We start from the raw sequence: 144,179 nt of genomic DNA, 5'->3' as shown, positions 1-144,179 counted from the left end.
ATACATGCGATACAATAATATAAATATATACATATAAAGATTTTAAAATTTATTACTATATACTTCCACATAGTACTTTTAAAATACATATATATTTTGTGTATATTTCTATAATACATATATTTAATATTGAGAAATAATTTCTGAAAATTCTAGATCTAAAGAAAAGTTGAACCTAGATAGATAAACGAACATTATGAGCCATGCTTTTCCTAAATGTATTTGCCATCTGGACTAAATTCTGTGAAACCGAGCTGGTAGTCTGTGTCTTTCAGCGAATTGGTTCATTTCATCTAAGTTGTTGAATTAATGTGTGCAGAGTTGTTCATTGTACTCCCTGATTATTCTTCTAATATCTGTGGGGTCTATAATGACACCTCCTCTTTCATTCCTGATATTGATGATTTGTATCTGGTCTCATTTTTTTTTTGTCAGTCACTCTACAAATTTATTATTTCAGTGATTTTTTTTTCAGTGATCTTTTTTAAAAACCAAGTGGTTTCATTGATTTTTCTGCTTCCAATTTCAATGATTTCTGATCTTATTTTAATGTTGTCCTTCTGCTTGCTTTAGGTTTATTTTGTTTATTGAGGAGGAAGCTTAGATGATTGATTTAAAGCTTTCTTCTTTAATATAAACACTTAATACAATAAATTTCCTTCTAAGCACTGCTTTAACTACCTCTCACACATTTTTATATGTCATGTTTTCATTTTCCTTTGCTTTAACCCTTTTGGACTTTTTTTTTTTTTTAAATGACATGTTCCCATCATGATGATGTCATTCAGAATAGTTTACTGCCCTAAAAATCCTCTGTGCTCTACCTACTTATTGTTCCTGTCCTTTATATTTAAAAAAAAAATCAGTGGTTGCTAAAAGTTAATTTTCTCTTTTTATTCAGGTTTTATCAAGTATTTGGTAGTTTCATAAAATGAAATTAGGAGCTTTCATTCTTTTTTGCAGGTTTTTGGATAGTATTATAATTCTTTAATCCTTTTTTTTAAGGACTTTATTTGAGAGAGAAAGAGAGGGCATGAGCAGGGGCAGGAGTTGAGCAAGAGGGAGAAGAAGACTCCCTGCTGAGCAGGGAATCCAGTGTGAGCTGATCCCAGGACCCTGGAGTCATGACCTGAGCTGAGGGCAGACACTTAACCAACTGAGCCACCCAGATATCCTAGAATTCTTTATTCTTTAAAGGTGATGTAGAATTTGGCTGTGAACCTATGGGATCCTACTATCTTATATAATGACTATCAATTACCTTTCCAATCTCTTCAATAGTAAATAATTGATTCAGATTTTTAAAAATATTTTCCTTTGTTAAATTTTAATAATTTACATTTTACTAAGGGATCATCTATTTCATCTAGATTTTTGAATTTATTGCTATAAAGGCATATAGGACTTTTTGTAGTTCTTCTACTTCTTGTAATTTGTGATTACATTTCTTCTCCCCTTCCTGATTGTGCATATTTTTCACTTTTCAAAAAATCAAATGCCTAAGGAATTTACTTAAATGTTTTTTAATTAAAGTATAATTGACATACAATATTATATTTGTTTCAGGTGTACAACAAAATTATTTTATATCTGCATATATTGCAAGATGATCACAAAATGAGTTAACATCCACCTTCCATAGTAACAGGATTTTTTTCTTTTGATGAGAACTTTTAAGATCCATTCTCTTAGCAACTTTCAAATATACAATACAGTATTATCATCCATAGTCACCATGCTGTACATTATATCTTCATGACTTACTTTATAACTAAAATTTTGTGCCTTTTTTCCTTCACCTATTTTTCCCATCCCCCCATCCCCAACTCTGACAACCACCAACCTGTTCTATCTATGAACTTGGTGTTTTATTTTTGTTTGCTGTTTTATTTTGTTTTGTTTTGTTTTTTTAGATTCCACATATAAGGGAAATTATATGGTATTTGTCTTTCTCTGTCTGACATATTTCACTTAGCATAATGCCCTAAAGATCCATCCATTTTGTTACAAATGGCAAGATGTCAGTCTTTTTAATTGGTAAATAATACTCCTCTGGGGATCCCTGGGTGGCGCAGTGGTTTGGCGCCTGCCTTTGGCCCAGGGCGCGATCCTGGAGACCCAGGATAGAGTCCCACGACGGGCTCCTGGTGCATGGAGCCTGCTTCTCCCTCTGCCTGTGTCTCTGCCTCTCTCTCTCACTGTGTGCCTATCATAAATAAATAAAATAAAATAAATTTAAAAAAATACTCCTCTGTATTGGTGTGTGTGTGTGTGTGTGTGTGCATGCAGGACACATTTTCTTTATCTATTTATGCATTGGTGGACGTTTAGATTATTTCCATGTCTTGGCTATTGTAAATAATGCTGCAGTGAACATGGAGGTGCATTTATCTTTTCAAGATAAGTGTTTTTGTTTTCTGATAAATATCCAGAAGTAAAACTGCTGGATTATATTATAGTTCTATTTTTAATTATTTGAGAAAACTTCAGTTAAAATCTTATTGCTATTTTTAGGGGACTGGTTAGAGGATTTATTTATTCTTTCTGATTTTTTTCTTTTAGTAATTTCAGCCTTTATTTTTATTACTTGTATGTTCCACCTTTGGATTGATTCTTTTTTTAATTTTTTTTTTACAGAGAGAAGTGGGGGGAGGGGCAAAGGGAGAGGGTGAGAGAATAGGCATGGGCAGGTTCATGCCCAGCGCAAAGCCCAACGCAGGGCTCCATCTCAGCCCTCAAGATCACGACCTGAGTGGAAATCAAGCCACTGACATTAGCTGACTGAGCCACCCAGGCACCCCTGATTCTTTTTCAAGTTTCTTAGGAAATTACCTTTATATACCAAGTTATTTTCTTTATTTATTTAAAATATATTTTTTAGAGTAGTTTTAAGTTCACAGCAAAATTGAACAGAAGTACAGAGATTTTGTCTATGGTCATAGAACCCTGAGCACACCTGATCTCGTCTGATCTCAGAAGCTAAGCAGGGTCGGGCCTGGTTAGTACTTGGATGGGAGAAGTAAAGAGATTTCCCATATATCCCCCACATATGCACACTCTCCCCCACTATTAACATTCTGTGCCAGAGTGGTATATTTATTACAATCAATAATCCCATTGATAAATCACTATCTCCTAAAGTCTACAGTTTACATTAGGGTTCATTCTATGGGTTTTGAAAAATGGATAATGATGTATAATCACTGTTAATAGTATCGTACACACAGAGAGGTTTTAGAGATCTCAAAATCCTCTGTGCTCAGCCTATTCATCCTTCCCTCCCTCCACAGTTTATCCACTCACCTGTTGAAGGACATCTTGGTTACTTCCAAGTTTTGGCAATTATGAATAAAACTGCTATAAACACCTGTGTGTAGGTGTAGACATAAGTTTTCAATTCCTCTGGGTAAATATTAAGAAGTGTGATTGCTGGATTGTATGGTAGGAATATGTTTATTTTTTTAAGAAACTGCCAAACTTACCTTCAAAGTGGAAATTATTTGTATTCATTTGTATTCCCACAAACAATGAATTAATGTTCCCTGTTGTCCTACATCCTCACAAGCATTTAGTTTCATGTTTTGGATTTTTGCCATTCCGATAGGTGTGTAGCAGTAGCTCATTATTGTTTTAATTTACAATTCCCTAATGACATATGATGTTGAGCATCTTTTCATATGCTTATTTCAACATATTTTAAAATTTCACTTGAAACTGCCTTTTTGACTCATGGATTATTTTGGAGTGTCTAGTTTCCAAATATAGAGAAACTGCCCTTGTATTTTTGTTTTGTTTTGGGTTTGATACCTACTTCAATTCCACTGTAGTCAGAGATCATATTTTATATGATCTTAATTTTATAAAATTATCATTGATTATACTCTTATACCTTACTCAGATTCTAGTGCTCAATTCCTGAATAAAATTAAGACATGTATTAAATGTCTTATAATAAGAGACTTGACAAAGTGCTCTGTGGTAGAAAAATAAAATGTAACCCCTTTGTTCAAGAAGATGATAATTTAAAAACAAGGAAACAGATATGTAAACAAGAACTATAAACATAGGAGCTTGTAAAGAGTTTGAGGAAACAGCAAAAGACAATCAATTGTACAGGAATTGTAGGGAGCTGAGAATCTGAGAAGATTTTATGGTGGAGAGAATAGGATTGCAGAGTGTTGAGGTAACAGAGGAAGGAAAGGCATGTCACTACTTGACTTAAAACTCTCATTATTTTTTACCTCCTGGAAGTGTTAGGGAGATAGAAAAAAGGGTTTTGGTATGGGATATGTCAAAGATACAAAAGCAATACAAGTTCATATTAATATATGAGCAAGAAAGTATCAAAGAGATTTCTTAGGTATGCATTATCTATCCTTCCCTGATAATACTGTTCCCCAAGATAAACAATTATGTAGGCAAAGCAGGCTGATAAGGAAAGAAGACGGAGTCCATTTCAAATAAGCTGTTCTGAGATGCCCATTGTGTACCCTTGTAGATTTATCCAGTGTCCCTTGTGCATGTATATAAAAAGCTCGAGAGGAGGCAAGTCTTAAGATATAAATTTGGGACTCACTAGGGTGAAATAACCCAGGGGAAGTACATAGAATGAAAAGAGAAAAAGTTAAGGCCATCATCTTGGGAAACCCATGGTTTAGTGGAGATGAGAGTAAAAGGAACAAGAAGGAAACAGAAAAGAGGGATCAAAGAGGTGGAAGGAGAACCATTTATAAGCAGTGTCACTGAAACCAAGGGAGTGAAATGTTAAAGAAAACAAGAACTGTCAGAGGATCAAATACAATAGGTTTAATCAGGTAGGATGAGTATTGCCAAAGTCCACTGGCTTTGTCAACAGACTATGTAAACAAATTCAGATTGGCGCTGCTTGAAGTGTGAAGGGGAGGTGAGAAAGTGGATACTTTTATCAAGAATCTTGAATGGAAAAAAAAAAGAATCTTGAATGGGGTGCCTGGGTGGCTCAGTCAGTTAAGCATCTGCCTTAGGCTCAGGTCATGATCTCAGACAGGTTATGATCCCAGTGTTCTGCAATTGAGCCTCCAATAGAACTGGGTTCTCTGCTTCTCTGCTTCTCCCTCTCCCTCTGCCCCTTGCCTCCACTTGTGTTCTTTTGCTTGCTCACTCTGCTCTTTCTCAAATAAATACTCTTTTTTTTTTTTTTTTTTTTTAAAGAAAAAGGAATCTTGGCTAAGACAAAGAAAAAAAAAAAGAAAAAGAAAGGGAGATAGAGTGAGAGTGAGTCCATGGGTATGCAGCCAGCTAAACGTTCAGGGGAAAGAATTACTGAAGAAGCAAAATCCTAGCAGAGATAAAAACCACATTAGGAATGACCAGCTTTGAAGAGGATCACATGAGCCCTTGAAACCAGAAAAAAGAAAAAAAATCAGAATTTGTAAATAAAATTAAGTATTGTCTTTTTTCAAAAATTTCTCTTCAAATTGTTACAAAATTATTATGATTTTGGCCTTAGGTGCTTAAAATATTTTAGGAATGTCCCTCACTTAAGTTCATCCTCAGAGACAGGTGGATTTTCCACACACACATAAGGTTTCTTGTTTAAATGTAGATATGATGTTTAGAAATTGAGAATAGTTATTTTTAATTGTATGATGAAAAAGGCAAGCTAGTAGATATCCTTTGGCATAAATAATGCTCTCTAGAGTAGATTTATTAACTAGAAGGAAAATAAATTCCAAAAGGGAGTCCCCAAATGTTTGTTGATTAAAAAATATTGGAATAGGTACATGACCTTTATGATTCAGTACTTGTATGTATTCATTTGACAAGAGTGTATAGAAATTCCACTGTATGTAAGGCATTAATCTAGAGAGTATTTTGATGAATAGGACTCAAGTGTACATGTTCTGATAAATTTATAAATAAACTTGTGTTTTATAACAATATACCAACTTGATATGACCACATATACTCTCATTAAAATCTGTTAAAGGGAATATTTAGCTCAAATATTTAATTCTTCCAGCAACTGTATTTATATCAATTCTGAAGCATTTGGGCATGACTCTCACTGACTTAATTTGCAATTATATATACTAACAAAGAGTTTAGTTGAATAGAAGAAGCTCTAAAATCTGATAATGTACTGCTAAAGAAAGAATTCTAGGTTCGCTGAACTCAACACAGCTTGTATATCTCATTAGATGTTTGGAAACATTGACTAGCCACATAGAAAAGGGGCTGCCATTAATATTCACAGCAGACTTTCTCATTACTTCTTTATGTCTATGATGATGCTTCACTCTACTATATCTTCAACTTCTATACTGACTTTTTTTTCCCCAAGTGTGGTCAGGTGATGGAATCTGCATTTTTCATGAATTTCTCAGGTGATAGTTATGCAGCATATAATTTGAGAACCATTGCTATTGTTTGAAATCCCTAAGCAAGTATTGTAAAAGAAAATAAAAATAAAAGTGCAACTATTGTATCCCTCAAAGACCATAGGCTTTGATTTTGATGTGCTATATCCAGGTGGTCAAGTATGAGAGGGAGGCAGGCAGCACAAAGTATTACCAAGAGTATTGATTTTAGATGAAGTAGACTCGTGTTAGACTTCAGTCCACTTCTTTCTAGCCTATGTGCTCATAAACAATTTTATTTCTGATAGATGATAGAGATAGATATATGATAGATAGATGATAGATTTATAAGAGAGAGAGAGACAGCACATGCATATACGTAAGGGGTAGAGGGTGGAGGGGCAGAGAGAGAGAGAGAGAGACAATCTTACCCTGGCTCTGAGTTCAGCATGGAACCTGACTCAGGGCTTGATCTCACAACCCTGAGATCAGGACCTGAGCCAAAATCAAGAGTCTCACATTAACCAACTGAACCACCCAGGCGCCAACCCCTTTTTAAAAATTTTAAAGATTTTGAAATTTATTTTTAAAATCTTTTAACAATTTTATTTCTTTGATCCTCAGTTTTCTTCTATGTAAAATGGTGGTAGTCACATCCTTATAAATTTACTTGAAAGGATTAAATGGGTCTAGAAGAACAAGTGAGCGTCCTTATTCTCTCCATCTCTATTAATCCTATAATCATTTTCCTACTGAGTCTCCATTCCAGAAGTGCAATCTCAAATGCCTTTAAGATCAGGCCCATGGGTAATATAAATGAACTAAGTAGTCAGGGCAAGGCAACAGAAAATTACAGAAATTATGGTGAGTCAGAAAATGTATATCCTATCTAAAGACATTTTAATAAAAAATAAAATAAGTCACCGTGGGCCAAACAAAACCATCTGCTGGTTAAATCAGACAGATGACAATGTGCATCCCTTACCTTAAACTGATATATTCAGATTCTTTTTCATAAACTGATGACTTCGATGGTAATGACTGTTCTCAATCATTTTGACACACACCCTCAACTCCCTAAACTATGTTAACTAAACTTTATTTAACTTAATAACAATAGATTTTATTCCCCTTCTCCTTGTTTCCTCTTTAGGTATACTATAGAATAGGACTCAGTTAGCATGAGAGCACTATTTCCTTTCTATACAGTTTTTCCCACCCAGGCTTTATCAAAATATAATTGACAAAAAAAATGTGTATGTATTTCAGATTTACAATGTAATGACTTATGTATACACTGTTAAGTTATTACCACAATCAAGCTAATTAACACATCCATCATCTTCTATAGTAACCTTTTGTGTGTGTGTTGAGAACACTTAAGATCTATACTCTTAGCCACCTTCTTATTTACAATTATTAAATATAACCACCATGCTGTACATCAGATCTCCAGAACTTAGTCATCTTATAATTGAACCTTTCAACTCTTTGGCTAACATCTCACCATTTCCCCAACACCCCAGTCTCTGGGAATCATAATTCGACTCTCTGCCTCTATAGTTTGACTTTTTAAGATTCCACATGTAAGTAACATTATTTGCTTTCTGTGTCTGGCTTATTTCCTTAGCATAATATCCTCCGGTTTCATATATGTTATTACAAACATGGCTTCTTTTATGGCTGAATACTATTTCATTGTGTTTATGTATATGTGTGTAGATATATATATATATATACATATGTACACACATATAAATGTATATATTTCATATCTTATTTATTCATTCATCCATTGAAGGATACTTAGGTTGCTTCCATGTCTTGGCTATTGTGAGTAATGCTGAAGTGAACATAGTAAGTATAGTTCTTATTTTTCAGATACTGATTTTATTTCCTTTAGATATATATCCAAAATGGGAATGCTGGTTTTAAGACCTCTTAGTTCTTCATTCTGCTTAAACTTTCCACCTGCTTGGAGTCAGAGAATAGAGGAGACATGTTAAAGATTAGAGCATGTCAGATCATCCCTTTGTCCAACTCTAGGCAAATATATGTAATTGTTTACCAGATCCAAAGCAAAGGGTCTAATTGGAGAAAACTCTTCTCTACAGTAAAGTAGAAAGAAACTGATTGTTGATTATATCAAATAACCATGGATTTTATACCCAGCTTCACAATTTACAACCTACATTTAACTACTTACTTATTCTAAGCTTAAATCTTCACACTAGCAAAACAGACACAGTAAGTCCCATGGTATTGTTTAAGGATCAAATTAAATAATGCATATAAAGCTCTTCATACTACAAAAACTTTCATCCTTTCCTTTTGAAGTTTTTCTTGGTATTTAGTTGATGTAATATTTACACTTTCAGTTCAAGCTTAAGTAGGTCAGTTCTAACCAAGTTAGCAAATCCATCAATTTATTTTCTTAAATAAAAATCTAGGCTGATTATTTACAATAGTCAAGATGTGGAAGCCACCTAAATACCTATCGATAGAAGAATGGATAAGGAAGATGTGGTATGTATATGCAATGGAATATGACTCAGCCATAAAAAAGAGTGAGATCTTGCCATTTGTGACAACATGGATAGACCTAGAGGATATTATGCTAAGTGAAATAAGTGAGGCAAGGAAAGACAGACACCATATTATTTTACTTATATGTAGAATCTAAAAAACAAAACAAATAAAAATTTTTTAAAAATCAGAAACAGACTCATAAACACAAAAAAGTAAAATGATGGTTACCAGAGGGAAGGGAAACAAAAGTATAGGCAAAATGGGTGAAAGACACTGGGAGGCACAGGCTTCCAGTTATGGAATGTATAAGTCACAGGGATGAAAGGCACAGCATAGGGAATATAGTCAAAGGTATTATAATAGTGTTGTGTGGTGACAGATGGAAGCTGCACTTGCGGTGAGCACAGCATAACATATAGAGTTGTCAAATCATCATGTTGTACACCTGAAAGTAATATAACATTGTGTTTCAGCTAGACTTCAACAACAACAACAAAAATCCTGCATGGACCGGTGGTAATCAGTGCTAGATCTGAGCGCAGATGTATAATACTTTGGTTGCAGTTTCTTGGCATAGAATTAGGGACAAAAGAAAGCACCCTCTAGGAATTCTGAGTCAGTCATGAAATAGACAGGCTGGAGCTGAGTAACCAAATCTAAATTAAAGCAAAGCAAAGGAGCAAATTCAAAGGACAAAGCCAAGTTCTGTTAGCATAGAGTGGGAGTACAGAAAGTTAAGGCAGAGATAAATGCCAAAGCTAGAGAAATACTCTTGGATAACCAGGAGCAGCTTTTTACAGGAATCTTGAGGTGAAAGCAGGGTTCACACGTTTAGGAAACTAGCCTAGAAGTAGTGTCAAACATAGCTGACTTGTAGCCAGCCTAGTTGGTATAATTTAGGTCCAGTATCTTTTGTGGCTTTATCCTAGAGACTGACCAGCCAGCCTGCATGGCATCCATCTGTTGCCTGCCTCTGGTCCCAGGCTCCACTCATGCAAAGGTAAGTACTGACTGGAATAGCTTAAGCATCCTGACATCCATTGTTTTTTATCTATATTTGCTTCTGTGATGAATTCCTGTTGACAGCTCTGGTGAGTATCTGTCCCCAATGGATCTGTCTTTTAAGAAACTTTGACTTAATTCTCGTTCTTCTAACCACAAGCTATTGTCCCCAGGCCCTTTGCATTGCTTCTAGCCTTATCACTTTCAGTCTATATACACATCTGTTAATTAAGATTCAAGTGTTAATTATTCCTTTTGTAGATTTCTATTTGTCAGTTGGGCGAGCATCTTCAAGTAGACAGACTGATCTGGCCTAAGCCATCTCCAGGATATTTTGATTTCTTAATTGTAATATCTTTCCCATCTCCCCAGCCTGTCCCATAAGTTATCTCCTTCTCCTTTCTCTTGAGTTACTGAGAATATTCCTTTTAACGGGGATTCAGTGAAAATCATAGAGGCCTCCTTTTGCTTCTTATTCCTAATTTTCTAATTCTGGGCTACACTTGGAAGTTGAGGATGCAATCTGACTACAATTTTCAAATTGTATTTCGTATATATTATGAAACATATCAACAAGATTAAGCATGGCTTAAACAGTTACAACTTTCCTCCAAACCTATGCTAATTATACTACTCTGGGCCTTCCTCCCTGAATACAAGAAACAAATCCGACTTTTGAGGAACAGGAAGGAATGTATATAGCAGCTAATGGATATTACTTATTACTAGGGTAACATAGAAGATTACACAGTGTTGTATATGACAATAATACAAATCATAGCTTATTGGGCAGTATGGAGCGGGGAAGATCTAGAGTTATCACTTACTTTATAATTTTGTAAGAACTGGTTTCTAAACTTGATAAATTGGGAAGCAATAATTTGGATTATAAAAGATTGACATGATTTATGATGGAATTCACTATAATTTTTAAAACAGTAAACCATCGGATGAATGTAAAATATGGATTTGATTCCCAAATGTTAATATGTATCTTTTTGAGCAATACAGCTATTGCATGAAGAACACAAGCCACCTAAAGCATTATGTAAACCATGAACAGAACTCCTTGAATATCAGATACACAATGAAAATTCAAACTTATCATTACATTACATCAATTTCTTAGTCATAATGTATTTACTTTCAGAACAGAGACAATTACTTGATTTTTTTTCTCTCCAATTGTCTTTTAGTTCTTTATAATAGATGAACACACACACACACACACACACACAATTTTGTTTTATTTGCAGTTAGACTTATGGTTAAGTTTATGTTACTCTTATGTTAAGTTTTGTTACTCTTAGAGTAGAAAAAAATAAGATCAGAAATATCTAGAGGCATATCTTAAAGGAACAGAACTTTTGATAGGGGTGCTGGGTGGCACAATTGGGTAAGCATCTGACTCGGTTTCAGCTCAGGTCCTGAAATCGAGCCCCATGTAGCCCCCACTTCTTACCCCTCCCACCAATGCTCTCTTTCTAATAAAGAAAGAAATCTTTTTAAAAAAGGAAATAGAAATTATGATAGAGTAATTTTTAACTTTACACACAGATGTGTGCATATTATATAAATTCTAATATATTAAATCACTTTTGCTATGCTCTTTGTTATTTATAGACACAAAAAATCTGAAAAAAAAATTTTAACCTCTCCCACTCACACAAAAGAAATATATAATTCAGAACTGCATCTTAGTGCATTTATTAAAAGAAGAAATCTTCATAATTTATAGATGAAACATTGGTGACAATACCAAAATAATCAAAATGTTAATCAAGATTGTGATTGATATATATCTTGATATATATTTGCCTTCAGTATCATAAGCATTTTGTCTTTTCGTTATTTTATTCTTAGTTTGTCATATAAGTAGAGGAGTAATCTTTAGACAAGAATTATGAAGAAGAGGCTTTAAGATAGATGCTGAAATGTGGATCTATGCTTGGCAACAATATGCTTTGTGGAAATTAATTAGGATTAACATATTTTTCCAACCTGTAATGCAAGTTTGTGTCACTCTCAAAAAAGATTTTTTTTTTGCTTTTAAACGTTGATTTAAGAGGGTGTGGTACTATTCATATAACAACAAGACCTGAATCAGTGATTATAATTACAGTAGGTATATTTTTGTATTATTTATGTTTGAATGGGCTTCATTATATGTGAGGTTTGTGTGCTAACTACTACATATTTTCTATAGGCTTTGTTAGTTTTAGAAATGTTTGCTTTAATTAAATAACCCTGTTTCATTCACCTTGTTCAAAACCCTGTACCTGAAGACCTAATATAATCTTTGGAAGTAAATTGGAAGTAAATAATCTTCACAGTCTGTTTTTAAAAAATATGACATCATTGGAGACACCTTAGGTCATTTTGGAATCCCTCAGTCTTTTAGCTGTCCAGGAACCTGTAGTCAGATGAACAATGACATTTTTTATATACTTTGTGTCTCAGGACAACCTTTCTCCTAAGCAAGCAGAGCTCCTAGCAAATTGCAGAGCTTGGGCTTGGATTTAGATCTTTTCATCATAGTGAAATTCATTCTCTTTCTCTTCTACTCTGGGTTGAATATTCTGCATTGACTCCTCCATTGCCCCACCTCAGGGTTTTACTATGAGTTATAAATATGGATTTCTTTGTGACATAGATTACTTGGACCAATCAAGATACTGAGTAAACCCATTTTGACAGGGCATGAATGGCAGAGAGCATACTTACTGCTAACCTCACTTTTAAATATGTCTCAGTTTATATATTGATAAATATTTAACCAAATAAATTTCAAAATCATTTTGTGTTTTAAAAATACTAGAAGAGTTTTCTATTTAATTCAGTGAACATTTATTGAATGCCTCCTGTGTGCTATCGTTACTACAATGATTTCTTATAGAAGTCTTTTAAAAAATAATTCTACAGTAGAAAGGATATATATGAATGGCCAATAAGCACATAAAAGCATATTCAACATCATTACTTGTCAGAAAAATGTATTTTAAAACCATAATGAGATACACTTCATACTTGCTGGAATTGCTAGAACTGACACTGGAAATATTGGTGAGATTATGGATGAACATGAACTCTGATATATCCAACCACTATGAAAACTATTTGGCAGTTTCTTTGAAAGTTAAACACACAACTACACTCTAAGGCAGAAATTCCATTCTTGGTTTTTATCTGAGAGGAATAAAAACATATGTTCACAAGAAGATTTGTACAAGAATGTTTTAAAAAGTTCTCATTATAACAAAAAAAAAACTGTGTGGTGATGGATGTTAACTAAATTTAGCTGGTGATCATTTCACAATAGAGACAAATATCAAATTATGTTGTACACCTGAAACTAATACAATATTATCTGCCAATTATATCTTAATAAAAATAAATAATGTTTTAACAACTTTATTTATAAGAAACCAAATCAGGGAACAAATCAAGTGTCCATCAATGGAAGCTATATTCATACAGTGGAATTCTATACAACAATAAATTACTGATAAGTCAATGACATAAATGTATCTCACAAAATTGAAGAGCTAAAGAATCTAGATAGGAAAGAGTACATGTCCTATGATTCTAATACATGAAGCTCAGAACAGACAAACCTAATGGGACAGAAAACCAAATGGCAAGTGCCTATGGTAGGAGGGGGTGAAGCGATTGTAAAGGGGCATGAGGAGACTTTCTGGGGTGATGGAATGACTATACAGTAGCCCTAACTCATCCGTGGTTTTGCTTCGTGCAGTTTCAGTTACCTATGACCTGGAAAGAGATGATCCTCCTTCTGATTTATCATCAGAACATCAATAGAAGCCCTAATGCTATATCACAGTGCCCATATCATTCACCTCACTTCCTCTCCTCACTTAGGTATTTTATCATTTCACATCATTACAATAAGGAAAGTACATTAAGATATTTTGAGAAGAGAGGGAGACCACATTCAAGTAACTTTTATTATAGCATATGGTTATAAATGTTCTATTTTATTAAGAGTTAATGTTTGTAATCTCTCACTGTGCCTAATTTATAAATTAAACTTTATTTTAATTTCTACATACTTTATAAGTATGTATGCATAGAAAAGAACAGTATGTATAGGATTTGGCACTATCTGAGGTTTCAGGGCATCCACTTGGGGTCTAGGAACATTTCCCCTAGGGATAAGGGGTAACTACTGTATCTTGATTTGTGCATTGACTGCATACATATATATACACTTGTCAAAACTCATTGAATTGGTCACTTAAGATCTGTATGTTTGCTCTACATAAATTGTCCCTCAAGTTTTATGAAGTAATTCTGTGGTAAATCTTTCATAAAGAAAACAATCTATTTGCAAGCAACTTCCTTTTTCTGGTATGTTCATAATTAATTTTAAAGATTTATTTACTTATTTGAGAGACAGAGAGAGAGCGGGGGAAGGAGCACAGGGAAAGAATCCTCAAACAGACTCTGCTCTGAGCAAGAAGTTCCACATAGGGCTCGGTCCCAAACCCCTGGGATCATGATTTGAGCCAAAATCAAGAGTTGGAACCAACTGAGCCACTCAAGTGCCCCAATAATTAATTTTAAAACTTAATGTTTGCTTAAAGTAAGGAGTACCAACCAGACAAGTCTGGTTGAGCTCTAGTAGACACAGATTTTCAGTCTATCCCTCTTTACTCCAAAGTTCAGGTTCAGAATAGGTTTTAATCATTCATTTACATATGCATTTGGACATTTATTTTGACAAATGAGAAATAACCAGCCTATGAGTACAGACTGCCATTTTCCAGCAAATTGAATATAACATGTGTTAAAGACTAGCATTGGCTATAAGCTATGATTTCTAACCACTACTTCAAGATATGAAATAGGTATTTGCTAGCTCTTTACAGGCGTAAGTATGAAAAGAACCTTAGGCCTTTGTGTTTATGTAAGTGCTGGACTGTGACAAGTATACAGCTCGCAAGCACTACACAACAGATATCTCAATCATCCAGAGGGGCAAAGCAAGCTTCTCTGTGTGGACCCCCAGCATAGCCCGGCAGGTGACTTAAGAAAGCCTCACCCACACAGTTTGTGGACAGCGCTGTGCTAGTTTCCAGGAATATTCAATCTGTGGCCTCTGTGAGGAGCCTGCCAAAAGCACTGCAATTGGTTGTGCCAATTGTGTTGGTGTTTTATGGCTCTGTTCATCTTTAATGATCTGTAGCTTCTCTCACCATGAAAGCTTCTGAATCTTGGCTCCGTCCCAACTGCTCTATTGATCTGAAATTTGGCCAGCAAGCAAAATCTTTTGTTTGTTTTTGGGATTATTTTTATTATCTGGCTCCAGACAGGGAGCACAGAATGGGGTGGAGACTTCACAGAAATGAGGACATCTACTCCTTTGGTAGCGCTCCTGAGGGCCTAAGACCAGTCCTCTGGTGCTATAAAAGAACACTGTTCAAAGCTGTAAAGAGAATTCACATTTGCATTGTACTGATGGCAACAACAGCTTGTTAGGCCCCCATCTGTCAGAGCAGAAGGTATTCTGCAGTTCAGAGAGTCAGGGCTCTGGGGCACTTCTTTCCAGAGTGATCTACTGGAAAACAACAGACACAAGTTTAAGAGAGGACTAGTTTACACATGGGTAGAGAAATAACTCCCTATATGTTATGATTTTAGGGCTGGGAACCAACCCAGATCCTGATTTATTCAAGTTCACCAGAGTTTTAAATTCTGGTAAACCCATGTTTCCGAAACGAGGTGACCCCTAGGTATGCTAGTAACTCTAAATGACGAAGGTAAGTTCAAAAAGTTTCATGGTCAATTATTTTGGGAAAAATCTACATGTGTGTGTGTGTGTGTGTGTGTGTGTATATTCATTTCTTAAAGATCATATAAACTCATATTAACCCATTTAAAAGCTATGAAAAAAATCCCCTGAGGAAAAAAACCCTGTTTTTCTTTCTTTAAACCAGTACTTTCCAAATTTCTTGGCCATTGGGCACCATTTAAAAGAGGTTTTACAAAATAGAACTAAGATGGGAATATAAGAATTTTCCATGGAAAATCTGATGGAAGAAGCATTGAGTGAAATGTTCATTAAGGTATAAATGATTCCTATCAGGCCTTCCCTGGAGGTAGATGTTTAGGGGACAGAATGTATGGGCATATACGTGTGTATATACATGCATGTATTTTTGTGTATGTGTGAGTGTAGAGTTAGCTGTGTAAAAAAATCCATGATCCTCTCCTAGTCTTAGCTGCACAGCTAAAAACTACATTTTCTAGCTTCTCCTACAGCTGGCTATGGCCACATGATTATTATTTGCCAACAAAATATGAGCAGAATTGAGGTATAGAACTCCTGGCTGAGGGTTGTACCACAGAATACAGATGACACCAAGTCCTCCAGGGCCACACGGGACTCCTAAATCAAATCTAGAGGACAGCCATTTTGCTAAACAGGAACAAAGACCTGCACTTTTACGTGAATGAGAAATGAACTATTATATTGAGAAATATTTTAGGATCCATTTGTTACAGTGCTTCATTCTAACCTCATTAATATTATATTGGGAGAGGAGATGGTGAGCAATAACATTTGGGAAGAAATTTGGAAAAGACTAAAGAGAATCACTTAAGAGCATCAAACCCCTGAGGGAGTTAAGCAGTACATATCTCCAGAGAAGAGAGCCAGGGCCTGATGGTCCTACATTTAATTTCACTTTTCTCACTCTATGTAAGTGACTTTGAGCACCTGCACTGGAAACAAACAAAAACTCAATTTCATTATCTGGCTCAGCCACTTACTGGTATGTCTTTCTCCTTGGCCAAGTCTCAGTTTCCACATGGCAAAAAAAGTGGGTAATGATTTTCAACTTATGCAATTATTTTAAGAACTAAACCAGAAGCCATATATATAGTGTTTGGCACACATATATACATGTGTATTTAGAAACATGCATACAAAGTGGTAGTCATTAAGGCTAGTCACCAATATTTTATGTGTCCTCCCTCTGGGTACATATCATGATTTCGTTTCCCTACCTCCTTTGAAAGGCTCTCATGTGGCCTTTTAGGCCAAAGTTTTAAGAGCCAGTACACAATTTTCATGTTCCTCCTTTCCTACCTCAGTAATTAAGAAATGCAGGGATGGACTGATCTCCTTTAGCCTGATACCTGAAAGATGACAGTTGGAGCAGAGTTCCCAACTGACCTGCATGAATATGTAGCATGAGTTAAAAAATAAACCATTGTGGCCTAAGCTGCTGTAACCTCATTTGGCCTTAACAGAATGACTCAGAAATTGGTTACCATTTTTAGAGTTGTGTCATAACGTGAACCTAAACCATATTTAAGTACAAAGCATCTGCTTATTGTTCAGGTGACAGTCAGTAAAGAAACTATTATTGCAGGCTAGAAAGCTGGTGACTATGTTATGAAGTCACAGTTTATTGACCCTGTTGTTGCAATGATTTATAAGGCAAACAAGTACCTAATGAACTTGGGAGTTCTAGAAGAGACTGGAAAACAGAGTGTCAGCGTATAGTTAGAGTTAATCGTGGTTGCATTTGACAAGGCATTACAAAAATGAGATAAGCACAACAAAGCAATGGCTGACTTGCAAGCAGGAACCAAAAGGGTTAGACAGAGAGCCCAGACTTGAGCATTTTTGTAAGGTTAGAAAGATAAGTGCTTCTCAACCCCCATGGTAACAGATAAAACTGAGGGAGCTTTTGGGTAACAAAGGCCTATTAAAATTAAGCCTTGTGAGGAGGATCAAATCAAGGAAAGGATTCTCACACCCATGAATTAAGTTAATCTCAAAGCAAAGACCCAATTACAATACTGGCAACTGGTAAATCCTTTTAATTGGAGGAAAAAAAAACATTGATTAGAGAAAAGAGATTAAAAATCACTATGTATTTAAAGAGAGTGAGACATATGGTGTGGGGACATGGAGAAAGTAAAAAAAAAACAGAAATACTGATAATTATGTTAAAAAACAAAACAATGGACATGATTTGCACATACATCTAGTATAATAAATAAGGTGCAATTTTTTTTTTAAGAATTCATGCTAACAAAAAGATCACATATAATGACCACTGACTTTGCAACCTCCATGCTATTGTCTTCAACACTTATTTCAGAGGTGACCAAGAGGGTTAGCAGAGAAGGCAAAGCATAGAAGGCAGGGTCAGAGGTCACTGAGAATATTGAGCAGCTGGATATCCTGGTCTTTATGCTTGATGTCTTGACTGGATGAAAGAGATATATTGAATTGAGTATCTGTACTCAGTAGTTATCACAAGGATTGCAGTAGTCATTAGTATTCTCCAAGATTATTCTATTTCCCTTCCATTTGGACATACGGTAAGTTAAAATATTTCTGACCTCTTCAATCTAAGTGTGTCCACATGATTTGCTTTGGCAAATAAAATGGGATTAGACACGACTGCAGTGCCAACTCCCAGTGGAAACATAGGGAACTGGCTGATGATTTGACCTATTTCTTTTTCCTACTTGGCAATAGTAGTAACAGAGAGCTGTAAACTCCCCCAGGTTACTTTATGTGAGGATGACTTAGAAGCCTGCCATGCACCTGAAGATTGTTAAATTGTTTGTTCCTGCAGCACAGTATATCCAACTTTGATGGAGAGAAATTGAAGCCAGTTTGGCAGGAAAAGTTAATGTTATATTAGGTCAGAAAAAGATGCAAAAATGATGTTTAGGAGCAGTGTTTATCTAACCATGGATTGTGGCTTGCTTATTAGTGAGCTGTAAAATCAATTTGGTGGGTTTAGGGTATAGCTTTTCATAGAACAGGATAGAAAATATCATATAGTAAGATTTAAGGATGTTCTGTGTGTGCATGTGTACAAAAAAAGAATGAGAGAGCGGTCGATATAAAGTGTATTTCTTAGTGTGACTCACCATCAGAAAGTTTGTCAGTACTGATCTAAAACCTAATTAATTGGAACACTTGAGTGATTGAATTTAGATATGAAAGGCCATCCCCAAAGGGTTTGTGATCTGTTGATGTCAAAGGGCTCTGTTCTCATACTTTACCTGCTCAAATATTTGTTCATAGAATTCAATGAAGAGCTTATCAATTTTTTATCAAGCTCAGATAAAACTGATAAACCAATATTGATGATCTATGAAAAGTTCTATCAAATCACAGTTATAAGGAATAATAAAGATTAGCATATATTATCCTGATTAAAAAGGAGATAAAGTCAGTGATACTTATGAGCCAGTGAGCTTGATATTGTGACAGAGAATATTATAAAATGATAAAAAATGGTATATGTATGAAGATTTAAAGAAGTGACAGCATAAATTTTTTTTATTAAGTTATGCCAGATGAATACATTATTTTTAATAGTATTCTTAGATGTTGGTTCAGAACTATGTTAAAGATTATGTCAGGATTTCAGAAACTCATTTGACAGAATTTCTTATAATATGCTTGAAAAAAAATGAAATTTGGGCTGGGTAATTGTATCATTGGGTAGATTCATCATTTCTATAATGACCATTTACAAAGGATGTTGCTAATATATCCTTTAATCTGGAGGTTGATGCCTAAGGACTTGTTAAAGGCCTCTGTTCTCATCTCTTTCCTACATAAATATATGTTCAATGTCTTCAGTGAAAAGTTTATTTCATTTTGGGGTGACATAAAACTGAGATGGATATTAAATAAGGTAGGTTAGAGGCTCAAAGTTAAGAATGTCCCCAAAAGGGTGGAATTATGAGCCAAATCTAAAAAGTAAAAGTAAAATCTAATAAGGATAATTATAAATTTAAAAATTTAGGACTTAAAGGCACAAACAAACCCAAAATAGACAAAATTATAGATACGAAAGTATGTTTCAAGACAATAGCAAACAGTAAGAGAAAATCCTTATATAGCACTTTGTGAAAATACTTTTTAACTAGTTTACTTATATTTACTCATCAAAGCCATCCTATAATGTGTCATTCTTTTGTTCCCAATTACTGATGGAAAAACTGAAGCATCTAAATTTTTTTTTTGCATCTAAATTTTAAATAACTGTCCAGTGTCATTGAGCTGATAAACCACAGAGCCTGGATAAGGAGATAAGTAGTCTCGTTCCAGAATCTATTCTATCCATCTATTGGATTCAACAGTGTGGTAAAACCTCTTAGACCATTTAATGTGCTTTCGAGTTGAGGCAATAAATGAATGCTACAGATCCAAACCAAGCCAGAGGCTATGCCTTGATTAGTCCTTGTCTGAAATACTGTTCTCAATTCTGGCTCATACTCCTTAAGAGAACAGTGACAAACAAGTATGTTTAGAGGAGGATTGGGATTGGATAGAGCATGTAATCCACAGAAATAATCAGTAGTCAAAAGAACTGCTGATATACCGATGATATTGAATCTGAAAAGGGGAAAACATCGAGACTGAAATAGCTATCTTAAAAGATTGGAATCTATGTCATACAGTAAAAAGATTTGTCTCAGTGTGCATGAATTAAGAGAGCAAAGCCTTGGTAGGTAAATTGTGGTTAAATATAACAATAATTTCCTAATAATTATAGTTATTTATGTAATAACAAATGAAGGGGATCCTGTGTTGGGTAAATATGTTTTTAATAGCAGAGGTGTTTATTAAAGGATACATAATAATATATCAAGGATATTGTAAAATTTTTATACATATAATTGAGTTCAGACTATATGGTCTCAAATATTTATAGGTATAAGTGTCTAAGATTCTATGAATTAAAAAGAAAAAAGAAGCAAAGTGGTGTCATTTCCCTTTAGCCAGTGACCACCAGGAACACAACTTAAACATTTGACCTGATTTGGATTTATTGACTTGTTGCATTACTGACTCAATAAGAAGGTGTTAGAAATTACTTGTTCTAGGATTTGTCTAAAGTTAGGTGATTTGGGGGAGGCTAAGAGGAAGTGGGCCTTTATTCTGCATCAGATGCCAAGAGGAAGCAGAAACAGTTCTATGATTAGGTATCTTAAAACTTCTTATTGAGAAGGTGAGAAGAATGGAGTGAAGCTAAAGTTTTGATTGGTAGTCAAGCTGTAGACACTCATGTTAGCCAAGATAGAAAGATGTTTGGTGTATTTTTGTGGCGGGGATAATATTTTGTTTGTCTGTATATATACAAGATTATGCAGTTGTTCTTGTCTTGATTTATTACAATCACAGAATGGTCTGATTCTGGTAATCTGTAAAATTGTTTATGTCGATCAGATGAACAGAAGCTTAACTGCAAGTACTAGGACATTTCTTCCCCAGCTGCCACACTGCCTGTGGCAACATGTCCTTCAAGACTTCAGCTCCTATGTGACATGCCTGCGTGGGTTCCAACATCCACTGGGTAACTTTTTCTCCAATAACATTCTCAAGAGCAGGGACTATGCCTTATTTACCTGTGTATACCAAGAATAAAGTCTTGTGTCTCAAATAGAGTAGGCACTATTATTATGATAATATTATATAACACATATTATGTAACTCATATCTGTTACATAGAATATATTATATATTACATATTTTATTTTATATATTATTATATTGTTACATTAATATGTGGAAGTAATCTGAAGTCCACCTTTGCCTTTTGTTAGTTTCCTTGACTGAATTAAGTAGACTGCTACTCCATTTAGGTGGAACTAATGCAAACCTGAGAGGGTAAAATAGCTCTTTTTTGGTCAAATGATTTCCTCAAACTGTAGACATTATATGAGCCCGTATGTATATGGTTCTTTTTTTTTTTTAAGATTTTATTTATTTATTCATGAAGGACACACACAGAGAGAGGCAGAGACACAGACAGAGGGAGAAGCAGGCTCCATGCAGGGAGCCCGATGTGGGACTCGATCCCGGGTCTCCAGGATCACGCCCTGGGCCGAAGGCAGGCGCCAAACCGCTGAGCCACCCAGGGATCCCCCCGATTCTTGATGTCAAATTCAGATTACTTTACTAACACATATACAAAACATGAATGGGAAAAACAGAGAAGGTATTGGGCAGTTGAATATGTAAACTGCACAATCAAACTTCTAGCAGCCCTGCAGCCATGTGAAAATCTGACCTATTCACTGTGCCCACTCCCTTTAATGAAAAACCTTTAGGTGGACTTTTCATACTGGTTGATTGCTCTTTCACTTTTTAAATACATTAGTGTCCCCATACAAAGTGAGAGCTTTGACTGAGGTTTCTCTTGCTATGTTCAAAATTTATTACACATGTATGGAAGCCTTTTTATGTTTGTTTGTTTTAATACTGTTCACTTACTCTTTGGCAATCTAGGAAAAAATACATGAAAAGGACAGGAATTTTTAATACTCCTACAGAGGTGAGTAGTTGGAAACATCAAGAATGATATTTGAAAGTCTTCATGGATTGGTTAGGTATTTGTCTGGCTTCCCTACAGTTCGTTAGCTCAGCGGGTTAGTACCCGGTGTTAAGGAGACCAAGTTTGTGCCTTTGATCTATTTTGAACTAGAAAGCTTTTGTGAGATTGTTGAGACTAAAATCTCTCCTATTTCCAAAGGCTACAAAAGGCCAGATTCTAAACATGTGGTAGACACCAGAGTGAGAATGAGAGAGTGGGTTCTCAAGGCAAACCAATCACTACCTCTTTGAATACTGCACTCAGAGGTAGTCTGGTTAAAGGGTATTGGGGGTGTTAATAACCCTTGCTAGAGTAGGTAGGATAATAATAATAATTAATAATAATGATAATAATAATGCGACTACATATTTTCTTACATTACAACCTGGAAGTGTAGAGAAAAAAATGCACCTTTGTTTTATGACTAATTAATGTGAACTTCTTCCTGAGTCCCAACATAGTGGATACTGAAGGAGAAAAAATAACATTTGGTTATATATGTTTTAAAACTTAGTCTGATCTGGTAAATTAAGATGCTCCTTTAGATAATATTCAGTTTAACTTAGAAAAAAAGCCTTTGCTTCTCATGTTTCTATGTCTTTTGCCCTTTCCTAGGTCCTCTTCCAGAAGGCATCAAGGTACCAAGTGGGGAATGTAGAGGCTTAGGCTACATGGGGCAGAGGAAGAGCAAGAGACCTCAAAAGCAGTATCACTGGCTCTTCAGTGATGATGCCTCTGGTCTACCTGATGGCTGGTTATTTTACTGATACTAGTGACAGAAATCTGTCATTTCTGAGGCTCTGGTGCCTCTTATCTCTGTTGGAAGTGCTAACTCAGCTCCTCTGTAGCTCTTGGACCACCTGAAACTTTATGTTTCATCTCCCATTCAGTCCCCTCACCAGGCACAAATATTCTAGCCTCTGCTTCAAGGTCACTTGGCCTCTTCCTATGGTGTGCTCACTGGCCTTCAACTCAGAAGAGGCAATGGCGACCTTCTAAGTCTTATCTATACCACGGAGTCCAAGTCAGCTAAAAAAAGCTGAGCTAGCAGCTCTTCCTCAGGCTAAACACTTTGCACCAGATTTGTTCAGGTGTATCTATATACCTGGCTGGCTGGACCTTCTCAGAGTCCTAACCGGGAGTGAAAGGAAACTACCTTCACCCATAACTCCCACTATTTATTCTTCTCATCATTTTCCAGGTCCCAAATGGGTAGATTATCTCTTTATTGTTTGTTTGTTTGTTTGTTTGTTTGTTTGTTTGTTTGTTTTAATACCTGGACCTCCTTGGGGCACCTGGGTGGCTCAGCGGTTGAGCATCTGCCTTTGGCCCAGGTCACGATCCTGGGGTCCTGAGATCAAGTCCCGCATTGGGCTCCCCACAGGGAGCCTGCTTGTCCTTCTGCTTATGTCTCTACCTCTCTCTCTGTGTCTCTCAAGAATAAATATGTTAAAAAAATACCTGGACCTCCTTTATGTTAAATTCAATAATCTGGACAACCAAGCATGTTATGTTAAATGGGAGTTGAATATTCAGTAAGAAATCACTTCTATATAACTCCTGACGTCCACATCCATTTTTTTCTCTTGAGAAAAATGGATTGATATTAAAGGTGAGTAGTTTAAGGATAACATAGTTTGCAGAGAAATTATAATTAAATTAAAATTTTGTCTAACATCTGCAAAATAACTATGCTGGTTTCCTAACAACACCAATCATTTATTAATCACTTAATGTGTGCTTAGAACTGTCACCTTGACATAATTTTTAGAACAACCTGGAGAGGTATTATTCTTCCTATTTCTCAGATGAGAAAACTGAGGCTCAGGGAAGTTATGTGATTTGCTCAAAGTCACACAACTAATAAGTAGAAATCTAGGACTGTCAGCAGATCTGTCTGACACCTATGCTGAAACTTGTAACCATAAGGATAGGCTGATGAGCATTACACTCTAGTATTACTATATTTTTCAAAGGGCATCATATTATTCAGAATATGTGAGAGTATACTTTTTATTTGAAATAGACACAACATAACATCTTTACAGATGGTGACCTAAAATTTGTAAATATGTTCAGCCATGCTAAAGCAGTAATGAGTGTATGGAGGGAGCCATCAGTCGTGTGGGAACATTTTCAGGACATCTGGGGCCCATCAGCATCAAATCATTTAACAGAGTGCAAACAATTTAACACCAAGAGCCTCTCAATTATCTACTTGCAAATAAATAAATGATAAAGTATAAATCTTTATCCTGTAAGCAAGAGAGTACACTTCTGGGTTGCCTTCTCCAATTTGGCATAATTAGTTGAAGAATGTTCAAAAAATGCACACAAAATTTAACATTTATCTGTACAAAATATAAATGAGATAAATATGCCACAAATATGGATACCCTAAAAACACTGCATTACCAGTCAGGAGAAATGTGTTGTAGATGATCCACCAGATTAGATTACTCATACTATTGCTCTGTGAACACTGACATCATGCATCTGACTCATATCTGGGGCCCTAATACTTTACATTTTTATGGACTTTCTAGTATCATGAAAAGTACTCAGATTTGGAAGCCAGACAGATCTCAATTGGCTCTGCATTTGCTAACTGTGTGACTTTGGTATTTTCTAAACATAAGTTTTCCCATCAAAAAATGGGAGCAGTGATACCTACCATTCTCAAAAGGAAACTTATGAGAATAAAAGGAATACATGTAAAATGCCAGTATTTAACATGTATTTATGTAACAGTCGCTATTCCTGCTAATGGTATAATCTTTACTATTTACTTCAGTGCTTTATTAGAGGTATTTCATCTGCATCACCCATTTGTCCTTTGATATGAAGATTATACTACAAAGAAATCTCCAGTCCATGAAATTACATTTCTTGTACAAAGTCATAGATGTAATCATTGTTACAACCAGATCACAAATTCCAAACTCCAATCAGTAAAGTTTTCACTATACTAATTCTCATTTCTTTTTTTTTTTTTTTAAGATTTTTTGTTGATTTCTTAGAGAGGGAGAGAGAGAGAGAGAGAGAGAGAGAGAGAGCATGCACAAGCAGGCAGAACAGCAGACACAGGGAGAGGGAGAAGCATGCTCCCCACTGAGCAGGGAGCCCAATGCAGGGCTTGATCCCAGGACCCTGGGATCATGACCCAAGCTGCAGGCAGACGCTTAATCGACTAAGCCACCCAGGTGCCCCACTATTTATTAAACTTTATATTGATATTCTCTCACTTACTTTTCCTATGTTTCATCACATCCTGCAGCTACCCTTCTCTCCCTTTGTATACCACACCACAAATACCTAGAAAACCTCAGCAACCTACTATAGACCTTTTATTATATGTAAAACACAGTTTTGAAAAAATTTTCCCTTTAATCTCCTGTAAAAAACCCTAAACTATTAATTTTTCCAGCAGTTTTATCATTCTAGATTCCAAAATAATAAATGATTTAAAAATTCTAGAAATATTGGTTAATTCTTAAATAAAACTTTTTTATTTTAAAATAGTTTCAAGGATCCCTGGGTGGCGCAGCAGTTTGGCGCCTGCCTTTGGCCCAGGGCGCGATCCTGGAGACCCGGGATCGAATCCCATATCGGGCTCCCGGTGCATGGAGCCTGCTTCTCCCTCTGCCTGTGTCTCTGCCTCTCTCTCTCTCTCTGTGTGGCTATTATAAATTAAAAAAAAAAATAGTTTCAGATTTAAAGAATTATGGCAAGTGTACTCTGGAGAGATCCTCTAGACCCCATACTCAGTTTCCTCTATTATTAATTCTTATATTTGTATGGTTTATTTATCACAATTAATGAGCTAATATTGGTAAATTTTCATTAATTAAGGTCAATATTTTATTCAGTTTTCTTGGTTTTTCTCTAAACACTTTTTTCTGTCCCAGAATCCCATCCAGGAAAACACATTACACTCAGTAGTCATGTCTACTTAATATACCTCTTGGTTGTGACAGTTTCTTAAACATTTCTTATTTTTGATGACTCTGACAGTTTTGAGGATTACCTGTTAAGTATTTTGTAGAATGTCCCTCAACTGTGATTTGTCTGATGTTTTTCTCATGATTAGACTGGGTAATGTGTTTTGGGGAAGATCATCACAGAGGTGAGGTCCCAATCTTAACACATCATATCAAGGGTACATACTATCAACTTGACTTATCACTATTGATATTAACCTTGATCACTCAGCTTAAGGTAGTGTTCATCAGATTGCTCTACTGTCAAGTCACTTGTTTATTTTTCTTTTTCCATACTGGCTTTTTGGGAAGCAAGTGAGTATGAAGCACAAACTTAAGGAGTGAGGAGTTATGATCTATTTTCTGTAGGGCAGAGAATCTATATATATGATTTGGGCGATAATATCCCCTGTATGGGAGATTTGTCTGTTTTCCCCTTTTTTATTTATCCAGCTGTTTATTTTCAATGTATGGATTCATACATATTTATTTTATACTTTGGATATAATACAATAGTATTTATTTATTCAATTGCTTATTTTTAGCACATAAACTCATGGGCATTTATTTTATTTTTTGGGATATAATCCAATATATTTATTTATTTACTTAATTAACTTTTCCCTACTTTGGCCATTGAGAATTCTTTCATGGACTCCTTTACCCCTTAGATATACCCTCATTACTGTGGATTTTGTTTGTTCATTTGTTTTCAATACTTTCTGGCACTACCAGATGCATCAGATGGACTTCATATTTCTTACCTTGCCTTAGAATCAACTATTTTTCCAATAATCCCTGATTCCTTTCCTTTGAAATTAGTATTAAAACTAAGAATTGGGCATTAGGTGTTGTTACTGCTACTGGGATGTCATTATTTCTATGTCCTGTCAGCTGAAAAAACAAGGAGATATATTTGTTTTTACATGTGTATTAACCATGTATATGCACATATCTGTAAATAGTTCTATATATAACTATCTGTATCTACAGTAAGCTAAATGTGAATTCACACTAATGTCTACAGTTCTAATCCATAACCAAATGGAATATCCACCTTCAAATAACAATTTCACTTCATGTGTTGTGAAGGTAATTTTTTAAGAGTATTACCCAATCTGTCCTTCCATCTCTTATAACATTGCTGTCATTCATTTAATTTATCCATATTCTATAGTTATCCAGCATGTTGTAAACTGTTATCTTTTAGATCAGTTAAATATAGGAAGAATACTGTGTCCTCCTACTGACTTCTCAAAACCAGCAAGCACACCTGGCCCTGTAGTCCACCACTGTTCTCACTAAGCTGGCAGGGGTACCCTGGTCCTGTATTCTTTCATTCCCCCTCTAAAATTCTCAATGTGCCCTGACCCTGAATCCTTCCTCTCCCTTGCTAACACTGGCTGTCACGTGCAGTCTCTACAAGGAACTCCCCTTGAGTCCTGGTTCTGGTGGCCAGTGGAGTTTGTGTTTCTAAACTAAAACAATCTGAGAGACATTTCTCAGCAGGCCACCACCCCAGAACATGACACAGACAGCAGACTGAAACACGACTCCAGTCTTCCTGTGAATAAGGCCTATTTACTTGTCCTAGAGGTTTAGCCTGATGAATAGGCTTCAAGTCCGCTACTTTATCCAGAAGCTAAGGAGGTACTCTCAGGGAACAGAGGTGGGGGGTGGGGGTGGGGGAGGCAATGACATATTAACCCTTTAATTTGTCTTCACTACAGTTTGATGAAACTTCCCAGAAAGGAACTTAAACAATTGTCTGGAGCCTCAGAAAATTATATTTGCAACTGTCACCAATGGGACATCTCCAGATCACTTGGTCTGAAGCCAGCAGGATTCACAATTGGGATGCCATAGGGCTGTGCAGTTTTATGTATTATTAAAGACTGCTGCCAAGGCTTTCAATCAGCCTGAAACTAGGTGGTGACTGAGATCTCTCCTTTTGGATCATTGACAGGTCTTGGCATACAACAAGTTGGATCTTTAAGAATAAATGAGGCTACTTAAGCAATAACAAAGGTTTGAGGGAAAAGTAAGAGCTAGGGCAAGACTAAGGGTAAATTTCATTTCCTACAAAAGGCCACTCCATCAAGACTGAGAGGTAGCTCTTTCACCTAAAACATGAAAATAAACACCATAAGTTAAGCAAAATGAGGAAACAAAGAAATATGTTCCAAAGGAAAGAACAAGACAAAGCCTCAGAAAAAGACCTTAACAGTATGGAGATAAGTAATCTACCTGACAAAGAGCACAAGGTAATGGTGATAAAGAAGGTCACCAGACTCAGGAGAAGACTGAATGAACTCAATGAGGACTTCAACAAAGAGACAGAAAATATTTTAAAATTTCTAAAGTCACAGAGCTGAAGAATACAACTGAAGTGAAAAATACACTAGAGAGGATTAACAGCAGATTTGATGAAGCAGAAGTGATTCGAAGACAGAGCAGTGGAACTTACCCAAACAGAGTAGCAAAAAGAAAAAAATAATTTTAAAATGAATATAGCTTAAGGGATCTATAAGGTAACATCTAGTAGATTAGCATTTGCATTATAAGGGTCCCAGAAGGAAAAAAAGAGAAAACAGTGCAAAAAATTTACTTGAAAGTATAATGGCTGACAACTTCCCTCACCTGGGGAAGGAAACAAATAGCCAGATCCAGAAAGCTGAGAGAGTTACAAAAAAGATGAACCCAAAGAGAGCTACACTAAACACATTATAGTTAAAATGCCACAAGTTAAAAATAAAGAGAGAATCTTAGAAGCAGCCAGAGATAAGCAAGGGAAACTATAAGCAGATTTCTCAGCAGAAACTTTGCAGGCCAGAAGAAAGTAGCCTGACATTGTCAAAGTGCTGAAAGGAAAAATAAACAAATAAACAAAAACTTCTAACCAAGAATACTCTACCTTGCAAGGTTATCATTCAGAATTGAAGGAGAGATAGAATCTTTCAGAAAAGCATTAGCTCAAATAAATAAATAAATATTAAAACAAAAAAAGACTCATCTGTAAGTTAACTAGAAGAAACCCACTTTAGATGTAAGGATGCACACAGACTATAAGTGAAGGGATGGAGAAAAAAATTCATATAAGTAGAAATAGAGACAAGAAGAAAACTGAAGAAATCACATGTATGTTGAAACAAAGCAACATGCTACAGAAAAACCAATAGGTCATTGAGATATCAAAGAAGAACTCAAAAAAAACACCTTCAAACAAATGAAAATGGAAATACAACATACTAAAATCTATATGTTGGAGTAAAATCTGTTCTAAGGTATAAGTTCATAGAGATACAGAACTGCATTAAGAAATAAAACAAATCTCAAATAAACATTCTAAATTTATACCTAGAGGAACTAGAAAAAGAACAAATGAAGTCCAAAGTTAGTAAAAGGAAGTAAATAATAAAGATAAAATTGGAAATAAATAAAATGAAGACCAAAAAGACAATAGAAAAGATCAATGAAACTAAGCTGTTTCTTTGAAAAGATAAATAAAATTGACAAACCTTTAGTTAGATTCACTAAGAAAAAAAAGAGAAAGAAGGCTCAAATAAAGTCAAAAATGAAAGAGGAGAAGTTACAACTGAAACCATAAAAGTACAAAGGAATATAAGAACTACTATCAACAAATATACACAAATAAATTGGACATTTTACAAGGCTAACTCACTTTACAAGGCCAGCATTATTTTGATACCCAAACCAGACAAGTACACCACAAAAAAAGGAAAATTATGGACCAATATCCTTGAGACACACTGATGCAAAAATCCTCAAAAAAGTAATAGCAAATCAAATTTAACAACACTTTGAAAGGATTATAGATCATATTATGATGTGTGATTTATTCCAGGGATGCAAAGATAATTCAACATATATAAAGCAATCAACATGGTACATCATATTAACAAAATAAAGAATAAAATTGATATAATCATTTCAATAGATGCAGAGAAAGCACTTTATAAAATTTAACATTTTTTTATGATAAAAATTCTCAATTGAGTGGATATAGAAAGAGTTTACCTCAACATAGTAAAGGCTATCTATTACAAGCCCACAGCTAACATCATACTCAATAGCGAAAAGCTGAAAGTCTTTCTTGGAAGATCAGGAATAAGACAAAGATGCCCAATTTCTCCACTTTTATTCAACATAGTAGTGGAAGTCCTAGCCAGAGCAATTAGGGAAGAAAAGGAAATAAAAGGCATATAATTGGAAAGGAAGAAGTAAATAGTCACTATATGTGGATGGCATGAGTTTATATATAGAAAATTCTCAAGACTCCATCAGAAAAACTGTTAAACTAATTAATGAATCAGGGAAATTTCAAGGTACAACATCAAGATGCAAAAAACCTTGTTTTTCTATACCCTAAGGATGAACTCTCAGAAAGAAAACTTAAAAAAAAATCTCATTTACAAGTTCATCAAAAAGAATCAAATGTCTATGAAAAAGTTTAATCAAGGAGGTGAAGGTCCTGTACACTGACAACTATGGATATTAATTTAAAAATTGAAGACCCAAATAAATATAAAGACATTATACATTCTTGGATTTAAAAATTAATACTGTTAAAATGTCCATACTACCTACTGCCATCTCAAGCTTAATAAAATCCTTATCAAAATTCCAATAGAATTTTTCACAATCCTAAAATTTGTATGGAACCACAAAAGCAATCTTGAGAAAGAAAAAAAAAAAAACCTGAAATGCATCATGCTCTCTGATTTCAACCTGTATTAGAGAGCTATAGTATTCAAAACAGTATGGTATTGGCATCATGACAGACGCATAGACCAATGGAACAGAATACAGCCCAGAAATATACTCATGCATATATGATCAATTAATTTATGACAAATGAGGCAGTATATACAATAGTGAAAGAACAGTCTCTTCAAGAAATGGTGTTGGGAAGACTGCACGGCTACATGCAAGAGAATAAAATTAGAATAATACCTTCTACCATACACAAAAATTAACTCCAAACTGATTAAAGATTCAAGGAACTTTAGATTTGAAAACATAAAACCCCTAAAGGAAAACATAGGCAGTAAACCCCTAGACATCACTCTTGCAATGATGTTTTGGATCTGACTCCTAAGGCAAAGCAAGCAAAAACAAAAATAAACAAATGGGACTTCATCAAACTAAAAGCTTTTGCATAGTGAAAGAAAGCATGAACAAAATGAAAAGGTAACCTAGTGAGTGGGAGAAAATATTTATCAATCATATATCTGATAAAGGGTTTTATATCCAAAATATATGAAGAACACACAAAACTCAACAACAACCACCATCACCACTACAAATGGTCCAATTAAAAAATGGGCAGAGAATCTGAATAGACATTTTTCCAAAGAAGATATTCAGATAACCAACAGGCACACAAAAAGATGCTCAACATCACTAATCATCATGGAAACACAAATCAAATATCATAATGACATATCACCTCACACCTGTCAGAAAGGCTATTAGCAAAGAGAGAAGATAACAGATTTTGGTAAGGATGGTGGGAAAAGGAAGCCTCATGTACTGTTGGTAGGAATGTAAATTGGTGCTGCCACTATGCAAAACAGTAGGGAGATTCCTCAAAAAATTAAAAATAGAACCAGCATAGGATTCCATAATTCCACTTCTGGGTATTTATCTAAAGAAAACTAGAGTAGTAATTTGAAAAAATATATGAACCCCTGTTTTAGCTGCAATATTATTTGCAATAGACAATATATGTAAACTATCTAGGTGTCCATAGATGGATAAATGTGGTATATTTACACCATGGAATACTATTCAGTCATAAAAAGACAGAAATCTTGCCCTTTCAACAACGTGGATGAATCTTAATGGTATTACATTAAGTAAAATAAGTCATAGAAAGAAAGATAACTATCCTATTATTTCACTTATATGTGGAATCTAAAAAACAAAACTCATCGATACAGAGAATAGTTTGGTGGTTACCAGAGGGGAGGGGAGTTGCAGGGTGGGTAAGATGGTCAAGGGAGTCAAGAGGTAGAAACTTCCGGATATTAAATAAATAAATCCTGGGATTATAATGTTGAACAAGGTGACAGTAGTAAAATGATTGCATTGCATATTTTCCAGTTGCTAAGAGAGTAAATCTTTAAATTTCTCATCACACACACACAAAATTTGTAACGTTGTACAGAGACAGATGATAAATAGACCTATTGTGGTGATCATTTCACAGTACATTATGTCACACACCTGAAACTAACATAATGTTGTATGTCAATTATACCTCAATAAAAAAATAAAAATAAATAAGTAAAACAACCATCCAATGAAAAATAAGTAACTTCCTAAAAATTAAAAAAAAATCAAAGCGTTTTAGTGAATGAAAATAAACATAACTTTAATTACCCATTATAATTCAAAACGTTGGCTTTTATAATTAAAGTTGATATCAAGAAAATAGGATAAGAAAAATATTGTGGGTGCCTGGCTGGCTCAGTCGGTTAAGTAACCAGCTCTTGGTTTCAGCTCAGGTCATGATCCCAGGGTCCTGGGATCAAGCCCTGTGTCAGGCTCCCCTCTCAGCAGAGTCAGCTTCAGGATTCTCTCTCTGCGCCTCCCCCTGCTCTCTCTCTCTCAAATAAATATATCTTTAAAAAATATATTTATTTACCTTCATTTATTTTGTTCTCTCACACTTTCCCTTTTTTAAAATATAAATCCATGTTTCTGACCTGTATAATTTTCCTTCTACCTAAAGAAAATCTTTTTAAACATTTCTTGTAGAGAAAATCTACTGGCAATGAATTCTCTTAGGTTTTTTGTGTCTGAGAAATTATTTCTATTTCACTTTTGAAGGATAATTTGCTGGATGTTGAATTCTAAGTTGAGTGTTTCTTTCAGTGCTTTAAATGCATTACCCCATTGTCTTCTTTTTTTTTTTTTTTTTTGTGGTTTCCGACAGTAAGTCTTCTGTAATTCTTATCAATGTTCATCTTTTTGTGTTTCTTATTTCTCTATTTTACAAGATATACTCTCTGTCTTTTGTTTTCTGCAGTTTGAATGTGATATGCCTTGAGGAACTTTTTTTCTTTTTGGTATTTTTTTTATGTTTGGTATTCTCTGAGCTTCCTGGATCCTTTTGTTTGGTGTCTGTCCTTAATTTTGAAAACTCTTGATTACATCACATTTTATTTTGCTTTATTTTCTCTTTTTTCTCCTTCTAATATTCCAATTACACATTACACCTTTTGAAATATTCCACAATTTGTGAACATTTTGTTTTGCTTTTCATTCTTTTTTCTACTTTGCATTTCAGTTTGAGAAGTTTCTGTTGACCTATTTTTAAGTTCACTGATTCTTTCCTCAACCACGTTGAGTATACTAATAAGACTATAAAATACTCCCCCCCCCGTTTCTCTTATGGAAATATATTTTTTAAATTTCTAGCATTTGTTTCCTTTTGATTCTTATATTTTCCACTTCTATGCTTACATTACCCATCAATTCTTATATGTTGTCTACTTTTTCCTTTAAAATCTTTATCATATTACTCACAATTATTTAAAATTCCCTGTTTGATAATTCCAAAATCTGTGTCATATGTGAATTTCGTTGTAATACTTAATTGTCACCTCAGTTGTGTTTTTTCTTTCCTTTAGTCATGATTCGTATTTTTTATCATGGTTGTTGCAAGATTCATATGTTGTACTGCATAACAGGAATCGAGGTAAAATTCTTTGTTTTAATTTGCATTCCTCAGATGACTAGTAAGTTCAATCACTTCTTCATATACTTCTATGTCATATAGACTTTCGCTTCTATGTACTGATGCTCATTTTCTATATCCTTTTTCTTTTGTGTTTCCTTTTTATTGGTTAAAAAATACATCCACAAATTATTATATACTCCTCCTCTCAAGAAGTGTTGCTTATTTCTTCTCTTCTTGAGTATGAGCTAGACTTCTAAAGAGTAGAATGTAGCAAAAGTAATGGTGTGTCACTTGATGTGGTCCAGTTGCTACTATCTGTATTGGAATGATTATGTTCATAATAACTTGTCTGTCATGCCTTAATGTTATTAGAAGGAGTTTCCAGACCTCTAAAAGTTAACTGAACAAACTAAACTAACTTTTGAAAGTTAACCTGAGTATTTGTCTTAATCTTCCAAAAATTAGAATGAGTTTGTTGACTCTTCCACTAATACCAGCTTAAGAGGGATTTTCAAAAATGGAAATACTGTCATTCTCTTCTAACAATAAAATAAGAAAACTATGTACAAAGTTCACATTTTTTATTCCCTTATATACACAATATTCAAACATCATTTAGCTATTACTTATAGCACTTTGAGCTCTCTACCCATAGATAGGACCCTTCACTTGCCAAGAGGTTCATAGCCTTTAATTGAATGAGCACAGACATCAAAAAATGGCTGACACCTATAGCTGAGTTTTTCCATAAATGTTCATACAACTGTTTCAGCAAACAAGAAGGAATTTCTGATTTTTTTTCCTACAAACTTTCTTGAAGCAACTGAATGGCAAAATCTATTTACAAATATTCTAAGTCTTAATATCCTTTATTCTATTCTACTGCAATTAAACAATTTTTAAAAGTAGATATTTTAAGTATGAATACTTTTACAACTGGACAGGATTCTGATAAGCACATATTTTTGTTTCGCTTGGGGAACACCTATTAATCTAATACAGGGGAAGGTCCAGTAAAAGACAGTGATTGCGATATTGTAGTAGCTTCTCTTTCAATTAGAAGAGAAAATATTACATAGTAGGATTAGGGAGATTATGGATCCCATTTGGTGATTTTTCTTAGAAATGGTCTATCCAGGTGTTTATTATGGATCATTTGGAGTATTAAGATACATAAAACTTTATCTTTCAGGGTTTTTTTTTCCACACATATATAATAGAACATAGAGTTAAAGTAATTAAGCTACCAGATCAAGCCTCACCCGAAAGGAGTTATTTTGATAATTCCCAGTTATGAGAACTAAAAAATCACCTGTTTTGTTTGAGTCAGTTTAGGATGGATTTTATATCACCTTCAACTTTAAGCTTCTTAATTAATGCATGATACAAAGCTCCAGTTAGACTAAGATTTAAATGGTAGGTCTTCACAAAATTATCTGGATTGTTTGTATGACTAAGAGAAGCTAAATTTCATTTGAAATACTTTGTGCTTCTAAACACATCTCAGGTATCCTAAATAATCTCAAGGAGAAATAAGAAAATGACTCCTAGCCTACGGCTGTCAAATGATAGAATTAACCCAAGGAAAGAGGCTAGCTAATAGATCACTGGAAAATCAGCACACACACAGCTGTATAGGAAAACTTAAGTGAGGAAATTATTTCTCCAGACTTTTCTAAGGTAATGGAGATATTTTGCTCCACTTCATGTAGAAAGGAGTATAGAACACAATAAACATTTTATTGCAATTCTTTTTATGATTATTATTTAAAATGCAGTTCAAGAAATCTTCCAGTAGCTGATAATGGTTTGAGATAAAGTGTTCTTTGTAAAGCAATTTCCATTATTTTCCATCTACACCAATTTAATGTATTCAGTTGTTTAAAACAGCTATTTTTATATTCAGTTAAATGTAATATTACAGTTCATATCATTTTCTTTTCACAGGAAAGTGACTCCATGAATCTAAATCTAAAAATTTAAATCAAGAGAAAACAAATATAGTATTTTTACTTGAAGAAAATGTGGAATAATAAATCAGTTAAATGACTTAACTGGGTCAACTAATTGTTTCTGAAAATCAACCAATGATTTAATTAGATTGGTTGGTTAATTTAGTAAAAATATTAACCCAGTTTGATTTGTAGAAATCTTTCTCTTGCCTGACTTTTACTTACTTAAGACTGAACCAGCTAAAGGTGACATCACTCACGAGGCCATGGACCAATCTTCTTATCATTTTACTGCCAGTTTTCCCAAAGGTTCCAATAGCATCTTGTGTTTATTTCCACTATAGCTCTTATAATAACAAGAGCTAACATTTATTGATTCTTAGCTGTGTGACAGGCACAGCTCTTGATGTACGTTATCTCACTTAAACTTCAAAAAATCTATGAGACAATTTTGTTGGTGGTGGTAGTGTTTGTTTAACAAATGAAGATACTCAGGCTCAGTGAGTTAATTAATTTACCCTCAAAGTTAATTAATAAATAACAAAGAAAGAAGATATGATCAGTGAGACGAGAACTATAAATGGTGTTTGGTCTCAGAAATAAAAAAAAGAATTACAAGAAGGAAAGGAAAGTCAAGAAAATCAAGGCAAGAGAAATGAAAGCTAAGAGCCATAATTATTGTATAGTTTTAGTTTCATGTTGGGGGAAGAATCTAAACTGTATTATAAAAAGGCAGTATATAAAGAAGTAAGGATTGGAAATCTAGATCGAATTGATTTGAAAAGTTCATAGTTTTTTTTTTTTCTCCACACAAGTAGTTCTCAAAAATCAGTAAACATAAGAGGCATCTAAAGAAATTCTTATGAATGCAGGTTCCTGTCCCAAGCAGCAAATCTACGGAGTGAGGTCGTGCATTTTTTTCATTCTTATTATTTTTGAAAATTTAAATTCCAGTATAGTTAATATTCTGAGGCCTTGCATTTTTAAGAAGCACTACCCAGGTGATACTGACAAAGTTGGCAATGGAACACACTTGTAGAAACACGAAGATTCTCATGCCAACTCTAATGGGGAGCTTCTTGAAAGCAAAGACCTCATCAAGTTTCTAGGAGTGAGCATTAACACTTGACTCACAGTGAGATCTAATGTAGCCTTACAGAGCTAAGCTCCACAGTGGTTTGAAAGGGAAAATTGACTATAATTTGAAAATATTCATGTTACATGGACATGACCATAATTTCTATAAACTCAACTACTCTGTTGTTTGTGTTTGGAATTTGCATACTGATTCTAAACAGTGTCACTTTTCGTTTCCCAATAAAATCCTGAAAAGAGATGCAGTGGTTTGGATCTTTGCCCTATGAATGGTCTCCTTACCTATTTCAACCTATAACAATTTTCATTGTCTGTTATAACAATTCATCTGATAGGGCTTTAATCTTCTGTAAAACAAACTGGCTTATCTTTTTTTTTAACTCTTATGATTTTTTCCTTATTCCAAAAATCATATATGCTTATTATTGAAAATGTCAAAATTTTAAATAAGCAACAAATTTCTCCCACTATTCCATAATAGGTGATATATTCATAAGCCTCCTTTCAGTCTTTTTTTTAAATGATTTTTTAAAATTTTTATTTATTTATGATAGTCACACAGAGAGAGAGAGAGAGAGAGGCAGAGACATAGGCAGAGGGAGAAGCAGGCTCCATGCACTGAGAGCCCGACGTGGGATTCGATCCCGGGTCTCCAAGATCGCGCCCTCTGCCAAAGGCAGGCGCCAAACCGCTGCGCCACCCAGGGATCCCTCCTTTCAGTCTTATATTTATAATTATCTACATATATTTACAAAATGTATTACAAAATATATATTAATTTTCAACTTCCTTTTGAACTTAATTTTAAATCATTAATAACTTTTGTACTATTACCATTAATTTAAATAATTTGAAATAGCATTGAAATAAATATATATAATAATTTTTAATCATTTGTAGCATATTTTTGGACTTTTAGGCTATTTTCAATGGTTTGATATTATACAATATAACAAATATACTATTGGGGAAAACTCTTTTTTTAAAATATTTTATTTATTTATTCATGAGAGACACACAGAGAGAGAGAGAGGCAGACACATAGGCAGAGGGAGAAGCACGCTCATCACAGGGAGCCCAGTGTGGGACTTAATCCTGGACCCCAGGATCACGCCCTGAGCTGAAGACAGATACTCAACCGCTGAGCCACCCAGGCATCCCTATTGGGGAAAATTCTTATATTTAGATATTTTATATATATTATAATTATAATATATATAAAATATTTTTATATTTGTTCACATTTTTTATTATTCCCTTAACATACATTTTACAAAGTGGAATTCCTAGCTCAAAATATAAATCAAGCATTTTTAAGATTGTCATCAAAAATGTTTTCCAATTAAATGTCCTAAGCAGTACATGAAACTATCTGTTTCTAGGACCCCTATCAACGTTGGATTTTATTACTTTAAAAAATTTGGTCACATGGTGACAAATAATTTTAATTAATGTTTAACTTGATTACCAGGAAGCTGATTTATTTATTTGTTTGTTAATATTCCTCTTTGCTGAATGGAACTATTAATTTCTCATCACTTTATGACCTTTGGTGGAAGATTCAACACTATTTTCTGATTTCATCATTGTTGAAAGTGTTTTATCAGAAAGTGCCTAGGTGGCTGAGACAGTTAAGCATCTGCCTTCATGATTGTAAAGTCCTAGGGTAGAGCCCCACATTGGGCTCCCTGCTCGGTGGGGAGTCTGCTTCTCCCTCTCTCTCTGCTCTCCCTCTCACTCATGCTCTCTCTCAAATAAATAAATAAAATCTTAAAAAAAAAAAAAAAGAAAAAATGTTTTAATCAAACACTGCTCATCCTCTTTTATCAGGGCTGGCCCTGAGCTATGGTGAAGATTCAGTGAGGTAACAGGTAAATGAGATAAGGAAAGTAAAAGGCTAGTCTCAGTAACAGGTGGCTTAAAATTAGACTTCTTAGTAATTTATTGCTAACATTTTAATGAAATTCACTATTTATGCACATATATATTTTATTTGCATTTCCCCTCTAAGCCTATTTGATTTCCTATTTTTTTTTTCATTTACCATCATAAAAATCCAATACCAGATAGCTTCACTGATGAAATCTAACAAACATTCAAAGAAGACCTAATATGTATTTGTAAACTCTTCCAAAGTATCAAAGAGAAGAGAAAGCTTCAAACTCATTTTAATAGGCCAGCATTATCCTGATACTAAAACCAGACAAGGACACCACAAAAAAAGAAAATTATTAGCCAATTCCTGATGAATGCATACAAAAATCCTCAACAAAATATTAGCAAATCAATTCAAGAATACATTAAAAAGATTGTACATTTGATCACTGGGATTTATTCCAAGAATGTAAGGATAGTTCAACATCTGCAAATCAATGTGATTAACAAAATGAAAGGTAAAAATCATATAGTCATCTCATTGAGACATAAAAAAAAATTAAAAATCCTTTTATGATAAAAACTGTCAAGAAAGTGGATATAGAGGAAATATACCTCAACATAGTCAATGCCACAGTAATATCATACTGAATGATGACAAGCTGAAAGTGTTTCCTTTAAAATCAGGAACAAGATAAGGATGTCCTCCCTTGCCACTTTTATTCATCATTGCACTGTAAGTCCTTGCCACAGCAATTAGACAAGAAAAGGAATAAAAGACATCCAAAGTGGAAAGGAAGAAGTAAAATTTTAAAATTGTCACATTTGAAAAAAATAAATAAATAAAATTGTCACTATTTGCAGATTACATAATACTATATATGGAAAACCCTAAAGATTTCACCAAAAATATGTTAGAACTAATAGTAAATTCAATAAAGTTGCAAATTTAGTATTAGTATACAAAATTAACATACAAAGTTTGTTGCATTTCTCTACACTCATAATGAAACTTCAGAAAGAGAAATCAAGAAAATAATCCCATTCACACTTGCATCATAAATAATAAAATTAAAGAGATGAAAGGCCTGTACACTGAAAACTATAGATGAAAAAATGATGAAAAAATTAAGAAGACAGAAGTAAAAAGAAGAATATTATGCACTCATGGACTAAAAGAATTAATATTAAAATGTCCATATTACCAAAAGCAATATACAGAATCAATGCAATCCTAAAATTCCAATGACTTTTCTTCACAGAAATAGAATAAATTCTAAAATTGGTATAGAACAAAAGATCCCAAATAGCCAGGAAATTCTGACCAAGAACAAAGCTGAAGTTATCATTTTCCTTTATTTTAAACTATACTATGAAACTATATTAATAAAATAGTATGGCATTGGCATAAAAAAGAGACGTAGATCAATGGAAAAGAATAGAGAGCCCAGAGATAAACCCACGTATATATGGTCAATTAACTGACAACAAAGGAGATGAGAATATACAGTAGGGAAATGACAGTCTCTTCAATAGATGATGTTGGGAAAACTGAAGAGTTATATGCAAAAGAATGAAATTGGACCACCGTATTACACTATATACAAACATTAACTCAAAATTGATTAAAAGACTTTACAGATCTAAACCCACAAAAATCCTAAAAGAAAACATAGGTGGTAAGCTCTTCGACATCAGTCTTAGTGATGATTTTTTTTTTTTTTTTTTTTGGATCTAACTCGAAGGCAAGGGAAATGAAGCTAAAATAAACAATTGGGACTACAACAGACTAAAAACATCTGCACAGCTTAGAAACCATCAACAAAACAAAAAGACAGTCTACTTATTGGGATAAGATATTTGCAATTCATGAATCTGATAAGTTGTTACTATCCAAAATATATAAAGAACTCATACAACTGAATTACAAAAAATCAAAACCAAAACCAAAAGCAATCAGTTATAAAATGGGCAGAGAATCAGAATAGACATTTTTGGGCAGAGAATCTGAATAGACATTTTTCCAAAATGACATAACAGATGGCCAACAGGTACATGAAAAGATGCTCAATGTCACTAATCATCAGGGAAATGCATATCAAAACCATAGTACATTATCACCTTACACCCGTCAGAATGGCTATTATCAAAAAGACAAATAAGTTTTGGCAAGGATGTGGAGAAAAGGGAATTCTCACGCACTCTTGGTGGGAATGTAAATTTGTGTAGCCCCTATGGAAAACAGTATGAAGTTTCCTCAAATAGTTAAAAATAGAGCTATAATATGATCCAGCAATTCCACTACTGGATACCTATCCAAAGAATATGAAAACAATAATTGGAGAAGATATATGTACCCCTATGTTCAAGCATTATTTATAATAGCCAAGATATGGAAACTTAAGTTTCCACAGATAGATGAATGGATAAAGATGTGATACAAACACACACACACACATGCATGCACACTGGAATACTACTCAGCTATTAAAAGAAGGAAATGTCGTCATTTGCAACAACATGGATGGACCTTGATGGTCTAAGGGAAATAAGTCAGATAGAGAAAGATAAATACCATATTATTTCACTTATATGTGGCGTCTAAAAAACAAAGCAAACAAACAAAATAAAACAAAAACTAGACTTATATATACAGAGAAGAGATTGGTGACTGTCAGAGGGGAGGGAGATGGGAAGGGCAAAATGGCTAAAGAGGATTAAGAGGTACAAACTTCTGAGGTGCCTGGGTGGCTCAGTAGGTTAAGCATCCGACTCTTGATTTTGGCCCAGGTCATGATCTCAGGGGTGAGATCAAGCCCTGCGTTGGGCATTGCGCTCAACAGGGAATCTGCTTGAGATTGTCTCTCTCTCCTTTTCTCTCTGCCCCACCTGTCCCTCTCTTTCATATAAATACATGAATCTAAAAAAAAAAAAAATACATGAATCTTTAAAAGAAAAGAAGTACAAACTTCCAAAATTAGTCCTGGGGATGTACTGTACAGCATGAGGAGTATAGTCAATAATATTGTATTGACTTTGTAAGGTGACAGATGGTAGCCAGACTTACTGTGGTGCCCATTTTGCAATGTATACAGATGTCAAATTACTATGCTGCACACCTAAATCTAATATTGTATATCAATTATATCTCAATTTTAAAAATTCACTTACCAATGCAGTGTTCCTTTTTCATGGTTGTGTAAATAGATTTTTTATTTCTTCTTGAGTCAGTTTTAGCAAATTATATTTTTCGACGAATTCTTATATTTTATCTCATCATCTCTATTATATCTTTGGTTTTTAATCACATCAATGTCTGCTACTTATTAACTTTTCTTCCTGATTTATCATCCTTATCTTTCTTATCTTCATGATTTCTTTTTCTAACTTTCTAAGTGCATTCTTGGCTTGCTAATCCGACCATTTTCTAGTAAGAGTTTTTAAGGTTATACTTTTCTTCTAGGAATTGCAACTGTGAAATAAAGTATTTTCTGTTTGCTCTTTTAAATTAATAGTCTTAATTTTTTAGAGCAGTTTTGTTTTGTTCTGTCATACTTCATTATAATATTTTTGAATATGTGTTTTTAATTTTGAAATGTATAGTTTGTTAGTTTTCTCTTTGTTACTAATTTCCAACTTACTTGCATTTTGGTAAAAAAAAAAAAAGAAACTGATTTGTAGGATACTAATTCTTTGAAATTTGGAGACTCTTTGCTCAATTTTGGTAAACATTCCCTTTGTTTGAAAATAATGTATATTCAACATTTGTTGAGTTCAGTTTCTAATATCTTTATATAAGTAATTTTCATAAGGACTGCATTTTTTTTTGTTTTATTCCAGGATTCATGCAAGTTAAATTGTGTCTAGTCCTTAGTAGATATCCAATGAATATTGACTAAGTGAACAAATTCTAGATTATTAATTCCTCCTCCTGTCAATTTTTGATTTATAGATTTAAAAATAATGTTAACAGGTACCTTGGGTTAGTATTATATGCATCTGATAAACTGAAACTTTACCATTCATTTATAACTACAAATGCTTTTTACCCTAAAGAAAAATGTATACTATTAAAAATTACTGGATCACCTTTACTATATTGTTTTCCTAGTATCTTTTTTTACTTGAATTGTTCTTTTTTTCTTATGTTTTATTTGTGAATTTGAATCTTACCCCCAACTGGCTGACTTGTTTCTGAAACCATGTTTTTTTAATGGAGCATTTAGTTTACTTATTTTCATCACTAATACAGATTGGTTCATTTCTATAATTTTGAGTTTTCTATCTCATATTTTATGTTTTTCCTCATTTATTGAAGGACATTATTTATAAGTGGCAGTCTACTGGTTAAAATGAGAAAAGCTATCTGTAATTGTCTTTATTTCACCCAGTATACCATTGTAAGTTGAATGTGGTTTTTTTAGAGTACTCTAAAAATACTATTCCACTGTTTTCTACTTCTATTTCTACCAATTATTAATATTATTATTGTTCCTTTTTACACAATTTGCTTATGTTCTATATTTTGAATATTATATACATGTTTTTTTTTTATTGTTGTGTGGTATTTCTTTGCTTCCTAAATTTGAAGATTGCTAGAATTATTTCTAGATTTTTTTTTCCTCCAGCTACATGTATCTTCCATTCGCTCCATTATAACTTCTGGAAATTTTGATGCCTTAAACCTTCCCTCAGGTCTCATATGCTTAATTTCATCTTACCTATTACTTTGTCTCTCTAGCCACAATTTTGTATAATTTCTTCATATGTACCTTCTAGCTCACTAATTTACCCTTTCATAATGTCCAACCTGTTCTTTAATCCTTCTGTTGAGTTTTTAATTATGGTATTTTCCATTTTTAGAAGCTGTGCTTGATTTTTTTGGCTTCAAAGTTACCTGGTCATTTTGATAGTCTCCTACAGCCTATTTATACTTTTTACTCATTCCTTATGTTCTTAAATTATTTTTAAAGCTTTTTTAATTTGAGCATAGATGACACACAATGTTATATCAGTTTTAGGTTTGAATGATTTCTGTTCATTTTTGCCAGATATCTTGCACTACCAACCTCTGTTGATTTTAATAAAATTCTTGACTGTGTTTATTCAAATTGCAAAATTAAAAAGGATTCAAACTTTTAAACCACAAACAGGCCTACTAAAGGCGATGGCTTCTCATAGATATACTTTTTCCACCTTTCCTCTCAGAACCAAAGCTGAAGGCAATAAGCTCTCTTGATGTTTATCCCCGAGAGATGCTCCCCTAACCACCTCAGTTTATTCCTTCGTGAGGTGTAGCCTTTCTGGAATCCTAACTTTATTGGTGGGAAAGGTCTCTGATATGACCCCTGAACACTGTGAAAGCCCAAAGGCTTTGTCTTTTGCTACTGGTCATACACAGTAATTGAAACCGTGGTTTAGGCTTCTCAAACTTTACTTCTCAAATTTAGTATTTACACAGCTTGCTTGGGCATTTTTTTTTCTCAGCTAAAAGAAATCTTTATTAACCAAACAAACAATCATAGGAAAAAACTTCTCACATACATTTTTGTTCATTTGTAGTAAAATGAATCCCATATATTCCAGAGTGTCAAGTCATTGAATACACTAGTGTGATATGTAGCTACTTTGTGTGTGTGTGTGTGTGTAGCTACTTTCTTAAGCAATGTGGACACTTTGGAGCAAAATTATTCCACTGGAAAACACATATTTGGAAAATAAATTTAAGATTTTTATAACATCTTTTTTATTTTTTTATTTTTTTAATAAATTTATTTTTTATTGGTGTTCAATTTGCCAAAATATAGAATAACACCCAATGCTCATTCCATCAAGTGCCCCCCCTCAGTGCTTGGGCATTTTGTTAAAGGACAAACTCTCGTAAACAGGTCTGTGGTGGAACCTAAGACTGCACTTCCAAGGAGCACCCAGGTGATGCCGATACTGCTTTAGAAGCAGCACTGAATAGCAAGACTGACTGTCAGGGACTGTACACTCTGTGAGTATTCAGTCTTCAGCACTGGCTTACCTCCAGGAGTTTGTCCTCCCAGTATGTTGCTGGCCGCAAATGATTTCACCGAATTTCTTACAATTCCATACATTTGTTTAAAAGGATGTTTTATACTTTATCTAGTGTGTTTACATGTTTTTGGGCATGCAGTTTCAGTGTACTCTGTTGTAGGAAACAGAATTCTTCAACTAAGGAAGAGAATCTTAAAATCCATAGTATTCATACTTAAATTCATCCCATTAAGCATTTTTTGTGTCTATTATAAAATAAGTTGTACTGATACAGATTCAGTCAAATATTTTCATATGGAATAGATTTTGGTCATTTTAAGTGACTTTAGGATTCACTTTAATGACACATACAAAAAAAAAATGAAGAAATGAAATAAAGATACAATTAACTTTTAGATAATTTACCCAAATGACAGAGAAATAGATCTCATAAAACATGTTAGAAACCTATAGCTTGAATATTTTCTAAAACAGGGTTACATTAGAGGAGATCTACTATACTTTTGATCACTGCATTTTAAAATATACTTTAAAACTCCGTGTGTGTCTGTGTGTTTGTATCTGAATTACAATCATTGATATTTGCCTTGTAAATGTTTAGATCACTTAAAAATATTCATCCAAACTCATTCTGTATTATTTTATAGCTTTGATTAGATATCTAATGATGCAGAATAATTAGTTTCTGGTTGTTTCATGCCCGGAAGGTGGGTTCTGCTAAAAACTTGTTCTCTAATTACTAAGGTCCCACTGCAATGACTATTCCTTAAAGTAATAGAAGGTTAGTACAACCTATGATTATTTTGTTTAACTGCCTTATAAAACAACCAACCTCTTAAAGGTTATCCTAATCAAAATCTCAAAAAGCTGCTCAAATCAACAGTGAAAACTTGACATATCTGGTGGCATTTGGATCTTAGAAGAGCTCAAGATCAGACAAATGAATGCTAAAGGTTTGAATATGGATATTACTTATAAAGTCACCCAAGATCATCTTTTTTATTAAAAAAATAAAACAGAATGTTCCTGTATGCAAATTGTACAGCACATTCTAAAGAAGCATAATCCAACAATACATTTTACAAAAGAAAAAGAATAAATAACCATTCTCCTCACAAAGAACAGTGCACCAAAAAAAAAATAAATAAATAAAAATTAAAATTAAAAAAAAAAACAAAAAAAAAAAACAAAGAACAGTGCACCAGAAACGAAAGTCAAGTGAGGATAGGTTCTTTCAACTAAGGTGTACAAATAAAATAAGCAAAGACATAAAGCACAATGAGTTACTTGTAGAAACATAAAGTGAATGAGAACTTTCTCTCCAGATATATCAAGGGAAATGATGAGATTAGCAAAAGGTAAAATATATACTGTTAGTGAATAGAGACATGAAAAAAATAATACCCTTAGTGGTTAATATTCTGAATTAAGAAAGAGACAATTCGGTTCACTGAGAATTATACAGATTCCTCAGAAAGGATCATTGACAAAAGAAATGCAGGGGAAATGTTGAGACAACTTGAATATGCATCAATTTGCAGATCTGGATGCCACCGATTATGAAGACTTCATAAAGAACTTACGATCATTTTCAGAGTCCCTTAAAATTATTCTTAAAATAGTTTTAAGAACAAGACATGCTTTAGAGGAATTAAAAAGCAAAAACAGAACATAAAATATAAAACTGGCTTCAGAATGGAGACAAATAATCCTAGGTATGGCTTAGTGTAAATCGGCTAAGAAAAAGTAAATTTTATGAGGCTATGCCGCATAAGTTAAGTTCTTAAGAATAATAAGGATTGTATCTTCTCAATAGATTTATAAAGTTTTGGGTGATGGTTTCTCCCTGGGAAAATAGTAGTTATCGACAGAACAGATGTCAGATTTTTCAACCCAGTGTTTTATTTTTTTAAATATTTTCTTTTTCTATGTGAGAGAGAGAAAAAGAGAGAGAGAGAGAGGCAGAGATCTAGGCAGAGGGAGAAGCAGGCTCTTTGCCAGGACCCAAATGCAGGACTCAATCCCAGGACCCCAGGATCGCACCCAGAGACAAAGGCAGACGCTTAATGACTGAGACATGCAGCTGTCCCCAATTCAGTGTTTTAATGTAAAAAAGAGGGACTGCTTAGTGAAATATGAATATCATCTATTATTTTGTCCAGCCTCTGCTCATGTTCACATATGAGGCTAAGCTAAAGAAGTGACATCTATACTCCTTTTGAGAGGATGCAGAATCAAATCACATTTCCTTCAGTCATTATCTGATCAAAATGGCTAAAATTGCATTCTGTGTTTTTTGGCATTTTTGCTAAGAAGTAAAGGAGATGGCACTTCATCAAAAAAAAATGAAGACGCTAGAAATAATGTTTTAAAAGACTTTTATACAGCTTACATTCTAAATATCTCATATAGTAAAATTCAAAACAATAAGCTATTAATAACCTGTGTTCACATAACCTTATAAATAAGGCAGTGTACTTTGAGAATCTTAAATCACTAATGTTTTTTATGCCTGTGTTTTTTCCTCTTATATGAACAGGTCTGCACTAGTCTGCATTAATTAAATTTAAGTAGGATTTCTGAGCCTGGATCATCATTAAGTCTGTGGCCCTGATTTAAATCTGCAGTAAAACATTTCTCCATTAAGTCTTGTGCTTTTGTGTCATATTTCATACACTAGTTGTCTCTTAATTAAATCCATGATGGTCCACCAACACAGACTATTAAAATAACTATACTTTGCTCTTGACATATTTATGAGACAGAGTCATAAGACTATAGACTGATACTTGAACTACTCACTAGAAATGCTAATAAGATTATGATGAAGGTAAGATTAGAACATTCCTCTTCTTTCTCTTCTCTTCTTCTTCGAGATTTATTTTTATAACTACAGTTCACTTCTATTTCAGGTTCTGACTTCTTCCCCAGACCATCTGAAAGCACTTTCATTGTAGAATAACTGCAAATTAATAGTCAATGGAAACCTTGTAAAGTGTTAATTTATATCACATGATGTTAATATAAACATTGAGATATATTCTCCTCTGAGTTTTGCTCTATTCACAGCTGCAAGTAAATACATTAATCTAGACATGTTTGCCAAGCCTTTAGGTGTTCAGAGTGAAGAAAATTTACAAGGACTGAAAAGAGAAAATAACCCTGAGTGAGAAAGCAGTTAACTTTTAGATGGGGTGAAAAGAAGCCCACATATGTCAACCTCCGATATACTGAATTTTCAATTTGCTCTCCTCAAAGAATGATAGCCTCTTCCTGGGTGAATTTCCAGAGAACTTAGCATATGGTGAAAGAGAGTTTCCAGTTTCTTTTGTTTGCTTTCAGTAGCTTGATGTACACTTTGAGTTTTGTTTCATTTTTCTTTGACACACTTTTGTGCGTTTGTCTGCCATATATGGGTAGGGACTTTCAGCAGGGAGAAGTATTCTTAAAGGGTCAGGAAGTTTCAAATGACTAGAAGCCATGTCAAAGCAGCCAGTATGTGCAGAAACAACAGGGAGACCCCATCAAGCCATCTAACACGAGCAGGCATTATCTAATACAAATATACGGAAGAGTTCACAGTCTTTAAATTCATGTATTTGCTTCTTACTAGTATCAGTAGATGTCCTGCAGCCTTTAAACATAATATTATGCAATTCATCATTCAGCTCTGTTTTTTTTAGCCGAAGTTTTTAAAAGTACTGCAACGTGAGAGATAAGCTTAAAATAAAATATAGCTTTATGATAGCATTGGTCTGCAATGATCAATGCAAGTATAAAATAAATTCTAATGTCTTGTCAAGAATAGCAGCTACAGTCAGGCACAGCTTCACTAAACACATTAAATCTAATAAAATCACCCTCACGTACTCCTGACACTAGTAGTAATTAAAATAACTTGTTTCAAAAAAATTGGTCCTATACATGAATACTTATTGGCAATTATTTCTTAGTTCTTCAAACCAAAGATAACATAATTTGATTCTCACACAATTTTCTTGTAAATGCGGTTCATATTGGGTTTTATATGCAGCTTAAGACTGTTAATTGCCATTTTGAGCCTCACAGTAAAATAGAGTTCAATATGTCGCTTTTCTCAAGCATAGAGAAATGTTTGAGAAATGCTTGTCTTAGTCTAATGAACTGTGAATAATTTACATCCTGAGTCCTATTTTTCAGTATAAGTGGTTCTGACTTTTCTTAAAGCTTGTAAAGCCTAATCAACTTGTTACATTCATCTGATTAAAGAAATCTATGGCAAAGTAGAAAGATGAATCCAGTGATTCTCAAAGGCTGCTTTGCTGTTGTTTTGATTTTCTTAAGGCCACTTTTTCATTTGGATCTATTTTTCCTCCACCTTTCTAGACAACATATTATATAAACTAAGAATTTTATTTTCCATATTTGTGAGAAAATATCATCTGACTTAGAATATTTCCAAAATCCCCTACCTCTTGGCAGGCACACTAGATAACTTCCTGAATTTACAGAGACCTAGCTGTTCTGTCAGAAAGAAAAAGGAGCCGTTTCAGGGTGTGAACATTTTTCATTTCCGAAAGGATCACAATCGTGAGATGTGATTCCAGCTACTTCTAAGCACGTGTGCCTAACAGAACTAGCCAAAGAGATCAAGACAGGGAATCTATATTCAACAACCACTAAAAACAGCAGCTTTGTGTCACCGGCATGAGAGGGTTGATGCAGACATTTTATCTTGTCCAGGAGCTTGGAAAAGAAGTAAGCTAATTTAATATTCACTATATATTTGCTCAAGGATCAGGTTTTTTTTGGTAAAGACATAATTTTAGAAGGACTTATAAATATATTAGAGAATGTGTGAGTCAAAAGGAATTTGAGACAATTTGATTTTACTCATTTTGTGACAGGAAACTAAGATCCAGAAGAATTAAGTAACACATCTCTTCTTTCATAACCATGCAGAGGAATGATTGATAACAGAACAAAGGGAAATCGTGATATTGATTATTTAAAATTAGGGATGTGAAAAGAAGATGTGGGAAATACCAGTGAAGGAAGCAGCAGTTATTCTTTCTGAGACCATGCTATGCTATGGCTGCCAATAAAAGAGATCTCTGCGCTAGCTCGCCAGCTATGTGATTGTCTTATCCTCAATGTAAACGTTAAAGGGCTTATATGAAGTAGAAAATGAAGGGGGGGGGTAGAAAATACTTTATTTGCATTTAGAATCTACTCAAATATTGAAAATCCATGAAGTTAAAAGGCAGAATGGAGTCCCACTGTGTTTGCATATATAATTCAATATACATTGTTCCAGGGAAACCTGTTAATTAGAATATGTCAGAAGAATCACCAGACAAAGTTAGAATATGGATATCAACCACCCAAAAAGGTCAAGGTATAGAAACTAAAACAGAGGCACTGACAAGATGAGGGAATACTGAAATCAAGTTTGACAGTAACTGAGCAACAGGGAGAAGATAGGCCAGGAGGCTAGAACAAGACAAGTGATGACTTATATTTGTGGGAAACTAGAATCTAGGTACAAATAAACAAAATATATAATCAGGGGCTGGCTGGTTATTGTTTTGTTTTGTTTTTCTGCAAATTATGCTAGATGGTAAATATTTGGGGCTTTGAATGTTATATAGTCACTGTTTTAACTACTCCACTTTGCCAGCCAAATAAAGTGTATAAATGAATGGGCATAGCTGTATTCTAATTAAATTTTATATATAAAAAGAGGTTCCATATACATTTGGCTCTAGGCTATAATTTGTCTATGCATGTTCTAGATGGAAAGGTAGCAATAGATAAAGAAATGAATAGTTATTGATATAAATCTTTTTTCCTCAGATAAGCAACATACCAACCTATTTCTGAGGTTGTCTATAAATACACTCTGAGAATGATGGAGGAGTATAGACTCCTCTTAAAAATAAAGAACACATCTTTGCCCCAAATATACTCCACGCCACATCCAGCAAAACTTAAAAAAAGAAAAATCAGAATCTATGATTAAAACCCTTCTATGATTTCCCATTACAAGTAGAATAAAATTCAAAGTCTGGGACCTGTCTAACTCTGATTTCATACTTTACCATTCTCTCCTTTGTTCACTACCAAACTGGCCTTTTGATTTTTTTTTTTTTTGAACACTAAAGTTGACACCAAAGTCATTGAACTAGCTGTCCTCTCTGCTGAAACCCACCTTCTCACATACTGATATGATTAGCTTCATTTCAATATTCAGGTCATCAGAGATGCCTTCCATTTCCCCCCTTCTTCATAACATACTCATCAGTGTTAGAATTTACTCATGTACTCGTTTATTTTGTCTCTTAAATGAGAATAAGACTTCTATAAGGAAAAGAAGTATGTCTGTGACAGTCCTCACCATGTTCTAGGATTCACAGGAGTGATTGACACATGGTAGATGATCCTTAGATATTTTTAAATGAATAAATAAATGAATGAAGCCGGTGGAAGTTTTTCATACATTTTCTTTTGTGTTGCTCAGGACAGCCTTGCAATGTATTGTATTACTGCCAGATAATAAAAACAAGCTCTCGTGGAAGTTATAGGATTTGTCCACATTTACTGAGCTATAAAATGTCATAACTATAGCGTTAAGTTCAATGTTTGCCTCTAAACCCAGTTTATTTAACATTTGCTATCTTTTAAAAACTCTACTAAAATTTTACAAATATTCGTTCTTTGTGAAATCTCTGCACCATAAGGACTACTATCATCATCATTTTATAGATGAGAAAGTGAGGTACAGAGAGGTCATACTGCACAAAGTCTCATGAATAGCAAGTGGCACAGCTTGGATCCAAACCCAGGTATTAGAGCTCTAGAGTCCCTGTTCTTAACCAATATATTATGTTGTATTTAGAAGACATAACCTGTCTGGGAGACTCTTGTATTTGAATAATCATAAATAGTGTACTTGTTTCCTATTGTTGTTATAACAAATTACCTCAAATTAGTGACTTAAAACAGCACCAAGTTATTCTTTTACAGTTCTGGGGACTCAACATTCTAGAATGAATTTTATGGGACTAAAATCAAGGGGTCAGCAAGACTAGTTCTCTTTGGAGTCTCCAGGAAAGAATTCATTCTGTTGTCTTTTCTAGCATATAGAGGCCCAGTGTATTCCTTGGCTTGTGGCTCCTTCATCTTCAAAATCAGTGGATAGTATCTTCTGTCTCTGACTCTGACCCTCCGACATCCCTCTTATAAGGAGCCTCCTGGTTATATTAGGCCCATCTTGATAATCCAGGATAAATTGCTCTTGCCAACATCCTCAACTTACTCAACTTAATAGCATCTGCCAAGTGTCACTTGCCTTCTGAAGTAATATTCATAGGTTCTGGAGATTAGATTGTGAAGATCTCTGGAAGTCTACCACAAATAGTATCAATCCAATTGTTCAATAGTGAATATTTTAACCACATAATCAAGTGTAAATGTAATGAAGTCAATCAGTGATACTGTTACTGCTAAAGTATCAACTCAGTAAGGTCTACACCTACCCTTGATTCTAAATTGCCACTTCCACACCTATCCCTGCATCTCATTTTCAATCTGCTCTATTTTTCCCCACAGCACTGCCACCATTAACAACTATAAAATTTATTGTCTCTCTTCCACTAGAACATAAACTCTGTGAAGGAAGGGATTTTGATGGGTTTGTTCACAGATATACTCCATTACCCATGCTCTAAAAAAACATCTATTACATAACAGGCACTCAATAATTGTATATTAAATAACAAATCCATGAATAAACATCAGCACGCAGATCATTCTCTGAGAAAGTAGGATAAGATGATTGATTAAATAACCACTTTGTTTCAATTAGCTCTTACTTTATTTAAAAAAATATCTTATATGGATGATTCCACTACAATTGTATTATCTTATTATTGAATTCTTTGTGATGGCAAAAACATGAAATCTAATGTTATAATATCTCCAAAAGATAGAATAATATATGGCACATAATAGATACTTGATAAAATTTGCTGAAAAAGTGAATGGATCATAGATTCAGGTACACAGAGAGTTAACTCCTTTGCTATACTCATAGCTAAAAATGAATCTTTTAGTATGCTAAAAACAAAAAGATTATGCTTATTGATTATACTTCCCTGGTTTTCAGGGAAAAACCAGGTTTTTCCTGGTTTCCTCCCTGGTTTTCAATGCTAATTGTGTGTTATTGTGTGTAAAAGAGAGAAAACAGAAAAAGAAAGAGACAGAGTTGAAATATCACGGTAATGAAATGGAATTGTTTTTATTAAAAAGAATTTCAATTAGATTTTAGTCTTTTTTTTTTTTTTTTTTTACCAGAACTTCTCAGAGTTATGTTGACAAAAGCATATGAGAGTCTGGAGCCCATCTACTTAATGATAGGACTTGAAACAACCAGTGACTTTGTTACAAGCAAGTATAAGAAAGCTACACTTATTGCTTTGACCACATCATGATCAAGATAAATCTTTAAACTGATGGATAACTGAGATGAGAATTAAGACTGGATTGTATTGTACACTCAAACTATCTAAAAGTCTTAAATGAAGCAGATTTTATTTACTCCAGATCATCTCAAGATTTTTTTTTGTTCCATAGTTTCTAATTCTGTCAGCCATTTTAATATGAACAGATAGCAGAATCAATTTTGACTTATGTCCCTATATCATCCTTATGACCTGAAGATGCACTATCGCTTCCTTTTCTAAGAGCATTCTAGACTATATAGGATGTAGTAGTTTGAGAGTTAACTGATCCATCCTCCTCTACACTAGTTCCCTTTTTGTTACTTGTGTTGTGTGGGTATCTCTGAGTAACTCATATGATGCACTTCTTGTATTTGAGAGTTCTCCTTAGTTCTAACTGAAATGCTTATTCAAATACATCTTGGTTTATTTTCTCTTGCTTTTAAAATGTTAGCTCTTTCTGTGGACAATAGTTCTTCTTCCATTTGAATTTACTAGATCACTTCATAGTTTAACTGTGGTACATAACTCTTTTGAAATTGTCCTTTAAAAAGCAAAGATCCTAACTTTCCAGAAAGCCTTTTACGATTAATGTGAAATGGCTATTTGCCGGTATAGGAGCTTCAAAAGGCTCCCTGTCAGAGTGCCAAACCATAGTTAGAAGTGCCCTGAATACCCCTGTGAATGCAGAATTGAAATTACCTTGCATTATCATTGCATTGATGTGTCTTCGTTTCAAATCAGATAAACTGTCAATTCTATTTAAATAAACCTCACCCTCACAGAGGCTAGAACCGTCCTTCACTCCCCCATTCCTCCTCTTTTTTTAATTGAAACCACCACAAAGCTAGAATTGTGAATGTTTTACTTGAATGTTTTAAAGTAAAAGTTGAGTTGGCAGTGATGTTAAAATTTATTGGCCCACTTCAGTAAAAAACAAAATCTACAGATGGACTTATAATATTTCATTTTTATTCTTATTCTACATAGCTGGACTCCTGCTTAAGTAGGAGGTGTGGAAATTAATTATTTTCCTCCCATGTGTACCATCCTCTTGTGGCTTCTGTCACAAATCAGTACACTGTGGGGTTTTATAATCAGAATTCTGCCTCCAAGAATGCCTCGTTAAGTGAATAATACCACCAAACCTAACTTGGTAATTGGCTCGTTGAGTCATGTGACTTGCCATACCTCTCTTCAGTATTGAGGTAGGGTAAGAGCAGTGTATCATTAATTATATTTATAAAGTAGTAGAGTTCAAAACGAAGAAAGTGAACACAGAAATTTCAAACCTAAGAGACCTGAAAGATGAATTAGTTAATCTCTTAATTTGCAATGAAGAAAATTACTCTGGAGAGTTTGGGAGCATTATCCAGGGTCCCATGGGTACTTTGAGGCAAGACTTTCCCACTATACCATATCATCACCTTCTTTACTGTATAAAACAAAAAAAATCCCATCAGCAACAGTAAAGTAGACCTACTACAAAGAGACTTAAGTGTATGCACTAGATGTCAATTCAGAAATCTAACCATGTCATTCTGCATCATAAAATCCTTCTATGACCTCTTCTCATTCTCTCCAGCATAAAATTCAAAGCTGGACATTGATTTTTCTTTACAATCTACCTCTTAACTTACTGGTTTCCTGTGTTAGGACCAGCACACAGGCACTCTTATTAGCATTTCACAAAATATGCCACATTCTAACATATCTTCTTTCTTGTAAACATTGCTTATTCCTTCCACCTGGAGTTCTCTTCAGTCAGAGGCAATCAGATAAGGACGCTGTCCTTCATGAGTAGAGCAAGCTTTATTTTCTTTGGAAGCATTTCCTAAGCCTCTCCAGGCGATTTAGGGCTGTTTCTCCATGCTTTTCCCATAATACCTATTTTATATCTCTCATAACACTCTACCATTACCATATATTTTCTGGAATCTACAATTAATATGAGCACCATGATCAGAGAGACTTTAACTTTTTCATTTCTGTATTCTCAGTGATTAGCATGGTGTCTGACCCTCGTAGGCATGCAACACATGTTTGTTGAATGAACAAATGAAAATAAACACATGTTTAAATGATGATCACACACTTCTCCCCATTTTATCTTCCTTTCCACCTCTATGTTTATGGGCATCAAAATTTAGACCTCTACCATGATTTCTCTTTTAGGCAGAGGAGTATGCCATTCCTAATAATAAAATAATTCCCAGCAACTCTTTAATTACTTTCATCTTCAATTGGCCATTAATTGAGTTTGTGTAGATAACCAACTCAATTTAATTCCATAGTAGAGGAGGTATGTGACTTTATTTGGCATTATACTTCATATTTATGTGTCTTTAAGAAACATGAAACATGGGATGCACAGGTGGCTCAGCAGTTGAGCGTCTGCCTTCAGCTCAGGGCATGATCCTGGAGTCCCGGGATCGTGTCTTACATCGGGCTCCCTGCATGGAGCCTGCTTCTCCCTCTGCCTATGTCTCTGCCTCTCTCTTTCTGTGTCCCTCATGAATAAATAAATAAAATCTTTTTTTTTAAAAAAAAAAAAAGGAAGTGTGGAACATATGGAAATCATGTGGATACTTCAGATTGAGTTCTTTTTCTATGATGTTTGCATAGATCAAATTAATGAGATGTATGTTGAACTTCCATTTTGCTTTTTGTATACTCATTGTCTGAATGGGGAGAGTCTTTTTCCTTAGGTATCATCCCTGGGAAGATGATATAAAATATACCTCAGAGGAAAGGAGTCTTACTGAAAAAAAAAAAATGATAAAAAAGCAATTGGATTTTGTACAGACTAATTCTATCCCAAATTATCATGTTACAAGTCATGAAACCACAGATATTAAAACATTCTGCTTAGCTAACTAGATGAATTATGATAAAAGTTTTATATATGTAATATCATGATTTTAAAAAGGGAACAAAATTTTAGGCCATTTTTGAAGTCAATTAATTTCCAGAATTAGAAAACTTGGCTAATGGGAATATAACAGACCTAAATAGAGTGCCTCGTGTGAGTAGCTTTAAATGCATAGTTCTTTTTTAAATGGTCACATAAAAATTAAGTTTAGAATAATATTTTGAGGTAACTGGTTAATGTTGCTAAACTATTCAAAGGTAGTGCTTTGTAAGGATTCATTCCCAGAATGCCATACTCAAAATGACAAATGCTTAGAAAAATAAATACAAAGAAAATTAAAATGTAAACAGATTGATAAAGAAAACTAGAAATTCCTTTCTGCTCAGATGAATCGGATTAAAAAAATGCTTCTGGACAATGAGAACAGACACAGGGATGTATGTGTTTTGTGACTCTGCAGAACCAAGAAAAACTAAAACAAATATATCATGCAAAGTACTTGCATTATTAAGATATACACTCTGTGTGGCTTCTAAGATATACATTTCTTTTTTCTTGATAGCTATTGTGACATATCTTGCAAACTGAAAAGATGGTAGTTTGAGAATACATGATGATGACTTCCTTCCATGTAGGAAATACGGAGACCAACTTACAAAGGGTCTTCTGTGGATTGGGGCATCTAGACAGGAACGCTCCTCTTCATCCTTGAAGTAGTCCTAATGAACCACAAAACTCAAGAACTTGGGTGTCTTAATGCTCTTTTCAGGAGACCCTGGATGATAATCTTGAACTCTCCAGACTAATTTTCTTTATAAGTTTTAGTAGAATGTTTCCCACCTAAAGGTCAATAATTGTTGAAGAATGAATGATATCTGATATTCAAGGTAAAGGTGTTTACAAACTGTCACCAAATTCAAGCACATTCTTCTACAGCACTTTTTAAATTTGCTCTGCAGCTCACCAACAGAAAACTATGAAAAGAAGAGTACCCCAAGGGGGGCGGGAGTGGAAGGATTTGTGGGGGGAAGTGGAAGGAGTCGGGGTAGGAGAAGACATCACAGTCCAGCATCACAGTTCACTATAAGAATGACATATTATTTTGACTATCAAATGAGATGAAATATAATATTCTTTGTAAATAAAATTTTTTAAAGATTTTACTTATTTATGTGACACAGAGAGAGTGTACAAGAAGGCAGAGAGGTAGGCAGAGGGAGAGGGAGAAGCAGGCTGCTCTGTGAGTGGGACTTCATGAGGAGCTCCATCCCGGGACCCTGGGATCTTGACCTGTGGCAAAGGCAGATGCTTAACTGACTGAGCCACCCAGGTGCCTCTATTCTCTGTAGGCTATTAAGGTGCTAGCTTCGTGTATTAAAATTATTAGTATTTGGGATTACTCCCATAATTTTATTTCTTGCATATTTCCTGCCACTAATCTTAAAATATATTTAGTTTCTCCAAGAATATCTTGTGAGTATAAAAACTTTACTTTTTCCTTCCTTTAACTTTCTCCATAGTGCCTAGAGAGAATTTTTGTTCACTCAGCATTTCTTGGCAAATGAAAAGCAGTTCTGGGGATCCCTGGGTGGCTCAGTGGTTTAGCACCTGCCTTCAGCCCAGGGTGTGATCCTGGGGCCCCAGGATCGAGTCCCACATCAGGCTCCCTGCATGGAGCCTGCTTCTCCCTCCATCTGTGTCTCTGCCTCTCTCTCTCTTTCTCTCTCTCTTCTGTGTCTCATGAATAAATAAATAAAATCTTTAAAAAAAGAAAAGCAGTTCAACAAGTATTATGAAAATTCACTGACATTTGGAAGCTATCAGACGCATGCTAATTACATGCTTCCTAGCCTTTTATCAGATGCTGATAGCAAACCTGGCCTGACTGCTCAATGACAATATTTCATTCGATGGATCAATCAGTGACACAATTTTCTCTATGAAAAGAACACATATTTACCGTTATAACAAATATTACAGCTATGAAGTCTTTTAACATCACAGAAATTTCCACAAAATTTATTATTTTTGTATTGTCATTGTTATTTCCAGTATCATCCCAAGACATCAGACTATAATGAGCTATGGGGTTTGTGCTGGATGAAATCATTGCTTTATATTCTGATGGCTGAAGTAGCCCAAGTGTTCCCAATTCTGTGTCTGTACTCGTTCAGCTTTTAGAGAGGTGTCTTTTTCAGCTAGCGATAGCATAAGGCTTTGCCTCTAGAGTAACGACAATAGCATGTCAAGGAGGGAAATAGGCTTCGTTGTACCTGTGGTTTGATGTAATGGTTGTTAGGCACGGATCCATAGAGAGAAATTTCACATAGCTCAGAGATATTCAACATCTGCCATAAGCCTTGACCCTATTCTACAACAGTGTCTATAAGCTATGGGGGGACATGTTATTGAAGGATGTCTGATTCCAAGAACCATCACAGCTGTCACTGGGGTTTATTCTATCCACTGGCTGATATGCTTATCATAAAACCACAAACCTTGTATTGACTCGTGTTCAGATCTTGACTGTTCCCATTATACAAGAAAGAGTTAGAAAATAAACACTTGTAGCAGTTTCAGCTTAATGCTTTTTAGAATTGTGTTGGCTAGACAGCAAATCAAATATTCCCCCTCCCTTCTTCCCTCCTTTTCTACTCTTCCATTAAAACAAACACATAAAAATCAAATAAAGGATCAGATCAGGGATCTTTGTGGTCACACTGCTAATGCCTGGAACTTGAAAATTGGACCTAAGAAACAGATGTGATTCAGCTAGTAGAGATATGTAAATCAGGACAAGTTCTGGGCTAAGAACTAAAGAAAAAAAAAAGAAAAAGAAAAAGAAAAAAAATCAGGTCAGGTCTGGAAGAAATTATGCTCTTTGAAAGTAAGAGTTTAAGCAACACTGTGCCTCAAAGCATCAGTGCTGTACTACTGGTATTTATGGCTGGCTGGCTATTAGATAAGTTATCATAGAGATGCAGAATGAGAAAGTCTAGAGAGAGAATGGAAGTATTTTTCAACTTATCTACTAGCTAATACCTGAGAGATGGTTTTTGGTAGCTGGTACCTCCATGTCTGAATGGTCATTAGTAGTTCTCATATAATCACTATGATCATTTCACTGACACAAAGGGCAAAATTGTGATTTTTATGAACACCACCTCTATTTATGTTTAACTAGTAAGAGCAATACCCAGAACCATGTAGAGGTCTTTTTTCACCCTTTTTGAAGTACACTTAGCATGGTGTTATGTAATGGAATTAAATGCAGAGAAAATCTATTTCATAACAGTAAGTTAGGTGAAAGTTGTTAAGCAAGGCAGTCTCTTGTCCTATTGCCTGCACCTGACTGCCAGTAGTTAGGATGTCCCTCACCTCACTCACCATATCTATGCATGAGAGAAATGATCTGTCTTTGAGACGTTTCCCCGAGATTCTTCAACATAGTGCTCTTTGATATTCATACTCCTTATTGTAGGAGTGCTCTAAGTCATCCTAGGCATATATTCCAGTTTTCTCGGCTTTCTGGGGACTTGAAGCTGCTTTAGAATAGCCTTAGCTGTGTCTGCTCTCTTTACTACATGGATCCTGCACATAGTATAGACTTCACAGAGCAAAAGAATGCCTGAACTCCTGCAGTTCATTCTCTTCTTTATGCCAACAGCTTACCTTCTATTGTTTTTTTTTTTTTTTTTTTTTTTTTTTTTTTTTTTTTAGTTGGTTGTTTTTTGCTCTTGGCCAAGCAAGAGATCATTTTTGGCCTCTAACTAGTCTCTCTCTCACACAAAACACCAAACTACACCCCAAAACAAAAAACTAAAACACACCAGATTCCCATTTCTCTGGTATTATTGTATCTTACTGTAGAATCTACACTAATTACTAGTCACCACTGAGCTATCACTTTCCTCTTTTATATCTATTGGTACATCTCAATTTTCTTTGGAAGTACCGTTTGTCATATCTCCTCTGCTTTGATACTGAAGGTTTTCTAACATGTTAACGTAATCAGGCTTAAAAACATTCACCGACACTCCCTGCCACTGGGCAGGTATTCCTGCTTCTCCTAACGCTCCTCTGTGACATCCCTCTGTGTCCTGGGCTGCTAAGTTGCTCCGCAACAGAAATATTGTGATGGTAAGAGCTCTCATATAAAAAGCTTTTTTCACAAACTCAAGTTGGTCTATAAAAACAATGCTTTATTAATATGGCTTAATAGCCATAGTTTCTTCCCTCCAACCTTTATATACAACATACAAAAATAATGTCTCTTATGGGCCATATCCTAGCACATACCTACCATTGTTGTTGCAATGGGAGGGGGAACAATTCTCAGACGAGAAAATTGTTAACAATTAAAACATGTTTTAGACAAATTTCCTCTCTACACAGCACAGCTCCTGTCTGCCAATTTGCATGTGAGAACTGCTGTTTAAACTACACTTATTCTGTTTGAAAGAAAAGGAAATTGTGCCGGACAAAATGTCAATCCTTTGGTAAAGTCAAGGTAGCTTATCGCTGAGTTTCCTGTTCATTTTGTAGGACTTCACTCTGTCATGAAAGGATATTTGATATGTTTGGTATGGGTATGGCAATGGTAATTACACTCATAAATTCATTTTGTGATGATTTTCCTATTATTTTTCTGGTCACAGAAATTAGCAATCTATTTTGGTTTATAAGTATCAGAGGATCATTTATTCAGTATTAAGTGATTATTTGCCAGGAGCTTACTCTATACCAGGCACCCTAAAGGTGTTCTGCTTCTCTGGCTGAACACTGAATGACCCACTCATGTGGATCTTACATCTTACATCTCATGTAAGATTGAGAATTAGTGATACAAGTAAATCCCAAAGCAAAAATAACTGGAATATTTTAATGAAACACACAGAAGTTCTTGATATTATTATCAAACTAGCAAAGTACAAATTTTTAAAATAAAAGATAAAAATAACTTCATACAATAAATACTTCATTGTAACAGTCTATTGCAATTATATGACCCCAGATAAACAGGGTGTGGCCCCCTAGAAAATTCTATAAAGGTTAAGAGCTCACTTCAACAGGGAGAGACACTAATTTTACACAAAAGGAATCAATCACTGACTATACAGAAATTACCTCAGCAGGAAAAGAAAATGACTACTTTTATACAGATACTAAGAACTCACCTATCTATACTTAGGCTAGTGAGCAGAACAAACACTTGCCAGACTGAAGGAGAAATTCCTAAGCCTCCATGCAAAATACTACCTGGTGCCTTGGATGCGATACAACACCTAGGAGGAGTAATACAGCATGGAAGCCTCACTAAAGCTTGGAGGCGAAAGTATTAAAAATGTACTCAGTAAAAATATACTGGAGCATAAAACTATTCACCAGAAAAGAGCAAATGACACCCTCAGAGCCAGAGTTCTACTAGAAAGCATCTCAACAACAGGAGACGGGGTAGTGGACCTGCTGGAATGGCAACACCATCCAGGTAAGAAGGATTATATGGTCCATGCTTGTGCTTTCCAACCTTGCCCAAGTACTCTGTCTTTGAAGCATATTCATAAAATAGTCTGAGATGACTTTAAGCCATAGTTGTCACTTTTTATGTAATCTTTGCAGCTATTTCCCCCTATTCCTTTTCTAAATTTCAGCTTGATAGATTGTTTCTAATATGCTTAAGATTAATAATGGAAGTCAATCTCCTGACTGGTAGAAGGAATGCCTGAACAGGTTTGTATTTAGAGGAGAGATACTGCTAAAAGGTAGCCTCACCTTTAATTTCACCTCTCCAGTACAGTGACTAAAGAAGGCATGGGCTCTATCATGTCATTAGCGTGTCTCTTGAACTCTACAGTTCTATCCTTGATGGCATGCCTGTGTCTCCAGCTCCCATCGGGCCCCTAGAAGAATGCTGAGCACACAGGAGCATAGTATTTTATTCAAACATTCATTTGTAGAATGAACCAATGAAGAAGCTTGGCAGCCTAGAAAGAATACTGAAAATTTTAGATGCTTCAGCCAATGAGAACTATATGTAATTGTCTTAGCCAAATATATTTATCAAGCACTTGGAAGTCTGATTTAATACCTGAGATTCTATTGAGCTCCTGAGGTGCAACAAATTACAAATCAAGAGACTTGGCCTATTGTTTTGGCTGGGTGGTCAAATATTTACCCAAAAAAGCCAGGAAATCACCGTCTTAGTGTTTGGATCCATGAAATGGGAATAATGTTAGCCTCACGTGTTTCTTGTTATGCTTGGCCAAGACACTCTATGTGAAAATGCTATTAAAAGAACGAAGAACTGTATAAACATTAGGGTTGTTGTCTTATTTTACAAATGCCAGATACTGAATTGATTATTTGCTTGTCTGTGTCTCTTAACATTTTTACATGTGTAAATATATGGACAAATAAAAAATGAGGAGAAAAACTACTTAAACAGTAGCCAGACCAAATATTTTTAGTATTCTTTACTATGCTTCTAAATATTTAATAGATTATTAGTAGATGCAAACATAGAAGACACTATTTCACATTTGCATGTTAATGAAAAATCATGAATTATACATTATTTGCTGTGTAGAGTAGTGGAAACAGTATTCATTTTTTATGGCCATAAAAACTTAGATTGTCTCCTGAAACACACATCAAATCCCCTTCTGTAATAGTGCCAGAAAGATCTGCAAGCTTTATAAAACCATCTCCAGCGAAATTAGATAGATTTGTTTGTGCCGCTTTGCAACACGTTACTGTGAAAGTTCATTTTAAACAAAATAGTTTTAATAATGTCATTACTAATGTATATTTGGTCATCACTAAAAAATGGGGTTTTAATATGAATACTTCATTTTAATAAACGACAGAGGAAGCAAGTTGCCCTGAGTCAGCAGGAAGTGGTTATACACCAGAGAACAGCCTGATTGTGTTAGATTCATCCAGAACACTGAACAGCCCAGAGACGGTCCAAGAAAAAACAACTGGCTTTATTCAAATGATTAGGCTTACTGCAGCTCAATAGTGAGATTCACACATTCTCCTATTATTTCTTGACCTTATGCCAAAAACTCCTACTTACAGTAATAATTAGAATTAGTGTTTCCAGTGCATGCCTCCCTCCATCTTCTTAACAAACAGTAAAAAAAAAAAAAAAAAGATGCTTACGAACTATGCAGTTAATGAAATTTTTCTTTACTTTGTTTCATTAATACAGCTTAATTTTCCTAACTCTTTACCTTTGTAACAAGTATATATATCTTATGTTGCTAAGTCACTACAAGTGCCATCACCAGTATTGCCAATCCTACAGTTTCGAAGGAACCAGTGTTTTCTTTCTGCTTCTCATTAAATTCTAAAGAAATTCCTTTTATTTTCCTGGTCAGAGCAAGCACATATGTAAAGCTATCTTTGACTGCTGTCATTCTGGGTTGTGTGCATTTTTTGTCAGTAATATGGAAAACTGTAAATACTTCAAATATTGAATCACAAATGCTGGAATTAGCATATAGTATAAATTATTGTGCCTACTATTTTAATGAAAGGCACAGTTTGTGAGAGCAGTTTGCGGTCTGAGCGGGCCAATGAAACCTTCATGGATGTCGATGAAATGGTTCTGTCTACAGACCCATCTGAACTCTTCACAAGTCTTCCTGTTATGCCCAGTCTGTGCTGCCACGAAGGAAATGGTGAAAAGAAAGTCATGTCATATTTATGCATTTAGTGATTCTTGCAGCACTGTGGTTATTACCACTCACAGAAGCCTAACACATACATCCAAGGAGTTTACCCTTAGTTGGCAGGACCTAATGGGAAATCAAATAGAAATCACAAGGTGTGAAAAACAAACAGGATGAAAATAATCAAAACCTAAAAAAAATATTTAATAGAATAAATCTGATTGCTAAGCCAAGCGGGATCTGAATTCCTTATAGGAGATTCAGCTCAAGATTGGAATCCCCAAACCTAAACTGGACCACACAGCTCTGCCAATGATTTTACTCTGCCTTGATGAGGCATCTAGCTGGAGGCAGTGGGGCATTTGGAACCTTCGTTTTCTTATTTCTAAACCGGGAGAATAAAATCTCTACTTCAGTCTCCTCAACTCATTTGTTGTCATGAACAAATGATCAGAGATGAGTCTTGTAAATTCTTTTTTTTTTTTAATTTATTTATTTATTTATGATAGTCACAGAGAGAGAGAGAGAGGCAGAGACATAGGCAGAGGGAGAAGCAGGCTCCATGCACTGGGAGCCCGATGTGGGATTCGATCCCGGGTCTCCAGGATCGTGCCCTGGGCCAAAGGCAGGCGCCAAACCGCTGCGCCACCCAGGGATCCCGAGTCTTGTAAATTCTACATGGCTACATGCTGATGGCATCTTTGAGCTCGAGGCAAGAGCCTGTATGGTAAATCCATCATCTCGTTCCTCTGCTTCCCATAGGGGCCTCCCATGGCTTCACACAGACACTTGGTAAGCCAGGCTCTTTGCATGGCCAGCAAGTCTTTCCACAGCCTGGGCTCTGCTGCTCTCTCCAGTATGACTCAGTATGTGCAATAGGTATACTAGGGTGGGAATGGTCCAAGATCATTTCCACTTCAAGGCCTTTTATGTGCAAGACCCTTTGACTAGCATGCTTTTTGCCCAGGTCTTGACATGGCTGGCTCCTCTTCCTTCCAGGCCTGTTAAATTTTACTTCAGCTGGTCTTTTTTAGCCTCCAGCTACGGTGTCCTTGCCCATAGCATTCTCTGCCTATTGTCTTTTCATGATCTGAAATTATCTGCCTCAATTGTTTACCTGTTTGCTGTAAGTATGCACAGAACAAGAGCTCCCTAAGAGCTTACTGCTTATTCAGTTGCCTGTCATGTTCACTACTTTAAAGTCAGCACCTAGAAAAATGCCCAGTGCACAGAGCTTTCACCAGTACTTGTTTGAATGATGGTGGGACAGTTCACTGGGAGGGACATAGAATGAGGAGGTCAAAGATCTTGACTGCTTTCCTTTTTGTAAACTGTCCCAAATCTGTCCCCTGTCCTCATCCAATGGCTCCTACCCTCTCCCTATCCCAGCTGTCTTGGATCCCTACTCTATCTATCTTCTCTCCTAAATTAAAAATAATAACAGTAATGATAAGTGAGCACTAACATGTAGCTAAGTATTTCACATACATGATCACATTTAAATCTTTAGACCTTTTTACTTTAAAGACTTAGAGATATTAAACAACTTTTGAAGATCACAGCCCAAGAATCAGAGCTTATTCTCAAATGCATGTTGGTGGAAAACCCATGCTCTCACCTGCACCATACTGCTTTCTATATAGCAAAGCCCTGCAGACAGTGACTCAAACTCTTGCTTCAACACATCTTGGCTCACTTTTTCTCTACCCTGATACCCCCTATCCTGGGTGATGAATTGATTGAATTATCAGAGAAATGAATCAGGTAGATCATGCTCATGTTTTCCCACGAAGGTATATATCTTATCAGAAGCCTTCTGAATACAAAATAACTGACAAAGGAACACACCAGATTGATGATCATAATAACAGCTTACATTTATGGAACACACACCTAGTGTTAGTCGCTTGAAGCCTCACGACAACTCTGTGAAATGGGGACTGTTTTTATTCTTATTTTTACAAATGAGGAAACTGAGGCATGATGGAGTTTGATTATTTGCCCCAGTCACACAGCTAGCAAGTGGTGGAGCTGCAATCTGTACTCGTGTGACTAGAAAGACAGGATGCTTAATCATTATGTTAAACTAAACCACTATGAGAGAGAGGCAAGGGCTGGTTTATTCAGCCTATATATAAAACTCACCTTTAACAGCAACTCATTTTTCCATGGAACATCTGGTATAAGATGAGCTCTTAAATAAATCACTTTCCATTTCTGGCAATGTTAGTTAGTGTTTTCATCTTGTGATTATATTTAATATTAGAATGATTTTTTTAAAAAAGGAGCAGAGTCTTAGATAAATAATCTATTTTTCATTTGATACAGATGAGCCATCAAGCTAACAATGTCATTAATCACCTTAATATATCTATCACCATCACGTTCTCTAGAATTGTTTCTTTCTCTGTCGAGAAGAAACATAGGAAATAAAACAATTGTGTCATAAGAAATCATGCAAAGAATCCACTATTTCCATTTCAAGGTTTTTTTTTTTCTTGGTTGCTATTTTTAAGATCTCACTTAAACATACAATTTCATTAAGCCACACTAGCTTAAATAAGGAGGATTCTAATAGGAAGTGGAAGTAGTTGTATAAGAACCCCCAAATACTGGTAGTTTCAATGAGAAGTATTTCATTCAAAATGAGACATTCTTGGGGCACCTGGGTGGCTCAATGGTTAAGCGTCTGCCTTCAGCTCAGGTCGTCATGATCCCACAGTCCTGGGATCGAGTCCCACATCAGGCTCCTTGTGGGTAACCTGCTTCTCCCTCTGTCTATGTCTCTGCCCCTCTCTCTGCATCTCTCTTGAATAAATAAATAAAATCTTTAAAAAATAAAAATAAAATGAGACATTCTTTTAAGAAAGTCAACCAAAAAGAAGAAAAAATATGACAGAGGTTTGTGGATCAGACATTTTAGTAATTAACCACCAAATTTCCAGATGCTAAAGCAGAAAGCAAGTTATGTCTTACAGAAACTGCCCTCTGGAGAAAAGGAAAAAAGAAAAGAAGGATTTTGAGTTTGACAGTACAACCTTGCACCGGCACCGGTTTCTTCTCCTGCTGGTTCAAGGAGTTCTAAGCACCCTTCTGTAAATCATCATCTCACATCTATTTATTATCTTCCAGCTCAGTGCACAATACTATCTGTTACACATGGATACCAGCAATAATACACAAGGGGCTCCGGCATAAGAGGCAGCAAGCTCTGTGCTCATCTGCGCTCTGAGTCTCATCCTGCAGTGGAGTTTCTGCTCATCCTGTAGCCACCATCAGCAGCAATTAAAACAAAGGTATTATGCTTCCAGTGTTTATTCCTCTGTATTTTACCCATGCAATGTGATGTTTTTCATCCAGGGCCATATGAATTGAGAAAGTGTTTGACTGCCTTAAAGTAGCATAGGTTGAAGACTTTTTTTTTCTTTTTCTTTTTCTTTTTCTTTTTTTTTTTTTTTTTTAATTCCATAGGACTTTGGTAACCTATGTTACAAGATGCTTGCACACACAGTAGCACTGCTTCTGTTCAGTGGAGAGCTAAAATACAATGAATCTCACATTCCCTCCAGAACAGTTACCAAAATGTTAGCTATTGCTGCAGAAGAGGAAATCAGGCTGTGTGGAACAAAAGATAACTTTAAATGTATATGTTGCAGTGATTCTCAACCTAGGCCTAAGAATCACCTGGAAAGCTTTAAAAAAAAATACAGACACCCAGGGCTCATCCACCAGGGATGCTGATTCAATTAGTCTGGGGCAGGGCCCAGACGCTTGTATTTTTTTTAAAGCTCTCTGGATAATTCCAATTTGCAGGCAGGAATGAGAACAACTGGTATATGGGAGAAAGAAACTTCAGAGCCCAATTGTTGCTTTGCTGCCAGCACACAGCTAACTAACTTATGAGACTGAACAAGTCTTTCAATTTCTTTGTGGTTTCATCCATCATACGGGGTTGTCATAATGACTAATTAGACTGTGTAAGTGAAACTATTTTGATGAGCATAAAATGTTATAAAAATATATATTTCTAAAATCTCTGAAATCAAAGAATCCTGAGGTCTGTTGAGTTCTAGACCCAGGAAATTTGTCTGCAATCAAGCATATCCTTTTATATCTCTTAACCTTATTTCCTTACTTGCAAAATGGAAATAATGTTACTAATTTATAGCAGGAGGAAGAGGGAGATAAATGCTGCCATCTTATAAAAGTGAGAGGATTAAAAAATAATGTTTAAGGTGCAATTTCAATCCATTCTGTTTTGGTTTTGTTTTGTTCCCTTTCTTTCAAAGACTCTCTGAGGATCAAATGAGTTCATTTATGTGAGAGCACATTATAACTATAATTTATTATCGTTATGCTGTTATTATTATGTTTTTATTATGCCTCAATTTCTTCAACTGTAAAATGAGAGTATTGAACTAAATCATTCTAAAAATGTCCTCCAAGCACTAAAAATCTGTGATTCTTAAAAAGAGAGAATTGTACAACCTCTCTCTTCATTTGCTTCTTCGTGTGTGTGTGTGTGTGTGTGTGTGTGTGTGTGTGTGTGTGTTTCAGGTGGCATTCATGGAAAGAAGGTTCCTGAACTGTCCTAGCCTAGAATTCATCACACTTGGTGGCTGTGTTCCTCTCAGAATAACCTACAGGAGAATTCTGAAGGGTTTACAAATAAGAATTCCTTTCCATTCTAGAAGTATAGGTATACCCTGACTTCTGTGGGTTTCAAGTCATTACACTGGGTGCAGAGATTAAATTTTGTTTCAAGTCAGAAGGCTAAAGGAGCAAGTCCGCTGACTATACTGCTCTCCAGAACAGCCCACAGAGGCCCATGCTGGTCTCCTGTGACTCACTGAGAAACAGAACTTCCAGCCTCCTCAAACAAACACAGTGTCCAAATTTCTGATGCTAGTTTGGAGGAGGGAAACACATTCTGCATTTGGGTCAGAATTCGAGAGAAGTAACAGAAAAATGCTTCATTCTTTTAGTAGATGTAGATCTGTGTGGTTTCCCTGTTTATTGTGGGAATCTTTAAACAGTCCTCTCTGCTGGCTCATTTCCTTCAGGATATAAACATGTTCAGGTTTCTCCAATCTTAAAACAAAAACAAAAGGAAATAGAAATTTAAAATCTTTCCTTCCACCCAATATAATTTTCAAGCGATACCACTTCTTCTTTCTTTCATAACCATCATTCTTAAGAAACTGTCTACACCAGCTGCTTATATTTCATCTCTTCCAATTCCTTCCTCAGTCCCCAGTAACCTGGCTTTGTCTCTACTTTTGGCCAAAGTCAGCAATGACCTCCCAGGGGTTAATTTTAAAATGTCATTTCTTTCCTTATTTGAGCACACTGGCAGCCACCATATCTCTAATTTCATTGATGGCTCCTCTTATCTCAGATTTTCTCTTCCCCTGGGTTTAAAACACTGATGGCTCCTACTTCTCTCTCTTTCTCTCTGCCCTGTCCTTAGCTTCCTTCAGGCTCCTTGCATCCTTCTTCTGATCACTCTGCACACACTTTCTAGCTGGCCTCACCTAAATGTCTGGGAGCAGTCACTAGAAAGCAGCCTGGGTTTGGCAAATCCTTACGTACTACTACTTTCTTAGGAAGTGCAACCTCAGAGAAGCATGAATGATCACAAAGGGAAGTGAGTGAGGAGTAAGAATATAAGAATATAGCTGCTTCAGTTTTGTGTAAAACACAGCTGACTTCCCCCTCTCACTGTGGGCTTCAAAAAAAAAAAAAAACATATAAAATCCTATATGTTTCAGAACAGACTGTGGAGAGCAGGAAAAAGAATGTGTCCACTAGTTCCTTTCCCAGTTGGCCAAAGTTCCTCATGGGCATCAACACCTGCATGTGGAGTTGTGCCATCCAGTCTTTTTGTGTGCTGTCAAACAGCAAAAAGCTACTATAGCTACTGTAGCTGTCTACAGCTACTGTAACAAATTACTATAAACAAGACTTAAAACATACAAATCAGAGGATGCAAAAGAAAACCACAATCCCCACAGGTACATAGAATATGACTGGCTTTCTACCCAAATCCCAAAAACTTCCAAATTTATGCTTACCATTCAGCCCTTCTTCTGGGTCCAAAGTATCTATAGGACATTTTAAACAGATGTCTCATAGGCTTTTTATACTAAACATATGCAACATTAAATTCAGTCTCTTTTCTATCCTTCTACTCCCAAGATCTGCTCCTCCTACAGGATTTCTTTCTTTCTTTTTTTTTTAAGATTTATTTATTCATTATAGAGACAGAGAGTGAGAGTGAGAGAGCGAGAGAGAATGAGCAGGAAGCGCAGAGCGAGAGGAAGAGAGAATCTCAAGCAGAGTGCAGAGCCCAATGTTGGGGCTCAATCTCATAACCCTGAGATTAGGACCTGAGCTGAAAGCAAGAGTGAGACACCTAACCAACTGCCACACTCAGGTGCTTCTCCTACAGGATTTCTTTCTTTCTTTATGGGATCCCTGGGTGGCGCAGCGGTTTGGTGCCTGCCTTTGGCCCAGGGCGCGATCCTGGAGACCCGGGATCGAATCCCACATCGGGCTCCTGGTGCATGGAGCCTGCTTCTCCCTCTGCCTGTGTCTCTGCGCCTCTCTCTCTCTCTGTGACTAACATAAAAATTAAAAAAAAAAAAAAAAGGATTTCTTTCTTTCTTTCTTTTGTGAGTGGCACCTTCATAAATCTAAGAACCCCAAATCAGAAAGCAGTCATTCTTGACTCCTCTCTACCTCACCAGTAACCTTTTCTTAACATGTTGGAGTCACTAGACTCCACCTTTTCTCTTCCATTCTCACCATTCCTTCCTCATATGGTTTTATTTTCTCTAACTTTTCTCCATTCTTCCAATTCATCACTTTTTCCAATCGATGCTTCATTTGACATCTAGAATTACCTTTCTTATGTAAATATCTGATCAAATAAGGTCCATGTCCTTTTGCATACAAATTCCTCAATGACTTATCAATGCCTTCAGGAAAAGATTGGTAGTCCCTAGTATAACATTCAATGTTATAACATTCACTCTATGATCTGGACTTGACTTCCATTTGTCATACCTTATTCCATTTCTCCTTTTAAGCTTCAAATTTTAGCCATGTTGAAATACCTGTACTTCTCCCAACATGTGATGTTACATTATACCATTCTTCCTCTGTACATGTTATCCTCACTACTCAGAATGCCCCCGTCCCCTCACTTCTTCTCCTTGGTTATGCCTACTCATGTTGCAAGGTCTGGATTGTCTTTCCCAAGAAACCTAATCTCACTTAGTCCCCTTCCTGCAATATGGACTCAGTACTTGTACTGCTTGCTCTCATTGTATCCTAACATAGCTCTTGCCACACATTCTGATTGTTTTTCCTTTGAGATTTTATTTCTCTGCAGAATTGTGAATAATTTTGAGAACAGAGATACCATGTTTTATGTACCTTTGATTCTTTGGTAGGTGTTTAATAAATGTTTGCTGAGTGAATAAATGCTCTGGGTGGTAACAATACACACTTCAACTTAATAAAATAAATTTTAATGTTAGAGAGATTAAGCGACTTAATATTTTGTTGTTGTTATTATTATGATCATATTATGACAGACTTCTAGGAAAAATTCTTGTATAGGTAGATGACTCTTGACTAGAGATTTCCTTTCCAGCATTCTCCGCTACTGGTCCAGGACTTCTTCCTCCTAAGAGCTAACAGTTATTGTGCTCCTATGTCAAGCCAGCCACTGAACTAAAACCGTTAATCCTCATATAACCTAATGTGATAGAACTATTTTATTTCTACAATACAATGAAGGCACTATAGCACAGAGAAAGTAAGTAACTTCACCAGGATAATACTTACAAGAATCAGAGCTGGGATTTCATCAGAGAATCCCAGATGCCAGAGCCTGAATACCATTCAACATACCATTCCTGTCACCAGATAATTGGTTTAAAGCACAGGGAAATATAGACACTGGGAAACCTGGATTCTCATTCCTGCTTATTTTAATCAAGCAAGAGAGCTTTGTCTTGGTCACTGCGACTATTTCCCCACCTACAAAATGAAGGATGGTGTTTAATTCTGATGTTCACTATGGTCTCTTCTGATTTTGGTCCTCTCTTCTGACTATGGTCTCTTCAAATTTGGTTGAAGAGACCATAGTCAGAAGGTGTCCAAACGAGCTTTATAAACTCAATGGGAAAAGGAATCATTGTATTTCTGATGCCTAAAAATCCATTTGCAAAAGGTGAACAACAACAACAACAACGAAAAGCCCCATACCACGGAAGTGACCAGGGAAGTGCAAGGCTGCCTTCCACCTACCAGAAATGCAAATGACCCTGTTTATCAGTGTATTTTAAATGAATCCACCATCACTTTCTAAATCAGTTCATTACGGGAGCAATTTATAAAATCACTTTTCATCCTTTGTTTGGCCCTCTTGGGTTTTTATCCTTTACTTCTTTTGCCAGTTAGATAAATAAAGTTACTTTCCAGAGTTGCTCAGCTACATCCTTCAGGTGTCCAAGCAGGCAGAGGGAAGCCACTTTGTAGCTCATTTCTCTGAAGGGGAGCCCCCCCTTCCACCTCAGCTAAGGAAGATACTAAACACATTGTGTCTCAAGGGATGCATTCAGGGACAAATATGACTCCAAGAGAAAGCAGCCTTTGTTACATGGAATGTTTCTTACCAGCCACCATAGGTATAAGATCCTGGTTGTAAATATTACCCAAGCAACCCCCAGAAGTAGGAATGAGGAAGTGTGTGTGCTTGTGTGTGTAAGGGACAGTTAAGTGTATGCAGAAAAGGGTAACTTTCCTCTCTTAAATTTGCAATTAATTAAAGGTCAGGAGCCCTGGCTTCAAACCATGTCCTTAAGTTCAGGTTCTGCTCTTTACTAGCTACACAGCTTCCCATAAGCTCATCTCTCTGAGTCTCTGTTTCATTATCTACAAAAGGAGTAGCTGGAAAAAATAATCTCTTAAATTCCTGTAGTTCTAATATCCTATAACTCTGATTTTTGCTAGAGTTCAGAATTTGCATTTATTCTGCTATCCCAGATATTGCCACAAAGTCTCTTTTGTTAAAGTCAATTTCATATAGCTCAGAATCTCATGCTCAATGAAAACATATGGAAAAAAACCCCAACGTTTATTCCTCTCAATCGAGTTTAAGGATAAGAAACTAGAGTGCAGATGGTTCTCCTGGGTAAACTGCACTGAGCCCACGTTGCCCTGGTTTGGAATCCTCTTCTCTTGGGTCAGAACCAGACCAGTTTTGAGAGGAAGTCAATTGCCTTCCTACATTTCATCTGAGTTATATTTGAATGGAAAAAAAAGTCACAAATAAAACCCAGGAAGAATTTTTTTGTTAGAAGTCAACACATTATTATAAATAAAAGATTGTTTGGGCTCTGAATCAACTTTATTTCTTGTCTTTTTGCTCTTTTGAAAATAAAAAATCTTATTTCCGGCTCATAAAGTAGCATTAGTTCTTATTATTCCATACATTAGAAGTCAACTGGTAATTCATACAAATTAAATTAGTGATTTTGCATTTAATTTACTGATGACAAACTATAGGATTCAGCAGTTTTGCTCTGATAACCTTTAAAATGTATTAATTCCATCAGTGATTTACATAAGGCTTTATTTCCCACTGCTACAGCTTCATTCTCCAAAGCAGAAATGCCCCATGGTTTTTCAATTTGTTACCTAATCAGCACAACATATTCCTCCTTTTCTTCCTTTTATATTGTCTCCTAAATTTGAGACTTCAATATTTGAAGAAATTGCACCAAGAAATCTCACATGGTTTTTCTATTTCTGTGAACCTTTAAGGGAATAAACAGAGAAAAATTATTCCATTGAACTAGGGGTGCTGCTTGCAAACACAGTGGTCTTAAGATGATTGCATTCAAATGATTTTTTTTCAAATCATGGTACTTGGACATTACAAAAACATTTCCACAAATCCACCTAAAGCTCCTAATATCAATATATCAAAATCTTTGGGAACTATACTAATGGCAAATATTGGAGTTCTGAAAAGAAGTTGCCTAAGGTGATTCTAAGGTGGCATACTGTGTGACAAAAGCTGCTCTCTCTACTCTCTAAATGCCCCCATTCTGGCTCAGGAATGAGGACATATATTCTCATCAGGCTTATCTTTCTTTATTGTTATCTCCAGGCCAGAGGACCCCAGATATAATGGGGGTGATTCATGAGTTTGGAAAGCTGAGCTTTGATTGTTAGAACTCCAGTTTCTTTAAACTAATAAAACCATATATGCTTTTTTAATCTAGTTAAAGCTATGGCAAACCAAACAAACAAACCCTCCTGCAAAATTTAAGATGGTTTTGGAAATTTTTGTCTTAACTTAAAGGCAGTGGAATCAAATCATAAATCAAAAGTGCAAACATGCCATTCTTCCAAACTCAATTCAATAAAAGTGCTTATCTCACAGAAAGAAAAGATGGCAATGAGGATCTAAAGCACTACCAAAGTACCACCAGGGATTCCTGGTGTTCCCTGTAGGGGGTGTGGGATATTTGGCTGAACTAAGACCGGTGACATGGGACATGGGAGTTTGGTAAGAAATGATTGTGTACAGAAAGCTTTATACTGAGAAAGTAGAAAGAAGTTTGGCCATTTAAGTAGAAATATATATGTATTAATATTCCTTGAAAGTTCAACAAAAAGAATCTTGCAGGGAAACTCTTCTTTGAGGGCTGCACTGGGAAACTCTGTTTTAAATACAAAATGCAAAGATAAATACGGTAACTGTGTTAAGGAGATCTAGTGGTCTATGGGAATGGAACAATATTCATACAAAATCATGCCACTTGAAGTCACCTTATTCTTTTGATTGCATTGTATTCATTATGTCTATACTTTGCCATGTTTGATTTCTTCTGACGCTGAATCTGAGTTAAAAATATATGATGTTCTACAGATTTTTCATAATGAAATAAGACAAAATAATATAACCTATACAATATGACCTATATATTACTAAGTTTATTTTCCTTTAATATGTTTCTTATCAACTATACCTTCTTACGTAAATGTTTACATTTTCTTTGTAAACTGCTTTATAAATAACTCTCTATGAACTATATTTTATATAATTTATATATAATATATATTATATAAATATACATATTTATTTAAAATCTAAAATATATTTGTTTATATAAAATATATATATTTATAAACAATCCTCTGTAAACTGTTTTAGAAACAATTTCCTTAATGTTTATTTTATTTTGAAACAGGTTCAGGTTCTATTTATTTGCTGAAATTGTATGCTATTTAAGACAAACTTAGTTTACTAAACTTTCCCATTTATAGTTCATGTTTTCTGGTTTTGTTGCTATTCTGAATGTATTTAGAAATCATGCCTTTTTAATATCCACATTCCAAATAAACTGTGATTACTACCCTTTTCTCATTTCTTCACTTTGTATCTTGCACTCCCGCAGTTCCATTATGATCAAATGGACAAAGACTGCAGTTAAGAATTCAGTCAACTAGAATCTCTATTTCGTGAGGACAGTGACTTTGTCCCACAGTTCCTCAGTGTCCTCGTTTCTCCAGTTTCTAGGATAGTGCCAGTCACAGAGTAGGCAGTCAAAAAATATTTTTGAACGAATCAATTATTGAAAGCATTCCTAAGATCAGTTGACCACTAGTCTTCCCAAGGTGGACACAGCCCACATGGCCTGTACCAAGGTGAGTCTGTTGGGGTTTTGCCTAGTGGAGATGAAAGCAGTCTAATGAATCCTATCCCAAGTGGGAAGCTGAAGATCAGAGTCAGCATAAACTATAATTTTCCCCAGAGTGTGGATCAAGTGCCAGTTCTCAGCCTCCTCCTATATGTTCCATCCTGCTGTTATTAAATGGGCTTGCCCCATTAATTTGTAAGGAATGGCCATGTAAGAGCTGTATCATATGATTTCACTGATCATAATGTGGATAAAGAGAAAAATCTAAATTGCAAGATCACATCTTATTTTTAAACTGTACAAGTGATTTTTAAAGTATTACTGAGAAAGCAAAAATTACCAGTGCAGTATGGTATTTATTAAAGGAATTAGAGGTAAGCCACTAACACAGGTCATTATTTAAAGATTGCACAGTAAGTTCTCAACCCAGGTGATCTGGATATTTCACTGAAAAAAAAAAACCATGTGTGTATGAATTGAACCATATAACATCATCTTAAAAATATATATAAGCCTCATGATGAACATTTGAAACATCTCCTTTTTAAAGACATATATTCTAATACAATATCCAGCTACTCAGTGCATGAGGATATACGACACTGAAGTATTTGTATTTTATTGAAACTCTTTTTTTAATGCAGTATGTGTATGTTTTTACTGGAGACTCTTTAGCCCCTGGGGTGTCTAACTTGGTACATTCTGGATATATTTCCATGCAGCTGTATTACTTTATTATGACAATTGAAGCCAAACTTTACATTTAAATTTAATATATGGTAAAGAAACCCACTTCTTCATTAGAGAGATTCAGATAATGGTCTCGTCCTTAAGGAAACTGATTCACAAATGAGAATCCTGTATATTGTTTCAGGCTCTATCTTTGCTATCATGTAGTCTTGGGCAACTATCTCTGCAGTTTGTCTCTAGTGCCTATATTTGGAGAATCTTTTTGCTAAGTAAATTCCACAGGTTGAATCAGGAGAGTTCTATGATAAGATCCTCACTGACACTAGCACAACTAATTCTTGTCAAAATGAAAAAGGTTTTCTAAGACTTAAAAGACTAAATATACTCTGCCAGCTGTTCTAGACATGTCAGGTTATTACTAGCATGTTTATGACTGGGAGCAATGGGAAAAAAAGACCTTCAATATTGGCAATGTGCAATACTCAAATCTCTAAATACTACTGGTTTTTCTTTGATTGTAGTATACAGCTCTGAGTTTAAATAATATATGTTGGAGAAAGACCATAGGCAAAAGAATAGTATAAGCCTACTCGGTACCATGTTTCAGGGTATCCAAAATAACACAAAATATATTTCAAAAGTGTGAGATTAAGTGTTAATGTAGAAAAAAATCAATGATGGAGTCATATTACAGAAATAGAGCAAGTGTAGTTTTTCTGTGTTAAGTACTCCTACTCATTCTTTAAGGCCCAATTGTTGCCCTGGTCCATTTTCTAAAGCAGAGAATTACTTCCTCTTTTGCGATGTCCCTATTCTTTGTATTTTTTCTTAATCATGGCCATTATGCAGCTATTTATCTAATGTCTTTTTCCCCTTTTACATTGGCAATACCTAAAGTTTGGGATTAAGTCATTCATTCATATTCATGGTGACAGTTGCCTAGCACATGGGAGACACACAGTGAATCTGACTGACTTATTGAACACACTAATTTATTATCAAAGCAATTTTTAAAAAAATAGGGGCTGATGCTGTATTGTAGGGGTTAGAAATTTTTTTTGATAAAAGGCTAGATAAGAAATATTTCAGCACTTGTGGACCATATGGTCTCTGTTGCAACCAGTCAGCCCTTCCTTTTTCATCACTAAATACTTTAATGACTCTTAAGACTCAGTTTGATTAGCCATTTCTTTATGAAATATTTCTTCACCCCCTCAAAATGCACTGCCTTTCTGTCCTTTGAGCTCCCACCCAGCTGATGGTTCTGTTATACGATGATGGATCACAATCAATGACACTCATGTAAATTTCTGCCCCTGGTTTTTTTTTTTTTTTTTTGCCCCTGGTTTTAAACTGAATGCCTAGTGAATAGAAACAAATCCTACTCATTTGTGTGTCTTCATTACATAGCACATCCCTGATATGTAATAGAATTGTCAGAAATCATTGATTCTTACCTGGGATACAAAACACAGACTGTAGATACAGGTTATAAAACATGGATCTGTAACTTCAAATAATATAATTTCACTTTTTTTTTTCACATTGCTATACCCTCAAAATCAACAACTGGCTCATAATCTAACCAGTTATGTCACGAAGCATCAGCATTTCAGTCTCTTCCATATAAATCTCATTCTTTCATTAAAAAACATGCAACTGGGATATAAGTGAATTCCAAGTATGAGGGGTGGCAATTAGTGAAATCAGCGTCTGGGGCACTGCCTGTATATAATTGGACTCATGGACTATTGCCTGTAACAACCACAATAACGATACCTAACATTTACTGGGTTCAAGCTGCTTTGTGCAAAGTAACCCGTTAGAGCAGGCTTAGAGATCCAACAGCAACATACCACACCTCTAAGTCAACTGTGAGTTGTTGACCATGCTGAATTTTATTGCTCCCGATGGGCTGCACTATTCAATATCCTGCATCCCACATCTGTGGCTTCATCTCTAAGAACAGAAAGGATATGCAGTGCTTACTTTCTTATTCAGAAATGTTATTTTCAGTCTAGTCAGACCTAAAAATTTTAGAACCTTTGAGATTGTGAGAAAGTATTGAGCTTTTCTTTTCTATTAGTTTTTTTTTTTTTCTTATGTACTGATGAGAAATTATGGTGTTATTCTGGCTGGGCCTCTGCTATGGAAATGAAATGGATTTTGAAAGCTCTGCTAAGTACTAGCAGCTTGGCACTGTTAAAAGACCTGGAAGAATCTTTCAAGTGTGATTTAAGCCAACACCCACCTCTGAACTCCTTACATAAGTCATTTATTTCTACTACCTCTTGCATTCAGGTGACTCAATCTATGTGTCTAGTCCTAATTACTCTCTAAGCACTAGACTAAATTTGGGCAATACCATAAAGAAACTAATGTAGAACTGATTTAATCTCTTCCCAAAGTCAAACTGCACATCTTTAAGATGTTCCTGGGAAGAAAACCAATTCTGCCTTTCAAATTACAGATTAACTCTGTCACTCACTAGCTAGAAAACACCTCCTATGTCCTTTGAGACTCCCCATTAATGTTAAAACAAGCCCACCATCTTTCTAAGAGGGAGACAGTATAATATTTGTTAAGGGTGGACTCTAGAGCCATTTGGATTGGGTTGGGGTTGCCAGATAAAACACAGGAAAAATGATAAGTAATTTTTAGTATAAGTATGTCCAAAATATTGCAAAGGACATATTTACACAAGGAAATTATTCATGTTTTATCTGACATTAAAATTAAAGTAGATGCCCTGTATTTTAATTTGCTAGATTTGGCAATTCTCATTCTACCACCAATATCTAACCGTGGCAAGTTACTCAGTTCTTCTGTTAAAGGGGTATAAAACAGTATTTTCCTAATAGGGCTGTTCACGGACTGAAACCATGTAACATTAGAACAGTGACTGGTATATGGTAATTGTTAGCGAATTATATTTTTTCTGATCATCTAGATCAGGGATCAGCAAACTTTTCTGTAATGGGCAAGATAGTAAATATCTTGGACCCTGCACGCCATATGGTCTCTGCTGCAACTGCTTGACTCTTCCATTGTAGTGCAAAAGCAGTCACAGACAATCCCTAAACAAATGGGTACGATCATGTTCCAGTAAATATTTAGGCAATGGGTAGATTTGACTTGTGGACCTGTGTTTGCTCTAATCTAGATTAAAACCATGTAGTAAATCTTCTACTCTCCCTTATTGCATCCACCACCTTTTATTAAAATATTTATTACTATACTCATCCCCTTTCATTATAACATTTACTTATTTTAAAGAAACTTCTGATGGACCACTATTGCTTACTTCTTAATAATTCTAATACTAGCTAATATTAATACAGCGTGACTCATTTTTAAAGCATTTCATATGAATATATATAGTGATTCTCTCTCTCTCTCTCTCTATATATATATATGTTATATGAATCTTCACAACAGCATCATAAAGCAGGTTAATAAAAATTTCCCCATGGTATTTTTTGATTCTTTCATAGATTCTACTTTTCTTCTTTGCATTACCTTTCACTTCTTTCAATGGTCCCCTGCAAGTATCCTAGGTTGCAGTTTTCCTGGACAATTTGCTATATCCTGAATATTCCCCCTGCCTTTCCTTTATGGATTTCCGCATGTTCTTTCCTTATCACAATATGCTTTCTATCCCCTATCTTCTTGTCAAGGGATTGTATATGCACAGAATTAGTAGAAACTAAAAGTTCAGGTTGTTAAAAATAAAACCCTCTGTTGTCTCTGCTCATTTTAGAATTGTGTGTGTGTGAATGTATGTGTGTATATGCGTACGTGCATGTGTGCGTGCATACTCCAACTGGTTTGTACCTTTCTCTTTATCTACTTTGAAGTCATATCACTTCTTTGTCCAATACTTGGGAAATAACCACCAATGTGACTAAGACCCAATTTGGCCTCGTGTTTCTTGATTCCACTCTGATTGCTGTTGTCAATGAACGACTTGTGGCTCAGCACACTAATAGCTCTTCAACAAAGCAGACTTAAAACCAAAAGAGAGGGAGGTTCTTTAATGAAAAAAAAATTATAACAGTTGAGAAATTAGAAGCCCTCTCTTATTATTGTATTGCTCTCCTTTCATCTTCGCCTTCTGATGTTTTCTTTTCATTTCTTCCTTGATGCCCTGAATGTATTACAAAACATTTTAATGAGATGTGGCTAGGTCCAGCCCTGGCCAATAATTAACTCCTTCCCCTGCGTCAGACTGCTAGAATTTTATGGTATTTCCAGCCTCTGGGAGTTTAAGCATAAGGTCCTAGTAGGAAAGTGTATATCACCCACACAATTTCTAGGATAAGCTGCTTCTAAATCATCAGTGAAGAATTCTACTTAAGAAGTCAACTTCAGATAGATTCTGGGGATGGGGAAACAAAAAGAGCAAGGAGATAGAGGCTCGAATACAAAGGCAATTTGTAGTCAGCTTGGAAGAAGTACGATGTGACTTAAAGAGAAGATGAGGCCGGGAGAAGATTGCCACAACAATCACCACAAAGAGCGAGAGACATATAGTTCCAAAGTCTCAAGTGAGACAAGGATTGAAAACATTATCTGTAATCCTCCTCATCAGAAAGTAAATTTCACAAAGTGGGATGTGGAGTAGATAAAGTTCAAACTTCCAATATAGAAATCTATTTTTCCTCCAGAAATATAGGTTACACTTTGACAAGTTTTGCCAAATGTGTGCATGTGTTCTGTCTGTATCTCTACACCACTCAGAAAGCATTGATTACATGACATTTTGAAATGGTTCAATTAGGTAGCTCAAAATGTCTGCCACATAAATTATACAACAAATATTGCTCAGAGAGTCTCCATTTTGGTTTTAAAACCTTGCCTGTTATATATTCCTTTCCTATCTTCAAATGGCTGCACTTTCGCATGAACAGCACATTACTCTTCATCCTAAACACACCTTAATGAACTCTTCACAGCATTTTGCCATTACCTACAATTTTTAATAATGGAGTCTGACTACTTTAGCAAAGAGGAGCCCAACTGTCTTCATCCACTCAAGATAAGGATTGGAAGGAGACAAGCCATCATATGATCAGGTATTACTCTTCGTCCACACCCTAGAGCCTTTCTCTGTAAGATGATAGCTGAGGAAGACACCATAGAACACACAGGCTGCTGAGCCAAAAGGCTCAGAGCAATGAGAGGAGAAGGAAGACCAACAGTTCCTAAAGTTCCCAAATCAAAACTGCTCCCACAGGTCACAAGCACTTCCCTGGGACAGCCACTCACCTCAGCAGCAAGAATGGCAGCATTGGAGGCATGGTGTCCCTGACGGTTATACAGGCTGGTCTCCTCTCGCCTGCTCTCCCTCTTCAATCCAGTGTGTTAGAACTTTATCAATTGGGTCTCCTGGCTTCCCTCTTTCCTTTTTTATCAGCACTTTCACTGACTTGGTAGGGAGCAGCCTCTTTCCAAGGGATGTATTCCAGTGTGGATGAAATCAGTCACGTCCTAACCTGGAGGCAGCCACTTGACACAAGCTAGGTCTCTCAAATTGCTCTGGTTTAGAAGGAGAACAGGAGGGCAGCCCCGGTGGCACAGTGGTTTAGCGCTGCCTTCAGCCCAGGGTGTGATCCTGGAGACCCAGGATCGAGTCCCACATCGGGCTCCCTGCATGGAGCCTGCTTCTCCCTCTGCCTGTGTCTCTGCATCTGTCTCTCTCTCTTTCTCTCTCTCTCTCTGTGTTTCATGAATAAATAAATAAAAAATCTAAAAAAAAAAAAAAAATAGAAGGAGAACAGGAGTCCATGCCACATGAGAGAAATGATGGTAGAGTCATTTGTTATATGGTCCCAGCAGCAGGCCTTGGGCCGACAGTTTTGCTGTGAGACCTTTCCCATATTTGCAGCTTCATAGCCCCTGGAAACACTGCAGCACAGATCCATTCCCAAGCCTGGTATCTGGCCTTTTTAAAGATTCTGTGAGCTTCTACTATCCTTCAAGAATATCCCCTTTTCCTGGAAGTTGAACACTGCAGCACAGATCCACTCCCAAGCCTGGTATCTGGCCTTTCTAAAGATTCTGTGAGCTTCTACTATCCCTCAAGAATATCCCCTTTTCCTGGAAGTTGGCCAGAATCAGTTTTCCCTGCTACCAGACGAAAATTGACTGGCAGATGCAAGCTGGTGATTAAACTGCTGAGGAGAATTTACCATACTCAGGGAAATCATGTGTGTATGTATGTGTCTCTACGTGTATGTGTAGGTGATGAGGAAAAAACAGGTACAGTAACACTTTCATCTGATGATTGGGGAGACTATCATATGGAGGTGAGACCTTGTTTTCATGCTCTTTCTATTCAGGCTAGCAACCCTTATACATTTCTATGCTTCCTCATCAAGTTATAAGGAAAAATTCACAGGACTGTGCTCCAGTGTATAAATGTCTCTTCTCTCTTCAAATGCCACCAGGAACTGTTAACAGCATATTCTTGGTACTTAATATGGCATAGAGTAGTAGTAACTTGCAACCAAGTGCTAGCTTGTTGCCTGCCACTAAAGCCAGAGAAGGTGAAATCTTATTAGTGGTTATTGCTGGCCAATATATACCCTCCTTCCTTATGTCTGTCCTCCAAATATCTCCCCAGTGTTGGAGAGTCAGAGTTCCTTCCACTGAGAGTGTTCTCACCAAACCTCCACCTTAGCAGGCCAAACTTACTCTTCAAAGCCCAAGCCCAAAACACAAAAGAAAATGAAATTCCAAACTTAAGCACACTCTATCTCTTCCTGCCTAAGTTTGACTCAAACAGTCATATTTTATTTTATTTTTTTAAGATTTTATTTATTTATTCATGAGAGACACAGAGAGAGAGAGGCAAAGATACAGGCAGAGGGAGAAGCAGGCTCTATGCAGGGAGCCCGACATGGGACTCGACCCCGGGTCTCCAGGATCAGGCCCTGGGCTGAAGGCCACGCTAAACTGCTGAGCCACCCGGGCTGCCCAAGCAGTCATATTTTAAATGATAAATCAGTATAAATAAATTATTTTTCTTAAAAAGGAATTTTGAGAAGTTTTTTTTCTATCATGTTTCTACTAATTTTTTAAAACATGTTTGGAGGTGTTATGAGTATGTAGACTCCAGGGAGTCCTAAACTTTAATCTGCATGAGTTGTGGTAGAAGATGTAATGAATGGGGAAGAAAAAAAGTCACAGAAAATGAAAAGAGGTGACCACAGCCTAGGTCACCTTTCCCTGACCCCAGTTAGTAGCAGGAAACAGGTCCTTATGTTATTGTGAGACTTGTTGCCCCATAAGACAAAAGTACATTGTCTTAGAAGAGCCTCAGTTAGCAACAGTGATTACTATATCAAAGGGAAAAGAAGAAAAATTACACAAGCAAAACATTTTCTATGATGTTCTTATAACAGTGATCAGGGATGAATTTTGAGCATTATTTACTCTCCCACTCAACCATTTTCATTTGAAAGTTCTTAAAAATGAATCTTGCTCCATGTTTACAAATGGTAGAAGCAAATAAGGAACAGCACTTCAGTCTTATTTTGGAAATGTTAGCTTATACACACACACACATGCACACACACACGCACAATGCAGTGCACCAAGGTTCTGACAAATGATAAATGGCAATCAATAGTCCTCTCTCTTAGGGGACAGCCCCAGTGGCTCAGCAGTTTAGCGCCGCCTTCAGCCCAGGGCCTGGTCCTGGAGACCCAGGATCGAGTCCCACATCGGGCTCCCTGCATGGAGCCTGCTGCTTCTCCCTCTGCCTGTGTCTCTGTCTCTCTCTCTCTCTCTCTCTCTCTCTCTGTCTCTAATTAATAAATAGTCCTCTCTCTTGCAGTCCTCCTTCTCTCCACTTCCATCTTGTCCTCCCTCTATGCTAACTAGACTTTAGTTGAGCACTTTTCTCAAACTCCTTTTAAATTAGCATAGCCATGACCACTCCTTCTTCTCTTCCTTCTTTTATTTTCTCCTTCTTTCTCTTACTCTTTGATTCTGCCTCCACACGAGTGGGGCATAATTAAGAAATAAGTATAGGGCAGCCCGGGTGGCTCAGCGGTTTAGCACTGACTTCAGCCCAGGGCCTGATCCTGGAGACCCTGGGATCTAGTCCCACATCGGGCTCCCTGCATGGAGCCTGCTTCTCCCTCTGCCTGTGTCTCTGCCTCCCTCCCTCTCTCTCTCTCTCTCTCTCTCTCTGTGTTTCTCATGAATAAATAAATAAAATCTTTAAAAAAATAAATAAGTATAAAATCAGGAGTATGAATAAAGAAGGAAGGCAACTAATAAAAAATAAAATTGGAGTTCTTGGGGAAAAACAGCAGCGTTCTCACTTATGCCTTGTGAGGAATATCCTGTATACAGTGAGTTCAACACCTTTCATACACAGCATGGTTCTTACATAATCTGTGCAGGGTAGTCTCGGTTGCCAAGTTAAACTGTAAATTAATTATACTAGTAAAACACTACAGAGGCATACTCCGTATTTTTTTAAACATCTAGGAAATTGATTCTAAAAAGCACATGCTGACCATATACTTGTTGGTTGATTGATTGTTGATTGGTCCTATCAATGAAATAGGAGAAAGGCTAATAGATTTATGGATGAACAAAGAAACTATATTATAGAAGGTCAGAGTTCTGGAAGATTATATTTTAGAAGAATAAGCTTTTTATTCAATCATTCATTCATTTAACAAAGAGCTATTGAATTTATTATATTCCATTTAAAATATTTGATCCTAGAGTAAGATAAGGATGAAGAAGCATTCCTTATCTGTATTAAGGTAAACCCTGGAGATTGACCCTCAGTGGTTATATTAAAAGGGCGCTGGCTTTAGTCACTTCCAAAGACTCTAGGAGCAAGAAGCTGTCATTTTTATTATCAGAGGGTAATCACTAAAGGTGGACCAGGACAGTCAGCTATAGGAGAACCACTGGCCATCTTGAGAATCACAACTGGGGAGGGCACTAAAGATGCCTCCAGTGAAATCACAAAAGCTTCTATAAAAGAGTTAGTATTAAATGTCAGCCAAGTCCAGAGTGCATGAGGTCATCTTAGAATAGCACTTCTCAAAAATGAAGTGGTTTCCTGGTCAGCACGGCAGAACCATGTTGTAGGAGAGAGCAGCTAGTGGGAAGGGCTGAGGAGAGGGAAGAAGTGAGGAGGCCAACCACGCCCTCCTCCTAGAAGGCCTGCAGCTTGGCCAGTCCCCCGGGCAGGGTCAGGGAAAGAGCCTAGAGGTTAAATGTTGATTAATATACTGGAGTAGACATTTAAAATTACTGAATTGAGACTATACTTAAACAACAGGGCTTTTTGTTACCAGGATATTAATGGAAAACTTAAGAAATTGTCTGTGTTTCTTTTTTTTTTTTAAGATTTTATCTATTTATTCATGAGACACACACACACACACACACACAGAGAGAAAGGCAGAGACACAGGCAGAAAGAGAAGCAGGCTGCTCCACAGGGAGCCTGATGTGGGACTTGATCCAGGACCCCAGGATCACAACCTGAGCCAAAGGCAAATGCTCAACCACTGAGCCACCCAGGTGTCCCGAGACTGTCCATGTTTCTATGGCAAGGAGAGGACAGCTCACACTGAGGACGCTGAAAGGGTTACTGATAGAAAAATTAAAGATGTTTTTCTAATAACTCCCTAGGAATTAGCTTTTCAATATTTAGTACACAAGCATACTGCTTCTTCCTAAGGCATGAGATTTTCTTCTTTCTTGATTTGCTCTGTATACCCTCTCAATTGTACCCATAGCATAGAAAACATGATCATATTTTTCTCCACAATGAAAATTTCATTTTCATGGTATTTTGACTTATTGCAGGTGTTAATTATGAATCTGCACAAAATTACAATCACAAGTTTATACAGTCTCAGAATTGCATAGGACATGGTCCATGTGCTCCATCCTCTACCTGCAGCATGTAAAACTGGCTTAGAACTGTTTCACGAACAAGAACTTTGAGCAATTTTTTGTATGTCTCCTGAGAAAGAACTTTGCTTGACCTTCTCCTAAATGCTCCCATTCAGCTCCATGGGTTAGAATTCTTAAAAGAAAAAGAAAGAGAGGGAAAGGGAAGGGGAAGAGGAGGAACAGCAGCAGAGTTTGTAACTCTAATTACTTTGCTTTAAAAAGCAATTAAAATATTTAACATATACATCTAGGATTGGCTACAGGTTAGGTTGCTCTACTGTGACCAAAATAACTGTGATTTAAGCAAAATGAGTTTGTTTTTCTCATTTAGCAGTCAGAGCTTTAATAGTCCAGGTCTGATTGATGGATGGCTCAATGGAGTTGGGACTAGATTCCTTTTACTCTGCCCTATGCCATCTTTAACACAGGGCTTCCCATCTTATGATATAAGAGAAGTGATCCAGTTCAGTCATCATATTCAAATTCCAGCTAATGAGAAGAGGAAAAAGGAATGAGAAGACAGATTCTTCTTTTTAAGGATGAGAATCAACAGTTATAAGTATCACTTCTGTTCACACTCCATTGGCCAGAACCTTGCCACAAGGCTACTGCCAATTTAAAAGGAGTTTGGGAAATCTGTTCAGCTCAGGTCCTATTAGGATAGAGTGAGTATGGGGAGAACAGACTGATAATGGAGGAACAACTAGCCATCTCCCATTTATATACAAGGACTTTTAAAAAGTCTATTGTAAAATTTCATTTTAAATAACATACCTGTTTTTAGAATACGTCATCCAGAAAGTAAAGCCCAGGGTAAGGATTAAAGTGCCAATGCTTGGATTGGAATGTCCTGACTGAGAGTGTTGAGGGCGAAACAAGAATGGGGAATGAGGCAAGGAAAACGTCAAAGCAATGTTGATTTTATGCATTACTATGGCTCAACATGTATTATTTTTTCATTATGCAGGACTGACAAGGAGAAATTGCATCTCAAAGCAGCGCACAATGGGGAAAGCAAAGAAATATTATCCACCTGTTTCCTGCCCTTTTCTCACTTTCCAATAGTCAAAGTTTAACCCACTGGGAGCTAATGCTCCTGAACTTGGAAATTTTGTCATCTGGCCTCTTGAAAGGGGAGATCCCACTTGGTATGGTTATAGCAATTTTTAAAAAGTTAGGGAAAGAGAGGCAATTGAGGGATTCTAAGAAGGTGCATCTATATAATACATTAAGGCAAGAAATCAAATTCTTAGTCTCCATATCCTGATTCTCCTTTCAGTAGAAGGATTTCCATTAGAATCACAGTTTTTGCCTTTCTCCCAATTTTCTCACTTACTGATACCCATGGAAAGAGGAGTGACTTATCTGATAGGTAAATGTGGATGAAGGGACTGGGCAATATGAGGCTCAGCTACATCTCCACATTTTTTGATGACCTGCCTGTTTGCAGAAAGTTCTCTGGGCAGCTTGGTGCTACACTGGAAAGTTGATGGTAGAGGTCCCACCCCTGAAGATGCTGGAAGGCCTGCGGTTGTCTGGTGTGGACTCTGACCAGGGAGAGTGTCAGCCTCATTCTGAAGTTGAGTGCTGCAAAGTCAATTATTGCCTTGAAATTAAACTACACTCTCCACTACCTGCTTTATCAGTAGGGAAGATGATAATTTTAGTTCCACCTGCCTTCCTCTCTGTTACCTCAGAACCTTTCCTGAATAAAAGAGAGTTGAGCCATTAGTTCACTAAAAATTCAAGAGAAAGAAGAAGAAAGAAAGAAAGAAAGAAAGAAAGAAAGAAAGAAAGAAAGAAGACAAAACAACAATCATTTTCTCTATAGGCTCTTTGCTGCTATTTAAAAGCGGAAAAATTATCTATAGTCGTTGTGCTTTTGTTATCACCATAGCTATAATTTATTGAGATCACAGGGTATTCCATGTGGTAAAGCACTTTATGAACCACATTTCATTTCATCTCTATAACAGACTTGAGGGGTTTACAAAGAAGTAAGCTGAGGCTTATTTCTAAGGACTCATCAACTTATTCAACATATATTTATTGCCTACCTACTATGTGCCAGTACTAAATGAAAAAGCAGGCAGGTTTTACCCTCATGTAGTATGGGCTTTCATTGGGAGACATATATTAATTATTCACACGAAGAAATGCAGAATGGCAATAGTGATTAATGGCATCCAAGAGAGGCAAGGTATGCACTACGTGCAATGAAAAAGCCGTAGCAAAACCAGGTTTTGAGGCAAAAGAGTGAGAGCGAATGAAAGGAAGTGTGTGCATGGTGTGGTGGGCAGGGAGATGGATGTGATAGACAGTACAGAACAGGGATAGTGTGTACAAAGGCCCTGTGGTGGAAGAAAGCATGCAGAACACAGAAGACTCTTGAGAATGGCCATTCTGGCTGGGGTAAAGAGAATGAGAGGAAGACTGAGTAGAGACAAGGTCAGAATGTGCAGGGGCCACCTTGTGTCTGTAAGTTCATTAAAGCACTTTTACTTTATTCTAAAAGAAATAAAAAGCCACCGGGTGGTTTACATCTGTGTTGTGACACAGTGATACTCCTCGTGACTCCAATCTGGAGAGTATTATCAGAGTGAAAGTCATAATGAATGCTTTTTATTAAAGAACTTTTGTCAGCATCCAGGTGAGACAAGCTCATGACTATAACAGGAAGACGTGTATAAATTAGAAAACTTATGTGGAGGATACGAGATGACATATGAGGCATGAAGGAAACCAAGGTGTCAAGGATGACACTCAGATGTGAGGATAAGGTAACTAGCCAAGAGTCAAGGACTTGGTGCATCTATTTACAAATGCAAACTCTTTCCATTATAACATAACCATAAACGTTTCTGCTTCAAAATAGAGTTTCACTTAGAGCGAATCCAGCAACCTGCTCAACTAGGCTTACAAGGAGAGATTCTTTCTCTCCTTCTTGTTTGCAATATCTACCTTTTAAAATCAGAACCATTTCCCTTCAAGAATTTTCTAAAACATGGGTTACTGAGACAGAAATCAATACAAAATTGCCCTGAGATACAGTTAAAACCTTGTCAAAATCACGTAATTGTCCTGTATTTGAGATATACTCCTTCCTATGATAATTAAATATTTTTGATAACCAGATATACTTCATGGACTTGAGAGACAGCGCTACTTAATGTGACCACACTTTTCAGTATTTGGTGAGATTTTTCATATTAACCAAAGTTCTAGTAGCTTATTTGTGCCTGTGAAAGGTAAGAAAGAAAGGAAAGGTGTAGTTAGCCAAAGGTTGGTTTGTATTTAGTGGATCCTATTTTTGTATCTTCTTTTCTCACACTGCAGATTCGTAAGACAGATATAACTTTACCAAAATACCTATTGTGCTTTGCAGCTGTGTGATACATGCTTTCCTAGTTATGGATTCACAAATACCATGTCTTAGCTTAGCTAACAAGGCTTTTTTTTTTCTTAAATGAGGCAGAATAGTTAAGTGAAAGCCCCTTAATTTGAGCAAGAGCGCTTCATTCCAATTAAGCTTGAAGAATCAAAGAAAAGAGAGTTGATTTCATTTTTTTCTGAAGTGAAAAAGTAGGCAGCACACTCAAAGATGAAAACGATACAGTAGCATCTGCAAATCACACATTTTTATTTAGAACTTAGGTCAAATGTGAAAAACTCCGTAAGTATGGTATGAAAAAATGAAACTAATACAAAATATAGTAGTGCATTAACAAGTAAATGGGAAAAAAACACCAGTCAATATATGTGTTATTGGCCTTAAAATTACAAGTGTTCAAAAGCCGCATCAATGGCACCATTTCACAATTGGCAATAATGTGCTATGCACTGCTATGTAATACTGGAAAGTTGCATACAATTATCATCACTTTTATTAATGTTTCTTCTGACTCTGTTGCTAAAGTCACCATTTCTAGAAACAATTTTACTGCTTGAGAAATGTAGGCCTATAGCCAGTTAATCCGTGCTACCACCTGTATTGTTGGCTTAGTCCTATTGAGTTAATTACTACTGTGTCTAATTAGCCAAGGACATTAGTTAGGGTAGGCTAGGACATGCTGGAGAAATATATTTACTCAGAGATCTTAATCCTTTACACAAAGAGCATATACTTCTCACTCATGCTCCATGTACAGGCCTGGTTGGGGATGGGTGGGCAGTGGACTGCTCAGGGACTCAGGCTGACACTCTTGCCAATATCTGGTGATGCTTCCATCACAACAAGTAGCTCCCAGGGCCTGCCACTAAGTACTTCAGACCCATGTCATTTCTACTGCCAGCCAGAACTCATCATCCAACGTCAAGCTAATTTCAAGGGGTGCTGGGAAAAGCAGGGAGCGCATGGAATATTTAGTAAGCAGTACTGTATTTGTTACACTACATTAGCCAGGTATGTACAATATAAGATTGACCAGATGGCAAACTTTGATTGAAATTTTTTTTAAAAGAATTTGAGCATGATTTCACATGAGGAATGTCATGAAGTTTCAGCATTAAAAAGAGACTCTGTCTAGGCTGACGAGGTAACACAATGGCCATGGTTATTACAGAAGATTGGTGTAAAGTACTGAAGTGGTAGAAGGATGAAAGAATAACAACAATCTGGGACACCTGCGTGGCTCAGCAGTGGAGTGTCTGCCTTTGGCTCAGGGCATGATCCCTGGGTTCTGGGATCGAGTTCCGCATCAGGCTCTCCACATGGAGCCTGCTTCTTCTCCCTCTTCCTATGTCTCTCTCTGTGTGTCTCTCATGAATAAATAAATAAAATCTTAAAGGAAAAAAATGAATAACAACAATCTAAGATTCCACACCCACAGAAGAAGCTAAGTAAACTAATTAACAAAGATGGTGTTGAAAAAAAGAAAAAGAAAAATTGAAAACTGAATAGAAATAACATCTTAGAGCCTTAGCTTCCTCATGAGAAGATCTGACATCACATGATGAATCACTGGGTAATTCTGAATAAAGGAATGATAGATCCGCAGGGAACTGAAGGCAATTCCAACTATGGCATTTTAAACCAAGTAAAATCCAGATAATATCAAGGGGATACAATAATCTGGGAATTTCTTAAGGATTTGAAAATAGAGAAGAAAGTGTATATTAAAAAGATAAAACATAATTTTGGCAATTTAGTGGATGTATACATAATTCAAAGAGCAGAAATGAACAGTGACAGACCTTAAAGCTGTGTTATCACAGCCTTTGGGGGCTTGAGGGAAAAAAGGAGGTAGAATGTTGAATGTAGAGAACATAGGAGAAAAAAGAGTATGAAGGAAAGTGCATTCGCTTCTTATATTTTTAAATTTGACAGCATGCATCTATGTATGAACGGTGCAATACATTTTTCTCTATTCTACTTTTCATCACAGTAATAGCGAAATAGCAATAATTTAAATTGATTGTAAAACTATAGCAATTACTTAACATACGTTATATAATTTTACATTCACAGTGTATTATGATCCAACTTATTATGACAAATTCTGGCTTATAAATGACAAGTAACTTACCAAGAGCAAACAGCTCATAAACTGGGTTGAGCCTGGGTTTATTGAAACCAGAGATTGTCAATAAAACCTTTCCTCTAGACCTCTCTATTTTCTATTTTTTCTTTTACTCCCATTTCCTTTTTTTTCCCCCAACTTTTCTCCATCCACATATGCCACACTCTACAGGTCTGAAAGTACTTTCCCCCATAAAACATAAAAAATCAGGGTATATTGTACAAATTAAACTTGAGGGAGAAAACCTAGGGATTAAAAGTGCAAGTTCTAATTTTTTCCAACTCAAATCCTATTGCGAAGCTTATTGGGTTTACGAGGGAAATGAAACAAAGAACGATGGAGAACACAAAGACCTCCATATTCGAATAACAGACATCAGACTGTGACTTCACAATTAACTAAACAACTAGTTGGAAAGCAAAATGGCAGCTTATCAATTAAGTAGAAGTGGCTAGGGCTGCACAATCCCTATACTCATTATCAATTCCGGGAAATAGAAAGTAATAGATCATCTGGGGATTGTAATTGCAGAGAAATTACAAGGTACTTTTCTCTTTTCTTCCTAGTCTTGTCCAGGATTTCATATTTTCAGGCATTTGTCTTGTATTTTAAGTTTTCATCTCATAACTTAAGCTCTATGGAATAATATTTCATTTCATTCTGTTGTTTATTATTGCAAAATATAATATTACCCAGAGTATTTCAACTGCCTGATTAATTTCCGCCTCAAGTCTCCTGGATATTACTTTAAAATTACTAAAAATGACTTACAGACTTCAATGAAATCCTACCTCCCTCTCCCCAAACCAATCCCTGCTTTTCTCTTCCTTCATTTATTGAACCTCAAAGTCAATAATAACCTTGACAAATATTATGGCATATGCAGTGGACACAATCTGATAAAGATGGCAGAAACATTGTTGTCAGTGCACTTCATAATACCTGGAAGTACAGCAAATGTTTGGAAACCCCAAAGAGGAAAAGCGATTTTTACAAGTAGGTTACAATTTTTATTGACCTCCATCCTGAGTCCAATATCTTTGTTCTAAAGAGTGGAACTAGCCCTTATGAAAGAAAATCTCTTCATGTTAGAAATCCCAGCTGCCTTGTTTTCCCCAACTAAGTTATGTGTAAAACATAAAGAGAATTCTTAGATCTGCTGGGATATAGGGTTGCTAGGGTGACTGTTAAAGAAAGTGAGCCTGAGACTATCAGAGATCAATAAGAAAGGGAAGGCACTAGGGGCTAAAGTTAGAAATATTAAATCTTTGGACAAGACCTTTTCTCTAAAGCTTAGAGATCTAATTGGTTTTCTTGGTTTTATCTCTCAGCAATGGTTACCTAACACGTGGACACCTCTTTTCAGATCATACACTTGTTATCTCCTTTTTTTTTTTTTTGTATTTCTTCAAGACAGACACGAGATAAGTAAAAATTCATAACCAGAAAAGAGGTGCTGTTTTTGGCAGTCATATTCCAAACCTCTCATTACCTCCTCATTGGGTCCTAAAATTTATCTCCTTTGCTTATTTTTTCTCATTGTTCCTTCAAGAAAAGAAAAAGGTCCCTACGCCTCAAACTAAAACCTCCTTGCACTATATTTAGACACCCCCAAGTACATAGCTAATAATGAACTGAAAGTGAAAATATCCTGCTATTGTAAAACTGTATTTGTCACTCTATGCAAGTGGTTCCACATGGGAAGGAAGAAAAAGAGAAAAAGGAATGAAGAAAAGGCATTGCCTGCCTCTTAAAATCCCTGACTAGAAGTGACACATATAAATTCCATTGATAAGAACTCATCACTTGGCCATACCTGAATACAAGAGGGGCTGGGACTTATAGTCCCTGGTTGGGCAGCCGCACTGTAGTAACAACTTTATAGCATACAGTCTATAGTGTAGATTCTATAGCATGAACAGGAAACCACAGATTTGGCTATCTACAATATTTTTTAAACTTTAACATAAATAAGTAAATAAACAAATATAATAAATAAACATAAATATAAATAAGTAAATAAATATGTAATTAAATCTATGATGTTATGCTACAGTTTGATTTCTTTTTCTTGGCTGATTAAACCAAAGGTTAGTTATTGTATGCTTATAATGTGACTAGACACTCTTCTAGGTATTGGGGATATAGCAATGAATAAAAGAGACAAAAACTGCATCCTTGGGCAGCCGGGTAGCTCAGCGGTTTAGCGCCGCCTTCAGCCCAGGGCATGATCCTGGAGACCCGGGATCCAGTCCCATGTCAGGCTCCCTGCATGGAGCCTGCTTCTCCCTCTACCTGTGTCTCTGCCTCTCTCTCTCTCTCTCTCATGAATAAATAAATAAAATCTTTTTTAAAAAAAGAAAAGTAAATGAATGTATGCATTATTTTGGCAAACCTGTAAATGTTAGAATACATACAATTAATCATAGTTACATAATTTCTTGGACTTCATTTTACTTAAGGAATTCAGAGTTCTGACAAATTATGACTTTCAGTGAACTTACTATTGATCCTCTTTTTTTTTTCTTTTTTTTTTTTTTTTTACTAACAGGGAGTTTGCCAGTACTAGCTTACCACCACAAAAATTGCAAATTTCCACAAAATGGATGCTCTACTACACTGATTTTCTATGATACCATAATCTGGATGAAGAGAGCAGAAAGAGAACAGATTTGCCAGGCAGAGATGCAAACATAACATCACTATCTATAAAATTTAGAGGATTCCAGTCTTAAAACTCCAATCTTGGAGTGCCTGGTTGGCTCAGTAGGATTAACGTCTGCCTTTGGCTCAGGTTGTGATCCTGGGGTCCTAGGATTGAGTCCCACATCAGGCTCCCCACAGGGAGGCTGCTTCTCCCTCTGCCTATGTCTCTGCATCTCTGTCTGTGTCTCTTATGAATAAATAAAATCTTTTTTAAAAAGCTTCCATCTTAAAGAATTCTATTAACTATTCATTTTATGAAATTCTATTTTCCCTTCCTAAATATTACATATTTTTCTATTTTCCTCTATATTTCCAATCCTCAATATCTTCCTTAATGGAATTTTAAGATAATAATACATGGAAAATGCTATAAGCATTAAATCACAAACAAGGATACTCATGATCACTAAATACAAATTTTAAAAGATACTAGGAAAAGTATGTAAATAATAATATCGTAGCTATTACTACTTACATAATGCTTTCTATGTGTTAGGTACTTTTGGGAAGAGTATTTATTATTATTATTATCATCATCATCATACCTAGTACTTACATAATGTTTTCCATATTTGGCCTCTTTCTTAATGTTTTATATATATTTAATACAATCTTATAATAATTCCACAGGCAGGTTTGATCTGTATTTTGCAGATGAAGAAACTAGGCAAAGGGGTTTAGCAATCTGCCTAAGATTTCACTAACAGTGAGATTTGGACCCAGATAGTCTTGCCCCCAAATACCAGCTTTTATCTACCATGCTATGCTGTCTCGAGACACCATTATTCTCAGGTTTTTCATTATTTCATTTGCTTCCTATTTTTTATTATTATTCTTGACCTAATTCTTTCTACCTGCTAATTAAAACAAAGATTTCCTTGAAAGAGTTCTTGTATTTTTGTCACTGATTGTCATAACAGATGGGTCCCATTGACCATGATTCATTAACTCCATTCACTCATCCAATTTAACAAAAATACCGACTATCCAAAAAAACAAAACACAACACAACCAATTACTGACTATCCAATTTGTGACAGAAATTAAATTAGGTAATAGGCTTCATCAGTCAAAAAAGTGTAAAGGGGTGTTAGGTGTAAATGTGATTGAAATCTAGTTTGACAAGTGATAAACATCTATCTACACTGGATCCTTTGGGATCAAAAAGAGGAGGGACACGAATGAAATTTTCCAATCCTACTTCTAGAGGAGTCAGCCATTTGATGGATGGCGGAAGAGGAAACATAAAATACTGGCAAAGACAATGGAGTCAGCAAAGATAGGGAAGCATAAACAATTACAATGAATTAGAAAAATCCCAGGTAGTTCAGCTTTATTCATATTCATATTCACAATCGAAATTATCAAGTACCACCTAGGTGCCATACACTGTGCTATATATTGAGGATTCAAAGAAGAATAAGACAGAGTCCCTATCCTCAAATTTATAATCAAGTTCTGGGTAGGTAATTCTTTAGAAGGGCATGGTGTCTTTTAGCATAAATTGCTTAAGACCTTTTCAATTGTCCTTGTTTAACTCTAGTTTCTCATGAATAACAAAAGTCAGTATATTACAATGTTTGGGGATGCAGTCCTTGTTTGGAGAATATTCACATTTCCACTTAGAGGTCTTCCCAAGACAAAAAGGAGACAAGGACTTAACTTGAGGGATTCTGTGACCATGACTATGGGGCTTTGATCTCGTCCTAATGGGAAACTTTGAAGGACCTACATCTGGGACTCACATGAGCTAGAAATGCCCCATGCTTTGTGTGTTTTAATGTGCTGCTTCTTTAGCTCTAATGCCCCCTTAAAAAGAATTTAAATTCTGCAAAATGGATATCAGAATCATAAAACAGTAAACTTCATATAGCTATTTACTATAAAACTGAAGCTTAGATGTAAAATGATGAGAGAGAGATAAAGGAGGTAAGTAAGTTACCCTTAACATCTGTGCTGAGTAAAGTTAAAATACTGGAATTTCAGATGCTGAGAATAACGATTGTGTTTGCTAGTCAAGAGCCTGCTTTGGTCCGTTTGAGAAAAGTGTGTCAGTCATTCTTAACGGGCTCTGCAAAACCCTAACCCTGTCTTTGCCAAGACTCTCATATAATAGTTACATGGTAAGCCCCACTGTGCTTCACAGTAAATCAGGGAGTTCTACAGCTAAGTTACACGATAAGCCTTGCTATATTGAACAGTAAATCATGGAATTCCTCAATAAAGTTACACACTAAAACTCCCTAGCTTATTTATTTATTTTTTTCTTTATGGTATTATCTCCCAGTGGTGGATAAAGGTCAGTAATATGGCTTCTGCTCACCTCCTTCCCATTATCCCTTTGGTGTACACATTTCTGAAAAATGCTTCAAGTCCCTCCTATCGCATCTAGAGAAGAGTGAATATTAAACTTGACAGAAACCCAAAAGATTTCAGAACAGGAGTCCACATTGATGGGGTTTGGTGAGGATAGGAATGGGGGGTGCAGAAAAAGTGTGTGAAGGGAGAACTTCACAGAAGAAGCAGAAACTAGGAGGCCTTAATATACGTTTTGCTCATGGGGAATCTGTGAAATATGAGGAAACAGTAACATCAGTAAACATTCTATAATGATAATGTAATGTTTAGAAATTATTACATTACCAAGATGAAGTTGTGTTTCCCTAAAGATATCACAGATATCACTTAATGCACACCTGAAGACACCCAGCACTTTATCCACGTGTGACAGGTACTAATGGAGCCTGGGAAAAGGAGTAACGATAGTCTGTCCACTTCCCCCACTTCCTCCCCAAGATACAGAATGATCATAGAAATAACAAACTACACTACGAGGTAACAGGAAACATACAGACCAGTGTGAATTTGTGGGCCAGTAAGGCCTTTTATCACAAGAGTATCTACACTTTGAGGCAGATTTCATTCTGTTTAGTTATGCATAACTCACATCCACCAATATGATAGCATGAAATAAATACAGTATACTGAGATATGAGTATGGAAAACTAGTGTGCACTCAAACCTTACTAAGTCTCAAATATAATTATCAAATTAAAAAATTAGGTATTACATCTAGCTTCTCAGAAAAGATTTGCAAGCAGAGTAATGCATTGCCTGCTCATATTACTAAAACTTCATTACTCTACAAAATAGCCTACAGTACATTTGTAAGTATACTATTATCATAAATAATTAAACCCAAACAATGCTGGTCAAAATAAATAACCAAAGTACATTTTGTACTTTAATAATCTTGTTTTGACTGTGGGTTTTTTGGGAAATTTTTTTTTTTTTGGTTTGTTTTGTTTGATTCTTATTTGCTTAAGTGTTAATTCCCTCAAATTGGTAACCCACATTTTTTTCTCAGTTGTCAATTAAATTTAATAAGGACATATTGTGTAGACAAATGATCTTATGTAAAATACTGTTAGTGCAGCAGTACAAGAAAGAAACTTAATAGGAATTTCAATTTTGACAAATTCAATGGTAAGCACATTTTTGCCTCGAATGTATGTGTGTTTTTTTTTTCTATTATTTATAAGCATGCCTCGAAAACAGTCCATTTAAGTGAAGGTCTTAAGGCTTATATGCAAGCTTTATAAAGCTTATGCTGTATTTTTATTCCAGAAGGAAAAAAATTATGTGCTTAATTTCACTGATCCATAAATAGGAAACATAGTAATTAGGAGACATGCAACAAGACAAAGATGCAGCTTTAGTATTACATGTCTTCTGATTTTCTGGATAGATGGAAGGATAGATGGGTGGATAAACAGATGTTCTAAGTCGACAAAAACAAAAATAATCCACAAAAAGAAATAAGTACCATTTGTTGGGCATCTAATAAGTCAAGATCTGACCTATGTGTAATATATATAATTTTTAACCTTCACAACTACACATTAGTCACATTTTGTAGATGGTCAAACAGATTCAGGGAAATTAATTTCTCTAGGCTCACATAGCTCATGACAATCAGAGCCAGGATTTAAATTTGAAAATATCTGGTTACAAAGCCTGTGTCTTTCTCCTATACTACACTTTCTATTAGGCGTGAGAAAGTGGTGCCATGGTCTTCCTCTGAGTAGATCGGATCTCTTAAAGATGGACCAGGGCCTCCCATTAATGGTCAGGCTCCAGAGGCCAGTGGGAAGCCAAGTTCATTCACTCTCCTTTATTTGATGGGCTGGCTGCTACAAATTATGTCAAAAAGGGAAGTTGAGTTGTTATTTGGTGCTCTTATTTAATAGTTTTCCTCTAGCCGGGGTGCTTATGGTACATGGTGAAAACAAACAAAAATAAACAGACAGAAAAGCAAAATAGGGGGAAAAAAGCAACATGTCTTACAAAATTTCCTAATTTGGAGACTTTCTAGCCAGAGAATCTTTTTCTTACATTTCTTCTTTCTTTTTGGTATGTGTTTAGAGCAGTTAGCTTATCTGTACTCAGATGCAGATTGTTTTCTTAACCATGTGGCTTCAGATGAGAATATGGGAGGAAAGGTGAAATATGTAGAAACTGTTTCTTTAGTAATTCAAATTTCTATGTACGGAGTTGTTTACTCATCTACATTCAAAGCAGATTTTTCCTTGCATGCACCACTAGTTCAAAAATAGCCATCATCAGGACACTCCTGGGACTGGCCTAGAATGCAATGGGGTGTTTTTGCAAGGCTCTTAGCCATCTCTGGAATTTGTAAAAGAAGGCTAGTAGATGTCTTTTTTATTTTAAATCTAATTATTTTCCTCATTGCAACCTCATAAGCTTAGTGAAAGTTTCACAGCCTCTGATGATGTCTGGCTACCAGGGAGTCATCACACTGCTTCCAACTCTCAGCAATGAAACAAAAGTCTCTTCTACCTGGAGAGGTAACATGAGGTGAAGAGAGGACTTGATTCTCGTCATCCTTACTTCAGGAATTAGATCCCAGGAGTAGTATTTGGAGGCGTGTGCTTCAAAATGAGCAGTATCTCAAAGAGTAGATTGTTTTATTAAGTTAACTGAAGACTTTTCTCTGACATTCCAAGTTGTATGTCCCTTGTCCCTTGTATTGAAGAATGTGCACCTGCTGCTATCAGAGGAATCTGGGAATGTCACCGCACTTACAGAAAGACCCTTAGCTTCGGTGCAAAAGGCAGAAAGGGAAACCAGTCGGTCCCCGCCCATGTGTCAGGAGAGGGGAGCTGACCTAGAAAAGACCCCCCGGGAATGACAAGAGTAGAGCAGACAAGCACCTTCCTGGCAGTGTGTGTGAACAGTGCAGAATGGCCAGGGATAGCAGGACTCCCCGGTGGAGATGCATTCCCCAGAAGGCTTCCGAAGGACGCTTGCCAGGAAGGCAGAGAGGAGAGACCGTAGGGCCAGATGACAGATCCCACATCTCTGCAAGCCAGTGGCTTCCATCAATTCCACCAGATGTAATTGGCCAAAGGAAGTCAGGTGGGCAAGCCTGATGTCAGTGGGTGGAGAATATAAAGCTCTTTCGAGAGGGACAGCAAATCACTGGAAACCATAATACAATCCAGCACAATTTATTTATACAGGTTTTATAATGGGATGGATGGGTGCCCCCTTAGGTCCCCTCTCCTGATTCCGTAAGAACCTTTGGTCTCTGAATCCTGATTAGCCTCTTTCCAAGAGGCCCCTCGCTCTGGCTCATCTAACCCTGACCGCTTTAGAACAGCTTTTAGCTTCATAGGTAGAGAGCCTCAGCGCATTGATTTCTTTGTTCTTGCGGCTCGGTGTCCTGTGAGTAGGGGAGCTGCACTGGCTCTTAGCTCAGGCCACCTGGGAAACGTGACTGCCAACTTCTTCCAACAGATTGTCACTCCCAGGAGCCAAGCCCTTTCTTACCCTCTGGTTGCGGACTGCTGCTCGGCCCCAGCAGGCTCCCGGGACACATGCCGTGGTGTCAGCTGGGTTCCAAAAGATATTTTCTCCATCCTGGACTTACTGATTCGTGACTAAAACACCCAGTCATGCCATTTGCACAAACTCCCGGGTTCATTCCTCTCCGACTCTGTGTCCAGATCCACGGTGTTTAGCACACACCCTAACGCAGAGGTTCTGCTGCTGGCCTGTGCATAAGAATCACACTGGAGGCTTTTTTAAAAAGCAGACTCCCCAGATACTCTTATTTAGATGGTTTGGGACTGGGCCCAGGATTCTGCATTTAACAATCTCTGGAGGCATCTGCCACGCTGAGGGAGTTTGTGATGGTTTATTTTTTTTTTTTATTTTTTTATTTATTTTTTTTTTATTTATGATAGTCACATACAGATAGAGAGAGAGGCAGAGACACAGGCAGAGGGAGAAGCAGGCTCCATGCACCGGGAGCCCGACGTGGGATTCGATCCCGGGTCTCCAGGATCGTGCCCTGGGCCAAAGGCAGGCGCCAAACCACTGCGCCACCCAGGGATCCCGAGTTTGTGATGGTTTAAGGTGTAGATGGAGATCCACCACAAGGGCAGGGGCCCAGCGCAGAAGGTGCTTGGTGAGGCCGTGTCCCGACCCCAAACGAGCCGAGCTCAGGGGCTGGCTGTATGGTCAAGAGGCATGTTAGGCAACAGAGTCACTACACTCTCTCCTGATCCTACATGAAGTCTCTACTTCCTTTGCCACTTCCTTTTCTGCTTCCCACACTCCACACAGTCTAGAAATCCACAGGGTCTTTTCTAGGTCAGCTTTTATAAAATCGTAATAGATTTTGTCCTTACTATGAAAGTAATATGACTTACTGTGGAGAATTCAGAAAACGTAGATACGCAAAACTAAGAAATAAAGACCAACCATAACACTACCACCCAAAGTAAGCTATGTGGTATTACCTCTTTTTCTCTGATTATATCGTCATATATTATTAAAAATGAGATCACACTGTATATTGTGGTCTTGTAACTTGCTTTCAGTAGAGTGAACATTTTTCTCTTATATTCTTCTAAAACGTCATTTTTTTTTTTGTGGCTGTGCTATATTTCATTACATATTCCATTTATTCAACCAATTGTCCATCATGGGACATTGAGTTTCTACCCATTTATTTAACCAATTGCCCATTGTGGGACATTGAGTTTCTACTTGTTTTTAATTATAAACCACATTTCAATAGGCCAAAAAAAAAAAAAAAAAAAGAAAAGAAAAGAAAAGAAAAAAGAAATAGTATATTAGCCAGAAAGTTTTAAATGTTAAAATTTCCCTTCCAATCCGAAATCCTTGCACACAACTGCCATATTACTTGACCAGAAAAATTAGCCTTGTTACGCCACTTTCCTGCCTTAGAAATCTCTAATTCCTCCATGCACATGCTTCAATCTGGTACTCAAAGCATTTCATTCTCAGGACAATCTACACACTCAGCTTTATACGCTACCTGTGCTGGCCAAATGCATCCACTTACTATCACATTCATCTATTCACTGTTCCTTGAAACCAGATTGTTCTCATCTCCATGGCTTTGTTTCTGCCATTTTCCTCTCCTAATTCATTCTTCACCCTCCTCTTTGCTTCCTTCAAGTGTGCAGAGACTCCATAAAGCCTTGTGTGAACTCACCTTCCTTATACTGGTTTCCCCCACTTCTGAGCCTCTGTAGTATTTAATGTAGGGCCCCTCATTTAGTCTTTGCCACTTGCTGCCTTTTATTGTTTATCTTTATGTTAATAGTTCTATTCTTTACTAAGATTTTTATAAGCATTTTTCTACTCAAGACAATAACTTTTCTTTTTTGTTGTTAATTCCCCTGATTCCAGCATCTAGAATAGTTTCCTGCATTCAACAGATACTCAATAATGCTCAGAAGAAATTAATTTTAACGTTTTTAGTAATTATTAAGCTTGGTTTGACAACTGCCCTTTCATGTAATTTCCAAAACAGCTCTGAGAGGTATGTAATATTATTGCAATTTTACATGAGGAGTGAAGCTCAGAGATGAAAGGACATGCTAGTATTTACAATCCAAAGGACATTGTATCTGTCTTGTTCACCTTCAGATTTCAAATGCCCAACACATTCCCTTGCACATAAATAATTTCTTTGCAATAAGTTTGTGATAATGTTGGAGTTATGTTCACCTCTAAATCTCAGGATCTGTATTTACGGTATCAAAGAGTTTATGGATTTGGTAGATTCTAACATATTTGTCATGCAGAAGTAACTGAAAGCTGGTTTGCTTCTCATGAAATTTGAAAGAAATGTTAACTCTAAACAACAGGGACATACTAGAAGAATTTTCTGTCCTAACAGAGGATATAAGACAAATATATGTAGTTTCAATATTGAGTTAGGCACTATTTTCCAAAATTCCATCCAAGGAACTTTCCCATGATACCATTAAGTGTTCTGTTTCTTCTCTTTCTTTCATTCTTTCCTTCTTGTGTTCGTGGTTGGGGTGTTCTGCAATCAAGTTTGGGAAATGCTGGTTTAAGCAAAGTCTCTTTACTATACCTTTAAATGTGCTAAGATAGATTAGAAGGTCTATTCCTCCCCAGGGATGGACATAATAAGGAGTATTTCTTAACAGAAATTAGCCATAGAACCTTTCTCTCACAACTCCAAGACTAGAAGTCCATTAAACAGGCGTTGGGAAACAGTCTTATGAATAAAATTATATACGAGGTATTTCTTATGGGACCCTGAAGGAAGTACAGGTATGTTGTGATCAATTCTTAAAATTAAGAATATGTCAAAAATAGATTATCTGTATGCTCTTTAGTTAATTGGAGGGATTGGGCAGTATGACCTGGGTTATAGTCCATGAGCATGTTTATACTCTCATATCTAAAGGCTTAATATTTTCTGCTTCATTATCAAGTTCTCTTCCATTCATTTGGGAATCCGATTCAAGTGAGACAGCTCAGATGTGTGTTTACTGTGTGCAGTGAATATTGATTGTGCTTTTCTCACCATGACCCCTCCCCCATTCCTCACGCATCAGCATCCGTTCCTTAACCCTGTGTGATTCTACAGGGTCTACTAAGTACAGCTATGGGCTGAACAAGTGACACAGTCCTGGCAAATCAGAATTTACATTCACCTTGCCAATAATTAGTCTAGTGGAGGGCAGGTGGTCCAAGCCAAGGCAATCAGTGTCCTTCCCAGAGCTCTTTGGATTTGGACCTGGAGAAGAGACCTTTCCTTTCACCTTATGTTCTAGAAGCTAGAAAATTATGTCTCTGGAGCTAACATTAACCACATACCCCATATATCAACAAATGAAAAAAAAAAAGATAGCTAACCATAAGAAAAACTAAAGCTGTTCAGAGACAAATAGGGAAGAGAGGAAGGAGAGAACAGGAGGAAGTAAGCATGAGAGAAAGAGTGAGCACATGCGAGAGAGCAAGAGAATGAGGAACATTTTCTGGATTTCTGCTTTTGGTCATGTCTGAAGCTTGTGTTGCCTTGGATTCCCGGTTACATGACTCAATCGTTTTTGTTGTTGTCTTATTTTGTTTTGCTTACTTAGCTTAAGTTAAGCTACTGGTGCTAACAATAAAAACAAAGCTGATCACTACAATATCAGGGCAGTTTTACATAGTGCACCAGGGAAAAATGCATTCTCCTAATTAATTTGGTAGGTGTCTGAATCCTGAGGGTCAGTGTGAATGAAAAGACGCCGTTAAGTTTTTAAATTTATAAAATAGTACTATTAAGACAAGACCTTGAGGAAAAAATATAATCCAACCCCCTGATTTTGCCGGTGAAAAAAACCTGAGACACAGAAAGCCAAAGTGACCCGTCTGAAAGTGTAACACAACTGAAGTACCACAACCAGGCCTACACTCAGGTCCATGTTCTTTTCCATTGTAACGTATTTTCCAATTTGGTCCTCATTTTGTTCCTTCCCACAAGAGTGAGTAGGACATGGCATTGTGCTTATGTTTGTAGAAAGAATATTGGACTTAGAGCAGAAAGACTGAGTTTGAATCCCAGGTCTGTCATTTCCTTAGGCAAGTTACTTAACCTCATGGAACCCGAGTTCTCTTACACAGAAAATGAGGTTAATAATATATACCCTGCATACCTCAAATGATGATTTTTGTAAAAGCACTTTGCAAACTCTACAACACTATTCAAGACATATTCTAAAAATTATTCTCTTTCATCATAAATATGCTTTATTTTCCTATTTTGTAAAATGAGGTTTTCATAACTCATTTCAGGGGCAGTTACCCCTTTATCTATATAGGGTAATGACCTTATATTTTGCAGTAACTATTTCATCTTACTCTCACACTGAGAAGTACAACCAACCTAGTAGCCATAGGGTATGCTTAATTCTAGATGTGCCATTTCAAGGTGGTAGTATAAACACATGCTACAATTGATAGGACCTATCCAATTTTTCTGATCCATATTCCCGAGGGCAGGGTCAATTGATAGAATTTTGTTTTCCCAACAACCCTAGCACACTGATTAAGGCTTGATTTTTCTAAATAAAAAATCATTTTTATTGAATTATTTTCTACTATAAAAATCAGCGTGATAATATTCCATTTAAGATTATCAGGGGAAGGATGAGGTGCAAAACCCTCAACCTAAATCGCCCCAAAAAAGTTTCATTCATACATCTCAAATTATATAACCATAGGCAAACTTCAGGATATGTGTAACGTGGAGAGTAGGCAAATTTCATTACTGTTTCTGAAAGTGATTGCCTTTCCTGCCTTCCCAATAACATCAGAATTGACTCTGTGACTTCCTTTGACCAAAAAAATTTAAGCTTAAGTGATATATGGCAATTTTAAGCAGAAGCTTTAAGAACCATTAAACCTCTCAGTGATTCTGCCCTCTGTCTTTTTCCCAAAATCATGACACTTATAATATCTCAGATTGAAGATGGTCCTTAAGCCCGAGTCCCAGAGTGAAGAGCCAACTTTCAATGAAGATGTAACATGACTAAGAAATATACCTTCATTAATGTGAGCCTTTACATTTTGAGGTTTTTTGTTACTGAAGTATAACTTAGCCTAAGCTCACAGACACCGTGTGTGACGATATGTTAAATAGACTGAGAGCCACCACACATCAGAAATATTTCCCTCGCAGCCCAGATAGAATAACTATAGTATAAGAAAGAAATCCAAACAAGAGGAAAGTAAAGAAACATATTCTAAGGAAAGTACATGTTTGTCAGTAACTTCTTGTTGGTCCTTTTCATACTTCAGTTTATTTTCAAATAGATAAAATTCAAAGACTCTTAATGATGATCCTAAATATTTTACAACTTCCAGTCATGGAATAAAGGTATCCAAGCCCTGCTAAATTGAACACTCTAATACCCATCCGAAGACATTCTTTAAAGTGAAAAATAAGTCATAATCACTCAGTGGCACTATTGACTTTTATTGTATTTTACCAAAAAGAATAACTGAAATTGCCCTTGTGAATTCCCCCACCATAAATTCCTTCACTAGGCTGCTTTCCTCTCTCTTGCAAGTACATTTGTACACTGTCATTTAGCCACCAAGAACTTCCTCCAAAGTTTTACTCACCAAACAGCATGCATATTTTAATGGATGGTAGATTTAAAACCCAACTTGAATAGTTATCAATTTCACATAGAAACCCTGGCAATGCATATTTGATCACACTATTATCTGTTCTTTGTCTCTCATTAAAAAGCAAAGGATGAACATGCTTTCCCTGCCCCCAGAAGAAAATTGATTTAAGACATAAAGTACAAAGTTTGCCTCAAATGCCCTTTAAATTGTGTATCTCCAAGAAAATCCTCAAATAGAAATAACGAGGAATATGTGAAACAATTTCCAGTATAACCTAACTTGCTGCTTAATCTCTTTGTCCAGTGTCATAATATCAGCTCACCACAAATTTATGCCTGGTTTATACAGTTTAGGCATATTCCATCCTAATTTGTTTATAGATTAAATCAAGAAGAAAACATGGAATCATTACCGATAAAGAAGCACCAACCCTCTGAGCTCCTTTGTTGTATTTATATCTTAAGAAATTGTGTCTTTAGTTGCGAATTAAAAATGAGTTGTCAGGTTCCTTTAATAATTAATGTTGAAATGAACAACTGTTTCAAGTACAACACATTCTATTTAATGTTAAACAGCGTTATATTTACTGTAATTCCACCTTTCATCCTAATGTCAACTTCTAAATCTTTAATGCTTTAATCACACTTCTTTTTCTGATATCCCTTGTGAGTTCCTCAAACCAATGCCCACTCCTTCGTGATAAGGTGGGCATTTTATGCTGCAAGGGTTAGTCAGCAGCAATTGTTAATTATTAAGGAAAACAAAATGCAGCTGCTGGAAAATTGTGTTTGTTCCCAGCAGGGCATGTTACCTTTAATCTCTACTGACACCAAGGCAAGCAAAGTCATAAAAGGGAGATAATGCATTTCAAGAACATGGCCCCACAGAAAATTAAAGAATTTCCTATAAAATTAATGAGCCTAATTACCAGATAATGTCTGCAGATGCCTTTCAGTAAGTTATCCGCCTTTGTGATAGAGAGCTGGAAAGAAGGGAAGCCATGGGGGTGAGGCCCCAAGGACTGGCTCACGGTTGGGTGGGGTCAGGAGAAACAAAAAGAAAGTCACTCTTTGTACCACAAGGGTTCTATTTCTCCTGAACTGATGAGAGGATGAAGGCCAAGTATGTGGTAAGCATGTGCAGTCCGCGAGGTAACGCACTAGGCGATCCGACTACTGCTCTGTCACTGACCATATGGGGGCCTAGAGCCATTACCTCACATACAGGAGCCTTAACTACCTCACCTTTAACATGGGTTATTCTGAGGATCAGCCTGAGATATTTTACATAAAGCACTTAGTACAATGCTTACAACCAAACTATCATGCACTCAGTCTTATTTGTTTAACTGTCACTTTAATTCTGAGACTGAGCTACTATTCTCTCCACTATCATTACCTCTCAATTCAAACTAGTAGGTAAAGAACACAAAATGTGAACTTGGGTCTGTCAGGCTACAAACCCTAAAATTGTGTCTTAGATATGTAAATTGAACCATTCCCCCCCCAAAACAGATGAATAATTGAAGAAAGATTTACTCCCCTATTCAATAGGTAAATTTTGTTTCTAACTTAGTGTTTATAGAAATTCAAGTGGGAAAGATGGCTATATGGCAATTTCAAGAAGGAAGAGCCTCAATGAACAGACCCTCAAAGCAGCTTGAATTTCCATAAGCTTACATGTCTGCTTTGCACTGCCCAAAACCTGCAGCCTCATTCAGGAGTCAAAAGCCACAATTATCATGCAAAAATGAATCCAGAGTAGTAAAACTACAAAGCCTAAAAATGCTTTGTACAAAAATACTCGAAAAGGTTTTTAGACGTAAGTGTCCTTCGTAGTGCTTCTGGGGAGGAGGGAATCATTGGGTCAGACTCTTTAGGACCCAGGAAGTGGTAAGAATCCTCAGAAGAGTCCTAAAATAAAATATTCCTAAACTATTTTGGTTCATAAACCACTCTGAAAATGTATTGAATCCTATGGATATTCTACTGAGAAAAAAAATGTACCTATGTACTCAGGGTAAGAATCTGATACAGATTTTGCTTTTGACCCAGTGAATTTTAAGAGTTTAAAGTCTAAGTTAGATTCTTTGAAACCTGGCTTATAGTTAAGCCAGAGCTTATAGTCTTTTTATACTATCTTCATCTCATGAGACTTCCCAGGGGATTGGGGTTGACCCTGATGTGCTCAGTGGTCCACAGCTAGCTACTAAGTGATCACTGGGTGGCTGGGGATGCCAAGAGCACAGTATCTGCTCAGAAGTGAATTGGCATTGCCTGCCCTGGGACATCTGGCCCAGCTTAATGGAGAGGACCCCTCAGAAGCTGTATCTCTTCAGCCCTCCAGATATGCCGGTCAGATGAATTACTACTAATAGTAGTTCTTACATGAAAGATGTCTTAATATGAATTTTTTATTCTAATGAGATTAAGGAGATATGTAGGCCTTTTTATAAATTATAAGGTACTATATGCAAGCCATAGCTAAAATTCCTCAATCTTTTTATTTTAAGAGAAAGATGGAGAAAAGCAAGGAAATTAACATTTTCAATTATTTCATGTAATACTTATAGCAACCCTCAATAATAATTCTGTTTTACATTTAAGGAAATATGTATCATAAATGTTTAAAGGTTCCTCCATGATATCCTAAAAGTGTTTACCTCACTTCTCCATGATGCAAAGATTAAATAAATTGTTGAGGTATGAAACTTGGGCAGAATATTCCTTAATGAAGATATTCCTTACCGACTTTAGATTGATGTTGTGCCAATAAGGGAAAGACTGCATTCAGTAGCTGCACTTTCTCAGTTGTAGAAGAATATTCCATAATGGTCAGAACCTGTGTAACACAATAGGACAACCAATCTTAGTTGTTAAAATCATAATCGTCAGATTCAAACACACCTGGGTTCAAATCCCATTTCCACTTACTAAGTGTGTGACCTTGGAAAATTTACTTAATGTCTCAGAGCCCTATTAGCTTCATTAATAAGAGGGAAACATATTTCTCATTAGGCTGTCATGGAGATTAAGTGAGAGATGCAGGCTAAGTGCTCAGCATAGGTCTGATACATAGTAAGCCATCTGTGCATGTTATCATTTGTTCTGCCATTTATCATGTATTTATTAAATACCCCTTGTGAAGCCCTTTACTGTTAGTGGAAAACTGACATTCCAGGAGGGTTGAAGTAACCCATTATGATAGCCTACTCTGTCTGTCTTTAGTTTTATCTCCTTTTTCTTGAGCTTTATCCCTTGGCTCTACTTCCACCCATATTGCGCCTTTCCTCCTTCCATTTCTCCAAACAGAGCAGTCATTCCCTGTTTTCTTAAGGGGAACAGAGATAAATAAGGCCAAGAACCTGCCCTGCTGACCTCAATATTTAGTGAGACAGAGGAGAATACGCCAGTGATTACCTTCTATGGGGTGCTATTGGGGCCCAGAGGAGGAGAGAGATCATGCCCTTAGCTGGCATGGGTGAGGAACTACAGGCAGTCTGACAAGAGAAGCAAAGTATCATGTCCAGATGTGGTTGCAGGTGAAGCCAGTGAGGTAGCCACAGGGCGAACCATGAAGGCATAATAAACCTCAAGCAACTGGATTTCACTCTAAAGGAGGTGAAGAATTAACAATGTGGAGAGGGAATGTGAGGGAGAGGGAAGTGTAGACTGGTGACTTTCAAAGGTGAGGCTGGATTCACAGAGATGGGGAGCTGCAGGCTCTGAGCTACAGATACACACCGAAGAACAGAGTTAGGGAAAGAGAATGACTTCGGTTTGGAACACGGATGAAGAGGTTTGTAAGGATATTCAGAAGCTCTTGCTTCCTTTTCTCTATCTAAAACAGGAGTCTGAGGTAGGGAGTGCATTAGTTTCCCAGGCCTACCGGAACAAAGTATAACAAACTGGGGGCTTAAAAATAATAGAAATTTGTTCTCTCACAGTTTTTGAGACTAGAAGTATGAAATCAATGTGTGGGCAGGCCATGCTCCTCTCTGAAGGCTCTAGGGGAGAAATGTTCCTTGCCTTTTCCTAGCTTCTGGTTGTTGTTAGAAGTCCTCAGTGGTCTTAGCCTTGTAGATGCATCACTCCAATCTCTGCCTCCATCTTCAGATGGCATCTCCCCTCCTATGTCTCTGTGTCCAAATTTCCCTTGTCTTAAAAGGTTACCAGTCATTGGGTAAGGACCCACCTTAATCCAGTATGACTTCATTTAACTTGGTTATATCTACAAAGACCCTATTTCCAAATAAGGTCACATTCATAGGTTCAAATCCACACAAATTTCAGGGGGACACTATTTCATGCAGTAAAACCCTTGCATCCCATTTATGAGGGTTTCATCAGTGGCTGATGAGCACTGAAGACCCAAGGACACCATGCACATCACCTATGCAAGACTAACAGTTGGTAGTAGAGGTCACCAGTAGATACACCAGAATGAGGAAGAGCCTGCCTAGTAGCTTAGGAAAATTTCGGCCTGCCCTATCCATCCTCCTGCCTAAACTGAGTAGACCTTAGGGACAGAGATGTCCCAGAGGTCTTACATAAACCCTTGGAGTAAGAGAGGGAAAGTAAGAGGGCTGACTAAAGCCATCCTCCTCACTTAGATGGTAGAGGAAAGTGCTTTGACTGAAATATGGGATTAAGGTTAGAAATAGATTAAATTTAATAACTGACAGTGACTGAAAAGTTGTGGAATCTTCTCAGATGCCACAAAGGGGCAAAAATTGAGACTTAACATAGTAAAGTGGAAGTTAATTACTGGAAAATAAAGTTCACATGTACACCCTAAGATACTGACAGAAGGCTCCTCTGATTACAGGCATTTGGGAAATATCTAATTAGGCTAAGATGTCACCGTGAAATCATGGTCAAAGACCTTCACTGAACTCATGGGAATAGAAGACACCTGTACAAGGCGATCTAGTGTACCATGTCTGCAAAGCAGGACCTAAACGTAGCCACAGAGAAAATTTCACTCAGAATGAAAATAAGAAAAGTTGTAGTGTTCGGGAAGCCAAAGCAAGCCCCAGAGGACTTGTATTACACTGACCTCCTTTTCTATGTGTGCCTTTTTCTTGTCCTTTTACCGTCTGCAAAGGAATTTAAGTTTTACACAATAACATTCACTTTTCCTCCTCAAAGTGTTCTCTTTCTCCAATCTAGTCATGATAGTTCCAGGCAGACACCATTCGTCCTTTTTAAAATACTCAGTGTCATTTTTCAAATAGCTCCCTTATCGCTACCCTTCCTGCCCCCGCCAGTCAACCACATTCTCTGAAGACACTGTATGCAGAACAGGGTACTGAGCCAAACAGGCAAACTGAAAGTGAAAAAGAATACTGGAGTTGATCAAAATGAGGAAACTTTGCTTAGCCATGGTTTCAATCCCCTCTGGTCATCTGAGTAGGTATTTCAAGCATATTGTTTGAACTGGGGTTCACCATGAGCTACATTTTTAAAAGTCTGCTTTTCCAGTATAATCATGCCCAGCTAGAGTTACTTATTTCATTCCAGCTCAGTAGGAATCCACAGGCTGCATAAAAATACATTAAGGAATATTTATAAGATGGCAAACAGGACCAAATGTATGGGAAAGAATAATATTGTGCATTGCTCATTACAAACATGATTATTTTGTGTATGTAACGGATGTGTTGTTAAGGCACAGTGGGTTGTTTGAAGTTTACAAGTTTGTTATGGATTGATTTATTCATGAAATGCTTTGTTTCTATGACAACTTTATTGGTTTGCCTGTGGTCTAAATACATATAGGCATGGCAGGAATTCCACGGTACAAAACAAATTACACACTCCTCCCTGAATCACTTGCTGCCTTTAGGGAGTGTAGCAAAAGGATTTCCAACCAGGGCAGACATCACCATACACAAGGCCAGCATTAGAGAGATCACATAATAAAGGGGAAAAAGGCTTTTTAAAAAGAACAACTTAAAAGTCTCCAACGGCCTCCAACTCTGTAATATAAGGAAAGATGGAAATGAGCAACGAAATGCCCAACATAAGAGAAATACAATCTACCCACAATGCATGAGGTTTCTATTTAAGAAAAACCACTGATCAAAGACCCATATTTCCTGCTATAAATAATACCCCTTGAAGGATACCATTAATATTCACAACAGTTGTGTAACTACAAAAGAAACTGAGAATTGTTGTTTAGAGAAAATAATAATGGGTTTTTGGAAGATAAAAGGAAAAGGTAGAAGAGAAGAAAGGGAGACAAAAAGAAAGATATTTACTGTGGACCAAGGATAATCAAGGAAGGAATGATTCTTAGTTATCCAGTGAAACTTAAGTCAGGGAAATCATGCCTGAGGAGACACAGACATTCTGAAAACTGGAAAAGAGAGTAGAATTGAAATGACATTCCTCATATTACCCCAGACATGCATACCTCTGTATATATCAGAGGAAAAATTAAAACTAGGAAGATCATTTAGAATAAAACTGTTGCTCTTCATAAATTCAAAGAATGCGGTGTTACATAAGGAAATATACATAGTCTTATATATAGTGAGATAGTGTGAATTTTGATAAAAAGTTACATGAAGCAAGATGCATTTTCCTAATGCATTATTTTATGTTTTTGTAAAAGATACTTCAAGTTTTCTGCTCCTATTTTCATTTCACAGATATTTTTGTGTGTGTGCTGGAGAAGACTGATTTTGAGGTATTTGACTGCCCACACAACCTTCTCTTGGAATCAGTTCCTCTCCCCATTTGCCTGCTAAGGGGCTGGATTAGACAACTCTACATTCATCACTTGACTCTGCCATCATGGCCAGTACAGTGAAGTCAGAGTTGATTATTAGTCAGTGGTAAAAATTCAACCAGTGTGAATGTCATTAATTTTTGTCACAGCAAAACAATACAGTACACATTTTATATATTATACAGGGCATAATAATTTTTATTTATTGCATCTGAGAATGTCTAGGTCAATGAAATTTGGTAGAGGAGACAGCCTAGAAACTATCTCGTTCTAAAAAATTAGAACATACAGGCATTTATATTGTCCTTTACACAAACTGTGTGATTGAATCAGCAATACATTCACATACAATAATTAAATGTTCCATATTTTGATCTTAGGCTTCAGGGTGTTTGCTGTGATACCACAAGGAGCTTGCACAACAGAGCCTTATGAGGCTACTACCCCCACAAAGTATTAAGAATTTGCTACTTACATGCCAACACATTTCTCTTAAATTCAAGCCTTTCTCAAATTTGAAAAGAAATCAGTAAACACACTGACTGCATCCCATCAAAACTGGTTTCACAATTTGATTCAAAACCACAGGAAAAAAAAAATGAGTAGACTTCCAGGTGAACTGAATGCTGAATTTTTCTTGGGAAAATAAAATGATGTGATCAATCAGTTATTCATGTATTCTTTTAATAAAGATTGTCTGAGGTCCTACAATATTTACACACTTCCCCCACCTCGTAGATTACCCATCCTTGGATGAGCCAGACAATAAATAAGTAAATAAATCAATAAGATCCTGACAAGTGGTGATAAGTGCTATGTGGGAAACCAATGTGGGGCTGAGACAGGTACAAAGAGAGAGGAGAGAAATTACTTTAGGTAGAATAGTTAGGCGGTGATTTTTAAGGTGGGGTCTGGAGAGTAAAAAGAATTTAGCTACAGAGGGTAAGGGTGTGGAAAGGGGGAGAAACATGCTAAAACAGAGGGAAACTGTAGCTTTAAAAAAAAGTCTTGGAGTAAGAAGGAGCTTCATATGTTCTAGAATAATAATAGTAATATTCAGAGCTAACACTGTTCCAAGTGCTTTACTTCCATGATTTCATTTAACTTAAAGAAGGCCAGTGTGTCTGGCACATGAAAAGTTCTTACTATATATTAATTGAATAAATGGATTTTAAAAATAACTCTCTACATCCTATTGAAGTCTAATTACTTATCCATGTGATGCAAAAGATAGGATTGGAAAGGACCTGGCATGTGAATATTGAAAAAGATATTCAGGATGCTAACTAGACTTACTGTGGTGTTCCTTTTTCAACTTATACAAATAATGAATCATTATATCATACACTGGAAACTAATAGAATATCACATGTCAATCATACCTCAATAGAAAAAAAAAGAGGAAAAAAGGTACTCAGATGACACTGATGTGCACCCTTATTACTTGAACAAATACCACTACTCTAAGTAATGAGTGTATTTTCAAGGTGCTCCTTCTGGAAGATGTATCTTTCACTGCGTTTTACAACAAGGAAATTTATCTGGATAAAAGGCCACAGCACCGCACAACTCCAGGGGGCACCATTCACGTCAGCTTCTTTGTGAATGGTGCCCCCTGGAATTTTGTAATGCAGTGGTCTTGCTGATGAAGCTGTATTTCCACAGAGGTCACTGGGATACAAAGTAGATGTGTCGGGCTTACATAATTGCACTTACCTCTGAAGATAAAAAAGAAAAGAGAAGAAAAGTTGAATCTCCTTAGAAGAGGCTCACAGAGAATCCTTCTGGGGAACACATACCATATGAACATTTTATCTCAACACTTTAGTGCCTGAACCATTTTGCTAATTTGACATGGGAAGCGCTAATAAGATAAAAAGCTCAGGCGTCCTTATCCCATTAGCACTTCCTCTATAGTTTTTCTGACCCACATTCTGACCTGATCTCTCCCATATTCCCCATGGCTTGTATTGTACTGATTAAAACCTTCATCCTTTTGAAAAGATGTTGGGGAATTGACTGGATTTAACTAAAATTTCCAGCTTAAATTACTGTGTGATTTTTAGCTGATCAGAATTCATTTAGCATAGGCGGCAGTGGCCAAGTCAGGGGATAGACGACAGAGTAGAGAAAGGATATAAACAGAAGGAGCCAGTTAATAGGCAATTAAAGCTTCACTGCCTTCCCACCACCACAAAGCTCCTTATCTAGACTCACAAACGCAAGGAAGAAAGCCAGCCAGTTGAAATCGCTGTTTATTTTGCTCAGCCTTTTCAGAGTTTTCTTTCTGTTTTGTTTTTGTTTTTGTTTTTCAGATTCATCTGCATTCACTCAGAACTCATTTCAACTCGCTAGCCTCATCTCTCACTAAACTATTTTAGAATTTCCCTTTATTAGAAACATTTAGATTTCTCTGTATTAGAAACATACCAGTGTATTTTACAGAAAAAAAAATAATTAAGGGATATGACTGTATTCATCCTTATCAACTCTAAGTGAGACATCATCTCTTTTTGCTCTTCTCCTGCCAGGATCCATATCCAGGCTTCAATTATTTCCTGTTTTAATTACCATAACCACCTACTTCTTGGCCTTTGTTTCCCATCTTTTCTCCTTCTCCTTCAGTTTAAATCATTCCTGCCAAGTCAATTTTCCTTTCATGCAAGGGACCACGTCCATGTATTCCTTGGATCTTGACCCAAGCTTCTTTGGTATTTATGCCTCAACTTTGGACTCTGCCAGCTTCAAGATGCCATTCTTCTACTAGCACCTTGTTTTCTGCCTCCCCATTCAACTTGGGCAGGATTAGCTCCTTAGCACCCAGTCTTGTCTTTCTTTCTGTTTCCCAATTTGATGGTATATTATGCAGGTAGGAGGCCGGCCCATCCTTATTCTGTTTGTCAAGTAGAGTCCAGTACTATCAAATAGGAGACCTAGAGACCATGTTGCCTGAGTGTTCATTTCACGGAGGACCAAATGCACACAGGAAGCTCAGATAGCTGGCTCACAGTCATCCTGTAGCAGATGTAGCACCCACGTAGCAAAAACCAAGGTAGATCCAGATTTCCTGATTCTTCCTTGTAGTTCTTCCTCTTCATCAGTGGTTCCTAATGTTTCCAAGCAAGAGAACCCTTTCTTGATGTTAAAAATTTTTTAAAGAGACCTCTGGTTAGATATGGTAGCTTGAAAACATTTGTTTATCTCCTTTTCCTGACAAAAGTCCATCTAAAACTATTATAAGACAGAGATGTAAATCCATAATACCTAGTGAAGAAAAAGAAGGTATCAATGAAAGACAGAATTTTACTAAATTCTAGAAAATGGAGAGTGGTTTGAGGAATAATTACTGATAAGGGGCAGAAACAGGACAGTTAGAACAGTTAGCTTTCTAAGCAACTACATAACATACATTGTTTTTTTTTTTTTAAAAAAAAACTATATTAAAAGAAAAAGGCACTATTTTTAAATTGAGCAATTCTGTATAATAAAAATCACATTTTAAATTTTGAGTGATTAAATGCTCAAAAGATTAGTTAAAATTCAGGAATATTTTAAAATAAATCTCTAATTTCTTGATCAGATAAGATCTGCATACATGGGAAGCACAGTATACATATACTGTGAAATGTCATTTTGTCAATATATAGATACTGTTTGATATCTGAATGGTTGAATGAACCGCTTGCAATAACTTGTTAGCTATTGCACTTTGTGAACCACAACTCCAACTCTGTGAATCTGTTAGAGAGCTTAATGGCTACTTGAATCCAGTCAGGATTAGAAAACACCAGAAGAGTCCAATTCTTCTTGGCAAGCCGTGATACTTCAGTAGAAGAAGACAGTATTTCTTTGTAGGACCCAGTACCAGTAGAAGATTTGGATTATAGGAGATTTGAACATTTGAGGGAGAATATAGAAGCAAAGGATCCAGGGAGTAGAGAGGTATTTACCTATGCAAAGAGTAGAGTTCAATAACAAAATAATGTATTTGAACAATGCAGAAGGCTCATCAAGGTCATATTTAGGAGGTTGGGCTTAATTGGGACCAAGTCAGGCTCTACTTCCTGTTTTTAAATAATTCAAATAACTCAATTTTTGACTTCTATTCATGTATATAATAGTAATTTTATTTAGGTAATTTTAGAAAAAATTTTTTTCCTGAATCGATTAGATAATTGTCTTCATTCTATAATCAGTTATGAGATACAAGCCTATATCAACAGTGAATAGTGCTGTAGGCAGTATCTCCATCTTCTCCTACACTTTCAGCCCGGACCAGCCCTTTTCTATACCTAGTGTATAAAGGACATTTGTCCAGCCAACCAGCTCCGGTTCTATCTTCTTGAATGCATGCTTTAGGAATCTTTGTATATTCACAATCTTTGTCAAATTAGGTCTATCTTGATAGCTTCCAGATCTTGAAAGTTTCTTAGTTTTAAGAGTATTGACCAAAAAGACTTAATTCTGTATTTTTCAAAAAAAATAAAACATTTTTGAAAAGAGAAAATCTCTCTAATATGGAAAATCTTTATATACCTGATGCAACTCTGAATTACTACTTTATAGTAGTATAGTAGTATAGTATAGTAGTAACTTTATATCTCTGATGCAACTCTGAATTACTACTGTTACTCTCAACTTCCTTGACAGCACATTATTCTCTTTTCCCCATTTTCCTCTCCCTGTCTCATCCTTATTTTTCAACTGTCTTAATTTTTTTGGCTCTCAAATTTCAACAAGAGGTACGAGGACTATGATAATGTTGGAATTTCGAATTTTTTTCCGTAGTGGTGACTATGTCCAACTTAATCAGTAGCCTTCTAATGAGCAAACAGAGTTCTATTAAGTATAAACTAACAAGTAAGAAAGTAAGTAACACCCAAACTCCACTTGTTAGATTTTACGAAATAAGTTTTTTGTTTTGTTTTTTTAAGTAGGCTCCATAGAGCATAATGTGGAGCCCAACATGGAGCTTGAACTCATGACCCTGAGGTCAAGATCTGAGCTAAGAATTGGTAAAATAGCCACCTGAGCTATCCAGGTGCACCCAAAATGAGTTGTTTACAGTCAGAGCAATAGATAAATAGAGACCACCTGAAGGACTAACTCAGTGGGCTGAACTTAAAAAAATAGAACTTTTAGGAAAAGTTACTGTGTTAGCAAATACCTTCTCCTTATACATGACAATTGCCAATGAAAGAATGAAGGTGAGTAGTATGGAGCAGAAGCTCAATTATAGAAACAGCAGTAAGTATTACGCTTGTACCATTGTAATGGTACAACTTTCTGGGGAAAAAATATTTTGGAAGTACTTTACTATTGTTTTTTTTTTTATCAGTCAAGACCAGCTATGGGGTACACCTGGGTGGCTCAGCGGTTGAGCGTTCTGCCTTCAGCTCAGGGCATGATCCCGCGGACCTGGGATCGAGTCCCACATCAGGCTTCCTGCATGGAGCCTGCATCTCCCTCTGCCTATGTCTCTGCCTCTCTTCTGTGTCTCTCATGAATAAATAAATAAAATCTTTTTTTTTTAAAGGCCAGCTATGGTAACAAAAGGGAAAAAAAAAGAAATTAATTCTTTTTCATGCCATAAGTCCAGGGTGGGTCTGGGGATTGGGGTTGGAAGGCACACGTTCTCCTCTTTATAGTGACTCGGTGATCCAGGCTGATGAAAGCTCTAACTCAACACATACTTCCATGTTCCCTCAGCAGGGAGGAGGATGCATACTGGCCAGGAAGGTTCTTCCTAGAAATGACACATTACACTCCCACTCAGGAGTATTCTAGAAAATGTTCATCAGCCAGATTTTGAGGAAAGGAAAAACACTAATATGCAGTGTTTGCAAATATCTGACTATAAATACTCCCACAGTGACTGATTTCAAGTTACCAACGTGATCACCATGGAGTAAGGAAGAAACAGACCATCATATAGCATTTTTGCCACATAGACAATAGACAGGAATACTCTCAAAAACATACATGACAGTAAAATGTAATGAAATAATTAGGAAGTGATGCTTTTGGATATTTATCTTTGTTATAAATTATGTCTTGGTTTATATAATTTAATTGTTAATAATATTTTCATCTATAGGTTCACCAAATTTGTGCTGGCAAGAGTCAGTATAAGCTCCAGGACACCACTGGGTCCACTTTATCAGGGAAAGCAAGTACGACCAATCCTATCTTTAAAGGGAGCAGGGAATGCAATCCTGCCTTGCACGTAGAATGAATACTTCAGTTTCCATGGAAGCCTTGACAAGCAATTTTAAATCATATTTATTTTTCAAAATTCTAGTGAGAAATTGAAGACAGGTTAATTAGACTTAGGCAGAAGAGCAGATATTTTAGGATTACTCAGTGAATGGCTCGGTTAGCTAACACTAATCTATCAGCTACTTGAGGACCAGGAGTAGATTTGTTCATCTTTGAACTCTTAGTCTCTAGTGCAATACCTGGCATACACAGGTTCTCAATAAGTATTTGTATGAATGAACTAAAGTTAGCAGGATGTATTATTTTCTGTTTCCTTTTAATCTATTCTATATGCAATAAAGGTGCTAAGATAGCATTATGCAAATGCATTATTAAGTTGCTGAAATATTAGATGCTATGAGTGCTTTACAATGAAGGAATAATTTCTTTGGCTCTTTAGACAATGAGAAGACTAATTTTTATTATTATCAATCTCAGATATTGCAATTAATACGGGCGGGAACGTGTTTTGTCCTCCTGTGACTGTAAATATGAAGGCTCTACCATCCAGTCTAAGCACAGATGTGGTGCGTGCATTTGCTAAAGTAACAATGGAAGTGAGTATAACTGGTTTGCTTCTAACTCATGCTGCATTCATTTTCCCAACATATTGTGTAAAGTTGTCATAGTTTGGTGACAGAAAGATCATTTGACTAAAATCTTGGGGCCTTTTTCATCAGTGATGCCTTTTAAAGCCTTTGAAATTTGACACCGATTCACTGAAATGATATTTTAGTGAAATGGTGTGTTTTTCTTTAATGGTCTGTTTCTCTTCTAAGTTGCAACAATTTCTGCCTGTGGAGTCAACAGGGCTCAAATTGTAATAGTTAATTGAAAGTGTTTTCTTTTTTGGAATCTCTAAGATACCTTCTTCCCTAAATAATAATAATAATAATAATAATAATAATAATAATAATATAGAAAAAACTTTCCCTCCAAAATATTTTTTAATATTTTACAACTAGTTATTTGTATATTTTAAAATTAGTTATTTATTAAATATGATGCTCTTTTTCAAAATAATCTTTTCCTCCTCTCCTCACTCCTCCCTTCCTCTCTCCTCCCTTTCTTCCTTCTCCTTCCCGTTTCTTTTACTTTTATTCCTATCATTTTGCACAGATTTTGCTAGCATACTAGTACTGCAAAGTTTTCTTAACTTCCAGGAATATAACAGGCCCATGAACCTGGCTTTACTCTGCCCATACCTCTAGTAAGAGCCCAGTTTTCTCTTAAAATCTTTAAAGCATTATTATCATATTTTTTCTACAAATAAAGTGCATTTGTTCCCCTCAACACCCACTAATTTTTTAGTAGGAAAGCAATGTGCTATAAATGAAAACAATTATTTTGTTATATGTGGCAAGCAGTATTCAGTAAGAGAAGCAGAATCATTAGGGGCTATATATACAGATATCTCACATATCTTTACATATAAGGGGGACTGTAATAGAGATTTAACCTCATACATTTGTTAGAGCTGGACAAGTATTCTCTATAAGGCTGCTGTCTTTGTGTCTGATGCTAGGGCTATAAGTCCACAGGGTAGGCAGTCATGAAGGGAAGGTGGGTGTGACATCCAATATCAGGCATAAGCTGGAAACGCTCAGACCATTTCTTGTTACCTTTGATTTTGATGGTATAGGTGACCTGCAGAAGCCAGGGCCCTGTATTGTATTGCTACAGACTTGGCTAAAGAGTTGTAGAAGCTGGAGAAGGATCTATAGGCAAGTTGAGAAGATGCAGGCCCAGCCCCTGCCTCATGCCAAGGAGTTGACTCAGCAGATTAATGATAATGTGTGTGAGTGAGTACAAAATGACTGCTACTTCCTTTCTGCCTTCCATATCTCACAAGAATTTCTCTGTGGCCTACCCTCGCTAGAGACACCCACAAAGAGGAATCTGGAAACTGAATTTGGCAGAGCCAAGTTGACACATTACAAAGTCATGACAGTTTGTAAAGGAGTCTTTCTTCTCATGGTCCTTTGCTCAACCCCATATCTAATCTAACACAGTTATTTTTTTCTTTTTTTTAATCTAACACAGTTCTATCAGTTCTACCTTCAAAGCATATTTTGAATTCATCTTTCCCTTTCCATATCTAGTTCCACTTTCTAGAACAAGCCATCATTTTCTCCCACTGGTGACTCCTACAATTGGTTTTACTGTTCTGCCTTCACTCTTACAGGTCTCCAACTACTCTCTAAAAGGCAGCCAAAGTTGGGCAAGATTCTGCCCTCTTTAAAACCTATCAAATCTTCTTGTTACCCCTAAAATAAAATCCACAATCCATGACAACACAATGTATAACATGTGTTGTCACATGATCCCAAACCAGCTTCATCTCTGATCATTCTCTCTTTGTTCACTAAACTCCACTCACACCGATGTCCTCTTGCTTCATTCATTCCTTAAACTCTTCCTACTTCAGGCCTTAGCACATACAATTCACTTTGCCTGTAATCGTATTCTCTCAGATTTTCATTACTCTGTCTTCTTTTAGTCCTTCAGAAATGACACATTCCGAGAAAAGTGTTCCCTTAACCCAATTATAAATAAGTACTACCCTCCAATTTTTCAAATGTTTCTTCTCATAGCACTATTTTTTTCACTCAAACATTATTACAATCTGAAATTCTATAGTAATTGGTATTCACTTTTTAAATATATGTCCCTGTCTTCTCCCATAAGACTATATACATTTTTTGTAAAGACAAAAGTCACAATTTTTCTGTTCACTATATACCTACAGTGTAACTCAGTACCTGACAGTAAGTAGTCAATAAATGTGTGCAGCATCCATGAATGAATGTGGCATTCCAAAACCAAGTGAATTTGTCCCAAGTAACCAGCTTAATTTCACATGGAAAAAAAAATAGAGAGGAGATATATTTACAATTATAAGAAGAACAGAGAGATTTTAGAGATTTGTGGCATATCTGCTAAATGATTGTTATACAATCATTACAATTATGATTTGTATTTAAAAAATCACATGGAAATAGAGAAACTACTTATGAAATGGTGTTAAAAATAAGGGCAAAAAATAAATAAAATAAAATAAAATAAAATAAAATAATAAAATAAAAATAAAAATAAAAACAAGGGCAAAATATATTTAATATGATTTTAGCCAGGTTGTAAAAGATACATGAGAAAGCAAGGGAAAAAAACTGAATCAACATGCTAATATTGCTTTATTGGAATCATAAGATTATGATCCTTTCTCTTGTTTTCTAAATATTTTATAATAATAAAAGGCAAAAATAGAAATGTCTAATATTTTTATGTCATCAGTTTATGGAATAGTTTCACAAATATTATTTTAAATGATATTCAACAATCCTATAAGGTGTCTAGAACTGTATGTGAAATCTCCATTTTATAATCAAGAAACTGAAAAGGAGAGATTGTTAGTTGCCAAAGTCAAGCAATAGCAATGGGAGAGCCCACACCTTAACCAAGCTAGACTCCTAAATCTACAATTCCAAAGACCTTTCTATTTTGTCCCGCTGCCTTCTAGACAATGCCATACAATAAGGCAGTGGAACACTGAGGATCGAGGGCTAGGATAGGAAGGCAGTTACGGGGGATCCCTGGGTGGCGCAGCGGTTTAGCGCCTGCCTTTGGCCCGGGGCGCGATCCTGGAGTCCCGGGATCGAGTCCCACGTCGGGCTCCCGGTGCATGGAGCCTGCTTCTCCCTCTGCCTGTGTCTCTGCCTCTCTCTCTCTCTGTGACTATCATAAATAAATTTAAAAAAAATTAAAAAAAAAAAAAAAAAAGGAAGGCAGTTACGGTGCCACTTTCCACATCTACAAAAGAGAAAAAACGTTGATCCACTGTGGTTCTCTTTCCTGCTGAGCCCGAAGGTAACTTCAGAATCCTTCCTAACAAAGCTCCAGTAATCACTACTGATGTGATACATGATCACTACTGAGAATTCAAACCCATCTAAAAAAGAAGAAAACAAAAGCAGTGCAACTAGATAGAAGAGTATGACCAAGGCCAACACAATGTGGTCAAATTTGTTGGAAATGAAGACAAGTAAACTTAGTGACCAAGAGACTTAAGAAACATCATTTGGGCTCTACCAAGATAATGGGAATAATAATAAAACAGTATTGAAATACTGAAATGTAATGGTTGATATGTACTAAGGTGTGGCCAAGATATTAACAACTATAAATTATGTAAAATGGGAAACATATATTGAATATTATATATTATATGTATTAAAGTTGAGACAGGTATTGAAAATCAATGATAAGAAAAATAAGTACTAGGGACGACTGGGTGGCTCAGTAGTGGAGCTCAGTTGTGCCTTTGGCTCAGGTCATGATCCCCAGAGTCCTGGGATTGAGTTCTGCATTGGGCTTCCCACAGGGAGCCTGCTTCTCCCTCTGCCTATGTCTCTGACTCTGTCTGTCTCTCATGAATAAATAAGTAAATTAGTTAAAAAAAGAAAAGAAAGTGCTATAGAATATGGTGAAGTTCAGAAAATGGAGAATTCATTGTGATAACCTGAAATGCTTTTGTATGGGTACACTGGAATGTGAGGCAGATCTTGAAAGGGAAACATTATTCAAGTAGGAAATAAGAAAAAAGAAAGACTTTCCAAGTGAAAGAGATGGCATATACTATGTGTAGTGTGAATCTCACTCTGTAAAAGTAGAATAAATAAGATATTCTTAGAATAATGAGAACTCTAGGTCTTGCAACCATCGAATTTAAGACCGTGGAGGAATTCCATGTACTATGACCATTATCCTCAGCATCCCATCGCCCAATATTATGAATAAATCTGAAAAATCAGAGAGATTGCAGGATTTGACAGTGATTGTATGCCAGTCAGAAACCAAGTAAATACTATCATCCAGTTCCCTTAATTCCCACTCCAGTGCTTCTTCCACTTCCCTATAGGACTTCCAGCTGAGCTGGACATAAAGAATTCCAGAAGGGGCAGTAATTCCTGAAGTAGGTAAAGAGTTTGGTTTTTGCTAACTAATGGAGAACCATTGAATATTTTAGAGCACCACAGTGAACGATGAAATTTTTATTTTAGACAGATTATTCTGAAAGTGGTATTCTGGGCATTTAAGGATTGGAGAGAAATACTTTGAAGATTTTGTAGCTATCCAGGCCTGAAATGGTACCTGCCTTAACTGGGGTGGTAGTTGCAAATGTCAAAAAATAGAGCATTTAAAATACAAGAAATATATCTATGAGCTCTATCTGACTTGGGAATTAGTTGGATATTAGAAATCAACAGAAGGAGGAACTCAAAATAAAGTAAAAAATATGTGTGGTGTGTATGTGTATATATATGTATATATATGTGTATATATACATGTATTATGTATATGTATATATATTTACAGAGTTATGCATATGTAAATATATGTGTATTAGTATGCTATGGGATCAAAAGTAGCAAGGATCAGTTTGGTTACGAAGGATGAAGAGGGTGGTGAATTTGTTTCTGACATATTTTGATTGGTATAAATTTGCCACACTCAGTAAGAAATGTGGGATCTATTAAAAGAATAACAAGGTTGAAGACAGATCTGAGATGAAATCAGATCTTAGCTAAAGTAGAATCTAGAAGACATTATTAGTAGACCACTGGAAAGTGCCTTAGGACAAAAGGACACTGAAAGAGTATGGGGGCTTCTAAAGTAAAAAAGCACAAGTGCTATAAGCATTTGGGAACTCAATAAAAAATTGATTTATTTTTCAGCACCTTAGTGGGGTAGAGAAAACTATATTAGTTTGAGGTAAAATGACAACATTAGAAGGCTCTGCTCTTCATACAGACATTTTACAACTCCAAATGTCTCTTCCATCTGTCACAAAAGTGGGTGGAACATACTGTACCATCTTAGAAATTTGAGGGCATTTATATAAAAAGTACTTGGGCAAATGGCAATTTCTATCACAGCAGAAACATATGTAAAATTGTATAGTATTCTGGGAGGCTCACAAAATTTTTCTTTAGAATATTTTCGCTGGAGCAGAGGTCAAAAATCTGAATGCAGCATAGGAGTTTCTAAGTCATAATTATTTAAAAGATATAAACGCTTTATTGCATTTTGATCCAGAGGAATGGAGAAGGAGTTGGCAGCAAGAAGGAGGGAAAGACCGAGAAAAGCTGTTTCCAGGGTAAAAGTTTTGGAACAGAGGTGGAAAAATTAATTTAGTTTTGCCTCTCTTAGAGGGTGTGTGAGATAGAGGAAGCTGCAGTTTTAGGCTTAGGGCTCATGGGACCCCACTACTGGGAAACCTGTCTAGTCTCTCTTTACTTTCCGAAGGGACAGAGTGGTTGATAGACTCCTATTCTTTCCTTAGACCTAGAGTTTCCATTCAGTCTTTCACTAATGTTGAATTTACCCTATATTTCCAGTGAAAGGTAGATCAGTATACATGAGGAGAAAATAGAAAAAAGGGAAACATTTGGCTCCTGGTATATATTTCTTTTTGATTCACATTTGGTAAATGGTAATTAACAATTTTAGATATACCTCTGCCCTCTTTGTTTTAATTTCTCCTAAGTTTTAAACGCATTTCTTGTGAGCCATTTTTTAAAATTAATTTAGAAAGTTTGACCCACTTTTAAGTCAACTTCTCCTTTTATTTTTCTCTGGAAACTAAAATGAGATGTTTGGATTTCTGTTTAATAAACACAAATATTCAGGAGTGTGGTTTGTACATGAGCAACAACTTCTGTTTGGTAATTGGCATTCTTCCTCTTTCTGGTGAATCACATTTGTACAGCTGAATTTAGAAACACTTTACTAGAAACATTGCCAACCTTAATATTATACTTTTTAATATTTTAAAAAGCCACTGATTTAAAATAGTAGAAAGAAAAAGTCATAGCAACTAAAAATGACACTGAGGTGAAATAACTGGAATCACTTTTTCTCTTAAACAGATAGTAAAACGACATTTGGATCAGAGAGGCCTCATTCACATTTGATAAGCTCTAGATCTTAAAGGATGTTCTAAATGCATTTCCACTTATTTCTGATGGAATGGTGACTATATCCTAGGAGCTCAATAAATATTTTTAGAACAAAAAAAGAGAGAAGAGAATCGATATATATACATATATATTACAATTTTTAAAGTGGAAATATACAGATTGAGTTTTCTTTTTAAAGACAAGAAACTCAAAAAATTAAATGAAAGCTTTGTCAGGTGTAAACCTCATAATGAAATGTGTAGCTTGATGCCAAGTCCAATGTACTGCCAACTCACTTATCTGTGTTAGCAACTCTGTTTTTTTTTTGTTGTTGTTGTTGTTTAAAAAATATATACCTTTTTTAATATTTCCTTTTATTTATCCACTTGTCCTGAAAATGAAACCTAGGGGATTGCTGCATGACTGGCTCTGGGGTAAGCTAGAAGGCTAAGACTTCCACTGTGTCCTATTACGTGCCCAAAGCACACAACCTGCCATGTAACCACACAGCCACAGTTGGCCACAGCACAGGATCATTGCTCAGCTCTAGTAGCAGGTGGCTGTTAGCTGAAACCAAAGGTTGACATTATCCTTACAACTGTGCCTTGGTCCTGTGCCTACAAATATAAGACATGGTGATTGTGTCATGGGTTGTGGAAAGGTATTTCTGGGGTTGATATTCACATTTATAGTTCGTGTAGTTTATGTATTTATCAGCACAAGTATGTACAAACTTTGTTATGTGTGTGTATCTATATATAGAGAGATCTAGATATATGTTTTTTTAATTTTTTAACTAAGAAAAAAGGTTTTACACATTTTTTCTCTTTAGGTTACAGCTGTCAATTTGGTTTCGAATGCCAGGTTGGTGTCTATGTCTGTCTGGTGTTTTGCCATTTCACAGCAACAGCCATAAAATGAGCTTTCAGATTCTCACATAGGGAGAGTTGCAGATCTCTGGGGACGTTACGTCCAGGAACCTTTTGTGCTGCCTATAAAATACAGACCTAGTAATTCAGCAACTGTGGAGCTGTCATCAAAAAGAGAGGGAGACCTAGAAGGAAAGGGAATGAATATTCATATAACAAATGCCGCTTAGAGAAGCCGGGAAAATAACTGATAAACCAATATATTTGGCTGAGGTATTTCACAAGATTGAAAGAAAAGATATTAAAATATGGATGGGTGGAAGGCATTTCAGGAGGAACTAGTCACCAGATGGTAAGTAATTCTAAAACTCTTTTCTTTGTATCTATGACTTAGAAAAACGGTCATAGTAAAATGACCTCTGAGAAGGATACTTTTTTAGAGGATTCTCAAATAAAAAGTAAGTTCATGTTGATGCCACTCAAAAGATTAAGCAACACATTTGATTCCTTTTTATCCAAGGTACCAAGTTCTTTGAAAATCAGGACATAGAAAGAGCTATTTCTGTGAAAAAGTCAGCCACATTTATCGTTTATGGAGGGAAATAGCATGATACAAAAAAGACGTAAACTAAGAATTTACCTCGTGATTCTAGAAGCTTGTTTCCCACAGAGAGTTTTGGCCCAGGGCATTTTAAAATTAACTGACTGGGTCAAGGGAAAGAGGTACCTTTATAGCCTGCACTGGCTAAACCTGGTCATAAACATGTCTGTGATGGCATAATAAACTTTCATTCAAAGCCACTAGGCCAAGTAAGTAGATTGTGAAAGTTACATTATACCCAGGTCTAGAGTTCAGAAGCAAACAACACACTGTGGACTTTATTCCCTGAAGAGATTATGAACTTTGGGTTCATATTAATTTGTGGAAAGTATGCATCACAGGATTCAGGTTCATACTATGTCAGTTTGATGGAATCAAACCCTGTTCAGTAATAGGCTGGGAGCCCCTTCTAATAACTGTTAAAGGATTGGGAAATTGCCCCATTGCCCTGATGCCTTTTATACCAAGGGTTGCACAGAGCTTTGATGGCTGTGAATTTTTTGTCTGTGGCCATCAAACTAACATCCATCACATCTTTTTAATCCATCAAACATCTTCTGCTAGGCCTCTAGCTCCTAGAAATCAAATGAAACCATACTAGAAGAGAAGACTGGCTCTTGTTCCTTTTCTCAATCTGGTATTTGCTTTTGGTGTTTTTGCAACCATTCAGGCACCAATGTGAGGCTGAAATCTGCCATCCAACAGAAGCCCAAGCGTTGTGCCTGCCCTCCCTCCTCCGGTTGGCCTCCATTGGAGACCATCTCTAGCCTAGAATTTTGTCAAGTTTGCCACTGGCCTTGGGACTGCTGACTTGGACTGTTGGTCCCTACAAAGATTTATACATCTGTTAAGAGTATTTTCTTAAGTTCCTACTGAGACAAGTACCAACTTCCTTCATCCTCTCACTGGGAACTTCCAAAACATTTTGGAGTCAGAGTCAGCCTAGCTATAACAAATTGAAAATCAGTAGAACTGAGTTTTGATCCTGACCCTTGTACCAACTGTTCAATCCAAGACAAGTTCCATCAAATTCTTGGGCTTCAATTTCCTCATCCATGTAAACACTAACTCCCCACTGAGGTTCCTTCCCATTTCCAAAGTTCTTTGATTTTGTGCTTACATACCAATGGTTAAGATTAGTCACAAGAACTGAACTTTTAGAAAAGGGCCTATTTAAGTAGATCTTCCTTACAGGTTAACAGCAACATCAAAGGAGTTTTCCTTTGAGTATGTGCAGTCAAATAAATCCAAGCATGACCTGAAGTTTTCAGAAACATGATTATAGACATCACTGTCCTTTGTATTTGAAGAGAGAGCTACTGACAGTGATTGCTATGTCTCTGGATGGGAAACTGAGCACATCTAAATGTGCTCAATAACCCTTTTCAAACACAGAGGAAGGTTAACCATATTTGCTAAGTTTATCACAGAAGGTAACTTCTGCCAACAGTATGAATCACCTTACCCTTCTATTACTAACCACCAAGTAAATCTGTCTAAAGCTATTGTTTGCAAGCCCAAAGCTACTACGTGATTGGAAATAGTTTTTCAGTATGTCCCAAAGTGATTTAAAACCATTTTTATTAGAGATGTTACATTAATCTTATTATTAGTGGCATTATCACTATTAGTATTCAGTTGTCTTGTTTTGGGTCATTGATAATTTTCAGCCTAACTAAACCAAAAGTTTAGGCCTAAGTAAGAGAATTGCCTCAAATAACCAGCTTCAAAGATACTACTGAAGAAAGCTCTCTATGAAGTCTTTGGACTAATATAGAAAGTTGTCGAAATTTAGGTATTGAGCTTCCAGCGCTTGTAGAATCAGCAACAGTTCTTCCATTTTCAGAGACCCCAAAACATTGAAATAATTTTAACTTTCTCTGTCTTTTAGTCACATCAGTGGGAAATCATATCCATCAATTAAGCCTTACTAACTCACTCATCATATCAACTGTTTTTGGCAATGAGGAAACCGAGTATCTGAAAGAATGAGGAATTTCAACTCACACAGCTAAAAATGCTACTTTATTTTATTTTTTAAAAAGATTTATTTATTTATACATGAGACATAGACTGAGAGAGAGAGAGGCAGAGACACAGGCAGAGGGAGAAGCAGGCTCCTCGCAGGGACCCCGATACAGGACTCGATCCTGAATCCCAGGATCATGACCTGAGCCAATGGCAGATGCTCAACCACTGAGCCACCCAGCTGTCCCAAAATGCTATTTATTCTAATAGAAACCTAATTAATTCGAAGTTTTAATTTTCAACCTGACTGTAATTTTGTCCTTCATTGTTGTGCTTACTCAGTTAGAGTACTATTCAATTACAGAAACTATCCTAAGTTATGAGACTGTGAAGATAAGCAGGACAGAACCCCTGCCTAGAGGGGGAGATATTCAGTGAGGCCATTTCCATCACAGTCTGGTGGGGGCTATGAAGGAGGGAGCACCATGTGAGGAGGATGTAACTCAGGAGGGATGAAGAATGTACCAACTGTCTTCAAAGATTGAGGAAATAGTAGCATGGAGGAAGAAAAGGTGGAGAAAAAAGAGAGAATGAAGTCAAAGGGGACTTGTGGATCATGGAAAGAGTTCTGTATAAGAGAAGCATTGGGTACAAGTTGGGAAAATGACTTGGAAATCCTGAAGAGTATCTTATACAATGATGATAAATTTTAATGTTATTTGGAGAATGATGAGATACTGATGGATTTTAATCAGTCATGACAGTATGGAAAATAGTTTTCAAGGGAAAGGGCTAAAAACAATATAAGCTAAGAGCCTACAGAAGTCAGACGATTAAATGATTAGATCCTGAAATGAAGGCAAAAGGTCATAGGATTAGGACACATTTCACAGATGTTAAAAAGTTATGACACATTGGATTTGGATACTGAGTGGATATTTATAGAAGAAAAGAAATACCTGGACAGACATTTATGAACATTTAAGGCTTCTGGTTAGGTTAGCTATTGTAGAACAGAGGAAGCAAGTTACTTTTGAGGTACCCCAAAGAGATCTAAATCTTGGTTAGCCTGAAAACAATTTTATTCAACATATCTGTATGTTAGAATCTGGTAAAGATACAGCTCTTGGAATTGTTAGGAACAAATAAGAAAAGAAAATCCAGAGAGAACTTATTAGTGAGAAAAGAGCTATATGCATAGTCCTGAGGAACAGGAAGATATGCATTTGTTGGAGAAAAGGGGGCTGCTAATGGCAAGTCATGACAAGACTGCCTGCCTCTAACATTTGCAGGACAAGAGTACAGAATAAGTTGCTATAAGACCTTACGCCCTTCTCTTTCAATCCTTGGCTCCACCTGCTATGTTGCATGAGTGTGGATAGCAGATACCTCAACCTGCAAATCCAAATTCCATCCAAACCTCCTCCCCCATATATGCCACTTTTTGCATATATGGGCATAGAGGGAGTGCATTCTGGTAGGACATCCCTTGGGGAGGACAGACACAGAGAAGAGGCCCAATTTGGTCACAGAAGCAGGCCCAGAGCCATGTGGGAAAAGAAATATGGTAGCCCAAGTAGCCAGAGTATAATAAGTGGATGGGAAAGAAGATATGATAAGAGGATGTGTCCCTTTGGTCCTGACACCCCTCACCCCTGTAGAGAGGAACACATTAAAAGGAAGACACAAAAAGTGGTCTCTAATGTACAAAAACAAAGGCAAGATGTCCCACCTAGCCTGATCTAGGTGTACTGGACAGAACAAGCAGAATGAAAACTTGGAATTTTTAAATAGAGTAACACAAAGAGATTTTAAAATATTAATGTAAATTGCTACAGAGATGTCAAGTGAAAGATAAGGGTTAAAAGATAAGAATGTCATGTGAAAGATGAAGTGTTCATCTGTTATTAGGTTATTTGATAATATTAAGTCTTTATTAAATTTTTTAGATGTGGGCAGCCCCAGTGGTGCAGCTGTTTAGCACTGCCTGCAGCCCAGGGTGTGATCCTGGAGACCCGGGATCAAGTCCCATGTCGGGCTCCCTGCATGGAGCCTGCTTCTCCTTCTGCCTGTGTCTCTGCCTCTCTCTCTCTCTCTCATTCTCTCTCTGTGTCTCTATGAATAAATAAAGTCTTTAAAAAAAATAAATATTTTAGATGTGATAATGGTATTATGATTATTCAAAAGTATTTATCTTTTAGGGATTCACACAAAAGTATTAATTATGTACACAGTATGGTGTATTTTGTGATTCTGCTTTACAATAGTCTGATGGGGTAGTACATGAGGTCATAGATGAAGCAGGATTGTCTGTATGTTGATAAAAGTAGTGCATTATATTATTCACTTCACCTCTGAATGTTTTTAAGGTTCTCCATAGTAAAAAATAAAATAAATGTTTGTGGAATTTGACAGCTATTAAGGCATTGATAACATCAACAAGAGAAAATGTTCTGAATGGTACTGAAGGTAAATATGAAGAGTAAAATCAGTTTCAGAAAGATTGAGCGAGGCGAAGTAGAGATGGCAAGGGTAAAACTAAATCTCTTCTGGTAAAAAGAAGGTAGGGTGGTGGATAAATAGGAGCACAGTGTCAAAAGTTGGATGGGCTAACTCTGAATAGATTGATAATGCTGAGGGCAGCCCCTGTGGCTCAGCGGTTTAGCGCCGCCTGCAACCCGGGGTGTGATCCTGGAGACCCGGGATCCAGTCCCACGTCAGGCTCCCTGCATGGAGCCTGTTTCTTCCTCTGCCTCTCTCTCCTCTCTCTCTCTCTCTCTCTCTGTCTCTATGAATAAATAAATTTAAAAAAATTTCTTTTTAAAAAATAAAGATTGATATGCTGAAGCAAGAGACTAAAATGAGAGAGGAGTCAAACAACAGGTGACATCTCATGGCCTACCTCTTTTCCTGTGGGCAGAATGCCTATTTTTAGCCATGCTGGCCTCTGCCTTTCCCAAGACGATTCAGCTACCTTTCATTTCCTTATGGGGCAGAGCCAGTCTTCCCTGGGCAAAATCCCTGTTCTCTCACTTGCTTTCACCAATGTCAATCATTTCATTTGAAAAACAGCATTAATAGTAGCTAGCTACCTCATAGAGTTTTCATGAGATTAAATTAGTTAATATATATGAAGCACTAAAAACAGTGTCTAGAACCTGGTAATATGTAAGTACATTATTGTTATTATTGACCACACTGCTCAAGACACTAATAGTTTATCTCAGTCAGGATCATGGGATTAAGAATTAGCCATACTTCACTAATCTTATGGTCCTTTGAAACCTCCACACCAAATTGCTCAGTAAATCATGTTAGCTCAGTACCTATAGTTGTTTTTCTGCCAGATTTTCCCATTTATCAGTCTTTTATCCCCAAAGAACTGGAGCTTGTTCTATACTCCTACCCCTTTTCTGAGGCCCTAACAAGCTCTTAAACTGTAACCCCAGAGGTTTCAATCCTGTTTCTGACACCTGTGGTGCCTGATTCGTTTCTCCACAGAATATAGTTACCCCCCACCCCAAACTGTGACACTGACAGTCTGCCTGTATTAGACAATGTCTGCTGGTTACAGTTTAGTGTCCTGACCTCTCAGGATGTGACAGCAAAATCCAGAATTTGTGACAATCTAAGGTAAAGATTAGTAGAATTTAATTATAAAAAGAAAAAAAATGGATCACTTTAGGATATCTATATCTACATCGGGTGAGAGAGACAGAGAGAGAGATGAAAACTCTCAAGACAAAATCTTATAGTGGGACAGATGGAGAGATCCTTTTCTAGAATGTGTGCCTTTACCCAACTGATATGTATATAACATATGTATATATGTCATATAAAAATATATTAAAAAATCAGAACAGTTCATAGGGTTGACATTTGATATGTTTCTTCTGAAGTGCCTGGAGTAGTGTGTTATACGTATTAATACCCAACATATATCAGTGGTGATATGTAAATCCATGGGGAATACTTTAATAACAGAAGTGCTAGAAGGAATGGGTACCGGGGCACCCGGGTATTGCAGTAGGTTAAGCTCTTGTTTTCAGCTCAGGTCATGAACTCAGGGTTGTGAGATAAGGCCCTACATTGGGCTCCATGCTGAGGGAAGAGTCTGCTTGGGTTTCTCTCTCCCTCTCTCTCTGCCCTTCCCCTGCATGCTCTTTCTCTCTCAAATAAATAAAAAAATATTTGTTTAAAAATAAAAGAAGGATGGAGTGCAGTATTTCTAAGTACGCCATACATGAAGCTATTTCTAGAGTAATCAACAGTTCTGGTTTACCTTTAACTTTACCAGTTTTAGCACTGAAAGTCCTGCATCTGAGGAAACCTCTTAGTCCTGAGCAAACCAAGACAGCTGGTCACCCTATATCTGACCTACATATTACACATATATGTCCAAAAGTATTTTTCTAGTGTCAAGAATCTTTTAGAAAAATGCCAGAATATCCAGATAAATTTATCTTTTCTCTCTCCCAAGACCCAAAATGAGAGGAAGGAAATTTTTAAAAAAATATTTTAAAAGGCAACATTTCACAGGAATAAAGAAAATCACCAAAGGCAGGAAAAAATATTTTTAAAAGGTTTTAGAAGATAGAAAGTAGATTGAGAAATAATTCCTTCTTTAACAGAGCTGAGGATGCTATAAGGAAATGCCTTGAAAGGATCAGAACTTTGAGGTACCAGGTAAAGCAAGGTGGAATTGGGGTGCTGGGCTTAGAATGGAGAAAGTACTGAAGGTTTATATATTGACAGTAAGCAGTCTTTACCATGCCACCTAGTTAAGTAATAGCATCCTTCCCCACCTTCCAACACATCCCCAGAAAAAAAAATAAGGTATAGTCTTTATATAATTTAAACTGAAGACATTCAGGACTTAGGTACACTAGAGATGGTGGGCATAAACGAGAAATTTCAGGCTGACAAAAGAATCAAATGAAAGTCTGCATACCAATGGAAAAGTCCTTAGTATCATTTTCTCGACTACTTCCAGAAAAAAACAACAATCTATCCATTGAATATGAAATGAGTATAAAGATATTTTCTAACATGCAAGGGCTCAGTATGTATACATACCCCTATATACCTCTCCTTAGAAAACTACTGGAGTGTGTGCCCCAGCAAAATTTCTCTTTCGCCAAGAAAATGGAAAACATGGGGTCCAGGAAGCAGCTGATTCAACATAGGATTAAGGTGAAAGGAAGTTACGATATCAGTTGTTGTAGCAGGCCTAAAAATTAACCAGTACAGATTTTAGTAAAAATATTTTTTTTTAAAAAAAGGGAAAAATCGGACTGATAGATTTATGACATGTTTCAACACTTGGAAAAAATAACTCAGTGATAAATGCATGATAGGTCTGATAAAGAAATTTAAAATATTCTAATATATATTTATAGCATAGTACACATGTGGAAAAATAAGTCTTTTAATAATCTCAGGGAACAATTGTAAGGTGTGAAACCTAGTCTTAATACATTACTCTTCTATGCAGTGAACAATATTTACATAGACAAAATAATGTAAACACTATTGGTTTAACTAAAAATTGTTAGAGTACAAACTCTAGAGAAGTGAGTAGGTTGGCATGTGTAGGAGAATATGAAGTCATCATCTACCATGACAAGAAAAGCACAGATGGTATCTGAAAATAATAAATAAGGTATAATCGTGAGCACAAAGTTCCTTTTGGACCTTATAGTTATGAATCAAAAAAGCCCAAAGAGCCAAAGAAAGCCACACCGTGAGGACTTGATGGAAGGTGGGGCAATGTAGGCACGTGGAACGTTGTGTCAAGCAGAGTGAGCCCTGGCGTCAGGCCCTGGGCCAGAGAGAATGTGGGGTGGAATCTGTGCAGCCTGGTATGAGGTGAAGGTAGAACCGTACGGAGAAGTAAAATCTTGGAGGGTTTTTTCCAAGCGTGTAAAGAATATGATTTTAATCTTGGGAGTAGATCTATTAAATAAGTAATGCACAGCGTGCTGTGAGGACCTCTAAAAGTCCTTGGGGCTCTTTCAGGTGGTTCCAGGGGCCAGAACACTTTTCCTAATAATTCTAAAACACCGCTCACCTGTCACTCAACCTTTCTTTAACAGTGTATATAGTACATATTTCCATAGGCTACTGACTATGAAGTTGTCATTTTTTGGATAGCCATGTGTATTTTTGTGTTTTCTTAAGTTGTAAATATGTATATTCTCAGAGACTAATTCAATTCATTCATTATCAGTATTTCTACTGTGATTTTACATCTATTTTTGGCTACACTGGCTGTGATTCTGTAACCTCATTATCTTTCAACAAATTATTTATTTTGAAATCCTAAAGTTTTCTTTATGTGCAGAAACACATAAAGAACTAAGCATATTTTCATGTCTTGTTTTACATGTTTTAAAATTTTCAAACCTTTTCTAATTTGTTGATTTTTATACCTTTCTATTTTATAAATATTTTATTCTAAAATAAAATAAGTTTATTTATATTTTTATTATATTTTAGAATGGATCACTGACTTCAAAAGAGTGTTTAGAAGACTTGCTTGCATAAACTGCAGCTACACCACCTAGGTCTAAAGATGCCAAAAAATGATGAAACTGACATATCAGAGTTCTCTGATTCACAGAAGAGAAAAGTCTGCTCCAAAGAAACTGAACAAAATTGTAAATAAATGAAAATTTGACAAAAGTTACCTTTCTCTTAGCCTTATAGATGTTAAAATTTTACTCTACAGTGTTTTCTGCAACAGAATTTCTGGAATAGTATTATGATGCCAGTAAAATTGTGGCATCATTTTGAGATCAATCATTTAGAGTTTAAAGGAATTAAATATTTTATATATAGGATAAATGAACTTTGAGAGACAAAAATGGCTCACCACTCTACATATCAGAAATGAGCAAGTCACTAAAGCATTTTAAGGTCAAGTTATATTTTGCATTGGATTAAGACATACACAATAGTTAAAAGAACTACAAAGCCTTGTAAAGTTGGCAATGCTGAATACCTGCTGGATGAACAAGGCAATAAAACAAGTCATGGCACTGACAATATCCAACTACACAGTACTATGTTGAATTAAAGACTTCACTGCAAACATAAAGACTGAGTTTGTATCTGTTCTGTAGAATTGTATTTTTCCCTTATAAGTGAACCAATACACAGGTGTGTTTGGACTGTTGTTGTTTTTTTGTGTGTGTGTGTGTGTGTGTGGTATCAACACCAGCTAATCATTGAAGAAAATTTATTTTATGTGAATTCTCAACCACAAACACAAGTGATACTGCTTTATTCAGACTTGAATACGTCTTATGAATTTTATGGTTTATCTGAAACAAGCTGTACTGACATTTATACTGACTGTGAAAAAGCAATGGCAGAAAAAACACTAGTTCTTAGCAGGAATCAAGGCTGTGGCACCAAACTATACTAACATTGTATTTTCCAATGTATTCCCAGGAGAGGAGGGAAGGAAAGCCAGTTTCACTTAATAATATCCTGGTAAAGTAATAAAAAGGATTGGTTCTATTAAATATCAATCTTTAAGTATCCATCTTTCAAATATTCTGTATATGAACTGAGAAGTAAAGAACTTCAGATGCATACCCAAGCATGTTAGTTGTCTCAAGAAAAGGCATTTGTGCAATTATTTGAGTTACAAGCTGAACTAGCTGCTCTTTTCACAGAACACCATTTTTCTTTTCTTTCTTTTCTTTTCTTTTTTTTTCTTTTCTTTTCTTTTCTTTTCTTTCTTTTCTTTTCTTTCTTTTCTTTTCTTTTTTTTTTACTTGAAAGAAAGACTTGTGGACAAACTAGGTTTATTCAGATTTGGTATATGGCAATCTTTTTATCAGAAATGAACTAAGTGAGCCTATCATTTCAAGCAAAATGCTGTTTGTTATAAATGACAGTTAGAGGTCTGAAGTGAATTCTGGAAAATTTATATCTACTACCATGAGCTTCACAGGTTCCTAACACATAAACACATTTGATACATACTGTAGTGATAGTAACAAATGTGATATTTTGATATTGTGTAATGAAATGTGTCAACATTGGAAAGATCTATATAACTCAGTGAACTAATATTTTCCAAATGAATGCATGATGTTTAAAATCATTCATGTGTAAAAGATCCATTCATAATACTAGAAAGACCAGTGAATTTTAATGTATCAGAGTACAAAAAGTTCATGGGTGTGTTTTCAGATTCTGCAATGCAACTAACCTTTAAGAACATTTTGGTGTAATAAAAATTCAAAAAGCACATTTTTTCCTTAAAAAAGTAAAATTTTGTTGAACAAAAGTTTGAGTATAGTATCAAAAAGACTATCTGAAAAGACTATTAAGATATTCCTCCCTTTTCAATTTACTTATCTCTCAGATGCAGGATTTTCTTTATGCTTCAATGAAAATGATATATTGTAATAGATTGAATGCAGAAGCAGAATATGAGAACCCACCTACTCTCAATTACTCTAGACCTTAAAACATGAACAAAATGTAAAACAATGCTGCTCTTGCCATTCCTTGTTTTGGAAAATGCAAGAGTATCATAATTGGATTTATCCATTAAGAATAGTTTGTGCAAGATAGAGTAGGGTAAAGGGATACTCAGTTAAGAGCTCCTTGCAGTATCCAGTCTATGCTGGTAAATTAAGCTGGTGTCAGTGGAGACCGAGAGCAGTAAACAGATTTGAGAACTATTACCTGAAAAATCTAGGACTTGGAGAAGGATTGGTTAAGACTTGGAGAAGGATTGGTTATGAGTTGATTAGGGAAGCACAAGGGAGGAAGACACAATATCAAGAAATACTCCCAGGCTTCTGATTCTAGTCAAAGAAGAGATCATCTCCCAATCTATAAAACACAGGAAGATAAGAAAGGGGATTTGAGAGAGATGATGATGTTTTTGTCATGTTGGCTTGCATTTCCCATTATAGTCAGCTAAATTGTATGCAGTTTTCCCCCATAATTTATCTCAAACTACAATTGAATTATCTTGCGTTAACAGGTAGCAATTTGTAATTCTGAAGATCTGTTTAGAAGGCATAAAAATGTTTGAGTAGCAAGGCTAGCAAATGGCAAAACTTGATGGTTGGACTTGCTAACCACAAAACATTCTCTCCTTATTGATGAGGTGATTGCATTTTTCAATGAACCAGTCCCCATCACTGCTGAGACTGTGCCCTTTTAAAATTGCTAAATCGTATTCCAGGTGTACTACCCTGGACTTTGATGCTGAGATATGATGTGGGTGGGATAATCATGATGTTATCTTTAGTAATACATTCTGTTATTTTTTTTAACTTGACAAATTAAAAAGTAGTTGACAAACGCATACTGCTAGCTTTTCTTAAATATTTTTCATAATATATGAACTATTTTAAAATATAAATATATTAATGATATATTATGGTCAATAGCATCCCTTTGCATCAGAAGGATAGCAGAGGAATTGTCACAAAACACCAATGATATTTTAATCTGTAGTGTACATTTTCTAACAACAAATTTAAAATTTATATCAGATAATCCTTTGTTTATTCTGAGAACAACCCCAACTTGGTATTTATCTTATGTGCCTGTATTAGCTCACTGACATTCTGAAAATTATATGCTAATCATTAAAGCATTCCACCTTAGTGAGAGACAAAAAAGAAACTATGCGGGAACTAACAAATAGCCTGCTTAGTACATTCCAGACATTCATGGTGGGCAATTGTATGTGAGAAGAATGAAAAAATAAATAACAAATGCACTCCCCCTTAATTTCCAAGGACTGCTATCCCCATTGAAACCCCCTGTGTGGATGTGTTTGTACACACACATGAGTTATAAGCAAGAACCTTTTTCATTAAGGGTGCGGTGTTTTTCATGCTAGTGCAGCACCTATCTATCTTCTTTCTGGCAGGGCTGTCTGCTTTTCGGTCAGCATCTGACTAAAGATCAATGAGAGAAAGCTTTTTGAAGGTGCTTTCAGGTCCTGCGGCAAGGGAGATGATCAGAAAGCTGCCATAAGCTTCAGACCCACTTGACAAATTAGGAACTATTTTGGTGCTCTATAAACTGCTGTCACATCAGTTACAAACACTAATTAGAGATGCAATACTTTGATAGTGAAAGTGTCCAGTGCATTAAATACCACTTTTGCTTGCTGCAATTAGCTTATACATTGACTTACACTTTGTACTGTAAGACAGTCAGAGATTAAAATGCACCAAACATTATTAGAAAATTTATAAGGTAAATATGAGCTAACTGTCAAATGGCTTTTTTCCTGTTGCCCTTTGACCCTTCCAGTTCTTATTTTTCAATGCTTTTGCACACAATTTTTTTCAACCAGTTTTCATTTGTCTGAACTAAATGTCATGTCTTATGATAGTCAACCATCCAGCATCAATTAATCAAATTCTGCATTCTGAGAATGAGGTGTGTAAGAAATACTACCTCTGGGTTTTATGGGGCAATTAGCCATTGGGCCATTATAGCATCCAGCAGTCCCAAACAAATAGAATTTTATGCTTTTTCAGTGCAGTCTCAGTGATGGGATATTATTGATGAACAAACATTTAAAAATCCATCATGCTGATTTTTGAAAAACTACTTTAAAGTTTTTTTTTTAATGGCATTTCCATTTTGGTAGAAGGATAAGTCTGCATTTAAAAAAATATCTAGCAATAACTGACAGAAGTGGTATGTTTTTAACACAAGGAAAGAGTGGGAAAAAATGTCAGGATTTTGGTGCTGATTATCTCTAGAGTTCCAAGAATGCTTTTTTTTTTTCTTTAACTTTGTGTGTGTGTGCATGTGTATTTATGTTGGGAAGATATATTTGAAATCTTTTCAAAGATGAAAAAGTGTGTGAAATATAAACCTCAACTTATTTATGATGCATTTTTGAGATGGCATATAAAGCATTATTTTAAAGTATACATTGGCTTCAGCTTCCAAAATAAATAAATTAATCATTTTTGCCTTCCCTTACTCACCCAGTGCGGTCCCTAGGGCAGTGTGTGTTGCATGCTGTTGTTCCAACAGTGTTTGTTGAGAAATAGAGGGCTATGAAATAATAATTCAATAACAATCTAAGTATGAAGTAAAGGTAACATAACAAATTGGCTTAAAAGAAAAAATAAGAGAATCATAATAACAGATTTTTCTTAAAAGCAAGAAACCTGACAGTGATAAGTGAAATGGATAGAGTTTAAACAATTGCTTTCAAACTATTTTGTTTAGTACCTTACATACATACACCTTACAAAGAAGAAACTAAGTCATCCATTTTAGATGCCTAAACATCAAATGTTACTTAATTTTATGGAAACAGGCTCTGGGATCCAAATCTCTCTGTTCTCTTCCCACTTCAGTTTATATCAGGGAGACAGCATATGGTAGAGGACAGCCGAAGGCCTGCAAGTCACCCCTGCAGAAATGGTTTCAATGGCAACACTTTGAAATCCAGTCTAGAAAATGGATGCAATAATTCTCATCACTTCTCTACTTCAAAGAGGGCTGAAAGGATTAAAGAGATAGTGCTCCAAATTCAAATTCACATTTTCCTCCAAACCTCAGCAGACTTCCCTGTCATCCCAACAGAGATGATCTGAGTGAGAAGTGCCATTAAGGAAATAGTAGCACACTCAGTAGAGCTCCAGAGGGATTCAGAAGAGCTCCGGCAGAGGTTCCGGGCTAGATAAAAACTCAGCCCAGTGCTCATAAAGCACGTTGAAATTCTCAAGTGATAGGCACTACATGGGAACAAATCATTCTTAATTTAAGAGATAAACATGCCATATCCAGAACTAATAATGAAGGGGCTGGAATAAATATAAGACTATAATGATTATGATCGTTTATCCCTAAATCTGGCTTAGTCTCTCAGTGACAGCTGGAAATATTATGACAATTGCCTGCCCTGTGCTATACAATGCTGACAATGTTCAAGGTCTCCGGTGTTGCTCTCTCTGCCTGTCGCTAAAACAAAACAGACTAAGGAAGATTCATCAGTCTGCAACAGCCCAACCCTCTTTCAGCCCCTATAGAAACATGCCATTCACCAGCTTTAGCAATTAGGAAAAGCTCATATGATTTCCAACCTGTACACCTACTCTATATGTTTCCTTAGCAAGACATTCAAGAGGCAAAATGTATACATGGTATCAGGTCGCCAGTGTTCAATGTCAGCAATCATGCTACCTACACCTTTAAGAATAGTGGAATTTATAAGGAGGAAAGAATTCTAATCTACTTTTTATAATTTGCCATCAAATTTTTTAGGAAAATATTATTTTCTCTTAATACAAGTTGCTGTTTCAGAAGACATGTGCTATAAAAGATTATTTATTCATCATGCTAAAGTTAAAAATATAAAATGTTTTCAGAACAAAATCATCTCTAACCATAAGTTGGACTCACATTATGAATCTTGTAACATCACTCGTGTAAGATAATTTTTTATTTTCTGTACTAATTAGAACAGTGTGGAAGTGTATATGGAATGTGACTACAAAGCAATGGTATTGGTTCTGATTTATATTAATCTGCTAATCAATAGTTTAGATATAGCTCACTTATATGTGTGACCTCACCCATTCTATACTACTATTTCATTGCTACTTACTCTTTTCCATTAGCTTGCCCAGTGACTGGGTGAAATCCAAATACTCTAGGTCTACAGAATTTTTCAATCTACAAGTTTAGTCATCCTAGCTTCAGTGAAATTTGTTGAATGTAATATTGGTTGTTTTCAGTTCTTTAGTTAGGCCATAGTCGTTTTCACTAAAATACTTGCTAAAAAGTTATTCATTCATTCTGGAATCTAGTGGCCATTGATACAACAAATCAAGGTTTGATAATGTGAATGGCCTTTCACCTTTATATGAAATGCTTTATCATTAAACTAATATATCTCATATGTTGTCAATGCAACATATTGAACTAAAATCATATAATCTTTATATCCCAAAGATAATATTAGCTATAGTCCAATCTGAGTATGTTATGTTTCCAAAGTAAAAATAGGGGTTGGAGGGGCTAGATGTCTTCCCATACATCCATACATGTAAAGATGTATGAAAGAAATATATAAAATATATGTAAATATTGGAAATATATGGAAAATATAAAATTGACAAGTTTCATCAGGTGTAATCAAACTCATTTCTGACCAAAGGAAGAGCATGGATGTGGAACTGTCTCGTGGCTCAAATTCTTTCTCTGCCTGTGTCTCTGTTTTTCTCTCTCTGTCTCTTATGAATAAATAAAATCTTTAAAAAAACACAAAATTTAAAATGATAATAAATGCATTTCTATCAATAATGGACTTGAATGTAAATGGACTAAATGCTCTAATCAAAAGATATAGAATGATAGAAAGGATTTAAAAAAATAAGATCCATCTATATATGGCCTGCAAGAGACTCATTTTAGATCTAAAAACATCTACAGATTCAGTGAAAGAATGTAGAAACATCCATCATGTAAATGCACGTCAAAAATAACCAAAGTAGCAATACTGATATCAGACAGAAGATTTTTAAACAAAGACTGGAACAAGAGACAAAGAAGGGCACTATATACTAATAAAGGGGACAACCCAAAAAGAAGATATAACAATTTTAAATATTTATGCACCCAACATTAGGAACATCCAAATATATACAACAATCCATAACAAAAATAAAGGAATTAATTGATGATAATGTAATAATGGTAAGGGATTTAAATATCCCACTTATATCAATGGACAGATCATCTAGGCAAAAAATCAACAAGGAAACAATGGCTTTGAATGGCACACTGGAACAAATGGATTTAACAGATGTATTCAGAACATCCCATCCTAACATAGCAGAATACCCATTCTTTACGAGCACATATAGAACATTCTCCAGAAGAGATCACATATTAGGTCACAAAGCAAGTCTCAACAAATTCAAAACGATTGAAGTCATACCATACAATTTTTCTGACCACAAGACAATGAACCTAGAAGTCAAACACATGAAAAAATCTGGAAAAAACACAAATACAGAGAAATTAAATAACCTGTTACTAAACAGTGAATGGATCAACCAGGAAATCAAAGAAGAACTTAGAATGGAAACATGGAAAGTGAAACAAATGAAAGTGAAAACTCAATGGTCTAAAGTCTTTAGGATGAAGCAAAAGCAGTTCTAAGAGGAAAGTTTATAGCAATATAGGCCTACCTCAAGAAGCAAGAAAAATCTCAAATTAGGTTAGTCCTGAAGAATAACTACTATCAATGAAACAGAATATAAAACCCAGAACTAAACCCACAAATATATGGTTAATTGAGCTTTGACAAAGTAGAAAGAATATCCAAGGGGCAAAAATAATCCCTTCAACAAATGGTGTGGGGGGAAAACTGGAGAGCTACATGCAAACTGAACCACTTTCTTACACCATACACAAAAATAAATTAAAAATGGATTAAAGACCTAAATGTGAGACCTGAAATCATAAAAATTCTATAAGAGAACACAGGCAATAATTTCTCTGACATCAGCTGTAGCAACTTTTTTCTAGATATATCTCCTGACACAAGGGAAACAAAAGAAAAAAAATAAACTAATGGTACTACATCAAAATAAAAAGCTTCTGCACAGCAAAGGAAGCAATTAACAAACTAAAAGACAACCTACAGAATGGGGATATATTTGCAAATGACAATGATCAAGGGTTAATATACAAAGAACTTATAAAACTCAACACCCAAAAAGACAAATAATCCAATTAAAAACTGGGCAGAAAACATGAATGGACATTCCTCCAAAGAAGACATACAGAT

At 36.1% G+C, this 144,179-nt stretch overlaps 1 long non-coding RNA gene across 4 annotated transcripts; it reads right to left on the bottom strand.

The window, feature by feature from the left end:
- Window positions 1-66,702: 66,702 nt before the first annotated feature.
- LOC144318530 (uncharacterized) lies at window positions 66,703-127,507 on the bottom strand. 4 transcript variants are annotated; one of them, XR_013384518.1, is made up of 5 exons: window positions 127,442-127,507; window positions 126,940-126,986; window positions 121,736-121,822; window positions 108,725-108,818; window positions 66,703-68,999 (listed from the first exon to the last, which is right to left on the bottom strand). It is a non-coding gene; the product is annotated as an uncharacterized LOC144318530 (long non-coding RNA). The 4 variants fall into 4 exon arrangements; XR_013384520.1 differs by lacking the exon at window positions 121,736-121,822 and adding an exon at window positions 110,006-110,136; XR_013384519.1 differs by lacking the exon at window positions 121,736-121,822.
- Between the last annotated feature and the right edge of the window lie 16,672 nt (window positions 127,508-144,179).

Source organism: Canis aureus, chromosome 8 (genome assembly GCF_053574225.1).
Source record: "Canis aureus isolate CA01 chromosome 8, VMU_Caureus_v.1.0, whole genome shotgun sequence".
NCBI lineage: Eukaryota > Metazoa > Chordata > Mammalia > Carnivora > Canidae > Canis > Canis aureus.
Note: the sequence above shows the minus strand (reverse complement) of the source record. Positions and strands in the feature narration are given on the sequence as shown.